Source organism: Podarcis pityusensis, assembly GCF_964106645.2.
Source record: "Podarcis pityusensis genome assembly, chromosome: Z".
Taxonomy (NCBI): Eukaryota; Metazoa; Chordata; class Lepidosauria; order Squamata; family Lacertidae; genus Podarcis; species Podarcis pityusensis.
The window spans coordinates 30,231,571-30,375,749 of NC_138044.1; the positions used below are offsets into that span (position 1 = coordinate 30,231,571).

The window sequence follows — 144,179 nt, forward strand, 5'->3', positions numbered from 1 at the left end:
ATGTGTCTGAATGCAAACAGCAGCAGATAGCTATTATCCTCAGGTCCTGCTTGAGGGCTTCCTGGAGGCATCTGGAGGGCTTCCTGGAGGCACTGTGAAAAACAGGATGCTGAATGTATCAGAGCTCTTATTTTATTCTTATGCCTTAACCTGGCGAGGTAATCCCTGGGTGGAGTAAGGAAGAGGAAGATGCCCCATAATCACTGGAATTGCTAGGCACTTACCTAGTCCATGGAATGGCCAGTAGTCAATGCATAACCAAATTTCCTGAGTGGTTTGGGTTAGGCAAATTGCACTGCTCCACCACCAATAATGGAGGGTGGAAAAAGAAGAGCAGGTTGCACATGGCACAAACAAACGGCTAGCCCATGGTAGGTGGAGGAGACAATGGGTGTAGGTGGTAGTGGCACACCCCAGGAAGGAAGGAGCAATCTGCTCTTGTTGGGCCAAGCAGCAAACCATTATGGGTCACATTTGGCTACCAGTTGCCAACCACTGAACAGGGCCATCCTGTCCTATTTCACCACCTGACGCAAAACAGAAAGGTGCCGCCCCTGTTCCTCCGAAGCCTCTTTTACTGTGGTAGCATGGCTGCAGCAGCAGGGACAGCTGTGATGTCTGCAAGGGGTGCTGCCCTATGGGATTCTGCCGCCTGAGGCAGCTGCTTCAGTCTGGCCCTGCTGTTGGAAGAGTGAAGCAAATTTTAAGGGATTCTAATGGAAAGCAAGAGACTGGTTGTAGGTGGAGATGGGGAGAAGGCGACTCGCTTAACTGATAATAAATGCCCTGCCATGTTGGCAGGCAGGGAGGGAAGGGAGAGGAGGCAACCTTGTCTGAAGGATGACAGATGAGCATGATTAATTGTCTTCCCCACCCAAGGCTCAAGGGAGTTTGGGGATCTAGGCCTCCTTTTCTACTTCTTCTTGACTGATCGTGAGACGGTGATAAAACTGCACAACTGCTAAAGCTATGTGGCTGTTAAAGTCAATTCATAGTTTCAATTCCCAACGTTTTCTCCCCTCGAAAAACGTTCTTCAAGCACAATTACCTTTTGCCCGCCTGCTATTAACAGAAAGACGCAACACATCTCAAGGTGTGCCGTTTTATCCAGATCTCTCGATTAGAGAAGAAGACACTTTCATAGAACAGGTTTAGCATTATCTTAGCCAGGAGCAAGGCTTGTTATTATTGCACTGGAGGAGGTCATGAAAAAGCAAGCCAACCACACCAGGATGCCAAATCAGCTCCTCACAGAGGACAATAGACGTAGCTGCCTTGCACTGAGTCAAACCACTCGTCCAGCTAGCTCCATATTAGTCAAATCTGACTGGCAATGGCTCTTTGGGGTCTGAGGTACAGAATGGTCTTTCACAGCCCTGCTAACTGAGATAGTTTAGCTCAGGAGCTGGGAACTTTCAGGCTGAGGTCCGCTTTACCCTGGAGGAAAACTGTTAGGTGCTGCATTTCAGCAGTGGGCTGAGCCAAGTTCAAAAATAGGCAAGGCCAAACCCACACACAACCACACTCCTTACATACACACACACATTTCCCATGGAAGCAGAAGCATATATTTAATTCTTAGTCAACTCAAGCACTACTTTCTATTTTCTCCAAAGACTTCTTTTTAGGACATAGTTTACAGAAACAAAAACCCCAACACCTCCAACACTCTTTATCTGACCTGATCATGCAGTGAAATGAAATCCAGTAATTCCAGCAGAAGAATGCAGATAGGGTCAGTGCACACCTGAACTGCAAGCCAACTTACAGCCCCTGTGCCCTTCTAAAAATAGTAGCTATATTTTCTACTACATATTTTAGAATGAAAAGTTGCCCATCTGTCTATCCATTCTCTGTGCATTTGGGCATCTCTGAATGTATTGCCACCAAATTTGGCACATTGATTCCTGAGGTGAAGGAGCTGGTTATTGTCTACAATTGGATGCCATTTTGAATCAATATGGCAGACCAAAGCATCACAAACTGGACTGATTTGGTCACCTTTTAAGATAATCATCATCAAATTTGGCATGATGCAACTGAGATCAGGGTGCAGGTTTTGGTCTACATTTGGATATCATCAGATACCATTTGGAATCAAGATGGTGACATGAACCTATCAAAACTGTACTGATTTGGAAACCTCTTACAACTGCTACACACCCACTGGATGAATTATATTCAGAGGACAACCTGGTGTTCCCAAAAGTAAATTTTGATAACACTTCTACAGTGGTACTTTGGGTTAAGAACATAATAATAATAATAATAATAATAATAATAATAATAATTTATTTATACCCCGCCCATCTGGCTGGGCCTCCCCAGCCACTCTGGGAGGTTTCCATAGAAACCAAAAATACAGTAAAATATCACACGTTAAAAACTTCCCTGAACAGGGCTGCCTTAAGATGTCTTCTGAATGTCAGGTAGTTGTTTATCGCTTTGACATCTGCTGGAAGGGCGTTCCACAGGGCGGGCGCCACTACCGAGAAGGCCCTCTGCCTGGTTCCCTGTAGCTTTGCTTCTCGCAATGAGGGAACCACCAGAAGGCCCTCGGCACTGGACCTCAGTGTCCGGGCAGAACGATGGGGGTGGAGACGCTCCTTCAGGTATACTGGACCGAGGCCGTTTAGAGCTTTAAAGGTCAGCACCAACACTTTGAATTGTGCTCGGAAACGTACTGGGAGCCAATGTAGGTCTTTCAAGACCGGTGTTATATGGTCTCGGCGGCCGCCCCCAGTCACCAGTCTAGCTGCCGCATTCTGGATTAGTTGTAGTTTCTGAGTCACCTTCAAAGGTAGCCCCACGTAGAGTGCATTGCAGTAGTCCAAGCGGGAGATAACCAGAGCATGCACCACTCTGGCGAGACAGTCCGCAGGCAGATAGGGTCTCAGCCTACGTACCAGATGGAGCTGGTAGACAGCTGCCCTGGACACAGATTTGACCTGTGCCTCCATGGACAGCTGTGAGTCCAAAATGACTCCCAGGCTGCGCACCTGGTCCTTCAGGGGCACAGTTACCCCATTCAGGACCAGGGAATCCTCCACACCTGCCCGCCTCCTGTCCCCCAAAAACAGTACTTCTGTCTTGTCAGGATTCAACCTCAATCTGTTAGCTGCCATCCATCCTCCAACCGCCTCCAGACACTCACACAGGACCTTCACTGCCTTCACTGGTTCTGATTTAAAAGAGAGGTAGAGCTGGGTATCATCCGCATACTGATGAACACCCAGCCCAAACCTCCTGATGATCTCTCCCAGCGGCTGCATGTAAATGTTGAAAAACATGGGGAAGAGGACAGAACCCTGGGGCACCCCACAAGTGAGAGCCCAGGGGTCTGAACACTCATCCCCCACCACCACTTTCTGAACACGGCCCAGGAGGAAGGAGCGGAACCACTATATGACAGTGCCCCCAGCCCCCAGCCCCTCAAGACGGTCCAGAAGGATGTTATGGTCGATGGTATCAAACGCCGCTGAGAGATCCAGCAGAACTAGGAAATAGCTCTCACCTTTGTCCCTAGCCCGCCGGAGATCATCAACCAGTGCGACCAAGGCAGTTTCAGTCCCATGATGAGGCCTGAATCCCGACTGGAAGGGATCCAAATGGTCCGCTTCTTCCAGGCGTGCCTGGAGTTGTTCAGCAACCGCTCGCTCAATCACCTTGCCCAAGAATGGAAGATTTGAGACTGGGCGATAGTTGGCCATTGTGGCTGCATCTAAAGATGGTTTTTTAAGAAGCGGTTTAATAACCGCCTCTTTCAGCGGGTCTGGGAAGGCTCCCTCATGGAGGGAAGCATTCACCATCCCACGAAGCCCATCGCCCAGTCCTTCCCGGCTAGCTTTTATAAGCCAGGATGGGCAAGGATCCAGGAGACAGGTGGTTGGTTTCACTCGTCCAAGCAGCCTGTCCACATCCTCGGAGGCAATTCCTCGGAGATTGGAATTGATCCCACTCAACTTGACTAGACAAAACTCTAGCACTCTCCCGCCCCGGCCCTGCTCCCACGGTGGAGTCTACTTCTTCCCGAATCTGAGCGATTTTATCTGCAAAAAACTTTGCAAAATCATTGCAGGAGAACATGTGGCCCGTACTGGGCCCCGATGTTGCAGGTGGTTCCGCTAAATTGTGAACCACCTGAAAAAGGTGCTGTTTTCTGCAGATGCAATAGAGGCGGTGAAGAAATTCTTCTTCGCCGTCACTATCGCCACTTGGTAGGCTCGACGTTGAGCTCTAACCTGTGTCCGGTCAGATTCGGAATGAGTTATCCGCCACCGGCGCTCTAGCCATCTCAACGATTGTTTCATTGCCCTCAGATCCGTGGAAAACCACGGGGCTGTCCGGGATCCATGCAATCGGAGAGGGCGCTTCGGAGCCAAACAGTCAATAGCCCTGGTTAACTCCACATTCCAGCGGGCCACCAGGGAATCAGCTGAAAGGCCATCAACATGGGATAAAGCATCCCCTACCACTCTCTGGAAACCATTTGGATCCATTAAGTGGCGGGGCGGACCATCCGAATTGGTCCCATCTCCCTGCAGAGGGGATGGGTCGCAGAGAAATCCAGTTGCACCAGGAAGTGATCTGACCATGGCACTTCTTTCGTTTCGCTTTTACTTAGTGTCAGATCACCAACATCCATAGAGGTAAACACCAGGTCCAAGGCATGTCCGCGGCTATGGCTTGGGCCAGACTTATTCAGGGACAGCCCCATGGAGGCCATGCTTTCCATGAAGTCCCGAGCGGCCCCTTGTAAGGTCATGTCGGCATGGATGTTAAAATCCCCTAGGACAACCAAGCTAGGTGTCTCCAGGAGAACATCCGCTCGGGCGGGGAATCCTTGGTGCAGCGGGGAGGTCGGTACACCAAAAGGAATCCTGTACTGCCCCTATTGCCCAACTTCCAGAACATGCACTCGGAAAACTGGGTCTTCCCATTAGGACGCCCGGTGCAAACTAATGAATTCCTAAAAATCACTGCAACGCCCCCTCCCCGCCCACATGACCTGGGTTGCTGTGCGTAAGAGAAACCTGGTGGACAAGCAGCAGCAAGGACAGGCCCATCTGCTTCATCCAACCAAGTCTCTGTTACACATGCCAGGTCAAATCCTCCATCCATGATCAAGTCATGGATGGCAGTGGTCTTATGAATCATTGACCTGGCATTGCACAGCAGCACCTTCAGGTCATGTGGGTATCCCTTGCTGATTCTAGTATCCATCTGGTCAGGACCAGACCCGGAGGCAGGAATAGTCCTCAGACAACGACTAAACCTGCCCCCTCTGTAATGACATGGTCTAGTCTTAGCGTAACTCCTCCTCCTACCCGTGATCACTGAGATTGGTTGTCCCAGTGCATCCCCCCCTGCGGAACATGCCCCAGCCATTTTGTGGGCTGGGGCCCACTCCCCGGCAGACCTTAATTCGTTCTGGAGGTCTGTTCTTAACCTGAAACTGTTCTTAACCTGAAGCACCACTTTAGCTAATGGGGCCTCCTGCTGCTGCCGCGCCGCCACTGCACGATTTCTGTTCTCATCCTGAAGCAAAGTTCTTTATCCTAGTCTATACCTTTTGTACAAATTGCTTTGCTAGAGAGCCACATTGCAAAATTCAGAGAACTTAAAATATTGAAGGTAGGCTATGTTTCAGTTCATGTGTTGTTTTAGGAAGTGTGAATGAGGCATGTTTGCCTTTAAATGTGAACTGAATCAAATTGCTCACCCGTCCATAGTTGGGACTGATGGTTTAGGGCTTAATGTTATGAACCTTTGTCCTGTCATGCTGTATGACAGCTTCAATACTTGCCGGCTTAAATTGTTGCTTAAATATCTTATAAAACAGGTTGTTAATCAGCGCTATTACATCCTGTTGTCATATAAATATAGCTTTTAATTGAACCCTCACGCATCCTTATGACTGTTCGGCTCAATGTTGCATTTTTTTATTCTTATTTTTTGTATCCTGAGGGTAGCCACTGGGCCTCTACTGACTTTAAACTAAAAAAAGGAAAGGAAATGATTGGCAACAGCATTCTTTTTAATTAGTGTTAATGATGAGATTACTTCTTTGGTCAGGACACTAATACTACCCTTTGAGTTTATAGTTTTTAAAGCATACTGGCTGAAATCCAGATAATTTATTTTAGACGAGCTTCATCTGAAGTGCTCCCTACTGCAGCTCCAGCTGACAAAGAGGCAAGCCTTCCCCCCATTTTTAGAAAGCTGAGGCTTTCCTTTTAAGCAAAGTTACCTGCCGTGTCAAAATAAATCCCAGCAGTCCACATGGGTTAATTTATTTATATATTGCCCCTTCCTCCAATGAGCTCAGGGTAAAATGCATAGTTTTTCTATCACTGCCCCTCATAGTACAGTGGTACCTCGGGTTAAGAACTTAATTCCTTCTGGAGGCCTGTTCTTAACCTGAAGCAGTTCTTCACCTGAAACGCCACTTTAGCTAATGGGGCCTCCTGCTGCTGCCACACTGCCGCCGTGTGATTTCTGTTGCTGATCCTGAAGCAAAGTTCTTAACCCGAGGTAATATTTCTAGGTTAGCGGAGTCTGTAATCTGAAGCGTATGTAACCTGAAGCATATGTAACCCGAGGTACCACTGTTGTCCTATAAGGAATGCAAACCCCCTGTTGCCATCTTTTAAACCAGACATGGGAAACCTGTGACCCTCCAGTTGTTGTTGGACTTCATCAGCCCTAGCTAGCATGCCTAGTGGTAAGGGATGAAGGGAATTGTAGTACAGCAGCCCCTAGAGGGACACAGGTTCCCCAAATCCTCTTTTAAGGCACAGATTAGCTCCCCCCCCCTCCCAAAACAAGTCAAAATAAAAACACTTGAGTGTGTCACACTGGCTCTCAATTGTATTGTGAAACTGGGTGTGGATGGGCAGGAGTGTGGATTCTAGAAGGAACCTGTTCATTCATTGTTTTGCACCTATATTTCTGGGTGGCGGCGGCTAAGGTTAAGATAACAAACAGGGCAACATTAAATATATAACAAGCTTTACATAATTACACTGGAATTCACCTGATTCCAAAGACAGGATAAGCTAGAAATCCAGTCCGATTAGCAAAACCAAGGTAATGGTTTTGTTCTGGATTTATCAAATATTTCAAATTTTAATGGTAACTTTTTTTTTTTAAAGGTAAACCCTTACTAGTGCATTTCTGAACACATATCGATATTATATGGTCTGTGAAAACCAGACATTTTTTCTGTATAAGCAAAACAAAAAGGGAGCTAAATGTCTCCAAATCTTGCACCTAAACGTTAACCTACAAATGGAGAATTAAATGTGCACAGGGACACACATTTCACCTGAGACTGCAGACACACCATACATTGAAAACACATTAAAAACATCAAGCCCCGCAATAATCCTGGGAACTGTAGTTTGTTAAGGGAGCTAGGAACTGTAGTGTGGGGGGTAAACTACAGCTCCTAGAATTCTTGGGGGATGTGCTTTTAATGTGCTTTAAATGCAGTGGTTTTTTTCTGGCAGTACTCACCATTATACAGTACTGACACCTAGTTTTCCTAGAGATGCTCAGTCACATGGGGATTGAGCAAAGCCCCACCAGGCTGGCTGCCACCCCCACCCCCTGGGACTGGCCGAAACACACAAACCCTGCTACCCGAGGAACGCAAGAGTGACTCCCACCCCCAGAAAAAAGCACTGTTTAAATGCATGGTGTGTATGCAGCCCGATTTTGATCCTGTATTTCTACCATTTTCACGTCTCTCTGAGACTCTGCTGCCATATGTTACAACTGCAGCTGGGATTCTCTTTACGCACAAAAGTGGAAAGCAGCAGAAATGCCCACTGGAGAAGAATGGATAAGCAAGGTGATGGACTACACAAAACTGGCTAAGTTAACAGCTAAAGTAAGAGAACCTAAGGATGAAGGTTTTGTGGAAGAATGGAAACCCTCTTCAGATTTAAAGAAATAGTATCATATGATGAGCACGCGAGCAGGATTTGAACAATGAGCAACAGAAAGGATTAAAGATTGCAATAGTTTTGTTAAGGTTTAAGAGATAGAAGATAGGGTGCACCAGAGAAAGAAACAGAAGCACCGTGGGAAAGGGGGTGGGAAGTTGAGAGGGGGTGTTTTTATTATGTATTGAAATGCACGTGTGAGATTTTGGAACACTTAGTAAACTTTTTTTTTTTTTAAGAAAAAGACTGTGCTACCATCGGTAGCCTTGATAAATCTATATGGCAACTTGGTGGTCCAAGATTTACATGATATGCTCTGTTATGTGCCAATCCCTAAGGTGTGTGTGTGTTTGCACTTTAGCACGAAGAAAATGGGCCACAGGGTGTGTATAATGGAAATTAGGGCTAGCTGGGAGAACGCAATGATAAATATCTGCATGCTTCAAACAACTGCAGCAGCAGAATCAAAAGGGCAAGGCAGAGCCTCAGTGCACATGGAAAAAAATCAGCTTGTGCGGTAACATCAAACAGTGAGCTTGAAGGACCTGTTCCCACAAGGCCTCCTCCACACCACAGATTTTCAAAACTCAACCACACACTGATCACGTTTTGTCCACACACCGCCATCCATGGACCTGCAGAATGTCCACATTCAGTGATGGAACCCTTCATCAGGGATAGGGAACATTGTGCACGAGAGCTAAATGGACCTCTTAATCCGTCATTCAGGACTCATCTCAGGCCACACACCCTCCTGAACCACACCTTGCACCAGATCTCCTTTGCACCCTTCCTTGGGTGTTTTCATCTTGCTAGGTTGTGTCCTTAAGCTCTGATAATGGCTCTTGCTTGACTGGACGGATATAGGGTGTGTGCATAGAAACTAGCCTATAGCACATATGCAACAGCCACATTTCTTGCTCTGCCCACTTTTGCTTTTGGCCCTGCTCACCACTGGCATGTGGCTCCCAGATGGTTGTCCAGAAGGGCATTTGGACCTTGGGCTGAAAAGTGTTCCCCACCATACGCCATTCTATCCCCACATATGAGCTTATATTGTTGAAACAACATATGAAGGAGCCGGTGAAGCCAGAAAGAGGGCCAGGTTAAGGAACCTGTGGCCCTCACAATATTGCTAGACTACAACTCCTTCCTGCTTTGCCCATTGAGCATGCTGTTTGGGGAAGGGGTTGGGGCCTGTCAGTGCGGGTGTCAGAAACAGGTCAGTAATAACTCACATCGTGTCAGAGAAGTTAACTCTTTATTCAAATAAATGAAACAGCTCGGGAGGTCAGGCTTAGCGAGCACAGAAACTCTTCCCGGTAGATCCTGCCCCAGTGACGCAGTTGTGAAGAATGAAAACGTATCCACAGCTCCCTATGTCTCTCCCCCCCCCCCATTCCTCTGGAAGCAATCTGAGGCATCTTCATTTTGCTTGTCTTTTCTCTGCCCTCTTCATATCTCTTTGGGTTCTGGGAGACCAGGGAAGAGAGGAGCTGCCCATTGCAGCAGGAGGGGAGGACTCCCTGGCTTCAGCAGCAGCCTGTCTGATCTCTTCATTTTGGCCCCTTCCTCTCTAGCCTCTTCTTGTGACTCTGATTCTGGACTGCACTCTGCCCCAACCTCTTCCTGTTCACTAAATCCTGTAACTTCTTCAGTTCCTGACATCTCCTCTTCTCAAGCTGTTCCCTCTTCTCCCTCTGACCACTCTTCGTCATCCCACTGTCCCTGGGGATCTCTTGGGGGTTCCCCAGTGGGTGCCTCCCACCATGATCCAGCCAGTCCATGGAAGAACCTGACAACTTCTGGAAGGCTACTGGTTCTCCATACCTGCTGTATAGGGCTGCTGTAAGGATTACAAGCAAGTACTGCTGTGGACATTTGGAAGTCATAATCCTTGACAATTGCATGCCACTTACAAGTGTCCATGGCATTCTCTACTTGTAATCCTAGGTGAAATATGCACTAATTATAGACAAGCATGTATTTTAATACATTTATGTGCATAAGCCCTATGGGAGAAGAAATGTAACACAAGGCACGTGTTGATACACTGAAACATTCAGAGATGGCAGTATCAAATCAGTGGCACATGCCCTGCTGGCTTGCGCTCTTTATAAAGACTTGAGGAATGAGATTATCACTCCTCTTTTATTGTCCATTCCAGGTTGCCCAACCACTGCCACAGTGTCCTTTCTCTTGGCAGATCAAGATGAGCAGGTGACAGCAAAGGTTGCAAGGTTGTTAGCTGGGCAATCAAAATAAGACCCACTATTCAACTATTGATTCCAAACCCTAAAATGTATTGTATATAATTGACTTTTTATTTCTATTCTTTGCATATCGTATTGTTGTTTTATTGCTATGTCTGATGACTGGCGCAAATAAAGATTCATTCATTCATTCATTCAGTAATTATGCTTCTTGCATACAGGAAGAAGAAAATCAGATTGAATAATGCAAAAACTCAGGGCCTGAGTAAAGGGCATTGGGAACTGTAAGTGGAAGCATTTCCTGTGACCCATCCGTCCTGGGGCTGATTTGCCATCATTATTATTGATTGCAGTTATTAGTCACATGCTGCACATAAAAAGGTCTCCAAGCAACTCACAATTTTTGCAAAGGACGTAAAACATGAATACAAAAAGAATACATTGCAATTAAAAATGTATTAAAACTGATGGTTGCTTTTATGAAAAGAAATCCACAGACAACCCCCAATAGAACAGCAGGAAGAGCCATACAACATAAATTCTATTGTATAAGAACAGATACAAGCAAATTTAAAATAGCATTGCTTTGATCAATGCATTCAGAGCCAGCAAAAGAACCATTGCTTTTGGCACTCTCAAATACAGGTGAGGGATCGCAAGAGCCACCTGTTTTTTCATTTAAATGGAGAGAGGCAACAGATCTATGAACTATAGGGGTGGATGGATCAGTCTCTTTCTACTCTATGCTAGTTTTACATGTGTTGATTCATAAGTCTGTTCCGTCCAGTTTTCACACTGGTCTGTGAATTTTTGTGAATTTTCTTTTTTTTACTTCTTCATGAAAATTCCCCAGAAATTCTCCTACATTTTCATACCTTTTCGTATGCAGTTTTCACTGATGTACATAATCAGCAATCTCTCCTAACAGAATGCATTTTTGTATGTTATTTTCACCAATATGTGCATTTTAAGCACACTTTCCCTTAACAAAATGCAAACTTTTGTAAATTTTGGTTGGCTGGAGAATGACAACACAAAATTCAGAGAAGGGCAAACTTTGAAGGGTTAATGCCTTTCAGCATATGTATTGTTTTGAAAAGTATGGGTCAGGCAGACTTACCTTCAAACATGAACTAAATCAAATTTCTCCCCCATCCCTAGTGTCAAATTTGAAGAAGTGCAAAATCAGAAGGATATCTCCAATCCATGAATTAGTCTGGGAGGTGTAAAATATTTCAGTTTGCTTAAAAATATTCTTCTCCATCCTTGAATGAACAGTGCTTATTATGTGTGCATTTACATACAGGGATAGGATTTTTTTTCACTGGTATTTAGGGTAGTTACAATTTGAACACACCACAAAGAAAGCAACCAAATAAAATACCAGATTAAAAGAAAATGTATAAAAACAAAATTGGGCTGCAGCCCTAAACGCCTCCTTACTTAGAAGTAAGTCTCATTGAACTCAGCAGGACTTAACTCTGAGTAGACTTGGTGAGGACACCAGCCTAAAATTGTAATGCTTTGGGGGGGGGATAAAAACTGAATATGATGTTTGATTTTGCACACATGGGCATATTTAAGAAATATACTACTAGATTCTTTGCAACTGCTCTACAAAGGAGTACTAATTTTAAGTAATGCCCAGATATTACAAAATCTTAAAGAGTCAGCTAGCAAGGGGATAACCCCCAATTTAACATGTAACTGAGAATCAGTAATTTGGGTATGCAAGATAAGGTGCTGTCTCAAGTGAAAACTAAGAAAATAGCTCCCTCTGCTGGGCTGTTTAAGCAGTTATTTGTTCCCTTTCTTACACTTTTTAAAAAGAACATTTCCCAGGATCACTCCCCACTCCCCACTCCCCACCGCCCACCATGCCATTGTGTTTCTCCAGAGTAATGTTTGCTCCAATTTAGCAGGAAAGAGCAGGTTTTCCCTGGGAAAGGAGCAGGGCCAGATTTAGGTTTGATGAGGCCCTAAGCTACTGAATGTAATGGGGCCCTTTATATGTCCAGCTGTCCTTTGTCAACAAGAAATTGTAACTGTTTTTTGTGTTGAATATATGATATATGGTAATTTATGGACCTAATGGGACGCGGGTGGCGCTGTGGGTAAAACCTCAGCGCCTAGGACTTGCCAATCTCATGGTCGGCGGTTCGAATCCCCGCGGCGGGGTGAGCTCCCGTTGTTCGGTCCCAGCTCCTGCCCACCTAGCAGTTCGAAAGCACCCTTAAGTGCAAGTAGATAAATAGGTACCGCTTTATAGCGGGAAGGTAAACGGCATTTCCTTGTGCTGCTCTGGTGCTGGTTTGCCGGAGCAGCTTCGTCATGCTGGCCACGTGACCTGGAAGTGTCTGCGGACAGTGCTGGCTCCCGGCCTCTAGAGTGAGATGAGCGCACAACCCTAGAGTCTGTCAAGACTGGCCTGTACGGGCAGAGGTACCTTTACCTTTTTATGGACCTAATAGGTACCTAAAGCCATTTGCACATAACAAAATATATATTTTATCAAAGTAATTGTTGAACTGAAATACAATTAAGAAGAAGTATATTAATAGTAAAGGGGTAAAGGGACCCCTGACCATTAGGTCCAGTCGTAGCCGACTCTGGGGTTGTGGTGCTCATCTCGCTTTACTGGCCGAGGGAGCCAGTGTACAGCTTCTGGGTCATGTGGCCAGCATGACTAAGCCGCTTCTGGCGAACCAGAGCAGTGCACGGAAATGTCGTTTACCTTCCTACCAGAGCAGTACCTATTTATCTACTTGCACTTTGATGTGCTTTTGAACTGCTAGGTTGGCAGGAGCAGGGACCGAGCAATGGGAGCTCACCCCGTCACGGAGATTTGAACCGCTGACGTTCTGATCGGCAAGTCCTAGGCTCTGTGGTTTAACCCACAACGCCATCCGCTTCCCTTAAGTATATTAATAGTGAAATACAATTAAGAAGTATTTTAATAGCAAAATAATTATTAAGCTCTAACTGTATGTAGGTTTTATTTTATTTGTTTTTTATCTTGTATTTTGGAAATGTACATCCAGGTTTCGTTTCTTTTCTTTAATTTTTTTGGGAGCCCCCAAGAGAGTGAGGCCCTAAGCTATAGCTTGTTTAGCTTATACGGGAATCTGGCACTGGAAAGGAGTGGGGCAAGGCGGCGACCTCTCACACTCGTGCCTAGGAAGAAAACTGCTCAGCCCCCTGCTTCCTAAGCATGGGACAAGCATAAGTGTGGACAAGCCCTTAATAACCTTTCAAATGTGTTTGTTCACTGGAACAAGGTTTGATTTGGATACCATGTGTATGTGAGGTCATGCAAAGGATTAAATTTAAAATATTAAATGATTTAATTGAACTGTGTTGTTACATACAGTGGTACCTCTGGTTACATACTGTACTTAATTCGTTCCGGAAGTCCGTTCTTAACCTGAAACTGCTCTTATCCTGAGGTACCACTTTAGCTAATGGGGCCTCCCGCTGCTGCCATGCTGCCGCCACACGATTTCTGTTCTCATCCTGAAGCAAAGTTCTTAACCCGAGGTACTATTTCTGGGTTAGTGGAGTCTGTAACCTGAAGCATCTGTAACCTGAAGCATATGTAACCCAAGGTACCACTGTATTTTAATTATGGGTGCTTATATTTTAATGTTTGTGTAATTGGTTTTCACATGAGGAAACTACCTAGAAACCTGCTTGGGCATTAAGCACTGTTTCTCCAGGAGAGAACTTTCTCTGTGGCAGACCAAAACTGTGGAACTCCCTGCCCATAGAGCATTGTCATTGTACAATTTTCACCATATACTGAAGATGCACCTCTTTAACTTGGCCTTTAGGAATTAAGGTGCTTTGTTTTTTGTGTGTTTTTGTTGTTGTTATTGTTGAATTTACATTGTTCTGTTCCATTCTAAAACAGTTTTACATGTTTCAATGTTGCAGTGATTTTTATCGGTTTTTAAACTGTATTTTCTATTCATTGTGTATATTAGGGGGGAATGAGCCTTAGTGAAAATAACATGCAAAAAATGCATTCTGTTAGGCAAAAATTGCTTGCAAAAATGTATAGGTCAAACAAAACTGCACACAAACATATGCATATTAGAAAAAATGCACACTGAAATCTGGTGAATTTTCATGCTGACTTTTAATAAAATTGCAAACTGATCTGGAAATGTGAGGAAGTGAACTGAGATTGCAAAAAGAGAGAGAAATTGAGAGAAACGAAAGTTAGTCAGTCAGTAAAAAAGAAAAATGCAAATATTTTTGTTTTTCCCAGCAGGGGTCAGTATGTAGCAGGATTGGTTTAAGAGACTTTAGATAGGAAGCACCAGTTCAGATTCAGTGTTTGCAAAGGAAGAGAAATATATATTTAAGAATGGAATAGTAACTGGGTGAGGCGCAAGTTGGCAAGCTGCTACTAAAACAAACTTGCATTCAGTTTGTTTGTTTGTTTATTTGCTTGCTTGCTTGCTTTTGAAGGATGAGTGGGGAACCTGTGGTACTCCAGGTATTGCTAAACTACAGCAACCTCTCATTCCTGAACATCAGCCATCCAGGCTGGGGCTGATGGGAGATGAAGCCCAAAAACATGTGGAAGACCATGGGTTTCCCACCCCTGTTTAAAGCCTTACCTGTCATCTTTTTGAAGTAGGTGTTGGACCAACTCTGAGACATCCCTCCTGGCAGCCAACCAGCCTTGCAAAACAGATTAGCCAAAGGTGGAAGAAGACATTCTTAGCAAGATATATACAATGCCTTTTAAATATCAGTGTTGAGTCCAGGAGCAGACTTTGTAACTTGACCACATACAGCAACTGGAAAATTGGCTATGCCCACACCATTTAAAGCACTTTTATACCACTTTAGCAGTCATGTTCCCCCCACCCCTCAAATCCTGGCACACAGTTCCTGCTTACTGAATGCAATGTGTTCCGTGAAAGCTGTTCGTTAGATGAGTGTTCACATAACAAGTCTATGATTTCTGCTATTTCCTATGGAAATATTTCTCAGGTGGGATTTGCCTGATCTCCCTCCCCTCTCGCTCCATGGCTTCTTCCTGAAATGGCTGTAGCCATCAACAAAGAGACAAAGGGAAAAAACTTATTTGTCTGAACTTTCCTACTCCCTGATTCATCCAGTCTTGCTTCTCTCCCCCTCTCCCCATGGTTGCTGCCTGAAAATAGCTGTTGCTGACCATCTAAGCATGGGTTAACAAGAAAGTAAACAATTCTGTTATTTGGATAAGTGAATCTGCAGTGCATATACAGTGGTACCTTGGGTTAAGTACTTAATTTGTTCCGGAGGTCTGTTCTTAACCTGAAAGTGTTCTTAACCTGAAGCACCACTTTAGCTAATGGGGCCTCCTGCTGCCGCCGCGCCGCCAGAGCACGATTTCTGTTCTCATCCTGAAGCAAAGTTCTTAACCTGAGGTACTATTTCTGGGTTAGCAGAGTCTATAACCTGAAGCGCATGTAACCTGAAGTGTATGTAACCCAAGGTACCACTGTAGTGAGGTTTGGGCATAATTTTTTATGTGCAAAGAAGTGAATTTTTGGATAGTAAGTGTGTGGATAGCAGGACCTGTGTGTAGTTTATTAAATGTGCTGAGAGACTTTATTTAGCTCATGTAGCTGCAAAACCAGCACCCTTAACAAACTACAGCTCCCAAGTTTTTTGGGGGTGGAAGCCATTACTGTTAAAGTGGTTCAAGATTGCTTTAAATGTATGGTGTGGATGTGACCCCTGTCAATCATAAGCAAACTACATCCTTTGTGCTTTTCAGAAATGTGTGAAGGATAGCTATATTCAGCTATATTCAGACACACACATCAGCTGAAGAGATCAGGCCACTCCACATTCACAAAGACCAAAGTCCTCAAAGAATCCCTGATAAATTGATATTTCACATTTGTTGCCTAGAACTTCATCAACAATCAAAAAACAATATCAAAACAATCAAAACAATATCAACTTCTAAACAAAAAATATATATTTGAGATTCAAGCCAGAGGTAGAAATTTCTCCAAGTGGTATGAAATTTTATTTATCAGAAAGTGTCCCCCCTCACACTTTAAACCTTTTGGTTCTCTGCATTCTGAGAATGGCAGAATTAAATCTGTTGAGCGCAATGCCGCAAAAGTGAAGCGCTTTTACATGCTGCTGATATCTTCGGGAGACCACAAAGTACTTAATTTTGGCTGGACCACACCCAACTTGTTTGCCAGGATAACCGAGAAGCACAACAGTTAACCAAATTAACCAAGTGTGTATCTCGAAAGCAAGAGCAACTGGGGTTGCAAAATCCTCTTCTCAAATGGTGACCGTCATTGCAAGAATTGACGTGGCATTTGGAACCTGACCATTGTTTCCATCTGTATATATTACAAGAAGCCATACTTAATTGCATGACAACGTCCTATTTTTATGTCTTGGTGCTAGCTTGGCTGCCCGTCAGTACCGAGGATGGATGATGCTCAGTGAATGAGGCAGCTATTCAATAGTTCTTTTCATCTTCATCATTCAATGTGCAGCTCCCCATGCCTTATCATCCAATCCCCGCACAGGCTACAGAACCATTCATTTCCTTGTTGCTGTTTGAATGTTCCTCGTCATCACCATGGTGTCTGAATGTCTCCTGCATTAATGAGTTCATCTTCAGAACTTCCCCCCTGCCCAGACACAACATTCTTTTCAATCATATTTAACAGATGAGGAAACTGAGAACTCAGAGGCAATTTATGAATCCAGGAGTTCTAAAACAGACTGATACCGTGCCCGATGACTCTTTAAATGGCATCCATACCCTATGTCTTCTTTTATAAATATATCTTCTTTTTACATATACCTATGCTTGCTTTGTCCCAGTAGCAATTTTGGTTTAGGCTCATTTTTTAAAATTTAATAGATTTTGAGACCATGCCTTAGGACATGGATGTTGCTGGACTACAACTCGCATCATCCCCAATGCTTTGCTGGGGCTGATGGGAGCTGGAGTCCCACCGCATCTACAGGAACCCAAAATCCCCACCCTGTCCCCTCGGAGCAATTTATAAAATTACAGGGCTGTATTCAGCAATTGAGTAGACCAAAGTTTTACAAACTTTTCATGCTAGTGACACACTTTTTAGAGATGCATCATTTTGCGACACAGTAATTCAGTTTTACTAGCAAACCTGAGGTTAAACTAATCCCTTTCTAGTCCCAGAAGGAGTGTAAGGAGCATTTGTGTGACACACCTATGCACTGCAGCCAACACACTAACGTGTTGCAACAAAACAGTTTGGAAAGCTCTGGAGTAGACCCATTGAAATGCATCAACACAACTAACTTAATTCCATTAAGTTCTACTCTGAGTAGAACTTACCTGGGTACAACTGACAAATTTCAGGCAAGAGTAATGACCACAGATTATAATGGTATATAGCCCAACGAAAGATAAAAAAGCAATGTAGCCCTAGTGGAATAAAACTAATATTGCATACCCTCCAGCATTTTTCTAATGACAATAGGGACATAATGATAATTTTACTATTTATACCCCACATATCTTACTGGATTGCTCCAGCCACTTTTCTTCTTTGGCAATTACTCATAGCCAAGTAAGATTGTCTGCCATGAACACGGTCTTAACAGTGAGTCCCTAAGTAACTGTGGAGGCCAATTCTGGACCCACACGTCCTTCCACAGTGGAGACATAGGTTTCCGGGTGGGAGTTGATCACGGTGAGGATTTGCCAAGCGTGCCTTCCTCTTAGCATGTTTCTCCCTTTCGTCCTGAGTTTGAGCCACTCTAACATATATTAAAACATAATAAAACATCAGACATTTAAAAAACTTCCCTATACAAGATTACCTCCAGACAGCTCTGGGGCTGGATAACTCCATCCCCTCCAACATTTCTCCAATGAAAATAGGGACATCCTAAGGAGAAGCAGGACATTCCGGGATCAAATCAGAAACCAGGATGGCTTCTCTAAATCAGGAACATCCCTGGAAAATGGGGACACTTGGGGGGGCTGATATGGTAAAACAGCAGCAATGGAAAATCTTAACTAAAAGCCAAAATGAGCTTATTTTACTCAGTGGCCATGAACTACAGACTGACAATTGATGGTGGTGGGATTGAAAACTGGCGCGGGAAGGGGGGAAGAAAATGAATGTAGGGAAACATAAAAGGTAACATTCCACAGTGCTACATTTTATCACTCATTTTGCATCTTCATGTCTACTTGGAATTGCTTACTTTTCACACATTCCAACCTTAATAGGTAGTAATAGATAAGACCTTTTGCATATTATTATTATTTTAAAATGCATTACATTACCAAATACTACAATACTATCTAATTGGATTCAGGAGGACTTGCTGTATTGCAAGTATCCACAAAAGTCTAGTCAAGGGCTGCAGTCCTAAATATATTTAACATTTTAATGCATTAAAAAAAGAACACCTTCCATTGCCTGCACGACTAGAGTCAAATGATGATGACATCTTAATGGTACCCATCTGAAAAGCAGCGATCAGAATCAATTTGTTTGGCAATCATGCAGTTGTAACGACTGCTTAAGGAAGGAATCTCCTATAATAATTGCAATGTGTACCATTAATGGATTATTATCATTGCAACAGCTCCTTGGTACTCAAGTGAATTAGATCGCCTGGTGACTCAGTCTTCTGTGTTAACCCAGACGAAGTATTTCTCATAATTATGTAACAGAGGGGTTGCAATGGTCATTACATGGATTTGGGAATTAAGAAAACATAATGAGGATCAGGTCTGTAAAGTGATAGTTACACATCCTGGCAAGGACTTTGCCCAAGTTTGGATGTGATTAGTCCTCATTTTTAAATTGGTAAGCATGAATCCCAACATAAAAACATAGAAAGGGCTCTGCTGGATCAGGCCAATGGCCTATCTAATTTAGCATTCTGCTCTCAAAGTGGCCGACAATATGTCCCAATGGGAAGCCTGCAAAACTAAAGCACAACAGCACCCCCCCCCCCCGCCGTGATTCCCAAAACTGGCATTCAGAGGCATGCTGCCTCCAACAGTAAAGGTAAAGGGACCCCTGACCATTAGGTCCAGTTGTGGCCGACTCTGGGGTTGGGGTGCTCATCTTGCTTTGGTGGCCGAGGGAGCCGGCGTACAGCTTCCAGGTCATGTGGCCAGCATGACTAAGCCACTTCTGGCGAACCAGAGCAGCGCACGGAAACGCCGTTTACCTTCCCGCCGGAGCGGTACCTATTGATCTACTTGCACTTTGACGTGCTTTCGAACTGCTAGGTTGGCAGGAGCAGGGACCGAGCAATGGGAGCTCACGCCGACGCGGGGATTCGAAATGCCGATCTTCTGATCTGTAAGCCCTAGGCTCTGTGGTTTAGACCACAGAGCCACTCGCATCCCAACAGTAGAGGTAGAACATAGCAATTGTGTTTAATGGCCATTCATAACCTTATGCTTCAAGAAATTACCTAATCCTACTCATAAACTGAGGGCAGGGAATTATCTACAGTAGTAGTTTTTTTATGCTAAACTTAAGCGCACACATATACCATACCATTGTTTTGGTGTGGTTCCAAAATGCATTGCATAACAAAGAAGATAGCAGGAGATAATATACCTGCATCACCTGGTGGAGATTGCACCCTGAGGGCAGTGAAGCAGCTCCAGCATTCTGTCGGCATACACAGAACTTGAGGAACAAGCATTGGCTTTGCAGCTCACATCTATCACAGCAGCTCCTCTCTTGTGGGACAGAGAAAAATGGTGCTGCAGAAATTGAACTCCCTCATTTCTATGCTGCGAGAGCTCATATTCATTTCTTGGAATGTTCATAGCTTCGGCGAGGTAGTTTTTCTCTGCAGAGACCATAAGCGAAGCCACAGATGACCTGGTGAGGACACTCCATCAAGGAAATCATGGCTCTCCAGGCCTCATATAAGTGATGCCCAACTGTCTTCATATCCTATTAGAATGCTCCGGGAAAATGTGTCCAGGAACTCTTAATACCTTCAACTTTGGATTTTTAACTTGTCCGCTGTCATCAGCTGCTCCTGCCGATGGATGAATGGTTTATGAGCACAATCCACTGATAGTTTCATCTCTTGAGCCTGAGGCAGCATTGTGCATAGCTTCAAGAATTCTGCTATGAGAAGGGGCTAAAGGTACATCTGGGAGTGGGAGAAACAATGCAGAACAGCCAGAGCCTAAATGTAGAGAGCCCAAAGGGCTTCAGCTCAGTGCTAGAGCATCCACTTTGCATGCAAAATGTCCCAGGTTAAATTCCTGACATCTCCAGGTAGAGCTGGGAGAGTTGGAAGAGAACCATTGCCTGCTGGACCCTGAAGAGCCACTTTTAGTCAGTGTACTGAGCTAGGTGGACCAAATGGTCTGACTCAGTATAAGGAAGCTTCTTATGTTCTTATGTTAAAAAGTAATTGGATGGTATTAAATATTCATTCTCTCTCTCTCTCTCTCTCTCTCTCTCTCTCATTATGTACTTCATTCGTTCTGAAGGTCCGTTCTTAACCTGAAACTGTTCTTAACCTGAAGCACCACTTTAGCTAATGGAGCCTCCTGCTGCTGCCACGCCGCCGGAATTTTTAGAGCATAGTTTTTAAAGCATACTGGCTGAAATCCAGATAATTTATTTTAGACGAGCTTCATCTGAAGTGCTCCCTACTGCAGCTCCAGCTGACAAAGAGGCAAGCCTTCCCCCCATTTTTAGAAAGCTGAGGCTTTCCTTTTAAGCAAAGTTACCTGCCGTGTCAAAATAAATCCCAGCAGTCCACATGGGTTAATTTATTTATATATTGCCCCTTCCTCCAATGAGCTCAGGGTAATATGCATAGTTTTTCTATCACTGCCCCTCATGGTACAGTGGTACCTCAGGTTAAGAACTTAATTCCTTCTGGAGGTCTGTTCTTAACCTGAAACTGTTCTTCACCTGAAGCACCACTTTAGCTAATGGGGCCTCCTGCTGCCGCTGCGCTGCTGAAGCACGATTTCTGTTCTCATCCTGAAGCAAAGTTCTTAACCCGAGGTACTATTTCTGGGTTAGTGGAGTCTGTAACCTGAAGTGTCTGTAACCTGAAGCGTATGTAACCCAAGGTACCACTGTATCCACTTTGCAGCCACAAGAGGCTCCCAAAGCAGATTACAAAATATTTTCAAGATCTAATACAAGGGTAGAAATTGTATGGTGTATCCATTTGAAACCATGATAGTTCCTGCAGAATTAGCTGCCTTGTTCTTCCCTGGTGTAATGCCCAAAGCTTCTGAGGCAAATCATGTCTTCCCAATATATACATCTCTGTATTTTGTCTTCTCTAATATGTGCATTTTTATGAATACTTTCACTTAATACCAGCATTCCTGTACATACTTTTTTTGGCAAGCATACTGCCTTGCAAAATTTGGAGGAGAGTGAACTTAAAAGGATGCCTGTGTTTCATTTCACATATTGTTTCTGAAAGAATGAATAAGGTAGGTTCTTATTAAAATGCAAATCACACTGCATTTATTCCCCATCCTTAGAGCCTGACCATCTTATGGGTATGCCAGGATCCTTCCCTGAATATTCAGCATTAGTATTTAATATGTTTTTTTAAAAAATGCTCCCCTCCCCTAGAAAAGTAAAGAAAAGCATGCTCATTATATTTTACCTGGTTTTCCACAAAATTAAACCTATCGCCTTTTGGTCCTCTCAATGTTGACTGTAAAGCAGAGATGGGGATCCTGCAGCCCTATAGATGTTGCTGGACAAAAGCTGCCTCACCATCAACCTAGTTCATTAAGGTTGATAGGAGTTGGAGTCCAACAGTTGAGGGGGCAATGAGTTCGCCATCCCTGTGAAGCAAAGGCATTGGGATAATTGACAATCTCTAGGCCCTTATTTTAATTTTTTTGTACTTTTATTTATCTAGAACAACAACAACACATCTCTTAAGTCATGTACATAAAACATTTCATATCATGTTTAACACTACGCTTTCAAACAAAATTAAGATCAACAATAAGTGAAAGACCAGCTTAAAACACATGTAAACATTCTATATGGCTGGATAGACTTAGGCTTTTGGGCTGGAGTGTTATTTCTCAGGGGTGGGGGTGTTGCTGTTCTAGATACTTAAAAAAAATAAATCTTTATCTTAGATCTTGTTATTTATGTGGAAATCGTTCCATTTGGTTGTGTGTTTTTAAATGTTTGATTTATTGTTCATGACTACTTTTGTTATGTTGCAGTTCTGTATTTTTTTCATGTTGTAAGCTGCCTTGAGCATGGTTTGAATTGTGGAAAGATGGCATGCAAATAAAATTATGGAAGGATGGATAGATGAATGTTTGCATCGGAGGATGTAGGTAGGAGCTTCTATCTGCACCAGGGAAGAACAAGGCAGCTAATGCTCCCTAAACAATTCTGGTTCCACATAGACACCAGTGAAGGTAAAGGTAAAGGAACCCCTGACCATTAGGTCCAGTCGTGACCGACTCTGGGGTTGCGGCGCTCATCTCGCTTTATTGGCCGAGGGAGCCGGCGTACAGCTTCCGGGTCATGTGGCCAGCATGACTAAGCTGCTTCTGGCGAACCACAGTAGTGCATGGAAACGCCGTTTACCTTCCCGCCAGAGTGGTACCTATTTATCTACTTGCACTTTGACATGTTTTTGAACTGCTAGGTGGGCAGGAGCTGGGACTGAGCAACGAGAGCTCCCCCCATCGTGGGGATTCAAACGGCTGACCTTCTGATCGGCAAGTCCTAGGCTCTATGATTTAACCCACAGCACCACCCGCGTCCCTATAGACACCATTAGGGATGGGCAAATCAGTCAGTTTCGTTTTCACTCAGTTCAGTTCTCCTGTCTTCAGTTTAGTTATCCACCTTTCCATTTCAGCTTGCAAGTTTCTTTTTTAAAAGCATGCAAATCTGGCAGAAGTTTAGCACTCATTAATGTCTGAATTATTTCTGGGCGGGGAGGGGGGAATCAATTACAACCCTGTTAACTTGGGAAATCACTATAGTTTGCATTGTAACATTCCCACAGTTTTCATGATCGTACCACTGCTGCTCAGATGATGAAATTTGGGATGGTATCTTTCCAATTTTGTCCTGCCATGTAAAATTCAGTGCAAGTTGGTGGTATTATTGATTAAAGAGCCACAGTTCCATATTGCTAGCAGGTACTAGGACAGAATACATAGAATAGCATTCATAGAATTTTTGTGTTGGAAGGCATCTCAACTAAAGCATCCATGACAGATAACCACTCAACCTATGCTTTAAATCCTCCAATGAAGGAGAGTCCACCACATTCTGAGGGAGTCTGTTCCACCGTCGAACAGCTCTTTCTGTCAGAAAGTTCTTTCTGAGGTTTAGTTGGAATCTCCTTTCCTGTAACTTGAAGCCATTGGTTCAGATCCTCCCCTCTGGAACAGCAGAAAACAAGCTTGCTCCATCTTCCACGTGTGTCCCCAAGAGCAGAGCAAAGAATGCAGTGTGGCTGGAAAGTTGGAGTTTAAAAGTGGAGGATGGGAGGAACTTTGGTAGATGTCTTATACTACATCAGGCTATTTCTCTGTCCACCACAGAGTTCTTCAACCTTGGGTCCTCAGATGTCATTTGGACTATATCTCCCATCATGCTTAGTGAGCTTAGTCAATGGGCAGGGATGGTGGGAGTTGTAGTCCAACAACATCTGGGAACTCAAGGTTGAAGAAGGCTAATCCAGGATGGTATTATACACTTTGACTGATGGTAGCTCTCCAGGGTTTCCGGCAGAGCTCTCTTTCCCCATCATCTGTTCCTTGAAACTTGAGATACCAGGGACTGAACCTGGAACCTTCTGGTTGCAACACATGTGCTGTGCTACTTAGCTAAGACAAAACAAGGTGTTCTGAGTCTCTCTTTCTCTCTCTGGTGAGAAGAGAAGCAGGAGCTGGTGAGCTGTGGGAATAAAGTCTAAGCAACCCCTTCTCTTTTGCTGAGTCGCAAGGTGTCCATAGTTGACCCTTTCCCTCCTTTCTTACAGATTGTAAGGCAGGCATCACCCACCTGGTGCCCTCTATAGGATTTTGGACTACAACTGATGGCCTGGTGGGAGTTGTAGGCCAAAGAAACTGGAGGGCACCAGGTTGGCAAAGGCTGATTGAAGGCCTTTGTTCTTCCCATAACAAAATTCCAACAGAATGCAGCTAAGTCCCATCTGCAAACCTTGGATTGTTCTTGTCCCTGGGATGAAGAACCACACGGACAAAACACAGCTATCTGGTAGGAGAGAGGGAGGGGGGAAAAGAGAAAGCGACTGTGTAAAAATGAGATATACGCGTGTAAATAAAACATTGATGAATGAAGGCCCTGAAAGCCGAGATGAAAGTGAAGCAGAACAGACAGGTAAATCATTTTGATACTTATGTTAGTGCTGAAATTATGTTTCTGTACTTTTTGAGGGTGATTTTTTTCCTCCCCTGTTCTGCTGACAGCGGTGCAGGTGACAGAAAATTTGTCCAATTGTGTTGCTGACACAAGGGGAGGTTAGCAAGCAGTTTTGAGTTTTGCTGCTGAGAAAGCATGCTTTGGAGCTTGGAAGGAATGGCAGAAGCCTGAGCTCTTGCTTTTTCACACACAGCCCACACACACACACACACACACTTTTTAAGGCTGCAACCCTATACACATGTACCTGGGAATAAGTTCTCATCTTTTCAGTGGTGCTTACATCAGAATAGGCATGCATAGGCCTGCACTGTAAGTCACTCTGTTTCAAGTATGTTAGCCTGAAGTTCCACCATCCTCTCATTTTCACAACAAGATTTAGGGTTAACCTCTGGGCTTCTGCTAAGGGCCAGAGATAGTCCTAAGAAGTTACCTTCTATCAAGTGACACTATTGGTCCATCCAACTCAATCCTGTCTGCAACAGAGGGGGAGAGCATTTGGTCCTCCAGATGTTCCTGGGCAACAACTCCCATCATTCCTGAGTATTGGCCCTGCTGGCTAGGGCTCATGGGAGTTGGAGTCCAGTGATATCTGGAGGGCCACAGCCACAGGTCCCCCACGCCTGGTATAATACATTACAAACATATTTTGCTTTCACATCAATTTAACAATTATGGCTTTCTCCCAAAGAATCATGGGAACTGTGGTTTGGGGAGTTCGCTAAAATTCTATAATGATCTTCACAAAAGCATTGTTCCCAAGGAAGAGGGTATGAATGCTAAACCAGTGGTTGCTTCAGTTTTCTGCACACCACTTGGATATATATTTAATCAGTGCTTTTTTTCTGGGGGGGATGCAGGGGTACGCATACCCCTTAAACATTTTGTGAATCTAAGTTTGACCTCAATGCGGGGCAGTATTTCAATATGAGTAGGAAAATGAAAGTACCCCTAAATGTTTTTTTAGGGGGGAAAGCACTGTATTTAATATATTGAGCAGTATAGAAATTAAATAATCAAATCAATCTAGTTTAAGATTTAGATGTGTGTTTATGTGTATATATATGGTGGACACACATTTACTCAGTGTTGAGACACATGCACACAGTCATATCTAGAAAATTCATATCAAGTATTCTGCAAAAGATGTATAAAATATGAAAGCTGATCTGAAATAAGGAGGATTCAGGACAAACAATTACAGTCGGTGAATGACATTCCCAAGAGCAGGACTGAGCTCTGGGGATCCAGAGATTCATTATTTTTAGTTAGGATTCAGTCACACACTGACAAATTCAGGTTGCACAATTAAAGTTGATTTTCAGTCTCCTGCAACAAACCTGCTCCTCACCACCACCAAAAGAATTAGAAATCCGGTGATGAGGAAATGTGCTGTAAAGTGTGGGATAGCACTTGATAGAATGTCATATAACCTGTCCCAAAACCAACTAGAATGAATGCTCAGCAAATAGCTAGCATCGTCCAACATCCTACAAATTTTGTGCAGACAAATCAGGATCAACGCTGAAGCAATCCAGGGCAGCGGCTTTGTTTGTGTGTGTGCTTAAGTCAACTGCCCATCTTTTCCTATGACATTCAACACACACACTCTAATCAACCTAACAAAGACATCACCAGCACATTAATTTTAGAGGTTCCTTTGTGAGTCAACAAAGCAACCATGTACAGAATTATGCGCTTTATTTCTGAATGATTTGGCACTATGTAGCAGTGAACCAGACCTGTCATATCATATGTACTTGGCACATCCAACAGACAGCTGTGGGTGACGTCCCATGGAATTGGTTTACCAATGCATGAGTGAATGGCAGAAGGAGGAGACCAAACAGCAAATGTCAGGCAGCAAGCTTTCAGGGGCTGGAATGTGGTGGCTTTTAAAATCTTCTTTTATCCAGGCAAATCCTCAGTCATCATGTCTGGTTCCTCCAGGCATTTTCCCTTCATGTGATGAAGCATCATCAATCAACACAAAACAGAAAAGGATGTAAGAGTTCTCATAGATCAAGCCCAAGGTCCATCTGGTTCCAACATCCACTGTCTCACACTGGCCAACAAGATGCTTCTGGGAAGATCACAAGCAGAATGTAAAGGTAATAACCCTCTCTCCTCCCAATCACTGGCATTACCTGAGCAGTGGTGGCTGGAGCCCACTGGGATTGGTGGGGCAAAAGGCTGAAAAGCTAAGAGCAAATGGAGTCTAAGCCAGGGATAGGAGGAGCCAGATCCATTAATAGGCAGAGCCAATTAATTCTAGTTTTGTCCCCATACTCCTCCCTGCTGAGTTCTATCATTACTTTGACTTTTATTAATTATTTATTTATATCCCACCTTTCACCCTGACAGGACTCAAGGCAGCTTACAGACAAAAATAAGAACCACTAAAAACATAGGAAACACAATCATGAAAAACAAACAAACAATTAAATGTTGATAAAATTAAAACTATATACGTACATATACTGTACCTTCCAAAGCTGTTTGTTCCACTGCCGAACAGCTTTTGGAAATAGCCTTCCTAATATTTAGTGACAATCACCTGGTTTAATGCTAACCATGCTTTAACACTATGTGCAAACCAGGACAATGAATCCTGATGTTTTTCATGAAGATGTACTTCTTTTGATTTGGTCTGTACCTAACAATTTCGTTCATTAAATTGTAGATGTTGGTGTTTGTCAAATTATTCTCCCCACAGAAGTGTGGAACTCTATGCAGGTTAGCCATAGGGAGCCTGCACTGGCTTTGGTCTGGGTCTTCAGTGCTTAATGATCCTGAATTTCCCTTCTGTTTACATAATTCAGTGTAAAACGGAAGACGTTCTATTGGATTATTGCAAGGTGTTCAGAAATCTCCATATAATATCACAACTTGCTATAATTCGGCACAGTCTATCACTTTATATATGTCTGATGACTTGGAGAAATTGCTCTCAAAATAAGATTGGAGTTGTAAAGAAAGCAGTAGGGAAAATATGATTTTTCATACTGTAGAGCTTGGTGAATTTATATAATCACTTAAAAACTAAGGAAGCTTGGCCTTTAGTTGTATTTCCCCCCTCCCCCTCCCTTTGTAGTTATTATTGCCTCATTATACAGTCATTTGTACAATGTTTTGGCAGACATTCACTGTTGCATAAATTAAAGTCACTGAATCTAGTTTTTGCCTACAGGTCTTTGATGAAAATACCAGGAACATTTTTATTTGAATGTCAAAGTTTGTCAACCATTAAACTGATTGATTTTTCATTATACAATTCAATAGGAGAGGCAATCTCCAGTCTGTATGCAACATTACACTGAGAGATATACTCATCTCTGAAAAATCCTTCCTGCTTATGCTTTTTAAAAAATGATATTCCTAGCACGGAAGAACCACATGTTCCTAAGCCATCTCTATACATGAATTGTTTTGTTAATATGCCCAAGACAGGTATGCTATTGTAATTCAATTTTCATGAAAATAAATGAAAAGACATAACGTGGATGCAAAATTTCACTTTAACAACTTTTCAATGGGCTTCAAATGATAAGAGGCTAAGCAAGGATTTCCTGAAACTATCGGGGGAAGCAGTGAGATAGAGAGAGAGAGTGTGTAACCAAGACAGAGAGAAGCCCTCCCTAAATGGTAATCTTGCTTCTACATTGGGGGTGGGGGGAAAACATGAAACCACACTGTAGATCGAGATACAGAACCCTTTATAGGCCAAGGGCCACGTTGCCCACATTGATAACCTTCCAAGGGCCACAGTCCAGTGGTGGGCAAGAGCCAAGGGAGAAAGTGGGACGGACATTCCAGCCATAAAAAAATCAGAGGTTTGCACATATACAAACACCTCCAACCAGAGAAGCAATAGGTACTATCACAATTGATGGACAATTTCTAGCAAGGCAAAAGCAATTAAGAAATGCACAGAGCAGTGCTGATGAGGGGTAAGACCTGGTGAGGGGTCATGGCTTGGGGAGAGCCCCAAGGGCCAGACAGAGAGATCTGAGAGGCTGTATTTTCTCTGATGAAAATGGGGGCATCCTAAGGAAAAGTGGGACATTCCGGGATCAAATCGGAAACCGGGACGGCTTCTGAAAATCTGGGACTGTCCCTGGAAAATAGGGACACTTGCATTTTGCAAAGCAAAATATAATCCACTTTTGTATGTTAATATGTGCTGGTGTGTACTTTTTAACCTAGTATGTACATATTTGTACATATCACTGGGCTTGGAAAATTGCATTGCAAAATGCTAACTTCTATGCCACAGGTGGAGAACCTGTGGTCCTCCAGATATTTGCTGGACCATAACTCCCATCATCCTTGACCACTGGCCATGCTGACTGGGACAGATGGGGCTTGGAGTCCAGCATTAAAACCCTATGCAGGTTGGGAGCAGGATCTGCATAAAATAGCCTCACCCATTATTTCCCCAACTGTGTTCTGCAGGATAAGGCCTCCTCCAGATGTTGCCTCAACAGGAGGCCTGTTCTGTAGGGCTTTTTGTGCAACAACTCTTGCCCTTTGGAACATCCTCTCGTAACATATCAAACCGGTATCATCTCCACTGGCTTTTGGGCACCTATTCAAGATCTTCCTTTTTCAACAAGCCTTTTGAGTGGAGATTGCTATCTCAGTTCTGTTTTGGAAATTGTTTTCATATGTGCTTTTTGCTGTTGATGGTCTTAGGATGTTTTCATTGTTAATCACTTCCGAATGGGAAGTGATCCATGAATGAAATTAAACAATTGAAATAAGTAACATATGGAGAGTGGCTGTTTCCCCATTACTGTGCTACACAGAAGTACAGCTGACCCTCCAAGAGTCCCTATTTTCCAGGGACAGTCCCAGGTTTTCAGAAGCTGTCCCAGTTTCTGATTTGATCTCGGAATGTCCTGCTTTTCCTTAGGAAGTCCCTGTTTTCATAAGAGGGTATGGAGTTATGTGACCCCTGAGCCAAGGGGAAAAGTAACTATACAACCTTTAGAAGACATCTGAGGGCAGCCCTGTATAGGTAACTTGTTTAATGTTTTATTATGTTTTTATATATGTTGGAAGCTGGGCAACCCAGTCAGTTGGGCAGGGTATAAGTAATAAAATTATTACTATTATTGAATAGGTCATCCTTATTTTCATCGGAGAAATGTTAGAGGGTATGGTACAGAAATATTATAATGTGTGGAGTGTGAACTGGCTCTTCGACAGTCAGCAAACCTTTCTCTGGTGAGGCTACTCTATTGAGGGCTTATCTGGGGGTGGCAACAGTGGGCAGCAAGTGTGTGATCAAAGCCAGGAGGCCGTTTCAATTTCCCACAATGCTTTGGGCATACAATGGCTCTGAGGGCTGACTGCCTGTGTAATGTGAACAAGGTCTCCAAAATAACTCTCATTCTCAGGCTCTTCCTGGAAGAGGAAAACTATAATGATAGGCAATATAAATAAGCAACCCAATTTTGTACTGAGCAAAAGCGGTTAAAAAACAAACACTGCTTTGTGCATATGGTAATAATTTTCTTAAACAAGCTGGATCCTTAATAAAGCCAAAAATGAATATCTGGTTCCAGTTACTTCAAAAATTATTTTTAATTAAATTGCACAGTCAGAAGTCCTCTGCTGCAAAAAATTACGACTGCCATCATTATCTGCCCATAAATAGCCAACTTTGCAGATTAACACACAGAATGTTAATGACACTGGCATTAAGTCCCAATTAAACAATGAAGTAATACATAAATTATGACATCTCGGTGGAACATATACCCAAGTGAGACGCATTTCAATAAAACACCATTTTACGTTAGATTTCAATAACTTTCATTTCCTTCTCGTTCTCTGAAAGTACTGACAAAAACTAAATATTCTGATGCTCAAATAAATACCGTTTTTTTAAAATCCAATAACAATGTGGAATGGATGTGTGATTCGGCAGGGGGGCGGGGCGGAGAATGTGGTCTACCAAACATCTGCTATCATGTATCATTACAGTTAAATTTGATTTTCCAGCCTGAAAATTGTTTGCACCTGTCCTTAGCTTATTCTAGCATACAGTGTATCATTAACACTTTCTGTTTGTTTTTGCTTTCAAACAAACACTTCACACCATTGAATTGGTGCTGCTACGTGGTGTGTCAGAAAACAGCCAGGTGGTGGGTAAATATGGTGGACCTCGCAGTGAGTAGGCAATTTTTAATGATTCCTTTTGGTTTTTATAGTGAGCCCCGTGTAACATGCACCCCTAGAGATGGGCTGGTTCACCCTGGCTAAATTTGGTGATGACCTAAGCTTCTTCATCCCCTCCTGCTCCAACCATCTTTCCCAAGCCAATATAAGACCTGAATAAAGAAAATGACACACCCCTCACCCTCTTAAATCTTTCCCTGGTTTTATGCAATGAAACATTGAACAGAGCAGGGCTTGCCAACCTCTTTAGAGGTCTGTGGGTACATTTGAACTTTTGAGCTTGTGCCATGGGTGCTGGACCCTGCCTCTGCTAACTTTTATCCGGCCACACTCTTGGATCAGCCTCCACCCCAGTCCACAGGGACACTGAAAGAGAAAGGGCACCACACACTGCTTTCCCAAGGTATCTGGTTGAAAGCCACATCCAGCAGAATTGGTCTGAGCCTTGAATAGCACCTAGAGCTAAAATTAGAAAAGGCCAAGAGCATCATTCTCTCAACTTCCTTCCTCACCTGTATGTACTTTTCACTGCAGGAAAGGATAACCACCCTCACCATCACATAACCAGTGAGTGTGGGAGCTCAGAGACTTCATGGAGCCATGTTGGAGACTTCTTGAATGGGGAAAGTTGCAGTGGTACAGTTAGGCAACTTTAGACTCTGGACTAAACAGATTGCAGGATCCTTTGTTGGGGTGGTAATGTGTATTACTTCACTTAGATCAGAATAATGTTATAGCTGGGGCGCCATAGTCTGCTGGTTAATATTAGGAATGAATAATGGTAGCATTTAGGTAATATTTGCGAAACTGAAGGGAAGATACAGGCTGCAGCAGTTCCCCTGAACTGTGCCAAACACGGAAATTCCCGGGTCTAGCCGTTGAAAACTAGCCTGGCTGGTTTGGTTGAACGTAAGCCATTATATTTTGTGCTTTTATATTGTATGTTTATACATACCCTGAGATCTGCAGGTGAAGGGTGGTAAATAAATTGGATGATGATGATGATGACGACAACAACGAAACAATGGCCACACAGAGCTACACGTCAAAGAAGGTGTTTGGGTCTGTGCTGTAAGGTGTTGCCAAGGTGGCAGGGAGGGGTCTGTTGCCATAAATTAAAATTTGCCCCTTTTTTACTCAAGGTTTAGAGAAGAGGATGTGTTGTGTTTGACTAGGTGTTTTGGAAAGGCGGAGAAAGGGAGAACACCACATGGGGGCAGAAGGGCAGAAGTCATTAGAGCTGGCTGGGAAGCAGGAACAAGGGGGTGGTGCTCTGTCTGCAGAGCTGGGCTGCTGTGAAAAGCAAGCTGCTCTTGAGATGGTAATCCTGGAAGCCCCATCATTTAAACTCAGGTATAGATATGTGTAATTAAGCCATATTTCATAAAGACACCACAGCCTCTGCTGTGTCTTGCTTCTCAACAGTCCTCCCCCCCCCCCCGAAAAATAGGTACTCACCATGAAGTTGTTACAGTAAGTGCCATACTTTTTAACAACAAAAGAAGAGGGACCAGTACTGCATACCCTTGAGTACCCCCTGGGGGGGAAGCATTGCTTCTGAATGGGAATATGATTCTGAGTGAGCGCCTGGAACCCCTTTGTGCACGGCTCAGCAGAAATAGGGTAGCGCACAACCTCACAACAATAATATAAGCTGGCCCTCCTTTGTTTGAAGGTCAATGGTTCCCTTCTGCTGAACAGGGCCCTTGATGTCTGCCCCAAAGTATTGTCCAGATGGCACCACCTGTTGCAGGGGCAAAAGCTGAGGGTGGGATATAGGAAGCCCAACCCAGGCACAGGACCCATTGAGATGAGTTTCTCCACACACCCCTGGTTTTCACAACTGCCAATATATTATTCACACATGTACATGCATTGAATGTAAGGAAGCAACATCATTTCATTGAATTCAATAGAAATGATGTGAAATGCCAGGGAAGCTAGCAGTTCTTCTCTGGCTTAGATCTGAATCTGAGCCTGTTTGAGAAACCTCTTCTGGCATTTCCAATACAAACAACATGCAAGAACAGAAATAAGGAAATAATGCACAAATTGCATCATTATTACAGTTATAGACTCTATAGTGGTGTTTCCAGGGATGCTGTGGGGTATCAGTCACATTTCTCTTTCTCCATACCCAGGTTGAGTGGGCATAAAATTTGGATTCAGTGGTCAATCACAAACATATATCCAGATCTGGCAGAGGGTGAGTATAGGATTTCTGGGTTTAAAATCCATTTTCTGATATATTGATATCTTTATCTATATACCTATCTATCTATGCATAAAATACTAGCTTATTTGTAGAGTAGAGGACTCAGTACACATTTTCTGTATAATTTATTATTTTTCAGTCATTTGAATTTGTTAAATCATAGCACTCCCAGTTGGAAGAGCGGTCACAGTAAAATTAATGTGCTCACTTAAGGAATAAGATTCCCCCAAATACCCCACATCAGCAAAGAAGAATTCATTTTTATTTTTTAAAAATTGTCTCAGTAACACTGAGTGTTTAATCCATAGTGGAACCTTTCTAAAGATTTCCCCACAAAATACATTAATGACCAATTTCTTATTATCATTGACTTGGGTTTTCCCCCCTGAGCCCATTCCTTAATATAGTCTTTGCCAACCCAGAACTCTCCAGATTTTTGGACCACAACTCCTATCATCCCCAACCAGTACACTGGGAGTTGCAGCTCAAAACATCTGGAAAGCATCAGGACGGTGGGGACTGACTTAATATATGTACCACTATCTCAAAGGAATAGCCAAAGAAAGAAGTTAATAAAGATATCTTCCCTATCATTCCCAGCCCAGAGAACATTTCAGTAATACCACACTTTAAAGGAATGAGTGCATTGCCTACATTGCTTTGGGGGGGGGGGCAGATACTTCTCTGAGCAGAAGGTTGCATGGTCACATAAATTATTGAAAATATGGAATGAAAACTGAAATGTGCGTAAGAAGGGTTGAGCAAGAGAAGGTTAGAATGTGAAGGTTTGTTTGCAAGAGAACCATGAGAAAAGGACAAAGCAGCATGTAAGCAAGAAGAAGATAAGGATGAAGGATGAATGCCATTGCTATGTCAGAAGGTAATTAAGCTATGCCACATGCTGTAGCTGGACAGAAGAGCTGTTGTTTGGGAATGCATAAACCATAAGCATCCTGTGTCTTTTACACAGAGTGGCCACTTCCTCTTAAGGCAGGTCAAGAGGTGTCTATTGCAATGCTAAGGAAACCCCTGGGGTCAGGATTTTATTAGCTGTCCAGGCTGAACCCTCAGAGTAATGAGTATTGAATGTACATCTCATATCTTAGGTGGATCTAGATCAGGACTTGACGTCGGCATTTTGCTTGTGAAATAATGCCTCATTAAAGAGGTATTAACTCCCGCAACCATTATAATGGAGTTTGCAAGATCAGAACAAGTCTTGCTAGGGGCTTTCTATCCCTGTCTTCAAGCATTACACTTTCAATAAAAGCTGTGTGTTAGAGTGGCCACTTATGCAATGCATCATGGGGCAGAAAGAAGACACAAGAGGGCACAAATTTGCATATAATTTGCATGTGCTAAATAATGTGTATGGATACAAATTTAGAAATAATTACTGCAATTTAAATAAATACCTGAAGGAGCACCTCTTCCTCCATTGTTCAGTCTGGATGCTGAGGTTCAGATGCAAGGGTCATTGAGAGAAGTGAACTTACAGGGAACCAGGTAGAGGGCCTTCATGTTAGTTGTGCCCGCCCTGTGGAATAACCTCCCATTAGATGTCAAGGAGATAAAGAATTATACAACCTTCTGTAAACAACTGAAGGCAGCCCTGTATCGGGAAGCTTTTAACGTTTGATATATTGTATGTTCTGTTGGAAGCTGCCCAGAGGGGCTGGAGCAACCCTGGGGTGGGGTACAAGTAATAAATTATTATTATTATTATTATTATTATTATTATTATTCCAAGACTCTTGGCCAAAATTAACACTTCTTCAAAATTAAGGGAGTGGCACATGCCATCTTATTGAGAATAGCAATGGGCTTTCCATAGGCTCAACCCTGCTGGCCAATCTCTACCAACCTCTGAAATTTCACTACACCAAGGGACACACCAACATAGTGCCCATGGTTGCCCATGTGCCTATGGAAGTCTTCCCTGGTGCCAACAATGTCTCCCCTCTTTCCCATGCTAAAATTAGGCTTGCAGTCAATATAATCATTTGTGCTGGGTGGTTCTAGAGTGCATGGAATGTCCTCAACAGTTTCTCCAGCTTGTAAATGTGCTAAAAAGGTACTTTCTGACCTACCTCTATATCCTTAGGAATATAATCTGATATCTCTATCTCTGTGAATGAAAACCAAGTTTCCTAAGAGGCTTAAATTCATCCCATATCCCCAACTCCATGTTTGTACATTGCATGATGGAATTGCAGAAGAGACACATCCTGTCTGTTGGAGCATTCAGAAAACCAGTCACCATGATCAGAGAGATCAGACAGAGTTTGTGGGAACATCCCTTCTCTAAGCACTTTCAGGCACAACTTTTCGGAGTTTGCTCGAGTACGCACAGCTGGGTTTGGTAATGCATTGTGCATACATCCCATCTTTGTCTTGCCAATGTATGCAACTGGCATGGAATTTATTGTCTGCGAGAGTTATGACAAGAGAAGCATTTTCTATTAAAGTCTCCTTTGATCAGACCTCCCATGCAGCCAACAGCAGCAGCTTCTCCTTGATGAGTCACTGTCAACTTTCTAAATCTCAAGTGCTATGAAGATTTACAACATTCCTGCACGGCTTCCCATCCACATTCTGATAAGCAGCAACTGCCAGCCTGTAAATAAAGATAATGGTGGAATTGCTAACAAGCTGTGCTCCCACCTAGTGCTTTATTGATAGATCTGACTCCAGACTCCCATCATTCCAGAGGCTGACAATAGTTTTTGAGGGACAGCCTAGAATGTGTCTGGGAAATGGTTGTAGTGAAATGAGGTGCTCTTGCAAGTCCAAATGAGCATAAGATAACAACACAGGCAACAATATGATTCCCAGAGTAGTCTAACAATCGAGGCCTCTTCCCAGGGAACTCTGGGAATTGTAGGTCTGTGATGGGAATAGGGGCCTCTTAAGCACCCTTAACAAACTACAGTCCCCAGGATTCTTTGGGGGAAGCTGTGACTTTTCAAAGTGGAATAATAAAGGTATAGTGTGGATGTGGCTTTAAAGCAACTATAAAAACAAAAATAAAGCAGGGACCTAAAATTCCCATTCTCATATATGTATTGTTACCAGAAAAATCCGAGGGCTCCCTTGGACAAAATAAAGACACCAACCAGGATAACTTGGAGCAAAACAGCAGCCTGTAGGCTTGGCCTTTACTGAACTGTTGCAACAGGGTGTTCCCCTCACTTGCAAGAGAGAGGAAAGACCCAGAAAGATGGTGTGCAAGACCTTATAAAAACTTTTGAAATTCCCATCCTCTAGGTCAAGCCCACCCCCAGAAACATCATGCATATATTACAGAAAGGAGGGGTTGAGGGAGGAGTTGTGGTGGTAACCTGAGTGTCCTGTCACCTGGCTGGTTCCTCCTTTCCCCCTCCCCATGAGTCACTTCCAGGAGACAAAGGGGAGTTGGCAGTTTCCTGCCCCCAGAGGGAAGATCTGATCATTGTCCTTTGTTTCAGTCCATGCTGAATCCACTCCCATATGCAAGTTCTTTGTGATCTTGACTTCCACTTACTTCCACTATGGCAGACCAACACGGCTACCCATCTGTAACTGTGATCTTGATGGTCTTCTGTCTAGGACCATCAGGGTTGGCATAGCAACTGGGCAGGGCTCCTGTGGATGTGCTGGGATGGTGAAGGGATGATGGCTGACCAGAACCAAGCCACCCCCCTTTGATAGTCCTTGTCATATGGAGTAAAATAAAAATGGAACAGTGCAAATCCGATGTATGGTTGATTTTTCTATGAATTTATAACAGAAGTGTGGCATATGTAGTGTGTGAGTGTGAGTGTGTGAAGTTTGTACAAACTGAATGATTGGGGTGGGGGGTTCCTGCTACAGTATAAAACAGCAGATCCCACTGTGAGAATATTTTGGCCTGATCCTGCAGAACTCTTCCTATTTTCTTTTGACATTCCCAGCCTTACCTGGAGATGTCAGGGATCAAACCTGGGGCTTTCTAAACACAAAGCATAAGCTTAGTTTGATAGGCAGCCCTTGCAGGGTAAATAAGGATAAGTCCTTGCAGAGCTCTCTCTCTGCCACCTGTCCAGTGGTGAGGCACCAATTCCTCTCCAGCCACTTCTGTGTTTGACACTGGGGAGGGGTCATGCTTCCCCCAATTTTTTCCTCCCACAGGAAGATAAGGAGATACATTTTTCTACATCTTCAGCGATTATTTGTTCTCCTTTGTGAACTAAGAACCTGATAGTAAGAGAAAAACCAGCATTGGTCATCTTCAGGGAAAGAAAATTTCATTGTGATTCCCAGACAGTTTCCAAATCAACCCACCCACAGCCACGTGGATTTCTTTCAGGGGTCAAGTCTGTCATTGACACAAGGAGAATTTACACATGCAAGTCCCATTAGCATTAATGGGAGTTACCTACATAAATCCCCCCTTGCAATAATAGGAGGAAAAGGTCCAGTTAGTCTTCAGGCATTCAAGTTCTAATGATTACCTGTCAAATGGCCCAAAGCACAATCATTTGAGGAGGCTGGTGGGGTGGGGGGAAGAGAGAGACAAGAGCAAATGTAGCCATTTGCTGGCTAAGAAGGCTTCCAAGAGATAGAGGATCAATTACAGGCAGCAGCAGAATGATAACAGCATCCAAATCTGTATTTAAACTGACAAAACTTGACTGATACAACAGTAGTGTCAGTAGTGTCAGGGACTGGCTGGATGATGAGGAGTACTGGGAGGCACCAGGTGGTGAACCTGCAAAGGAAACCCCAGAGGAGGAAGGCTCAGAGCCAGGGAGTTGGTGGTGGGAAACTGAGGAGAGGTCAGAGGCAGAAGATTGGGAGAAGGGGCTTGGTGCTGTAAGGGGCTACAGAGTTTAGTGGGAAGGGAAGAACCTGTGACGGAGCAGTTCAGACTCTGAGGATGAAGCAGAGGAGGATGGGTCAAGAGACTGCAGAAGAATCCTGGGAGTCCCCCCTGGTCTCCTAGAACTTGCAGAATAATAAGAAGAGCAGAACAGAGGCCAGAGGTGCACAGCCACAGTCTGAGACTGCTTGGGAAACATCTGGGAGAGGAGACTTAGAAAGGGTGGAAGGCAGGGACCTTCAGTCCTGGCAACTGCTCCATAGAAGCAAGACTTACGGGGAAGTGTTGCTAAGTTGTATGCTGTTTCCTTGAATAAAGAGCTAACTTCACTGACAATGGAGTCATGCTTCTTTCATGCTGGTCTGCATCTGACTGCAGCCCTGAAAACCAGCCTGTAATATAGGATTCACTTTTAGACTCCAATACCCTCCCAGAGGGCAGACATGGGAACCTTTTGCAGCCTAAGAACCACATTTCCTTTTCGGTCACCTCCAGGGGGCCATGTGCCAGCCTGTGTACTGGATTCTACACTCATTCACACACCCCTCTCTGTCCTCCATCCATTCAAACAAGAGGTGTTCTCAGATTTTGAGGACTCATTCCAGCAAAGTGAAAACACCCAGGATGCAATGGAAAGTCACTGAGGGACCCAGGGAGATTTATGGGGTGGAACTGAAGGGCTCCATTCAGGCCCCTGGCTTGAGGACCCCCATGTCTGCTTTACACACCTTCTTGGGAGTAACTCTCAAGAAGGATGCACACTGTTCATGTAGCACCATTCAGGTGAAAGCAGATGAGCATAAGCTGGGGACAGGATGTGCGCATGTTTTTCAGACCTTCTTTAGCCTGATAGAGTGAGAGAGCTTCTTAAATGTGTTAGCAAAACTATGGTGCTGGATTCCCAAAGATGGGAAAGGAATCATCTTCACATTGAAAGGTCTGAAATGGACTCGGTATGGGTGGGGATGCTGAGGTTAGGGATTGTGTGTGGCCCCGCCATCCTCTCCACAGTTTAAACCTGCATGTCTGAATAGGGTTTGTAGTTGATTGCACAAGCCCTAGAGCTGAAACACTGGTTGATATTCAACTGAGTTTTAAACATAGACACACTGAAATTAATGAACATGATTAAGTTAATTTCAATGGATCTATTCTGGGTGTAAAGTTAGTTGAATGCCACTTGTTTAGTTTGATTAATCCATTGTTTTGAACTATTTAAAAAAGTGTTCCTGATTAAATCAGACAGGAGACCCCCCCCCCCAAAAAAAATTGAAACCAATTTCATTGCTGTGTTTAAAGTTTTTTAACAGGTCCTTTCAGCTAAGGCTGTCCACAGCTAAGGTTGTCCCCTACCAAATCCAAGGGATGGTAAATTTCTAAGGGTTCTGGGAATTGTAGCTTTGTTATAAGTAAACTGCAGTTCTTCTTCTTCTTCTTCTTCTTCTTCTTCTTCTTCTTCTTCGGGGGGGTGGTGCTTTAAATAAATGGTGTGGTCACATCTTAATAATTTGGAAAGACCAATTTGGAATAATTTGGAAAGATCTGAACAGACATGTCTGGATTTCTTTAACTTAGTTCCAGCTATAGTAAGTCCAGCTCTGCCCTGCCTTCTTCTGCTTAAAAAGAAAACAAACCATTGGGGAAGTAGAGTTGGTGTGTCCCATCTTCAGCTGTGATTCTAACCCACTAGACCAATAGTGCAATGATCAATAGTCCAATAATCACAAGTTTTATTTTATATGTTATTTCATTTTTTAAAGGAAGAATTCAAACCTAACCTATCACTTCCAAATGGGATAAAAAGGCGTGAATATTGAATGAGCTCCAAGATGCTTGAAGGATAACACAGCCACTCGTTTAAAAATTCAATTAACCTTATCTTTCTCAAACTTGATTAATAATCCTACAGATAAATCACTTTAAAAAAAAAGCTGTATTATCTTTTGAATATACTCTGAAACTAACAAACCTAATAGTGCAATCCTACGCTATCTACTCAGAAGTCCCATTGAGTGCAGTGGAACTTACTCTCAAGTAAGTGAATGTAGGATTGCAGCCTTATTTTATTCCACCTACCCTGGGCAAGTCTAATTCTTTTGCAATGCTTAATTTATGAAATTCAGAGCAAGTGTTTCAACACATTATTCCTGGGGAAATGAAAGTGCAGCCGATACTTGCATAGCAAACCATTGGGTACTCAACTACCCCAGCAAACTCATTCAAAATGCACATCTGCCATGTGAACAAGTCATGAAAATAGTTTGTACACATCCAGTGTAGTGTAAAATCAAAGCCTGAGAACATCTGCAGTCTTTAATTTGCTCTGAAAGGCAAAAGCTGAGCATTTAAACGGGGTTTTTTTTTCTTTAAAAAAAGACATCACAGCCACTAGAACAAGCAAAACATTTTTCCCCCTGCATGCATTCTTCTTTTTTTACTATTCATCTCATTTCTGGTTAGAGAGCCATGACATTCTTGATGCAAATCAGAGTCAGGGATAGATGAGCAACTTGGGAATGGGGAAGACCAAAACTGCATTATGCCTGAGTCAGGCCATCAGTCTATCTGTCTCAGTGCTGACTACGTTGTCAGGGTCTCTGGGGAAAATTTCCAGTACAGTGGTGCCTCGCAAGACGAAATTAATTCGTTCCGCGAGTTTTGTCGTCTTGCGATTTTTTTCGTCTTGCGAAGCACGGTGTCGGGAAAGTTTTGGAAAAGCTTCAAAAATCACCAAAGTCTTTAAAAACCTCAAAAAAGGCTACCACACCGCGTTCTATGAGTTGCTCCTCAAAGTCAAGTCGCAACTGTATTAACGGTGTTAAGAAAAAGGAAACAAACTTGCAAGACGTTTCCGTCTTGCGAAGCAAGCCCATAGCGAAAATCGTCTTGCGAAGCAGCTCAAAAAACAAAAAATCCTTTCGTCTAGCGAGTTTTTTGTCTTGCGAGGCATTCGTCTTGCGAGGTACCACTGTAGTAGCAGGAGATGCTGGAGACTGAACCTGAGAACTTCTGCATGGAAAGCAGATGCTCTGCTACTGAGCTACGGCCCTTCCTCTGAAGGGGCAGGGACCCGCTTCAACATAGAAAGGAAAGAGGAAGGAGGTTTCTGAGGCTTGCCTTCTGTCTAATTTGTTTTGACACACCATCAAAAGTTGGAGCAGGCAATGCCTTTTACCTGATTCTGGACTCCCAAGTGGGAAATTTGTGTGAGAGACTTGCTTCCATGTCAACCTTTTGGGGCCTGGGGACCCAGTGCTTCCCCCACCCCAGGGGTACTCAAGGGTACACAGTACTGGCACCTTTTCTTTTCTGGAAGAAAAGCACTGTGGGAGCCCATCTGCAAACCAAATAAATTGTTGTGCCCCACCAGCACCGATTACAACACTGCAGCCCATTCTATCAGCTACAGTAGAATGCTTCTTTCAAGCCTAATTTCAGCTAGGTGCGGGGAAGGGGACCATGTGAGTGCTGGGAAAGGCCTCTGTGAGTGCAGATGGATGCCACGCTGATGAGCCCTGGCTCCAAGGCTTCCATTAGCCCCTTGTTTCTGATCCTATGCCCTACTGCAATGGGAATAGCTGTTCTAAGCGCTGATCTGCACTGTGGGGTGGAGTGTTAGCTTGTGGCAGACTTGGGTATGTAAGTGAGCTGGGCTAGAAGCAGGCAGAAGCCAGAGAGTGAGAGTTGTGCTTGATTTCTGCTTGAATCCGAGGATGTGGCTATAGAAGCAAGACTGAACCTGGATCTGAACCTGCTGGTATCTCCCTGTGTTCCAACAGGCCCTTTGTGCCCCACCTGGATCATGTTAAGGGAAAACCTGTTAGATTAGACCAATGGTCCAGCTTCCATCACGTTGGCTGAGGCTGGGGGGTAGTTGGCGTCCAACAAAATCAGGACTACCGATTCCTCTCCTCTGATCAGGCTGAGTAATCAGATTCAGGCTGAGTAGATTCACATTGGACAGGACTGCGGAAGTGATCTTCTCTGGACCTCTACATCTACAAAGCTGGATGCAACTCCCATCTTCCCTGTTGAATAGCTCTCACCATTGACGAAATTTCTCTTAATGGTTAGTTAATATGATTCCTCACCATTTCACCCATTAGAACTAGTCTGCTCCATCTTCTGCATGACAGATTTTCAGCTATTTGAAGACAGATGTCACATCTCCTATGAATGTTCTCTTCTCCAGCCTAAAACATATCTAGCATCCTGCTTCTCACAGTGGCCAACTGGATTCCTTAGGGCAGCCTATAAGCAAGACTGAAGGCCGCTACTTTTCAATGGTAGCTTTTGTCAGCTGTGTATGTAGAAATTGTCCCTGAAAACTGGGGAGGAGTGGGAGAATCTTTGTGAAGTTTATAAGCGTTGGGATCAACCTTAATAACTTTGGATTGTACCCAACTAAGTTCTATTCAGACCAGTAGTCACATCAATTAATTTCAACAGGTCTGCTCTTTGTAGGGCTAGCACAGGATACAACCCATTACGATGTGACCTGGGACCATTCTTCCTTTTACTTTCTACCCCCCATTTTTTAAAGCCTCTCTCCACTCTGCATCTGTGCAGCTTCCTTGGCCATACCTGGAGTCTCAGTAGAAGAACACAATGATCTAACATTCTCCCATAGGCAATCCAGGAAGGGCAGATGGACAGGGAGCCTGTGGAGATGGCAGAGTGTGAGAGGCTTTTTTTTTTTTTTTTAAGGAAAAAGTATAAAAGAAAAACCCCCATGGCCATATTTAGTTAAGCACCAACCTTCTGCCCCCTGAAAAATTCAACAAAATTATCTGCCCTCCCACCAAAACAAAGCAAGAAGATAGCTGCTGTTTTTGTAGATGGCAAGGAGTTCCATGAAACAATTTGAACAGAACATCTACACAAAACAATAACAAAATAAAGTGACACACCATTTTGCATTAATATTCACAACCATAATGAAACATGGAAACACGCTTGCAAGCAAACCTTTAATTTCTTATACTAAAGTTCATTTCCAAATTAAAAAAAGAAAAGAAATTTTCTGTAGGAACTTCGTTCTTGAAAGCTCTTGGGAGCAAGCCCTCATTTTGGCTCCCGTATTGATTTGTAAACGTTCAAATATAATTGGGCTACATTCATGCTTTCTGATTTATGCATAGGAACAGCAATGGCGAAGGAAAAATAGGCAGACTCTCTCTCTTACCCAGCATAAATAACAGCTTAATTGCAAACGCCACAAGAACTACCTAGCGAATGAAATGAATTTGAGCCACCGTTTTTGTACAGAAAGGCTGTGTGTCATTGATAGCTGCATCTTGCTTTACTGTGCTGAACGTAATTGTTATGTTTATGGAATAAACTTACTTTTGTGGCACAAAGCAATCACATAGGCTCAAGCACTGAAGGGCTGTATCACGGACCAATGACCTAGCTATCTCCCACCCAAACTGCATCATGAGGGGCATTTGTGGCCTTTATTAAGGAGCTGAATTTTAAAACGTCAGTGCAGTGAGCTACACAGTAGCTGAAATGCTACCTGGGCTTTACACAACCCAATTTAAGCTCTGCTACCTGAGTTTGTCTACCACAGCCTGTCTCTTCTTACAAATATTAACTGTAAATATATCTGTTGCTTCATCCTGGGCCTCAGGCTCTCACCTGTAAAATGGGAATAGCAAGATAGCACCACTGGAAAAACCAACAAGAATGTAAAACATTTTTGCATAATGTAAGTGCTGTGCAAATGGTTACTAATTCTGACTTATTAGTTGGCTTTTTAGATTCAACAGCACAGAATCACCTCTTGTCCTTTTCTCCTGTATTGGATTCTCAGACAGATTGTCTTATATATTTACAAAGGCCAGTTTCCAACTGTCTCTCAAGGATGAGGAACATGTGGCCTCCTAGATGCTGTTGGGGCTGCCACTTTCATCACCCCAGTTGATTGGCCATGCTGGCTTGGGCTGATGAGAGTTGGGAGCCCAACAATACTGTGTTTGACAGGTTTCCCATTCCCACTCTAGCATAACTAAGAAAGAATATTAGTGGCTATGGGGTCTCTCAGAGGGCACTTGCAAAAACAAGCCCTGCTTCAGAGAAGTACTTTTCAACCAATACTTTTGGCTCAGTACTTTTGAGCAGCAACCAAGTAAACTTGTCCTGTCTTTGGAAAAAAAACAAAAACAAATAGATGGTGAGAAATACAGCTCAGTTCTTGAAAGTGATCCAGTGAGCTGGCACCCAAGTGCTACCAAACAACCATTTCCAAGAAATCTATTAAAAGATGTATTTATTTTGCATTTCTACTGAGTATATGACAGAAAAGCTTAAAAACCACTTCTGTGATATTCTGCACAGCCAGTCAAACAAACAAACAAACAAAACAAAACAAACAAACAAACAAACAAACAGAAAACACTTGGATCTTTTCCTTTTGGTGAGCTTCTGCTAGATCACTAACAACTGAATGTTCAGTGTCTAGTGCAGCAGTAGCAAGTGTGTTTCCCTCTAGACTTCAGGCTCCAGCTCCATCAGCCCCAACCAACATGGCTAATGGTCAGGGATGGTGGGAACTATAGTCTTGCAACAACTGAAGGGAACCACAGTGGCTACTCCTGGCCTAGCACCTACTAGTCTACCCCAAGAGCTGTTTTCAGTTAATGGAATTTCCCCCCACACTTCCTGTAGAGCAAACTGAGTTCCATATGTTGTGCTGCTGCTGACTTTGGCAAAACTGCAATTCTGTGGAATAACGGAATGCCTTATTTACAAACTGATAAACTGTATTTCCAGGAAAAATGAGTCAAGAATGGAGTTATGTTTCAGGACATAGCTTTGGACAAGACTCTCCTGTGCCAACTCAAATCAAGCTATTAAGCAACTCTGTAAAGTCCTGCTAGGATTGCTGGGGTTACATTTTGTGTATGACAAACTGGTTGGTTGGTTGCACTTTGGACTGGGTCAAGCTTCCCCAGACACCATGGTGAAATGAGTTCAGTCTTGGCCTTGCCATCCATCCATTCACTCTTCAGAGGGTCTTTCACTCTCTTCAGTGCTTTTCTCAGGCAAAGTCTCTGGATTGGCCTCAGATAGATTACCAAACCCAGGATCTTCTAGCTGAGTCCCGTCTCCATCGTAGATGATATCTTCTGGATTTGGGGGTGGTGGGCAGAATTCCTCACTGGGAAACATCTCTTGAAATATGGCCTCAGCCTATTTGGAAGGAAGCAAACATTTAGTTAACCTCTTTACTGGTTGAGATTACAAACCAATCCACATGCATATTGTGGTGTGTCCACAAGCAACAAAACCATATTTCACATCTGCCTCACCACGTGCTTTTTCACAATACTGCTACTAAGAGATACCCAAGTACTTCCTTTATTCATTCATACTCATGTCCCCCTAAGAAACAGAAAAAGAAGAAAATGTGTGCATGCACACGCTTGGACTTTACTCAGATACCTTGGAAAAGCTGTAGAATTCATTTGAGCCTTGAAAAGCACACAGAGCTGAAAGAGGAAGTGGGAAAGAGTGTCACTCTTCCAACTTCCTCCTCCCACTGTATGTATTTTTCAAGGTAGAAAAAGGTTGCCACCCTTACCATCTCAAGACCAAGAAGGGCAGAGAGTTGGGACTCAAAGGCTTCGTAAGTGCCAGGGGGAAGATAACAAAGGCATCATTTCACCTACCACCGAGTTAAAGATTAAGATATATATATATATATATATATATATATATATATATATAATAGGGATGCGGGTGGCGCTGTGGGTAAAACTTCAGCGCCTAGGACTTGCCGATCACATGGGTGCGCTCCCGTCATTCGGTCCCAGTGCCTGCCAACCTAGCAGTTCGAAAGCACCTCCGGGTGCAAGTAGATAAATAGGGACCGCTTACCAGCGGGAAGGTAAATGGCGTTCCGTGTGCTGCGCTGGCTCGCCAGATGCAGCTTGTCACGCTGGCCACGTGACCTGGAAGTGTCTGCGGACAGCGCTGGCTCCCAGCCTCTAGAGTGAGATGAGCGCACAGCCCTAGAGTCTGGCAATACTGGCCCGTACGGGCAGGGGTACCTTTTTATATATATAATTGTGGCCACAATGCTGTCAGGGTTGAACACTTCTAAGTCCCACTGATTTCAAATGGAAGAGAGCAAAGTGAGCAGCATATATTTTTACATTCTGATATCCAGATAGGACTACATAGAAACATTTTTAGCCATGCCTGTCCAAGTGAGCATGCAAGGATAACATGCACAACTTCTTACGCTCACAAGGCTATAGCAACCATTAATTTTTAAATGACTCAAGCCAAGTGAGAATATATGCAAGAAATTTTAAGCAGCTGCAGTTGCCCTCCCTATGGCCGTTATCAATGGGCTTTTTAACAGAACAGCTGACACAGCCTGAATGCTCACATCTGATCTGTATATTCAAAGGCTAATAGTAGCCTTAATTTTGTTTTACAAGGCAATAATTTGACTGGTAAGAGGATAAAAGATGAAGATCAAAGACTTATATTGGAAGAAGGCTTCTGTGATAATATTAATAAATTATCTTTTCCTCCCTCCTTTTTTTAATAAAAAAGATACTGTTGGAGATTGATTTCTAGAACTGGGTGAACTCTAGCAAAATCTTCTTAGATTAATTTGGGGGGGAAATGCCCAAGCTTCCTCCGTGCTTCCAAAAAACCAAGAAAGGTTGTTTAATATGTTTTTTTTGGGGGGGTGCAATTTGAAGTATTGGAGAAATCACCTCTACCCACCTGTCTTCCTACAACACACTAACTGTCTCCATCATAATAGAACTAGGGTGGAAGAAAGGAAAGAGCACAGACAAGGAGAGAGGAGGCTGTCTATTCTATATATCCTTCTCTTCTGCTGTCTACCTTTGCTCCATTTCTTCCCTCCTCCCACCCCCAATTCCTCAAACCCATATGAGCCAGCAGAAGAGGGTGTGGGAAAATGTTTGTGCATATAAAAAGGGCCAATGGAACCACCCCATTGTCGGGGTAGGTCATTTCCCAGTTCACATTAAGAAGCTATAATTAAATGTCCCTGGGTATGGAATTGAGAGCAGCCCATAGACAATCAATTGATATATCCAAGAGACACATAGCCCCCTCCAAACCCAATAGAGAAGACTCCTCACTCTCTGTAACTCAGCTCATACTTTGTGAAGCATTTAACTAACAGCCCTGCTAATAGAAATTCCAAAGCAAATGCAGTTTAATGTTTCCATATGGCAGGCTGGAAGGGCCTAGAGCTAGAGAGAGTGGCTTAAGACAGCCCCATGGTGTATTTAACATTGAATACTGCAGGTCAGACTTGTTCATAACAATCCTGAATAGTTTATAACAATCCTAAAGTGTTCCCAATTTCTCCTATCCCCATTTAGCAGGTTGGGCTGTGAGAGTAGCATGCAACAACCTTGCAGTGTAGTTCACTGTTATATGAGCAGCAAGTGGGAGAGGGAGAGAGTAGCTTAAGGCAGCGCTGCAATACAATACAATACACTGTGCACACTGTAGGTCAAAGGAGGGGCTGAGACTGATCTAGTCTCTCTTATTTTTTAAGTTTTTTATGCTTTTCAAATTTATGCATTTCATTAGTTTTACAATCAATTTAGCATTTCAAAGTTTGACTTCCTTCCGCCTCTTTCTTCGGTTCCTGAAATTTATTTTTTAATATCTTCTGCATATCCAAATTCATTTAATTTGCTCATTAAATTATGTATTTTAAATACATATTCTTATGAAACTGCAGGTTATTACAATAATCCTGCTAATGTTTTTATCTGTTTGCAATGTATCTGTAAATATTCAATAAACCATTTCCATTCTTTTATTAAAAGTTTGTTATCTTGATTTCTTATTCTTCCGGTAAGTTTCGCTAGATTGGTCTAGAGAAGTGGTTCCCAACCTTTTTTTTGGCCATGCCCCACCTAAGCATCTTTAAAATCTCGATGCCCTCCCCCGACGTATAATTCTTATTATTCAAAAAGTGAACTCCTATTCACATGGAGGAAGCCTAAAAGGCCATTCACTGTTAATAACTCATTCTCGAATTGCCTCCCCTTAAAAATCAAATTGCCCCCCATGAGGCGTGTGCCCCACATTGGGAACCAAGGGTCTAGAGTCTCAGTCAATCCCTCTGCCTCTCTCAGGTTGCAGCAAAAGGCAGTTTACTGCTCTCAGACCTCCTCCCAGGCCAAGTCCAGCACTCAATTGCATGCAGAAGCCTTGTGCTCAACTGGTACTTGCAACAGACATTGTTTGCAGTTCTAAACGTAAATAGGACTCCTGTCTTTGATGCTAGCATGTTCTTTTTTCAGCCCCCTGAGTCACATCTAACTTACTTTAATTTTAATTAACAGGATTTATATGTGGTTTAATCATCCATAAACTCTAAGTGGTCTACATAAGCCAACACATGCACATTTTGTTGCAGAAACCCCACTTGCCTATATTTCTTGACTGGCCCACAAAACAAAATAGGTATTACAACCCTGCCGTGTACCATCACCCTGAATGTTCCTCAGTCAAAAGCTGAAAAACGTGAGACACCTCCCTTACCTGTTTGACAGCACAGTCATTTCCCAATGCGTTGTCTGGCCCAGAACAAACATAGATGTTGGGAGGCAAATTGGCATAGGATGTCCTGTCTACATCAGAGGAGTCTCTCATGTTGAAATATACCGACCAGAGAATCTGAGGCTTTTGCCCTTCTCCTGCGCCTTCACTTTCTGGAACAATGGGGGGAAGACTTTACTCACCAGAATTAAAATGCAGCAAGACTTGTACAGTACAGCAAAATGTTGGAAAGGCAAATTATTGGAGGTTGTGCTCTAGATTCTCCCACCTTTGGGGATTATGGACGAGGCCCTTTTGTTGCTGGTACCCAGATTGTGGAATAAGTCTCTCTGAAATGGATATCTGAAAGCATTTGAGAGCCCCCCTGCTTCTGGTTATTAAATATGGCTTTGCAAAAAGGAACCTTAATGTGGTTACTTACAGCTGCATACAGTGAACAAAGCATCAGACTGATTAATTCAGGGGCCCATGGGAATCATAGAGTTCCTTGAGAAAGTTTTGAACCTCAAACTGGGTAGAAAACCATATTCAAGGAGATTTAGAGCATCTCCTAGAAGGGGTTTCACTCAGAGCAGAGAGTGTTCATGGGCACTGAGATCAACTAAAGAGGACGACCCCACTGCTTAAGCACTCCAGTATGGGTTTTAGGGCTCAAAATGGAACCAAGGCAACACAGGCTGTTATATACAGCAAGCCACAGACTTGCACGCCTTCAAAACAATGGAAGATACCAGCCTCTACTGCCTCAGGAAGCAGTGGCTGACCTCATACACAGGATCTTACTTAGGTGGTATCTTCCACACACAGATAGCTTTTCAGGGGCGCTGTTCAGATGTGTGTATATATAATTCTGTAGCAATGAGGGTGGTATGTTGGACTGAGAAGATCTGGCTTCAAATCCACACTTAGGCATGAAGCTCACTAGGCAACTTGCGACCAGTCACTATGGCCCCAATTGCACATCATATTAAACAAACCATAGTTTAACATGAACAAGCAGTGTGCTGGTACACCCTGCTCAAAATTTCCTGTGGCACATCTCCCCTGCTCTGCCATGTCACAGACAACACAAGCACACCTGTATCATCTGAACTTGGGCTCTTGTTTCATTTCCCACACAGAGAGACCATGAGCAGTCAACCAGGATTTGTTGTTGGCTTTCTGTTTGGGAATATTAAGTCTTGCTGCTCTGCATTTTAATTATGTGTACACGACTGGGAAAGAAGCGGTAACCAACCCTGAGGCTTTTAAGGCAGGGAAGAGGGGGAAACACACACACCCCTGAAATAAAATTTAAAACAAATGCTATGCTCACATTGCTTAGAAAGAGAGAAGCCTTTCATAATGGATAAGAACAGAGGTTTGAAGGTATTCTTAAAGGCAAGCACAGGACAACTAATCTCTCTCTCTCTCTCTCGTGTGTGTGTGTGTGTGTGTGTGTGTGCGTGTGCGCGTGTGTTTAAACAGATGTATAATGACTGTTCTCAAGGAGAGAGCAGTTTACCTTTTCCAATCTATTTGGAAGGGATAGTCAACCAGCATAAAGCCTGACGCAGTGCATTCTTTTAAAAATATTATTAAAAGTTCCTAGTACCCTTAAAAAAAAAGAAGTTACTTCTTCCTCATTTAGGCAAGAAAATGAATAGAGTCCTCTTCTTCAGGTGACTTTGCTTCTCTGACCTGCCATGGCCCAGTGCTCACTTTATCTGGTGATTCATTTTCAATAACTCCAACAGTATTTGTTCTGACATTTTAATTAAAATATGACCACTACCTCATCTTGATGATAAAAAGGCCTATGTGTCAGTGAAAACTAGCTTCTCAGTGCCTCAGTGCACCTGAGGACCCTCCTGATCACAGAGTTCCTCCAAAAGAATTTCAGGCAGCTTCTAAACAATACATCACTTCAAAACCAGATCACTTTAAGCATTAAGATTAATGTTAAGAAGGAGGCAGGAGGGAAAGGACAAGATGATGCTAAGTGGCAATCTAACCACTTTCTCGTATTCCGAGGTGTGTTTTTTTCTGAATCGGTACAATGCTGGTTTGGTTTCAGGTTTTTTTTCTCTTTAAGTTAAATTACAGGAGATGAATTGGGAGCAATAGAAAACGGATTTGCAGTGTTTATATGAACCGTCTCTCTGGTCTGCTAATGGGAGTTGAAAAAGTAATACCTGCATAAATAAATAAATAGCCCTACAAATTTACAGTGTGATTTGTTGTTATTCTGTATGATTAAGTTCCATGGCACTCCAAAGCAAGTGCCTCCCCAGACAATACTGAACCTGGACAGTCACCATAGGAGGACCATGGCACATCCAGAGATGCACATAGAACTAGCTTCTCATTTTGTCTGATAAAACATAAAGTAAATAAAAATATGCACACACATAATCAGCAAGGCTTTTGACGTGACTTCTGATACCTAAGTGGTGGAATGGCTGTCAATCAACTTGGGCTGAGAGAGAAGATTGTAAAGCATGACTTTTGTTTTAAAGTAAAACAAAACAAAGCATTTACCTGTTTCTGTACTTTCACTGAACAACTGGCCCACAACAGGCTCCAAATCTTCTTTAGCAGTTTTAATGGACGAACATGTTAAATGCACCAAATCTGTTGGAATGGGATAGAAAGGCACTTTTAGGATCCTCCACAGCCTGGCATTCACAATTTTGACTATTAGTGTTAAAAGTGTAGGTCAGCTTGGAACTGGGCAGCATCACGTGTAGACAGTGCAGCATTTATCAGGTCAGTCTTCTTCTGGGGCGAAGAAGCTGCAACTTTCTTGGGGGGACAACATTCAATGGCAGTGATATGGCATGGTAAACTTCCTCATTGCACTAAAACGTGGTCATGTGAATCCACCCTGAACTGCATTTAAAATTGCACATAGCTTTGCAATTTAAAATAATTTCCAACCCAGGTGACAACAATTAAAAAGAAGAAGAAGCAAGCACCACCAACTGAAATCAAGTCATGAGTAAAATACCTTAAACACTATTTCAGCTATTAATATGCAAAAATCAATCTTTGTCCCTCCCCGCTTTCTAAAATAACTGGATAAGCCTTTTTTTTAAAAAAATAACAACAACAACAACAACCCAACAACAACCTCTCCCTAAAAATTTCAAAGAAAGAAGCTTGCATTTTGAATATGAGCAACAGAGAAGTTTCGAATGCTGAGTCTGGCCACTGCTATTGCATGCGTCAATAGCATCCAGTTCCTCTACCATCTTGGACAATTCCATCGTCTAGATTCCCTTCCAAGATTTCTGAGAGCAGGGTCTCCAGAAGTGATCATCACAAATAAGAAGGCTCTATAGACAGCAGAAGAAGAACCTTGCTGCATCAGGCCAAAGGCCTATCTGATCCAGCACTCTGTTCTCAAAGTGCCAGTCAGATGTCTAAAAGAAAACTGCAAGCGGAATCTGAGCATAACACACACTCCTCGCCTGCAATTTTTTCCAGCAACTGGCATTCAGAGTCATACTGTGACAACTGGAGGTAGAACTACAGCCACTGTGGCTGGTTGCTGCACCTCTGTGGATGCTCCCCCAGAGCATTCTAATCATTTTTTAGGTTAAAAAAAAAACCACACCTGTCCACACTCTAAATTTGAGATTTATCTTGATTATTTGCTTTGCTTGTTTTATCATTTGAGTTTTTGGAATCTACATTTTAATGCCTAACTTTTATTATTGTTTAACCTATTCTTTCCATATGCCTTCAGAATTCTTAAATAATAAAAAGGAGTCATATAATTTTAAAAATAAATAAATAAGCAAATGCAGAGAAAACTGAAGAGTTTGCTATTTTGTAGAACGTTTGCCATAAAATCTTTTTTTTCCCTATTAAAACCACGATAATTGAAGTTCGCTTTAATTTACTATATAATTATCTGATCACATGTGATGTTACTGCTATGAGCCATCAGCATGCCCCCTCCACTGCCTTGGCAGTGTGTCTCTGATGTAATTGGGTTTAACTAAATTAGTTATACAGTGTGCCACTGCTGGTCTTTGAGTAATTCATTCAGGGCTGGGGAGGGCACCCTGTCTGAATAGCCTAAAGCAGTGGTTTCCAATTAGCTATGTATTGTGGACCCCCTGATTTTCAAAAGCCAAGCCATGGGCCCCCCATTTTGATATCTCTACTGTACTTTTTGTTATGTGAATGGTGCCAAGGCCCCCCTGGATGGGTTACGTGGATACCCTGGGGTTCATGGACTACCAGTTGGTATGACTACCTACATCAGTCATACTCTGTGTATACCCACTGAAATCAATGGAAAGAAGGAGGAGGAGGAGGAGGAGGAGGAGGAGGAGGAGGAGGAGGAGAGGAGTTTGGATTTGATATCCCGCTTTATCACTACCCTAAGGAGTCTCAAAGTGGCTAACAATCTCCTTTCCCTTCCTCCCCCACAACAAACACTCCGCAAGGTGAGTGAGGCTGAAAGACTTCAGAGAAGTGTGACTGGCCCAAGGTCACCCAGCAGCTGCATGTGGAGGAGCGGGGAAGCGAACCCCATTCACCAGATTACGAGTCTACTGCTCTTAACCACTACGCCACACTGGCCACACTGTTTCATTGCATTTCTTAATTATAGATGTTTGTATTTTCATATGCTTGCGTAATTATATACTTGTAAACTGCTTAGAAAACTACGTGGTAAATATATAAATAAATAATAGTCAGGTAGAGATTTGAACATGGAACTCAATGTCCAAGCTGAAAGCTATATTCATGACAGCACAATGACAATAGCAAACAGTTTGCAAAATGGAAAAAAAATCATATCTGCTAACTTGGGGGGGGGGGGGACACTGCACCCATTGAAGCTAAAGGAACACTTTAAAAATGTTTGAGAACAGCCATAACCAGATGGGGCAAGCAGGGCAGAGGAATGCGATGGGTGTTTACCCTCCATTTGGCAATACAGTTGTAAACTCATTGACTAGAGAAGAAAAGCTAAGTGCTAATGCCTTGCAGATATGGGCTTCCTGTGGTGTGCTATAATAGAGTTTTTATATATATATAAAAATTAGCTAACCACCTGTCATTTTAATGAATGAGCATTAGCAGTCCAATTGACCTGAAGTGTAAATACATAATTATAGACTTTTTAATAAAAGCTTATTAAAGTGATTTTTAATAACAAAAGGTAGTAGTGGGAAAAACACACAAAGTCTATAGGCAGATCATAAGAACAGCTACTTCTCAAACTAGTGCAGAACTTCCTTAGTTTTCATTGTTTGCAATTTATTAATCTTGGAAAGTGGGTGTCTCAGTTCAGTTTTTTGGGACACACAATGAGCAGGTTTGGTGTGAGATTGTGGCATTTTGAGACAGCAGCTGATGACACACTACCTAGAAAGGTCCTTAAGTGATACTTGCCCTGTCTCCACCCCACACTGTAAGCAACTGGGTATGAGAAAGGTCTCTCCTCTCTCACTAGTTATTCCAACTTCCACCACCCCCCATCCCATTGTGCAAGCAGGATAGTTCTACCTGTAAAATGAACCCCACACAAGGTCAATATACCACCGATAATACAGAAGTTCAGTTTTTAAAAAAGATTCCCCAAGCAACTGGAAACAGTTATGTTTTAGACCCCCTTAGTTTATTATGTTCAGAGCAGAACTTTAATAGTAAACGTTCCGTTGTCAAGAAAAGGCAAATGGATAGGAAATTAAATTGCCTGGGCAAGTATTTGTTCCAACCTTTAACATCCGCATTTCAATGCAGTTTATTTGAAAAACCTTTCTAATAAGGAGATCTCTTAGAGGAAATGCCACAAAGCCCTTTTCAGGAATGTCATTACTTTTCTATACAATATATTATATACTGTTAAAACACAGAAATCATCAAAAAACTTTATTGCTATATTAACAAGGTCCCATTTCCTTTAAGCTATTCTTATGCAAATACATATATATTAATCTCATTTACTGCTGCTACATTTTGTAGCTGCAACCATTTAAATAGGTAACAGAATTGGCTACATATTGGGTTTTGGCCTGGCAGATAAAGGGCTTGGGAGATTGATGCAAACAGAAGATTACAGAAATACTGGGGATATGGGATAATTTTATATTGAATCTTCAATCAAATTTCTCCAAATTTTGCAATGCAGTTCTCTAAGTTGTTCTTGTTGGCATCTGTTTGTCTCAACAGACAACCGAGTGTGCCTCCAGAGGTGAATTCAAACTGCTGCATTAGCAGCATCAAGCTGACCTCCCTGGAGTGCTAGCCTGGGCAGTGTGTGTGGATGTCCTGAGATGCCCAGATGACATGTACCAAAGGAAAGAAGAACAATATGTTTGGCAGCAGCTTGGTTGAAGGAGTTGCCAGAAGGAGGCCTACAAGGCGCCATCCAAGTGTCTTAGGGACTCCACTCCAGATTTGTGTAGGGTTTAGTCCGTAGCCTTTTCTACTCCCAAAAGTGAAAGGTCCAACAAGGTTTAGGATAAGAGTTTTACTTCTCCTAGATGGGCTTCCTTCCCAGGTTGACAAGCCCTATCTGCCCCTCCATAGCATGTGCAGAAACTGTCTTCTTTACCATTGGACCCACAATCGGTCTTGTCCACTCAATCCACCAGAGCATGTCTTTGCATGCAGGGGAAGTCTCTAACTCACCGAGGGTTTGAGACCCATCAGCTACCCTCACCTGGTGTAGCCGGCAGGTCAAAGCTGTTCCTGGTGTGTGATCGCTGTCACATGCTGACTGTTTGCAGGAGCCACAAGAGCTGAGTGCAGGGTGGAGACTAAAGGTGGACAAACCACCCCAGAAGGAGCATGGTGTGTCCCCCACCAGAGGTACTACTTACTCCTGTAACACCCCAAGTAATGGGCACAAAAATAAATATACTAGGAAAAGGATCCAAAAAAGGGCATATAAGTGAAAACAGCAGACAAAAAAATGCACCATATTAGGAAAAACAGCTTTCGAAAATATATATAGATTTTTCAAAAGAACTTTTTGATATAAAAAAAGAATTTGCAAATAAATGTGGGAAACTGAATTTAAAATTAGAAAAAAAGAAACAGAGAGAACCTGAAACTGACAGATTTGCTCATCCCTAAGAACACACACAGAGGAATCTATGCCAGAGAGCAGCTGTTGGTGACAGGTTCCTGGAGTGTATCTACTGCTATATCTACTACTACTACTACTTGCAAGTCCCTTTCACACCAGTGTTAAGTCAGGACAAATATGCATGTTGCTATCAAGCATGTATTGGCTATGTTCCTGAAATTTATAGGGTATTTGCCATTCCTACTGAGAGTTGGCACTTCCTTTCTTGCCACAATAACAAAGAACAAAGTCAGAACATGTACTCACATGTATTTTTCATGCATGTCATGGTTGAAGAACATAGTTCTATGAGGCAGACAGCAGGCTGACCTGGCTCCATAGGTGGGACAGTCAAAATGGAAATCTGGAAAGCAAAGAAAACAGAATCTCTTTAAAAAGTCTTCCAAAAGAATCCATCTAGTAGTTCTTTGCAGGCTACAATGCAAGGCCCTTTTGCCTTTGCACCAGCATATTTAGCATATTATAAACCCAAGTCTGCCAAAGCGCTATTCAAAAAGAGACTGAGGGATGTTTGCCCCTGCTGCCTAATTATGCCTATTTTATTGAAAGCCACAACCACTGTGCTCTTCTCAATGGTATGCTTTGCTTAAGAAAAGTGTAGCATTTAGATTTCAGCAATAAACGATGTCTACTAAGGAAATGGCCACTATGGAAATGTGATTGGAGGCACTGTATTTGTTCACGTGAGATGCATTTGTAGAGATGGAACATATCCCTTGCTCTACAATTGATTGTCCCATTCAAAATGAGACTAGAAATAAATTAATAATAATAATAATAATAATAATAATAATAATAATAATAGGGACGCGGGTGGCGCTGTGGGTTAAACCACAGAGCCTAGGACTTGCCGATCAGAAGGTCGGCGGTTTGAATCCCCGTGACGGGGTGAGCTCCCGTTGCTCGGTCCCTGCTCCTGTCAACCTAGCAGTTCAAAAGCACATCAAAGTGCAAGTAGATAAATAGGTACCGCTCCGGCGGGAAGGTAAATGGCGTTTCCGTGCGCTGCTCTGGTTCGCCAGAAGCAGCTTAGTCATGCTGGCCACATGACCCGGAAGCTGTACGCCGGCTCCCTCGGCCAATAAAGCGAGATGAGCGCCGCAGCCCCAGAGTCGGTCACAACTGGACCTAATGGTCAGGGGTCCCTTTACCTTTACTACTACTACTACTAATAATAATTTTTATTTGTATCCTGCCCTCCTAGTCAAGTAGCTTCATCTACATTGGCTGCAGAGATTTTCCAAATTTAAACCAGGCAACTTTATATGCATACTTATGTAATAGGATTATTTTAAAGGATCTCTGGTTTTATCTGATTTGCAAAGCTGATCTGTAAGGCTGATCTGTATACTTGTTCCTGTTACAACCTACAGTTTATAGTTTTAGATTTGGAAGTTATACAGAGATGCAGTGGGGTGTAGAACGTTGACCTTGAATCCGGAAGACATTTGTCCAAATCCTCACTCAGCCATGAAGCTCACTGGCAAATTTAGGTCAATCATAGCCTTGGTTTAATCTACCAATAGGGTTGTTGTAACACTACCAATCCCCTTGAAGGAAAGGCCATGGTTTCAAGCAACCTGTTGTTTGTCTGGGCCTGGTATGTGTTTGGATGGGAGACTGCTTGGGAACCCAAATGTACATGCTTGAAGACTACCATGTTGGAAGAAAGCTGGAATTATAATTGCAATAAAATAGAGATCCAAATATAAATGAGATATATAGATTATGTGCAGAGAAGTGGGACCAGATCTCTAACTTGATGTTTATAAGCTCCATCTATCTGTTAGGCAGGTTAGATCCAGGTTAAGTTGTTGTGTCCAACTTGTTTCTTTGATGTCAATGGGACTAAAGTGTGATTAACTTAACCTGGATCCAACACATAACCTTTGCTTATACTTAAGAATTAACTTCATTGATCAAGCATCTATGATCTTGTTTGTCCATTTCCAAGTTTTGAGCCTTCAAACTTAAAAACTCTCCTGCTTCCTGGCAAATGCGTCTAATGGTGACAAAGGCACTTAAATGGCTTTACAATGAATGGAAATTGTGATTGAAAATACAGTCACAAGCAAGCAGCTGTTTATAAGGCAGAAAGTTACCAATGCTTAATGGATGTGCTAACCTGCTGATCTGAGCTTGCCTTCAAAATCGACCGATCAGTAATGAGAACCGCTCTGGAGATCTGCCTGTAAGTGAATAAAGCAATTATGGTCTATCACCAAAACATAAGAAGAAAGCAGCCATATGGATTCAGGGTTTCTCTCTCTCCAAAAATAACTATTACCACCATGAGAAACTAACATTCCACCAGCTTGCACATTGCTAATGACACATTTGCATATGGCCAGCTTAGCTAAGAAATTAACAATGACTCAAGTGCATGCATATATGAAGGCTGCCAGATCTGACTCTTAATATTTATCAAGTTATAATGAATATACTCAGTACTCCGTATGGAACATAATGTTTACTTCACCCATCACAGAATCACTCTAATAGCAAATTGTTTTAGAGTGTAGAAATATGCAAACACATCAACCAATACAGCCAATGACTGAGAGCCAAAGAACTGTGCAGCTAGTGGGAATACACCTAGAGGCTTTGGGCTTATGTTTCTCCCACAACACGCCACATGGCAAACTACCTTTGAAATGAAGGGGACATTCAACAGCAGCTTGCAGTAAGGTGTAGGGTTCTGATGTATTTTTAAAATTCCTCTAGGCCAGAGGAAGGGAACCGGTAGCCATCCAGGTGTCACTGCATTCCATCTCCCATCCGCCCCTACCAACATGGCCAATAGTCAAGGATAATGAGTTTTGGCATCCAACAACACCAAGAGAGCAGCAGGTTCTTCATCCCTTATGTTCACCTAAAATAGCTATTTGGATCTTTGCCACTACAAATATGAAAAGAATAAGAAAATTTATAAATGTGGAACCACTGCCAAATGACGAAAGTAGGAGAACCTAAGGCCAAGGGCACTTCTGCCACCACCAACTGAACAAAACAGAGTGTGTGGAGAGCACAAGAAGCTGCTGGAGTAGTCTGCTGCTATTAGAAGCTGCTGCAGATAGAAGTCATGGGTCTGTGTGCTGTTGACCCACATGGAGAGTCACCAGGGTTGCATGTTTTGTTCTATATTGAGATATACCGTATTTTTCGCTCTATAACACGCACCTGACCATAACACGCACATCATTTTTAGAGGAGGAAAACGGGGGGGGGGGGGATTCTGAATGAAACAGTGGATGTATCATTTTTGTGCCTCATGCTGTGGCCACAGACATGTGATCTGATGGTGAATTTGGGGTGACCTAATGCAAAAATCCTGAGAATCCCTGTGGATCTGTAACCACGTTTTTGCACCATTGTGGCCCCAGGCAACAGTGGGTGCGTGATTTTTTTGGTGCAGGCTGTAGCCATGGACATGCTATGTGATCTGATGGTGAATTTGGGGTGACCCAATGCAAAGATCCTGAGGATCCATGTGGATCTGTGCTTTGTAACGACGTTTTAAGTGGGGAGGGAAGGAAAAACACAGAAGCGACAAGGAGCACGAGAGGGGTATGCAGAGAAGCAGCTGGCTAATAATGCAGGAGAGGGATTTAACGGGAGGGAGGAAAGGAAGGCAAAAGTTTCCACCCCCCCACCCAAGCCAGCCCCCCCCCTCTCTCTCCCACCTGCATGTTTTCCAGCTGCCTGCGAGTCCATAAAATGCTTCCCTGGACGCAGAAGCACCGGAGCACAGAGAGGAATTAGAAGGAAGGACGCGATCCTTTCCTTTCCCCTCTGCTTGCCTGGAGGGGAGGGGATTTCCCTGCTCTTTTTTCCGTTTGAGCACCAGCAACCGAAACAGAAGAGGGTGGGCAGTGAGAACCTGAGGCAGAATGCAGGAAAGCAACAGCTTCCTCTCTTCAGGCGTCCCTCCTCCCTGACGCGCGATTTGATTTTTGCCTGATTTTTGCCCCTGCACTCGGGCCAGTCGGCTCCAGGGACCACACATTCGCTCAATAACACGCACAGACATTTCCCCTTACTTTTTAGGAGAAAAAATCTGTGTGCTATAGAGAGAAAAGTACGGTACATAGAACATAGGAAGCTACCTTATAGAGTCAGGCCATTGGTTCTAGTTCAGTACTTGTCTATACCAGGTGCGAGGAACATTTCACCTTCCAAATATTGCTGAACAATTCTCATCACCCCTGGTCATTGGCTACACTTGCTGCAGCTGATGTGAGTCGCATTTCAGCAACATCTGAACAGCCAATGGTTCTCCTGGAGGTTTACACTGATTGATAACAGTTCTTCAGGGTTTCACATAGGGGACATTCCCAAGCCTACCTGGAGATTGAACCTGGGACCTTCTGCATGCAAAGCAAATGCTCTACCACTGAGCTACGGACCTTCTCCTGAATAGTTCCTGGGCTTGTGACTCTGCCTACCTATGCTAGCCTTCATTTTCCTCTCACCAGGAATGACTAGAAAGACTCCCAAATCATGCTGTAGATTTGCTTGGTCAACAGCAGTACTCACTGGATCATAATTATGGTTCCTGGGGCTCACTATGCAGCTGCTTTCAGCTCAGCTCTGCCATCAATGAAGTGTACAGTGGTACCTCGGGTTAAGAACTTAATTCATTCTTGAGGTCTGTTCTTAACCTGAAACTGTTCTTAACCTGAAGCATCACTTTAGCTAATGGGGCCTTCCTCCTGCTGCGCCGCCACCGCCCGATTTCTGTTCTCATCCTGAAGCAAAGTTCTTAACCTGAGGTACTATTTCTGGGTTAGCGGAGTCTGTAACCTGAAGCGTATGTAACCCAAGGTACCACTGTATATGGATAGCATCTTGCCAATATGTTAGTGAAGAACAAGCAGCACAACATAACTGAAGGAGGGCGGGACGGAATTGTGTTTATTTGGCAATCAACATGGTGTTTCTCAAAAGACACATCGGACCAAGCTTCCTTATTTGATAAAATAATGGGCTGCATAGGAAAGGGGAAGGTATACCTCTGTAATTAAGATTCTTGGACTACAAGCCATAATTTTGATCTAGTTCCATATGTTTTCTTTACTGAAGAGACTGAAACCACTGCCCGGGGGGGGAAATCATGTAATGTGATGAACTTGAAATTGGCTGAACTTGAAGTGCACATAAAGGAGGAGTGTGCAAAGGAGGAGTAATAAACAGCCTTATGACAGACTGGAAATGGAGACTTCTGCACGGATCAATAGTGGCTATCACATTATTGGATATCTTCATCTACAACGAGGATGAAGAATGAAGTGTATGTACCACATTTGTAAGAAATCCTGTTTCCCACAGTAGCCAGCCAAATGCTTTGGGGAAGCCCACAAGCAGGAGGTAAGTGAAACAGGCCTCTACTGCTGTTTTTTCCCTCAGTAACTGGTATTCAGAGGCATTTTGCCTGGAGATAGTAAACAGCCAGCATGACTTCCTCCAGGAGTTTATCCATAAGAACTTAATGGCTACAAGGTTCAATAAATTTAATTGGTTTTAAAAAAAAAAAGATTAAGTTTTCAGAAAGCAAGGGGCTCTTTTTTTATTTGGACATCCCAATGCATTCAAAAAGAGTCCTGGTGCACCAGACCAAAGGGCCACCTAGTCCAGCATCTCCATAGTGGCCAACCAGATGCTCTCCCTCATTCCTGCCTCTCAGCAACTAGTACAAGGCATGGTGCCTCCAGATGCAGAGGCAGCATGCCTATGAATACCAGTTCCTGGGAGACAACAACAGGTGAGGGCTATTGCCCTCACAACCCACTGGTGGGCTTCCCAGAAGCACCTGGTCAGCTATTACTGAGAGAGTAAGGCTCTTCCTAGGTCCTTATCACTCCAATGTTTGCTTGCTACCCCAAAAGCCTGGGAAGCAGCAGCTAGACTCTTGGTTCCCGTTTCAGCTCTTCAAAGTAATGTTTGAAGCTGACCTAAAGTTCAAGCAATGATTGAAACTTTCCTTATAAATAGAGACAGTGAGCTGACATAGAAGGAAAGTGGGGGGAAGTATTACTCCTTTAATTACCTTGTTTTGGTTAAATACCTTCTGAAGCATCCAGTATTAGCCATTGAGAGAGAGAGGAGACTGGATCAAACAGGCCATTGGCTTGACCCTCAAGAGCACTATGGCAGCTTTTTAACATTCTTAAATAGCCATTAGCTGGCTACTAATTGCCTCAGCAAAGGTTAATGGCATAAATGAAGCAGAGTCAGGGAGGGGGTGAGGGAATAGGTGTAAAATGCAGGAAAGTTCAATTCTTTGTGCCTTCAAGAGGCATCTGAGCTACTCTCCTGGGTAACTGGTCCAGAACCTGAACAAGGACACAAATGCCAGGGCGAATTGCAATATAATACAGAAGAGTTTTTTCCCCTTAGTTGGAGGGCCAAGCTACATGTAACACATAAGATCAGATCTTCCCACGTTTTTTGTCAAAGCTTAAAGACAAATGCTCAGGGAGGTGCAATCCTTTCCCTTTCTGAGTTTCCCTGTCTGAAATCAAACACTTAGGTAAAAGCTGCAGCTGCTAATAGCCTCACCAAGGAAAGAAGACAGGTACGGATATAAGTATCTGCCTTTCCCAACCCACCACTTCACCAGTTTACACATATCTATTTCCTTGGGAGATGCTATAAGCCCTGCTTTCAAGCCAATTTTGGCACATAGTCCTTTGGTTTTGAGATCTTGATAAACCATTGTTTTGTTTTCTGATAATGTACTGAATTAGGCTTGCATTAATAACCCACAGAACAACTGTAAGGAGGAATTCTGCGGCTTTCACTTCCATTTTATATTAACCACAGTTAGCTATGTCATCTGTACCCCAAACTGCAGTTAATATTAAAAATGGATTGTGGAAACGATACAACTTCAAACCACAGTTTATGAAGCTGGCTTATTTCAGCTAACCATAGCTAAGATTAACCACAGTTTAGGGTTCAGATAATATGCTAAAGAGCAGTTTAAGTGGAACCTTCTGCTGGAGGAGTAAGAGGGTGGGTCATGAGAGCTAGTCTCATTTAACACCGTGGTTTGATGTTATGCCTGAATGAATGCATAACATCCACATAATTTCTTAAGAAGGAAGGTGTCTCCAGTGCATGTATGCACAAGAGTAGCGAGTTAGGGAGTGGAACAGAAAATGAAGACATATGTAGGACATCTATACACAGCTTGCACTCATTTTATAGTAGTTCACATAGGACTATGTGACAACTGAAGACCTGTAATGGGTGATTGTAATCTTTAAGGCTGGCAGAAAGGGGCATGAAATACCTATTAGGCTTCTTTTCTGTCTTGATACGTACCTGTAGGACACATTTGCACAGGTTTCCTCTGAAAAGTAGCTATCTTCCACAACAAAATAGCTGGCACTTATTCTTTGACCAAAATGATCAATGACTGCCTTGCACCTGTTAAGAGAAAGATGGACAGATAGAGGGGAAATCATTTCTTTTTGACAGGCATATTTATGAAAAGAAAATTGAGGAGGCCTTCATTGTATGCTTCAGGCAAGTTACTAAGCACTTTTTATTTTGAAAACCTTTAAGAAATACAAGAGTTGGAAGGGACTCCACAGGACACCGAATCCAGTCTGCTGGTGACGAAGGAGGCGTGCTGCTAGAATATCCCAGATAGGTGGCCATCCAGCTCCTGTTTAAAAAATTCTAATGAATGAGAGTCCATCACCTAAGGCAATCTGTTCCACAGCTGAACTGTTTGCACCATCTGGGAATTTGTCCAAATGTTTTGTCGAAATCATCTGTGCAGCACCCCTTTAAATATTTGAAAATGGCTCTCATATCACCTCTTAATTATCTCTTCTCCAGGCTATACATACTTAACTCTTTCAACCTTTCCATGTCGGACTTTCAGCATAGGTTAAAGTTGACTTTTCTGATTTTAAAGCAAAATGGTTTTATTGCAAGAAATTGATTTTAGTAATTGGGCTGTTTTTACTGCTTTGTGTATTATTATTATTATTATTATTATTATTTTGTTAGCTACTTTGATTTGATTTTAGAAAAGGAAGGCAGGCAATAGCTTATGTTTTCTTTATTATAAAATAATAAATAAAACAAATACAAGTCCCATTCAATGGGCTTAACTATTTCTCCCTGAATTTGCCCAATCACTATGTTATAAACATAAACTACTGAAGTGAAATAATTAATGTATTAGAACATTGGATACATCGTGGTCGTGCGAAAGTTTCTTTCAGTAGTCATACGAATCAAAGATCAACATACCCATGTCTAAGCAAATAACGCTTCGGTCTCCCTTCCCTGAGGGGTTGTCTGTATGAATCTGTATTTTATTCAGAATCCATGTTATGGGTTGTTGGACCACAATAAAGATTATTATTATTATTGATACATTATTTCACAATGACATATCCCATCATTTTGGAAGAGGCTCTTCTTTGAACACCTCTACCATGTACACTGTTTAGCAATGCAGGCAGCTCCATTGGGGGTAAATGGGACACTGCCCCACCAGCCTCAGGCTGCCCTCAAGCAGCTTTCACCTGCTTGCCATCTTAATTACAACCTGTCCAGGAGAAAACATTGACTGGCAGCTTCCTCCTTCTCCTCCATCTGTGCTGTAGAACTCAGCAGCAAGGAGGATGGGGACAAAACAAGAATGAGTTGGCTGTGCCTGTCGTTGGCTCTGGCTCCACCTACTGTTGGCCTCCTGCTCTACAAATCCAGATGGGTACTACTCACCACTGCAGCTATGAGAGCTTTGTGATCAAGTGTTTTATAAATCTTTCTAAATAAATAATTGAAATAATCTAAATAAATAAATATGAGGTAGGGGAACACGAGACCTTCTTGGTCTTGAATCCCATCCCCAGAGTCGCTCACCTGGCACTGTCCTGTGATCCTTCAGATGCCATGTGGAGACCTCATTGTTCACTGAGGTCTTTAAAAGTTTTTTAAAGTTCTGAGTTTTAGCGCAGCCTACCATTTTAAATTGGGCAGCTTTATTTCATAGAATCATAGAATCATAGAATCATAGAGCTGGAAGAGACCACAAGGGCCATCGAGTCCAACCCCCTGCCAAGCAGGAAACACCATCAGAGCACTCCTGACATATGGTTGTCAAGCCTCTGCTTAAAGACCTCCAAAGAAGGAGACTCCACCACACTCCTTGGCAGCAAATTCCACTGTCGAACAGCTCTTACTGTCAGGAAGTTCTTCCTAATGTTTAGGTGGAATCTTCTTTCTTGTAGTTTGGATCCATTGCTCCGTGTCCGCTTCTCTGGAGCAGCAGAAAACAACCTTTCTCCCTCCTCTATGTGACATCCTTTTATATATTTGAACATGGCTATCATATCACCCCTTAACCTCTTCTCCAGGCTAAACATGCCCAGCTCTCTTAGCCGTTCCTCATAAGGCATCGTTTCCAGGCCTTTGACCATTTTGGTTGCCCTCCTCTGGACACGTTCCAGTTTGTCAATGTCCTTCTTGAACTGTAGTGCCCAGAACTGGACACAGTACTCCAGGTGAGGTCTGACCAGAGCAGAATACAGTGGCACTATTACTTCCCTTGATCTAGATGCTATACTCCTATTGATGCAGCCCAGAATTGCATTGGCTTTTTTAGCTGCCGCGTCACACTGTTGGCTCATGTCAAGTTTGTGGTCAACCAAGACTCCTAGATCCTTTTCACATGTACTGCTCTCAAGCCAGGTGTCCCCCATCTTGTATTTGTGCCTCTCATTTTTTTTGCCCAAGTGCAATACTTTACATTTCTCCCTGTTAAAATTCATCTTGTTTGTTTTGGCCCAGTTCTCTAATCTGTCAAGGTCGTTTTGAAGTGTGATCCTGTCCTCTGGGGTGTTAGCCACCCCTCCCAATTTGGTGTCATCTGCAAATTTGATCAGGATGCCCTTGAGTCCATCATCCAAGTCGTTGATAAAGATGTTGAATAAGACCGGGCCCAAGACAGAACCCTGTGGCACCCCACTAGTCACTCTTCTCCAGGATGAAGAGGAACCATATTTGTTCATTGTAAAACTGCAGAAAAATACTATCTCATTGGAAAAGCGCCCTGGGGGGCTGTGGTGTTGAAGGATGGCATATAAATACAGAAAACCAAGAAATAACTTAAACCGAATTGGGCAGACATATAGGATCATCTATTCAGCTTGCAACGTTACCCTGATTTAATTTTAACTTTTTAAAAAGATCACTTTAGAGTTGCTCATTTAAATGCTGCTAACAAACAGTCTGGTCAAGCTGGCACAGTTCATATTTAATTATAAGCTATTCTATTGTTTATGAAACAATTTCTCCCCTCTCTCTGAATATTCCAGTGGGAAGAGTGGAGGTTGATTAAATGTCATGTTGCAGCATTCAAAATAAGCAAAAAAGCAAGTCACTAGTTCTTTATTTTCCCACTTTTTTCCATTTTCTCCTTCATTCAGTGATGCTTAACAAGTCGGGCATACAGTAAGGTTTTATCCAAAAAGTAGGAAGGGAGAGTGTATGCACACATCTTTTAATACTGGTTTCTACTTCAAAAGGGATGATCAGCAGAAGAATTCTTTCTAGTGCCACATTCAAATAAGGAAAACACTTATGCAATGACATTATCAGGTCTTTGTCATCTGATATGTGTTAGGACAATGAATCATACAGAACCCTCCATTGACCTTCTTCAATGTGTCTAGATAAAAGGATGAAAATTAGAATCCATCTCCTTGCCAAGTGCCACCAGTTATAAATGTACTTTATAGGGCTCATTATCCAAACTAATGGACTAAGGGCGACATCCTTGAAATGGACTTACCAGCACTGACAAAGCCACTATGCAATATTTCAGGAAAGATATGTAAATTACGGTGTTTGCTATATCTTTTTTTTACTATGGAAATATAAATTTACATTTGTCACATCTCTTCAGTTGGAGGCCGGGATTGTTTCATTGGAAAACGCACTTAAAACTGTGCTAGAAGTAAAATGCGGGCAATTATTTTTAATGTAAGGCCTGCTCAAAATATACAGACGTAAATTAAAATACCTTAAATCTTATCAAATGGAGCCACATAAGCAAGATCTATGCAGCATAAAAGAACTGAGAAACAAAATTAAAAAGGAAAGGAAGCTTATAGGGAGCGGAAATTCAATTTTCGTCCCCCTAAAGGCAAAAGCCATGAGGAGATTCTCATTCACAAGCAAAGCAGGCAACAAATTTGATGGGTATCCAGTGGCATTAGCAAAACAAAACAAACCCATCCCCCTTATTTTAACTAGAATGCTGTATATGAAAAAAACTTTTTTCTCCTATTTCCCTCCTCAGCATCTTGCTTAAGATATAAAGTTACACATCCTCACTTATTGGGGCACATAAACATAATCTATAATAATCCAGGGCTCTGTGGCATGGAGAGATAATTAAGAGAGAAGACAGGGACTGCTAAACTTATAAATTTTGTGTGTGGAACCTCTGGCCCTCCATTTGTTGCTGAACTCCAACCCCCACAATCCCTAGCCATTGGCTATGCTTGCTGGGGCTGATGGGAGTGGTAGTCCAGCAACATCTGGAGGACAAAAGATTCCTCACACCTGCTGTAAATCCTGATCTGCTATGTGCCTTGCACAGCCATTTCCTAGGGCCATGGGAACTCTAACGCTCCTAGGGCTCTTGGTGTCTGCAAGGGGTTCCACATTCACTTCAATGGAAGAAAATGTTCCAATTTCCTTTTGTATTTGCAATTCACTCCTGCCATTAAAATTAATGGGGCAGACCAGACATGTGGGATGTTCCATGATCACAGTGAAACACCCATGGAGCTCAAATATTAGGGGTGGGGGTGGAATGTACATGGAGCTTCAGCCTCTCTCTCTCTCTCTCTCTCTCTCTCTCTCTCTCTCTTTCTCTCTCTCTCTCTCATGCTGGGAAAAGCTCTTGTGCGCCTTTGAGCATGCAGTGCTCAACATCATTGCTGAGAATGAGATGACCCAGTTTGAAAAGAGCTCCATGCGTGTGCTTTGGTACGCCCCCAAAATTTTCAACCCATGGCAGGAAAATTAGGAAAGAAACAATACTTGTGGGATTCTGATCTTCCATTAACGCTAGTCCTCAAGATGCCTTCTACCTTTTGTCATTTTGCATGAAAGCAATATGATGCAGTTCATATAAAAAGGTTATGATTACTTTACTTAATCTCAGGAAGTGCCATTCCATTGCTTCCATGTTATGTCAGCTTCAGTGATTTAATGGCAGAGAAACTGCAGGACATGCCTTGCACAGAGTTAAATCTTTGTGACAAGAGCATTCTTTCTGAGCGTTCCTGTAATCTGTCACATGACATCCTCTAAAAAAATGAAAGTTACGCTTCAAAATAATAAGCGTTACACTGAAGGTAACCAGACAACCTTTTTTTTCATTTCCTTTGCTATAAGCCACCTTTCCCCAGTATCTCATTGAAGGACTAATCTTATCCAAATCTGCTCTGCCCAAACCTAAGAACAAACCTCTGGGTCAGAAATATATATACACACAAAATCAATCTATAAAGCAGCCTAAACACAGTTAGCTCTATATTAGCACGTAAGGAAGTTTTCAGACACTAGGAAAAAAGTTTTTTCCCCCTTTCAGAATGTGAATAGGCCACAAATGGGAAGCACAGTATTCATGGCTAGTAACCACTCTAAACCGAGTGAATGGGCAGTAAAATGGCAAATGCAATTCACTGAAAACAAGTGTAATGTGGTGCATGTTCATTTTGCATGCATTTGTGGGGTTTGAACTCATGGTGACGGGCCAGGATCATGGAGAAAGTGAATAGTGAAAAGTTTATGTCTCACACACATAAAACCAGAACTCAGAGACGTCCAATGAAGCTGAATGCTGGGAGATTATAGACAGATAAAAGAAAGTATTTTTTTCCATGCAGTGCACAGATGAACTATGGAACTCGCTCCCACAGGAGGCAGTGGGATAGACAACTCTGATGGCTTTAAAAGAGAATTAGACCAATTCATGGAGGAGAAGGCGATCAATGGCTACTAGCCATGTTGGCTATGCTCTGTCTCCTCAGTTGAAGGCAGCAATGTTTTTGAATACCAGTTGCTAGAAACCACAGGAGGAGAGAGTCCTTTTCTGCTTGACTCCTGCTTGCAGGTTTCCCGCAGGCATCAGGCTGGCCACTGTGAAAAGACCCTGCTGCATAAAACGTGCCACTAACATGGGTGGATTTATCTGTGAGGCTGATGTGGCATCCTCCTCTTCTTTTCAGTCTCCCCGCTTCCATGTGGGGAGCTGGCCAGATACTTATCTTGCCCCAACCCTCGTAGGCCAACTGTGACAGGTGGGTGGAGCCATCCACCTGCCAATCACCTGATGTCATTATGACAGGGGACAACTTCAGAGGGGTTAACTTCCAGTGCCAATTGAGACTGAGCTTCTTTGAAGGCATACTATCAGTGCCAGTTAGCACTGACAGCACAGCTTCAAAGTACCCCTTTCAAGCCCATTTACATTCAAACCACACCTGCAAATAGAGAGGAAAAACATCAGCTTGCAAGCGCAGCAATGGACTTCTCAAACATGCTGTTAGGCAAGGGTACTTTGCAAGTACTAACTATCGGCTGATCACTGGCCCTTGCAAAGGCCTTGCCTAGCACAGCACACTTAAAGGAGGTTGCTGGAACCACTAATCAGTGGTGACTCCAAACCCACATTTGCTGCCCGACATCATATATGACGCAAACAGTAAGCAATATTCCTTTTCCCCATCTTCAATAGGACAAAAGAGTGTAAGAACAGCTTGCTGGATCAGGCCAAAGGCCCATCTAGTCCAGCATCCTGTTCTCAAAGCAGCTGACAAGATGACCCAATGGGAAGCCTGCAAGCAAAACTAGGGTCCAACAGCACTCTCCCCACTTGTGATCCTCACCAACTGGAGGATGTGCTGTTTCCAACAGTGGAGGTAGAAGAAAGCTATTAGGGGTTCCCTTGAGAGGAAGGTTGGGATAGAAATTTAACAATTTTTTAAAATCTAAATAAATACTTTAATAACCATTGACAACCTTATTTCCCATGCATTTGTCTAATCCTCTTTAAAAGCCATCTAAACTGGTGGCCATCTCAACCCACTTCACTGTCCTTCTCTTGAGTTGTAGGTGGAAACAACTAGCAAAATCACTCCGGTCACTGCCATGTGGATCACATTTGTAGAAATCTTAATTGTATAGGTGCATGGGTGACTGAATCTACACAGAATCATAGAATTGTAGAGTTGGAAAGGACCCTGATAATCATATTGTCCAACCACCTGCAATGCAAGAATCTCAACTTAAGCATCCATGGCAAATGGCCACCCAACCTCTACTTATAAACCTTCAGGTAAGGAGAGTCCACCATCTCCTGAGGGATGCGAGGAGACTGGGTCTTACATACATATATGGTGGTTTTGCAAATCTGTTTACCTATTTTTGGTTCTGGTGTTTAAAGAATTGAATTTAATATACGAAACAGGCCTACAACCTTCCCCTCAACTTGCTTTACTTGGAATAAAGGATATATCTACTCCACCAATTGCTCATTAAAGTCCTTATACCACTGGTCTGTCTAAGCCACTACTGCCAATGCTTGCTGGGATTAGTTGCCCAAGGTGCTAGGCAGACATCTCTCTTGGTCCTGCAAACCTCATCGCCTTTAACTAGACAATGTGGGGGAGGGGGCAGTGTTGACAAAGGCTATTTCTACAGGTAAAGACTATCTAAGCAGAACATCAGAGGTCACTGAACTTTTCATTGCCTTACTCCCTGAGCTGCCAGTTTTTCCAGTGTATTTTCAGCAACTGGAGATCAAACCTGGGACCTGCCACACACAAAGCATGTAGTACTACTGAACTACTATCGCTCCTTAACTGATGGTTGTTGCATTTGGCTGGCAGGCTGTCAAGCAAGCAAATTGTGCATGAGTTGCTCTTGCTTAATTAAGTGGGGTTGGGGGAAGCTTAGCTTGTAGTACATCACACACACACACACACACACACACACTGATGAGCATTTAGTCACAAGTCTAGCCAATATATGAAGATGCTGTGTGTGATTCAGACTTAGCTATGCTTAAAGTGGACCTACTGAGATCAGTGGGCTTTATGTTCATTACGGCAGACATCCCGCTGATTTTGGTAGGTCTCCTCTAAACAGAATAAGTCTGGATCCAACACATTCTTTCTAATAGGCCCTTTCACAGGAGTGAATTCCATTCCCACAGCAAAAAAAATCAGCCAATTTTGATCCAACTTTTTAAAAAGTTGCCCAGAGGCCCGATACTATTGTAAAAAGAATTCATCCTACGGTAAGAGGGCAGCATAGTTTATGACAACAATCTACCTAAAAACTCATTAAAGCCTTTTCTCTTAGAGTGACATGCATTATCAGCAAAGATTAATCTGATGAGTCTTTGGGTGAGCTTCATTTTTAAAAATGCAATAACAGAGGGCTTTGTTGTCATCTGATGAAAATCAATTAGAGTAGGTAAGGCCACAAGGAAAACTAACATCACTCATCACCAGACCCCCGGCAACCGAAATGATTTGTCTTCCAAGCTTGGGTGATCAGGAAGGAGGCTGCAGTAATATCGCAGGGAAATTAATTTAGTTTCTATATTCTAAACCCACTTTCCTTGTTCTGGAGGACCTATACACAAATTACTTTTAATCAAGGTTGATGTGTTATTAATACCAAGGAAGATCTTTGAAGAACCATTTTTAAAAAATTGACTCCAGCATTTTTCATCTTGCAGTTCTGTGTATATATATTTATATAAAAAGGAGAGAAAGGTTAATTCTTGCTAGCCTTACCTTCTAGTTTCTTTGTCCACCACAAGGCACTGCACAGGATGGCGGAGACAATAGACACCGCCAAATACTGCACACATCCTAGAAGAACATCAGAAATAAAATAAAAAAATGAGGGGTGAGATGTAAATAAATTTCAATTCCCAGACCCTCCCAGTGTCCCTATTTTCTAGGGATGTTCCTGATTTAGAGAAGCCATCCTGGTTTCTGATTTGATCCTGGAATGTCCCACTTTACCTTAAGACATCCCTATTTTCACTAGAGAAATGTTGGAGGATACAGAGTTATCTGACTCCCGAGCCGTCTGAAGGCAATCCTGTCTAGGGAAGGTTTTTTTTAATGTTAATAATAGGAATAATTTTATTATTTATACCCCACCCATCTGGCTGAGTTTCCCCAGCCACTACGGGCAGCTCCAAACAGAAGACTAAAAACAGAATAAAATTTCAAACTTTAAAAACTTCCCTAAACAGGGCTGCCTTCAGATGTCTTCTAAAAGTTAGATAATTGCTTATTTCCTTGACATCTGATGGGAGGGCATTCCACAGGGCAGGCACCACTACTGAGAAGGCCCTGTGCCTGGTTCCCTGTAACCTCACTTCTCATAGTAAGGGAACCGCCAGAAGGCCCTCGGAGCTGGACCTCAGTGTCTGGGCTGGACGATGGGGGTAGAGACACTCCTACAGGTATACTGGGCCAAGGCCATTTAGCGCTTTAAAGGTCAGCACCAACTGATGCTTGGAAACATACTGGGTGCCAATGTAGGTCTTTAAGGACCGGGGTTATATGGTCTCGGCGGCCACTCCCAGTCACCAGTCTAGTTGCCGCATTCTGGATTAGTTGTCGTTTCCAGGTCACCTTCAAAGGTAGCCCCACGTAGAGCGCATTGCACTAATCCAAGCAGGAGATAACTAGAGCATGTACTACCCTGGTGAGACAGACTGTGGGCAGGGAGTGTTTCAGCCTGCATACCAGATGGAGCTGGTAGACAGTTGCCCTGGACACAGAATTGACCTGCGCCTCCGTGGACAGCTGTGAGTCCAAAATGACTCCCAGGCTGTGCACCTGGTCTTTCAGGGGCACAGTTATCCCATTCAGGACCAGGGAGTCCCCCACACCTGCTCGCCCCCTGTCCTCCAAAAATGAGTACTTCTTTCTTGTCAGGATTCAACCCCAATCTGTTAGCTGTCATCCATCCTTCAACCGCCACCAGACACTCACACAGGACCTTCACCGCCTTCACTGGTTCTGATTTGAAAGCAAGGTAGAGCTTAATTTTTAATATTTTATTATGTTTTTACATATGTTGGAAGCTGCCCAGAGTGGCTGGGGCAATCCAGTAAGAAGTGTGGGGTATAAATAGTAAAATCATCATTATGGAATGGGACGTCCCTATTTTCATCCGAGAAATGTTGGCGGGCATGAATTCTATCTTCTCTAAACAAGGTAGCTTGCAATGATTCAAAACAATTCATGATGTACGTTATGTAACTACAGTGGTGCCCCGCAAGACGAATGCCTCGCAAGACGAAAAACTCGCTAGACGAAAGGGTTTTTCATTTTTTGAGCTGCTTCGCAAGACGATTTTCCCTATGGGCTTGCTTCGCAAGACGGAAACGTCTTGCAAGTTTGTTTCCTTTTTCTTAACACCGTTAATACAGTTGCGACTTGACTTCGAGGAGCAACTCATAGAACGCGGTGTGGTAGCCTTTTTTGAGGTTTTTAAAGACTTTGGTGATTTTTGAAGCTTTTCCAAAACTTTCCCGACACCGTGCTTCGCAAGACGAAAAAAATCGCAAGACGACAAAACTCGCGGAACGAATTAATTTCGTCTTGCGAGGCACCACTGTAAAGCCACATGAAGACCACAATCCTATGCATGCTTTCCTAACAGTAAGCTCCATGGAACAGAGTGGGACTTATTTCTGGGTAAACGTGTCAAGGACTGCAGTTCAAATGCCAATTTGCATCTTTCTAGACTTCTTAATCACGTGATGGGAAGATAGAGCTTATTTAATATTTCATTTATTCTTTTTTATTTTTTTATTTGTTTATGGTTTTTTTTTAAAAAAACAAAGCTGAGCAAGGCCCAAGAAACAGGCAAGGATCCACTAACCATCTCAACCCATCAAACCTCCCCAGCCACCACACCAAACCCCTGCCTCTCCCCCACCCTGCCCCCACAATCCAATCACCATTAGCCATGCACCTTTTAATAGCAGTTTGTTTCAGATGAAGCTGTTGCACGCCGTAATAAAACGGGCTGGCCAGGATAACTTTGCCATATACTTTGCTCCTCTCTGAACTACCAGAATAAATCTAACCCTAAAACAGCATTCCTGTACTAATATTTCTGTGGCCATTCACTTCTGATTTTATAAAAGGAAATGAAAATCAGATCCATTCATAAGTGATCAAGACTCGTGGATGATGTCTTTTAAAAAGTGAGTCAAACAATTCTCTCTCAGTTGAGAGCAAGGTCACAAAACAGGGGGAAAGGGAGTTAAAATAGCTAAGAAACTGAACACACACAAGAGAATGCTCAGGAGAAACCAAGAGGCACCAAAGAAATAAATGAGGTCCTGGTCTTTTTCTTTAAAAGTGTGTGTGTGTATTCAAAAAGAATAACATTTCCATAGGAAAATCAATTAGATTTGTTTGCTCACATAACTGGAGACAGGGTGTTTGGCAATTCAACACAGCCAGCTAAACATGTGTGTTTATTAGACAAATGTTTGTCTAAAAACGGTAAACTAACGAGTGAAGATCTAATAGAAGCAATGAGGCACGGTCAATTTTTCAATTAAATCAGCCCTAGAGGTTTTTACGCAGCATCTAGATGAATCAATATGTAGAACAGATATCCAGCGCAGTATTGTACTTGGAATTTATTTAAACATGTGTCTGTGTATGTTTCACACACAGACAGCACATATTATGCTACACTATATTACACTATTTATTAATAACTGAACTCTGAACTGAACCCTTCCAACTGTGCAGCCCTGAGATCAGTTGCTGGAGGATGGGGGGCATAAATGAAGCACATGAAGCTTCAGGGAAGGGCAGAATGCAAATTGCCCAGTATTTATAACAAACCTGGCAAATCCAGAGGTTTCATGTTAATCGCAAGGGCAAATATTATATATTATTTTAAAATAACTACAATGCTTTGCAATTCTGTGAGTTTGAGGTGGCTTACCATTAAACAATGATAAGACACCAGCATTGAACGAATGGAGAAGTAGTATGTGAACAACTTATGCACAAAACAGCTTATTATAAAAGACTTTGGGATGGGTCACATTAAGTGGGTATCTTAATCTAATCTACTATATATTTTTAGAAAGTAGTTTGCCTGCCCAATTTTTCTCTATAGGTTTGACCACCTCTTGTGATATTGTCATCAAATTCAGTACGGGGTTACCAACGTGGGGGGAGAAGTCTTTGTTGACACTGGGTCACTAGCCACCATTTTAAATCAAGATGGTGAACCAAAATCATGACTTCACTCAGTTTGGGGCATAAGTCGGTATCCTACTGAGGTATTGTCACCAAACTTGGCACAAGGATTCCCAAAGTGGGTGCAGTGGTCTCTGTCAATATTTAGATGCCAGGCACTATTTTGATTCAATATGGTGGACCAAAATGTGACTTTGACATGACTTCATCCACTTTTTGGCATGATGGGTCCAAACTCACAAGTTACACGATTCATTAAAAAATAACTTTGGGCTGTGCCTGCTTCAATTCTGCAAATGGGCATTTGAGCATAGGTGGGAATCTTGTTTAACATCCCCTGTGTGTACTGCAAGGTCAGGGAGCGTGGGGCCCTCCAGATGTTTCAGACTCCAGCCGACATGGCCCATGGCTACAGAAGATGGAAACTGTACTCCAGGAACATCTGGAAAGCTACCCTGGTGTTCAGGATTTCCTGTTCACTTCAATAGCAAGGGCAGCTCCCTGCCAACAACATCTTGCAGTGCAAGGAATATCAAAGGCTCCTAGAGACATATACGGCTGTATTCAACCAAGTCCTATTCAGTAGACCCATTGGAATTAATGGGACTAAGCTATTCATTAATTTCCATGGGTCTAGAATTAGATACACGCCATGGAGATCCTGGGCAGGATGCAACTAAGATGTTGCTGCTAATGGAAGCCAACACAAAGACTCCTGCTAGCTCAATGGAACTTTCACGCCCATTCTCCTTCTCATGTTGCCTCTGTGACTTCTCCAAATCTGCTCTGAAAAGTGGGGGAAACCCTCAGAACAGAGTGCAGGGGGAGGAGGGGGAAATTATTCCATCAGGCAGGCACAAATACCTGAGGTGATGGAACTATCTCCTTAGTGCTATGTTGAGCTCCACCTCCTGGATTTTTATGTTACAGCTGTGTCCCATGCATGTAATTTGTCCTCCTACCTAGCCTTGCAACAATCCTATGATTTGGGTTACGCTGAGAAATGGTGAGTATGGTAATCCCAGATCACCAGGTGAATTGCATGATGTAAAATTGATTACAACCAGGGTCTCCTTAGTCCTTGACCAATGCTCTAGCCATGACAATTTGCCATCTTATCTATTGACTACACCAGCACACTGATGTAGCTGTATCAGAGGGAGAGGTGAAACACCAACGCCCTCATTACTAATTTGGTTGGGATCAATTTCTATTTGGTTCCTATGTAACACAATGTAATAATTGGTACCAGATTTGCTTCTTTTCCTCTTCCCATCTCACCCTTTTTGCCTTTGTTCCATAACTATTTGATTATATGCCAACAAGACTGTATGTAATTTTAGTAAAGATATGAAATAAGACAGGTGAAACAATTTGGAATTAATTCTCTAATGCTCTTTAAAAGTCGAAATCTATATGAAAATCAAGCAAACTGTCTTGTCAATTTCTTATTCTACAATAGGCTGATTTGGCTAGAACCAAAGTACAAGGTAACTCTTGATACTATTAACCCTAAATGACAGACGTTTAAACTGATTCTCCTCTAATTAACTGGCTACTGTCTCAGCCAATAATTCAGGTTTTGCTGAAAGATCGCGCCTGTTACGCACTGTGTTTCAACTTTGCCCTGGTGACATCAAACTGCATTACAGCTAAATTAACAGTTGCGAAAAATTTTGGCCTAGTAATTCCCCGCCCCCCGCCCCCAATCATCTCTAGCCTTTAAATGCCATTTCAATTCCTATCAAGCCAAGGAATCAGCAGCTGCAATTTCAAATACAGCTGCAAAACAATAGACCCCATTAATAGCTGAACTTTTGACAGCACATTCACAGTGATTTATGAGTTTGTATATAATTTGATTATTCTATTAATTCTACTGATTACTGCTGGAGCTAATACAGTGAAGGTCACTCCCTAAAATAAATCTTCATTACATTTCACAGAAAGTAACTGCCTCCAACTGGTTGTTTTCTTTAATTAAAACACTAATGTTACAAGGAAAGAAAGAGGCTTCAGGGTTACTGCATCTTTTGCCACAGGAGGACTATGCTACTGTGATGTGATACTCCTGGACCTGCGTATTTGGGGAGGGGGAATGCAGATGTCTATCTGACATCTTGATTTTTAACTCACCACACACATAAACACACATGCTTTATTTGGATAACAAATAGGTGGCCTGTGGGAATATATATATATATATGTGTGTGTGTGTGTGTGTGTGTGTGTATCTATCTCCGTTTTTATAGCAAAGATCTCCAAAACGCTCACAAAAAGCAGCTGAAAGCAACAACAAAGCGCTTTTAATTGTACAAAACACCACACACGCATTATCTAGTTGTAGGCAGATAATTATCTAGTTACAACAACTGTGCATGGTAAGTCATTATTAACTACTATCAACAATATTACAGATACAGGTACTGAGAATGAGGAAACATCGCATGCCTATGTGCATTCAGCGAGTTCATAGCAGAGATTAGATTTGAACTAATGCACATTTTGGATCACAATCACAACACGCATTTAAAGCACTTTTGTAACACTTTAAGAGACAAGGCTTTCCCAAAGAATCCTGGGAACTGTAATTTGCTGAGGGTTCTTAGGAGACCACCCCCCACAGAGCTACAATTCCCAGCACCCTTAACAAACTTCAGTTTCCAGTATTCTTTAGGGGAAGCCATTACTCTTAAAGTGGTACAACAGCGTGTGAAATTTATGGTGCAGATGTGACCATAACCTCTTAGGAACAAAAAAAAAAGGAACTAAAGCAAGACAAAGGAAGATCCAGCTACTAATAAAATGCCAATAAAGTTAGCATTAAAAGAAACAAAGTAACTAAATAGAGGTCAGCAAAAGCCTAGGTCTGGGTAGAGAACTTTTTTTCATTGAGGACAACATTTTGTTGGGATAATCTGCTGGGGGCCCACATGCCAACTGCGGCTGGGACCCAAAACAGAGGTGGGGAGGCAGTCCATTCCTCACATCACCTACCCTCTCCTTCAGTGGGGCAACCCAACTCCCACAGAGAACACGTTAAGTAAATGAACATCTATTTATGGGTTTTTTATTTTGAAAGTAAGAACATGCAAGTGTTTATAGGTTTGCTGCTGCTGTATTTTACATATGCAAACCACCGTGATTTATTTTATGCAGTATAATAATAATAGGGGGAAAATAATGCATTTTGTATCCCACCATTGCCTCAAGGAGTATGCAACATTATATGTATTTTATCTTGCCCCACGCAGTGGCGGAGCAAGTTGATCGGGCGCCTGGGATGGCATGCGTGCCCTGCTCCCAGGGGTGGGGCCAGCCAGGGCAGGATGCTCCGCGGGGCCTCTGAGGAGTCTGCCTGCCTCCTCCCACTAAGCCGCCCTACAGCATGGGGCAATATGGAGCCTGCGGGCGCCCAAGCCACCACGTCACTCCCAGGAGAGATGTGTGGCTCGGATGCGCTGCAGGCCCCACAGTGAATGCTGCCCAGCGTTTTGTAAACCCCACCCCAGTAGTGACACCCAGAGTGGCCCGCCCCCACCGCACCCCCCTTCCTACGTCCCTGGGCCCACTCTCATATTTATCCCCACAAACCAAGTCAAGAGCCAGTGTGGTGTAGTGGTTAGAGTGTTGGATTGCAACCAAAGAGACTCGGGTTCAAAAACCTTATCATCAGGTGACCCTGGGCTGCTCATTTCCTCTCAGCCCAATCTACCTCATGGGCTGTTTTGAGGATAGGTGGGGCAGAGACCATGTATGCTGCAGAGCTTCTTTGAGGAAGGGAGATATAAATGTTATAAATAAAAAGAAGCCGAGAAATAAGAGCCTGGAGCAAGGTCACCCTGGGAGCTTCAAAGCTGAATAAGCGTTTGAACCTTGCTCCCGCTGGTCCTAGTCCCTGAACCACATGGGCTCTCTTAATTATTGAACTTTCTAGAAGGAATTTCAATGGAGATGCTCTAAACAGTGCAGTTAAGCCTCCTATAGCTTCAATGGGATTTGAGCTGCCCTGCATTCATTTCATGAGCACAAGCGTCATTGAAATCAATAGCACCAACTTCTGCATTTATCCAATATATTCAAAACAAGCATCCAGTTCAGCTCTGAGAGCTTCAACATCTGCAAGCCAGCAGCTATTTCTTAAATGCTAGAATTATTCCAAACAATGTTTTGCGAGAAGGATTTCACTGCTCAACATGAGATCGTGGAGTGCCACACTCACAAAGGACTTTGTATGCTTAGGAGGGCATGTTTCAACACAAAGGTTATTTTCAAATTAAAAGTCTTGTCCTGTCAAAACTTGAGAAATAATATGGGCAAGGACACAAAAGCATTCCATAGCTTTATTAACGACAGCGCTCACTGATCTGTGAATAACCCGAGAAGAAAAAAAAATGAAGATTATTGAGTTACTTTACCAATCTATCCATCCATCACTGGAGAACAGGGCTCAGAAGTGATGGATTATCTCACCTCACTGATGTTTGTCCCAAACTAAGGTTCTCTTCTCAAGGGAGGGGGGCACACCAGCCAACTCCAATCACACCCTGCTATCCACACCCTTATATCTGTCATCAATGCAAAACTAAGAATAGAAAATGCTGAAACCAAACAATTTCTTTTAACGATAAATATGCTACTTAAAAAAAAATGAAAAAGCAATGCAAAGTTCAGAAAGTAGCAAACATAAGAAACCACCTTATGCCATTGTAGACTATTTGTCCATCTAACCCAGTACTGACTACTCTGACTGGCAGCAGCTCTCCAGGCAGAGGTTATGTCCACCTGATCCTTTTAACAGTGGATGTGGGGGACTGAACATGGGACCTTCTGCATGCCAAACATATTCATCTTATCAATGATCTATGACCATACTTGACATCTTCCATGCACTTAAGCTTCAAACAAGATAGTGTGAGCTTTTTATTCCAAGCTATGAAGCCAGCTATCTCATCTATATTCATTCAAGCTTTTACCACCCAGTCCTACAGGTCTACTTCTTTTAAGATGAGAATGAGAGATAGAGCTGTGTGTCACCACCATACAGATAACATTTCAGCCCAGAAGTTTCATGCAGATGTTTAAAAAGCATGGGACGCAAGGTAGGACCACATAATAACTGTTGGATGGAGAACTCAGATGTTTCTACTAAAAGCTTTAATGCTCAAATCACAACAATACATAAGCAAAACAGGTATCGAAGGCACAGCAGGTGCAAGACATGCCTAACAAGCTAAACATTGATCCAACAAGTCACACCCCCCCCCCTTGGCTCCTATTATAAACTAGCAGGACAGGTACTGCTTCAGTGCAGCAAGTGGGACATTTCTTTGGACTGGGCAAGCAAACAGGAATGCCTTTGGGTGGGCTAAACCTGAGTGGTCTCTTTGCAGTGGCATGGATCTCTCCATGTCCTAAGCAATGGAGAAGGTGTCAGTGCCAGCTCAGTCAGACTGATCAGCAGGTGCCTCCTTGGGGACTGGAGGGTCATCCAGGTCATGGGCAAAGAGCAGTGCAAGGAGTGGCACTGGATCTGGAGGTGAGGCTGGCCCAGAGTGCCTGGGAGATGGCTTGCTGAATCCCTGCCTGCTCTATCTTTGGGTGGTTCCATTGCAGCCAGTCCCAACCACCTGGCCCCTGGTCACCAATGGGCAACTCCTCCAACCTGTATTTGTTTTATTGCTGATTTGTTAATTACAGAATATGATTTATGCTGTATTTGTGATGTTATTGTTATCTATTGTTTGTAAGCAGCTTCGGTATTCATTTGAATGGAAAGCAGCATAGCAATACAACCAACCAATCAAATCAAAACCATATATCACAGTAGACAGTACTGAAAGCTGCTGATAAATCCAGAAGAATTAACAGGCTCATTCTACCACTGTTGGTCTTCCATTACAAGTTGTTTACTATGGCAACAAACCATAGTTTGATTGAAAGGGAATCACACTATCCAAGCAGACTTTGAAGCAGAGTTGCTACAATGCTCTTGAGCACCAGAATAGAACATTTAAAACTGGCTGGTAATTACCCAAGTTAGAAGGGGTCCAAAGCTGCTGTTTTGAACAAAAGCAAAAATGAAAGATTATGCACCCGTTATAAAGGATTGAAAGAGTTTTATTTCTGTGACCGAGCATATTTTCACATCATTCTATTAAGAAACCCTAGTCTGGATCCAAAGGTTCTCATCAAAACTCTTTCCAATGGAAGAAGGGAGCCTATGAATCCAGCCCACTGATCTTACAAACATCCATTCATCAGAAAGTAATGGTATATTTGTAAAACCATGGTTAAAAGGAAAATCACAAACCCAGTTTCTATTGCATAAATCTCATTCTGATAAGCTCTGAAAACAAAAATGTGAACCTTGCATATGGAAGTTACATTGTAGCGTAAAAAAGAATCCCATTCACTGAGAGCAGTTTCAGAAATAAGGACCAATCTTATTCACTCAAGGGACTACCACAGTTCTAGTGAGCCTTGTAGAGTTTATGCAGAATTCATTCAGAATGGAAGGATATGACTTACAAATGTCTTTGAATCATTCACATAAATATGCATACCTGCCATTTATAACAGTAGCCTTGATGAGAACACACAGGGTAACTGACTGCAAGAAACGCTTAAGAGGGTTACATTAAAACAGAATATGAAGAGGTGGTTAGAAATCACAGGACAAGTGACACCTTATTCTGATAACCTGGCGATAAAAATTGTAGGGTATGATGTATAGGCAGAGATGTTACCACTTGGAAGACTGACTGAACACTAATCCTAGAAGTCTTAGAAATGCTGCTAAGAATTAGCAACACAAGCTGGGGCAAAGGTGGTCCTGTACATAAGAAACAGAATCATTACAAGTTGAAGTCTTTAAGGAAGGAAGCGGCTACCTTCCAAGTTAATTGATCGTGCGCTAAGAGAGCATTTTAAACAAATATTTTTCATTTTTAAAGCAAGGCAATTAACCTTCTTACCAGACGCAGCACCAACAGCCTTAAACAGCTGCCAAGAGCCGATCGCTGCTGCCAGTAGTGCCTGGGTCTCCCTTTTCTGGCCCTCCAATAAGTGCCAGGCAGCCACCATTGTGATTGCCTACCATGTCCCTGATGCTATGTCACTCTGGTGCACCATGGGCAATCAGAACTGCAGCAGCCTAGCATTCATTGTAGAAGCACAACTGCTGCCACCCTCCTGGTCCTCTAGTAGGCCTCACCTCACCTACCCTTCATGTCTGGAGGAAAGAAATAGGAGGAGGACAGGGGCTGGCTGGCTGGCTGGCTGCCTGCTGACATGAGAGATGCACCAGAGGACCCCCTTCAGCCTCGAGCTACTTGCCCTTCCTCCAAGGAGTTGCCAAATGGCAGTATAGCCTCTCAGCCACTGGAACCTACTTAGTTAAAAAGCAGCTCCATATACTCAGGATCCATATAGCACAACGATGTCTATATTGGCTGGCAGAAGCACTTCAGGCTTTCAGACAAGTCTTTTCCAGCCCTACATGCAGATGCTGGGACTTTGGGCATGCAAAGTTGATGCTCTACCTCTGAGCTGCGCCGCCTTCCCAAAGCACCCTTTAAAATAGGTTAGGCCAGTGATTCTCAATCTTTTCCTCTTAAAAACACACACACACCTTTTGTTGTTATGCAAATCAATGAACTTACATACCGTATTTTTTGCTCTATAAGACTCACTTTTTCCCTCCTAAAAAGTAAGGGGAAATGTGTGTGCGTCTTATGGAGTGAATGCAGGCTGCGCAGCTATCCCAGAAGCCAGAACAGCAAGAGGGATCACTGCTTTCACTGCACAGCGATCCCTCTTGCTGTTCTGGCTTCTGAGATTCAGAATATTTTTTTTCTTGTTTTCCTCCTCCAAAGACTAGGTGCGTCTTGTGGTCTGGTGCATCTTATAGAGCGAAAAATACGGTAAGTCATATCTTAAATGATTGTAGTCTTGCTGTTCTAATGCAATGGATATGTGTCTGGTTTTGTAGGCAGCATTTGGTGAAGTTTATCTCCATCAGCAGGAAAAAAACCCAACCAAATTCAGAGCAAGGTGTGGGTATTTTCAGCTGTTCCACAACCTTTCTATGAGCCACCTGAGGGCAGCTCAAGGACTGCTAGTGGACCACGGGGCACAGTTTGAGAACCTCTGGACACAAACAGGGATTTCACAAAGGCTACCCATTGACTGTAAGAGACACGTATCACACATCAAAACATAAGGCTCTCATTCCTGCACCACATAGCAACTTTCTATATTTATGGAGAACCTTCAAAAAGCTGCTTTGAGGCTTGATGGGAGAGTGGTAGGAAAAGAAAATCTTACTGGCAGGAAAGGAAAACACATAGATGGTGGCTGCAAACTGAATTGAGAGACACAAGATGACTTGCAACACCACATTTAACTGCTCCCAAGGGACAGCTCCAAATTAAAGTTTCATATTTTAAAGCTCCAGTTAATGAATTAATAATAGAAAACAATGTACTAGAGCTTTAGGGATTGGATCAGTCCACAGGGGTGCGGGTGTCCCTCATAGGCTATTGTGATGGGGGGGGAGGGGAGGAGCCACAAGCTTAATATACTGTTGCCATCTCAGTTCTTCCACACGATTCACCGCTAAACAAAGGAAGCCCTAAGGAAGCGTTGAATTCTTAAAAGGCTTTATTTTCCACGTACAAACATGTAAACACAGGGAAATGAAAACAGCTAAGTGTCTAAAAGGAATTAAATCAGATTAGTTAGTATTCCCAACAGAATGGCTTTAAAAAAAGAAAAGAAATAAAACATTGCTTACCGGCAAAAGCACTGTGGGATCTCTCCCTGGCCATACAAAGGAAACAAGAAGGGAGTGTTTCCGTAACGCCCAAGGCACTGGAGGAACTTCTGAGTCGCCTTCAGGCCATCTATGGTGTAGCAGTCAGCCTCTGAGACCATTGCAATGGAATGCAATATGAAATGCTGCAGATTGGGAGTCAACTTCTGGGTTTTTAAGTAGTCTGAGAATTTAGAGTCCTTGTGACCTGTTTCGGGGAATAAAAGAAAAGTCAAGCATTAGTCGTTCCAGATAATTATTTACAACTACAGCAACAAAACAACAACAACAAAAACCAGCCAGTCAATCTACATACTACAATCACAAAAGGACTGTACTATGTCAGATACTGTGTTAGTCATCTTTTAGGCTTCAGGCATCTCTCCGAACTCTACCAGGCAAGAAACACTCAAACACTAAGCCTAGGGACTGGTTTTGTGTTTTTTCTTTATTGGTTACATTTGTTCCCCACCATTCCTCCAAGGAGTTCAAGGTCATACACACACTTCTTCTCCCTCTCTCCATTTTATCCTCCCAGCAAACCTGCGAAGTAGACTGAAAAACAGGGACTGGCTTAAAGTCACCCAGTGGGCTTCATGACTGAGTGGGGAATTGAAACTTGATCTCTCAGGTCTTAGTCTGACACTAACCATTACACCATACTGGCTCACACTGTTTTGGATACAAGCCCTCTCTACCCGTTTTTTAAAGCACAACAACCAACAACCCCATTTTTGCTGTTCTCTCTTGCCTCAAGAAACAAAATCATCACTCACAGTTTTGGAACCACATGTATTGCCTGGATTAGAAATGCACTTAGATGGATGCTCTTAGCCCAGAGATGGAAGGAAGACAAAGTTTCCACCAGAGAGGAATGGCAGACCAAACTGATGTGGTGTGGAGATGGTGAAAATGACTGGGAAAATCAGAAACCAGGAAGACCAGAATTTCCACAAAGAATGGGGGAAATTTATAATTTACCTTGGAGACTGTAAATACTTGAACTCTTTAGCAGGATTTGAATAACACTTGTAGTGTAACAAGAACTAGGGATATATGGGATACATAAAAACTGGAGTGACTTACAATATGCAGCAGAAAAAGCACTAGCGACGGAACCCATGGAAGGGTGGGGGAAAGCCCAGAAATTTGGGTAAATCTTTGTTTATTTACCTTTTTATTACTTATAATTTTTAATATAAATTTTAATTTGTAAAACCAAATAAAAAATATTATACAAAGAGGGGGATAAATGCTCAGAGCTCCACATGCTCAAAGGCTTCAACATCAACTCAAATGATCAGGAAGGTTCCACACATGCCCCAGAGCGTCCCCCAACAATAAAGTGAATGGAAAGCCTGCACACATGGGGCTTCCTTCAGCAGATCAGAGCAGATCAGAGGTAATAGGGAGATCTTGTATAGCATCTGACAGCCAAAAGGTGCAGACATTTAAAGATCAAATGAAAATGCCCAGTGAGATTCTCCTGTTCAACAAATAGGTACAAACCTTGATATTCATCAGGGTGCTGCTCATAATCCAGACAAAATGTTAGAAATTTCATCAGCATTCTTTTTTCCACCATGGTCAACTGTTTGCTGTTGAAGACGTCAGCTCTAGAACATGGAACCTGAAATATAATTTGGAGGTTCATTTTCCACCATTCCAAACACAGTCAGGGCCAGGAAATGATCTATGTCACAGAACTGGAGAAATCTGTAACTTTTTAAAAAACCATTATCTTTTAGTATTAATTTTAAAACAGGATTTTTCTGTGTGAAAAATGTAACCTCTTGCAAACATCATGGTTAGATAACTCAACCATGCTTAAGAGGAGGTCTGGAGTGGGCTGTGGGATTCTGCACTCTCTTCCTTGGCCCCATGCCTTGCAGGCACAAATACCTCCTGCCCTCTCAGAACCATGGCTTGTTCCTCAAAATTTAAATGCTGATTAAGAGGCAACCTTGGTTTAATATTAGTCATAGTTACATAGGGAGAGGGAAGGGAGGGAATGTGTGATCCCACAGCCCAATTGCTTAGCCATGGTAAAGGAGAATGGGGACATTACATTTACACCTGCCTTATGAGTCACGCCTTCTAACAGTCATTATACACTGGCGTAGCCAATTCAGAGTATTCAATTCAGAGTAGCCAATTCAGAGCATGGATCACAACCTACCTTCCTTCCAGAGGGAAACTGCCTGATTTTATGAATCAAAAAAGAGCTATTTCAACAAGTTTAAGGATTGTCTTTTGAGCAATCACTCAACTTTTGAGAAATCTTTTGCAGCTCTTTCCTAGTCCTATAAACTTGTGTTCAGATCAATGCAAACTTCCTGTCTTTTCTGCCCAAGGGCACCATGCTGTCTGCAAAAACTCATGTTTGCCGCCTCTTAGACTTCTCTTCTCCCATATAAAAGGTAAAGGTAAAGATACCCCTGCCCAAAGGCCAGTCGTGTCCGACTCTAGGGTTGTGCACTCATCTCACTCTAGAGGCCGGGAGCCGGCGCCGTCTGAGGACACTTCCGGGTCACGTGGCCAGCGTAACAAAGCTGCTCTGGCGAACCTGCACCAGTGCAGCACACTGAAAAGCCATTTACCTTCCCGCTATAAAGCGGTACCTATTTATCTACTTGCACTTAAGGGTGCTTTCGAACTGCTAGGTGGGCAGGAGCTGGGACCTAATGACGGGAGCTCACCCCGCCGCGGGGATTCGAACCACCAACCATATGATCGGCAAGTCCTAGGCACTGCGGTTTTACCCACAGCGCCACCCGCGTCCCTTTCTCCCATATAATAAGCCACTAATATGCTATTTTTCTAGACAAACACTTGCTGTTGTTTATTGTGATGGTCTTACATTTTAAACAACCTTTAATGCTGGGCAATTGTGTCCTTCAAGGACCTCGCCTCTTGTCCTCACAAAAACTATAATGATTTTGGTTTATATGATTTTCCGGTCAGCATCCGGTTGACTGCAGAGTTATATTAGAAGGCATTTTCTTTCTTAGTTCTTCACCTCCTTCCCAACTGAATGCAAATAATGAATTTGGAAATCTGTTGCTAATATTAGCTTTATTATATCAACAGTCAACTGGTGAGAACGGGAGATTTGGAGCACCAATCAAATTAATTCTCTTTTTCCAATTCCTTAACATATTCCCAAACCTCAGGTACATGTGCTCCCTCCTCTAGCCTTCTCTACTCCAGTTCCCTTCCCAACTCCTTTTGCTGGGCAAACCATTATTATCTGAATTGGTAAATTTTTAGTTTGCACTTGCCCTCCAAACCAAAACTACAAGGCCATTTAAAACCATAGTTTCCAACTATGGAATGTACAAGGGGAAGAGAGAGGGTAGAGGGGAAACAGTGTGTGTGAGCTTTAAACTGTGATCCCAGGCCCGCATCAGCAGTTGGTATCACTAGGAATGTGCCAAAACCCATGCTTCTACTGAGGGCACACTGCCAACTCCAGGTGCCTCCTGGCTCCACTTCTCTCTCTTCCTTACTGCCATTGGGCATGCAAGCAGTGATAAGAGGGGAGGAATGTGGATACAGCATGGACCTTCACTTGACTTGTACACTTCCTCTGGGAAGTTGTGAAGATTGGAACCAGAGGGAGAAGGCAAGTGAGTGGGTAGCAGTGACAGTGGTGAGGAGTAGATGGGCCCATTCAGAAAGGGGTTCCCAATGACAGCATCTTACTCAAGGCACTTCAAAACATGCAGCTGTTCCTGCTTAGACGAGCCAGATCAGGGTCTGGTCATTATATCCAAACCAGTCCAAGAATGAAAGAACATACAGTATAGCAGAGAAAGTGGTAGAGTGAAAGGAATTATAGCTACATAAAAACTTATGCTAGTCAAATTTGCACTTTCAAATGAATTACAAGCTCAGCTTTTGCAATTAGGTCCATTACAGTACCTGTTCCACTCTGCCTTCTCGAAATGCAAGAATCCGGGTGACATTTTTGAACTCAGCATAGCGACTAACATTTGACTTAATTAGGAGGTCAATCAACAATCCTCGGGAGTACAGTAACTGCACAAAAGAAAACATACATATTTGAAGACAATCTTAATTTTAATTATCTTCTTTCTAGCATTGTTGAAGAGGAACACACTGTCAAGGCCCCACATTTTTGCAAATTAAAAGGGTCATTTATATGATAACAGTGGGAGTACTACTTCTGTATCTTAAGCCTTTGAATAACAGTAGTAAATGCTGCCAGAGCAATAGCCAAAGTGGGACAAGTGAAAAACAAGAGGGAAATGCCAGCATGCTTGGGGGAACCTTGAGATTTCCCCCTTTATTCTTGAAAAAGTAGAAGGAACAAACCGCCACTACCCTGCAAAAACAAAATAAAACTGCCCAATGAGAATGAAACAACCACCTAATGCAGGTGTAAAAGTAAAAGAGTACAAGGAGGAGGAGATGAAATGCCCTCCTTTAAGAGAATGGTTGGCTAGAACAGCAGCATCACTTTCAGGAAGGAGGATACACAACAACATTTTGTTGCAGTTGGAATTTGTCTATATACTAATACTATATACAACAAAATTTTCAGCTTCAGTGTGGGTGTGAAGCTATTAGCAGGGTCATGCCTACTTGGTTCAGGACTTCAATTAAAAGGGATATACTCTTCCAGATTTGGTGGAGGGAAAAAGGATGCTCCCCTACACTCCATAACTCTATGGGCAATAACTGCTGCATATTTGACTTTACCTTACTGAAAAGTTCACTCCTATGCTCACTTGAAGCAGAGCCAGAGGCTTCAAGCTGAAGAAAAGATGGAGAATAAAGGTAAAATGCAAAGAGTTGAAACCTGGAAGGGCTGCTTCCAATTTTTCTACGAGTGCCCAAGTAAGTGGGAGAATCATGCTTTTCAAATTTCCAGGCCATACCTGAAGAGGGAGGGGAGAATCTACTACAGACTAAATCCAGGAGGAGAAGGAGGAGACACATAATTCACACATTCTCTCACACATAGTTTCTGGCTGCTTTGACTGTTGTCCAGAAGCAGAGAAAGAGAGATGAAGGATAGGTTCTTGCTGAAATAGTCAAGAGAAAAACCTTGGGGAAGTCAGAGAAGAGGCACAAATCCTTTCATGCAATCTTGGCAGAAGAAGTCATCTATATCAGGGATAGTCGTCATGAATTCTCATCATCCTTGATCCCCGGCCATGCTGGCTAGGAATGATGCAAATTGCGATCTAACGGGTAGAGGGTACCACAATGACTATACTTGTTTTATATAGTGAGTTACTGGGTATCCAGACCCGCAACACATGAACTAGGGTCCAAATGGTTTACTCCCACCAATATGTGAGTTTCAAGCACTTTCAGGGGTGCAGTATTTACTTTGGGCTGCCTCATGGAGCGATGCTTCAAAAGGCCACCTTAATCTGCAGAGGAAGGGCAGTTTTGCAGTGAGCTAAAGAGCCTCTGTGCATAAACAAAACAGTAAATGCAGAGAATGTGATCCCAGCCAAAGAACTGAAAAGAGCAGAAGAAAGGATGCAGTCAGGCTGCAAGCCATCTGGTAATCAGAAATAAAGGGAGGCAGCAACCAATGCCAGTTTGGTCTACCTGGAGGTGAGGACAATGAGAGAACAAGATGTTGAACTAGATGGGGATTTGGCCTGATTCACCAGGGCTTTTCCTATACAGTATTCTTATCCTTAGGAACTAAACTTCCTGGAACACAGGGTGCTTCCAACCAATCTGTTTATAGAGCATTCATCCTGATTTATTTGCAGGGAGATCAGATGACATTGGCTATTTAATGAGCATTCATTTCAAATTATTTGCGTGGAGGTTAGGTGGAGCTGCATTAAAGCAAGTGTAATCCCAGGGCATTTTCTTTTCACTTTCCTTAAAGCATAAAATCTGATTATTTGGGGAAGTAGGTTTGTTGCCCAAGAGTGTGAAATCAACTGAACAAACTTAATTTTGCCAGGATGCAACTGAATCACACCCCAAAATACTGACAGTCAGAAAGTGCCCTAGGTTTGATAAATAAAAATAGAGAATCTTATGGGAGTTCTCCAAAAGCTATCCATGCCATCAAGAAATAGCTGGAGATCTTCTTCCCATTTCTACTGCATAACATACTTGCCAGTTTTTGGAGGTTTCAAACTTGTACATTCTGGCACTTAGGCAATGCATTAGCTTTTATCGACCTGTACAAAACCTCTTTGGCTCCTCCCTTTGTGCAAGCAGGGAAAACAAACTAAGAGGTTGCAATGTGTCCTGTTATGTTTCAATTGGTAACTATGGTTAATGGCTTCCAAACCAGCCAGGTTTTGCAGGAAAATATAGTTCACACCTTTCCCCCCTCCTCTCCTGCAGCCAAGGGGGGAAATCGCTTGTTTTGATGTTAGGATTATAGTCCTTTAATCGACTTTCCAGGTTTTAGCTTACAACTTCTTTGCTTTACTCTATTTACAAAGAACGGAAGGCGGACTTCCTGTTTATGCCTCCCCGCTCGGTGCCGAATTTAAGTCTTTATTTTCCTTTATTTCCGAATTTAACCTACTCACGGGTAGTTGTTTTTGTAGCCAGATTGTCACAGGAAAAGGTCAGCGCTCTCCGGTAATGGCTGTGCGGCTTCGCTCCACGGAAGAAGCAGTTGACTCTCAGCACCGCGCCGCTTGCCCCGCTTCGCTCCGGAGCCCATAATTGGGCTCCTTTACAAGTTGGGGGGCGCAAAAGGTGCCCGCCGAGTCCCACGGTCACAGGCTTCACCCGCCTGTGATTTTTTAAAGGGTCCCCGCCTCGCCGTAGCGGAAAGACCCGATTTCCGTAGAGCCAGTCCCTCCGGATCAGAGGGAGTCCGCCATTACCGATGGCACCACCCCGGAAGTCCTTGCAGGAAACTATCGTTCCCCTGGTTGTGCTAAGTGGGTGGGTGGGCAAGTAAAGTGATTCCATGCAGGTTCATGAAGCTCATGCCATTATTTCCATGCATTCTTTATACATTTTCTCTCCCTCAATTTCCGTCTTTTTGAGGCTTAAACTACTGTCCTCATTTCCTCAATATCCCAGCAAGCAGTGTGCTCACAACGGTTACAAGTTAAAACCATAAAACTTAATCTTCTAATACCTTTGCTCACTTTATATAAGCTAAAAATTTATTACACATTCTGGGAAGGACATGAATGTAAAAAACCACAGTGTAAGATGGATGACTTAACTTTTTTAAAAAGAAGAAGCAATGCTCCACTGAAGAAAGTTACTTATGCAATGCCATCACTCTCAAAGTCTCGAGGAGAGAACTTTGTAAGGCCTAGCAAGAGACGTGGGAGGTTGGTTGCCTGATTAGAACGAAATCCAAAGGAAGCTCACAGGGGCACAATAGGGCAAAACAGGCCAGAGTTGCAGAATCTGGGAGAGCTCTGACTGAGTGACTTAATTTGCCAGCAAACCCCCACAGATACAACAGGTGGAATGTGGGGGGCATAACAAGCTGCCTTATACCAGCTCAGACCATTGGTACATCTAGCTCAGTATTGTCTGGAATGGGCAGCAGTGGTTCTCCAGGGTTTTAAGCAGAGGGCTTTTCCAGACCTACCAGGCGATGCTGAGGAATGAACTTGGGACTTTCTCCTACCATGCAAAGCAGATGCTCTACCACTGAGCTAAAGGGGCAGTGTGGGGACTGTTTGGGAAACTCAAATCCAATGTCATCTGGAAGCCACAGGCCTAGTTTTGGGACTTTTTGGACCCTGTCTCTGTTTAGCACTGCCGCAAGTACTATGTCTGCAACTTCACATGACATCATAAGGCAAAAATAATGACTATCATTAAGCATGTGTACCAAATCATAACATTTGATTCTCCCCAATGGTTCATCCTGCAATAATATTTCTCGCAGCAAGGTAGAAGAGAGTTAGAATAGTACAACAGCACAGTAGAAGTTGTTTTTTGTTTTCTGGAATTACCGTTTCTTAAAAAGCACATAGCTTTCAGAGAACATGTAGTACGGTTCTCCCTACAAAAACCCAAATCCCTGATCAGCAGACCAACATTCCTAAAGTAAAAGGTGCAAGAAGTGTTTTGTTTTGAGACCCAATATGTTTGTTCTATCCCAAAAGCAAAGCGTGCTTTTAGCAGATACTTTAGCTTTCGTTCATTTTTTTTTAAGAGAGCATGTGTGTCTATTTAAAACCCCCACAAAATGTTATTTTATAAAGTGACCTATGTTCTTTAGAGCAGAATACTAGGTCCCAGTATCATCATAATTATTTTGCATTGCCTGTGAAGTTTCCAAAGGAATATTTTCAATGAAGCAAACATAGGGTGCAGGGTTAATAAAGAAAACATAGGCAATGAGTTCCCTACCTTAGAAATTAAATCAATATTAAATCGTCTTCCTTCTTTAACAATTTGGGAATAAGTAATTTTCCTTGGTTCAGCTGCAGCTTCCACTATTGATGCAGCTTCGTTATTTTCCACTTCCTGTACTGATTGACCGGGCGTTACATTGTCACAGGGTTTCTCCCCCAGAGAGGTCACTTCAACAGCTTCGCGGTCAGCTGTACATTCCGGTTCACTTCCTGCAGCACTGTCAGGGAATGTTTCTTCATCTTTGGTCCCCGATGGCCGATCCTCCAAAGGAAAGCACTTTTCCTCAGCCTCTGGGGTGCCAGAGACTTCCTCTATAACCTCACTAGAAGCAGAAGCAACAGAGGCAGGGGCCTTCGGAAGTGCACCAGCTTCTTCCACATCTTCAGCTAGATCCTGACTGATTTTTCAAGGGGAGAGAGAGGGAGAGAACAGATGAAAATCAGTCCCCAAAGCTATCTTGCAACTTTCTGGGTACAACAGCTATTTCAACCAACTGATCGAAACATTATGAGAGCCATGTCTGCTTTGCCTAGTCAACACAGATACACAAGACAAGACATACCATCTCCTCTATTTCTAACATTCAGAGTGCGAGTGTCATTGCTTATGTTACCGAAACAGCACAACCGATTAAGATAGTGGTAGCAATCAGTTTGGAGAAAGCCCCCAGCAGTATGAAAAATAGACCCACTAGGATAAAACATGCTCATTGGCTAAAGGATACTGACTGTTGTTGGGCAGAAGGGACAGAAGACGACAGTGATGGTGTAATGGAGCAAAGCGGCTGGAGTTCTGAATAGCAGCATTCCACAATGCAATATTTTGTTACTAGTCCCAAATAACAGTGTGAACAGGGTGCATGTGCACAGGTCTCACCCCCAGCCACTGATTGGCTGAACTGCTGTGATGTAATAGAATGTTCACAAAGGGCTCAGTGGGGAGATGCCAGCAACAAAATGTTAACAAATACAATACAGCTTTGCTGAGGGAAGTGAATGACCAGCTAGGATGGAAGAATATCACGCCACAGGGACTGTGGATAGAAGGCCCTGTGCATCATGGATTGTGCGCAAAGCCATAATTAAAAGTGGCTTATGTGTACATGCGCGCACACACATATATGGAAACAAAATCTTCATCTTTATTACCGATCCACCCATGGCCTTTAATGAAACATAATGAAGGCATGCTTTAAATCTTACTGCTGTGACCATTAATCTTGTGGCTGCCTATCATGATAAAGGTAAGGAGGTCAAAAGAGCAAGGTCAGCAGATGCAACAAGTCTTTGGCATCCTCCTTTCTTCCTTAATGGCAAAATCCTTAACATTCTCCTTCTAAGGCCACACTCCACATTTCAAGCTCATTTTCCTTTTTAATCTTCAACTTCAATGAAGTCTACCTCAGCAACTAGCACTTTTGAACTTGGGATTTCAGTTTAGGCTACCAGCAGAGATGAATCAAATCGGTGTCATTATTAGTGGGGGGCGGGAGAGGAAGAGTTCAGCAACCATTTTGCATTATCTTTTTATCTCAACCACTTAGCCATTAATCCTCCAAGTAAATGTTTTAAGCCTAGCCGTCAACAAATGAACTGCAATCTGAAAGGTGATCTGAAATGATACAGCAGTAAAACTTCAGTACTTATCAATAAAAGGCAGAGTTTCCCCAGTTGCCAGAGGTAAAAGCTATTTAATTTTTTAGGTCTTCTTATGTCTATCTCTGATCTAATTAGCAGCCACACTAGTTTTTTTGCAAGAGAAGCCCCTGAGTGAGCTGGGCCGAAATAAAACTCATCACATCCCTCGGCCCAGGTCAGCTTTATGGGCTTCACCTAAATGTATTATTTCAGAAATATTGTTGCCAGTAACAATGTATTTTCAACTCAGGGCTGAGGGGTTAGGCTACAAGCGACAGGCAGGGTTTTTGTCATATATATTTTTAACACAGCTGCAGGGATAAGGGTGGGCTGCAAACTGAATTGGGAAAACAATACTAGGTGAGAAATATTTTTATCCTCTCTACATTTTCCAAGATTAAAATCATTCCTCCCCTGAAAGCTGCCATTGGCCCTAAGAGGGGAGGGGCAAGGGGAGGAAAAGGAAGAGACAGAGGCTGTTCTCAGAACGCCTCCCTGGCTTCTTTGGAGTTTATCCTCAAAACTTACCGTTTCCAGGAAGCCTATGGAACAACCTCCTACTCCCAACTACAGATATGGGAGTTTGGTTCTCATTTTAATGCAAACTGACCAAATTCTCACTTTCTAAAACAATATGTGAACACAGCTACATTCAGAAGTACATTAGCTGCAGCTTTTAAACCTGCTGACAGTGTGACTATTCAAGGATTCCCAGCAATCTTATGACAACAACCAAAATATTTTTGTATAAAACTTAATTCTTCAACAGAACTGTGGCTATAAAAACCGGGCTCGGGGGGGCGGGAGAGACACCCAAGTTTAAATCTTATGTGCAGATGGAGGTTTGTTTGTTTGTTTGTTTGTTTAAACCTGTAATACTAATTCACAAGGATACATGTGCAGCACAAATTGTGGTGTAAATTCTGAACATTATCTAGCGTCATTCATTAATTAATGGTACTAACAAAAGAATCTCTCAAAGCCAACGTGTCTTATTAATGCCTCGTAACAGCCACCCCTTCCGATAGGTCAAAAGAAAAATTGCCAACCAGCTGGTTAATTTATGCAGCACAGGTGTTCACTATTTATTTTTCAACCATTTGCCTTTTTTTCAATACCGCTTGTTGCGGAGATGGTTTTCTTCCACTTTGATGGATGCACTTTGTTCTGTGGCCATTCATTTCGGCTTTGTGCACTATATTACCACTGCAACACAGCTGTTTTTATTCTTTCAAAATAAATGTTTAATGGCAACTTCATAGGAGTTCAGGGAAATTAAGCAACAATGGCAAAAACTAACCGAAGCATGTAAACCGTCAGAACTGCTGTGATCAGCTCTCTCTCTCGAACATTAAGTTATTAAAAGGAAGAGGGTTTTTTATTTCCAATTTTAATTTTTTAGATACATAACATAAAATCAAATAACACTTATTCAAGACAAAGAGCCTGTTCTGATGTAACAGGCAAACTGTCTTCAGTGCTGGTCTGCATGCCTTGGATATGGTTTGCTTAAACCAGGAAGTGAGTGAATTGGTTCACATGTAACACTAAGCCAAACCATTTTTTAGCATGGATGCACAAGGGTTCCCACAGAGGAATTGTGCTCTTCCTCTGGCCTTCTTGCAGGTGTGCTGCCATGAGCTATGCTACAGTTTGGTTAAGTGCATTATCCAAACTCAATGTATGCCTCCAGGAAAAACCCACAAACTATAAACCCAAGAATACTTCTTGGTTCTAGCTTGTGGTTTACCAGAAGCAAGACACTCTGTCAGCCAAATTCTGGACACAATACGAAGCCAAACAACGAGTCTAAAGAATTTACAGGATTTCACTGTTCACTTCTGAGTCCAGTTCAAGGTGTTTCAGATCCAAATACCTGAAGGATCTCCTCTCCCTATCAAAGCCTGCCTGTACTTTGAGATCTTCTGGGGAGGCTCTTTTCCACACTCCACTACTGAAGGAAGCTTGTCAAGCAGTGGAATGAGACAGCCTTATCTATAGTGATGCCCCAATTACAGAATGCCCTACACTCACAAACATGCCAGACACACAGAAATTGCCTTCATTCCAACACCAGGTTAAAGCTTCTTTGTTTGCCCAGGAATTGTAAGCTGATATTGTTTAGCCTGCAATTACATTTTTAGCTGTTTCTTTTTAACGGTGTGTTTTATTGTTGGACATTTTATGATTTTATTTATGTTCTGCAACCCACTTTGGTATCTGTATAGATGAAGGATATGCTACAACTATTCTAAATAAAATAAAACAAACTGCTTGTGGCATCTCTGAAGCCAGCTGTGGCCACAGCTGTGAGCCCCAAACCTTCCTTTAGCGGGTCTAAGTTGGGGGAGCAAGCTCACACAGCTGGCCCATTGGCTTCCCTGTTCAAAATGTGCCTCCACATACACCATTTATGTGCAGGACAGGAAGCACTCACCTGGCATAGCAGAAATCTTCAACATGCTGAATGGTTTGGTCTGCCTTGTTCAGAGGAATACCTTCTTCGTTTTCAAGGATCAGTTCTTCCCAGCGGGTGTTTCCCTCACAGGGGTCAGCCGTTTTCTTTCAAGAATATGCAAAAAAGAACAGAAGTATTTCATTAAACTTTTTAAAAAAATGAGTAAATGATGTTTTGGCTTTATTTAAATGTTAAGAAGTTGGAGAAATAAATATTTAATTCACTTTCTTTAGCAGTGTGAGGAGCAGGGGTTATACCAGACCCCTTCCATACACTGAATTTTTCCAGTCTGTGTATCCTGCAGGTGTGTGTGTGTGTGGTTATGAAATGAGAGTTCGAAGTAAACAGATCTGGAAGGTTCCTATGTTCATACTGTAGTTTTAAAAAGAAGCTACAGAGGACTGTAAATGAGATTCTGGGCAGCAATAGAATCTTAACACCAAAATGTTTATTGAAATATCTGAAAGGCACAATAAACAAGGAAAACTTGGAAGTTGCAACAGCAATGATTACTGCAGCCAGACTAGTCACAGCAAGAAATTGGAAATCAGATATAGCAGGTGACATTTTGCAAGGATATAAAAACATATGGGATATAGCATGGTTGATAAAACCTACATATTCTAAAATAGATTTTGAATGATTTTTTTTCTGAAGTTTTTAACCGAAAGGCTGAATATTTAGCACGATACAAAATCACTACTGCTTACCTGGTTCTCTTTTATCCAAGACAATAATCCAGAGAAACTAAAACTTGCCCAGTTTCCTCCATAGTATTGTCTTCTATTGTGGAGATGGGGGAGGGGAAGGGGGAGAGAAAAGAAAAAAAGAATAGCTAATGGAGTAAGCTTTCGTTTTTGCAAAGATTCTATTGCAATTATTTAAACATAATTTACAAACTACTTAGTATTTTTTTAAAAACCTCTTTGCAGTGAACAACAGAAAAAAATGAATATCATTAAAGCAAATATACAATGCAGAGTCAGTAAAAGTAGTAGTATAAAAGCACATAAAAACAGGAAATAAACACAGGGTCTGATCTTATGGTTCACAGGCAAAATGAAGTGAGTAAGTTCTGCTACCGAAACGGCTTCCATGTGTATACAGGAACAGAAGAGGTTAAAAGAAAAGCAAAAACACACCATAGCAATCCCAAATAAGCAAAGTTTACAGTTTCTACTTAATATACATGTAACATTGGTAGAATTTTGGGCTGGATGTTTTTTGAGTGTGGGGGTGACTTTTTGTTTCTGCTTTTAATAAAACCCATACACTCTGAAAATACATTTGCATTTTTCCACCTTAAAAATGATACCCCCCCAAAAAAGAGAGTCAATTGTAGAACAAAAGAATAAGATATGATATTCCTAGCACTTCTGTGCATAGCCACTGTCAAGTGCCTCTGCATGATTCAAGAACAGCAGCACCATCAAAGGCTGCTCTTTAGTTGAGAAAACAGAAGGGCCAGGTTTTCTTCCAACTCTTAATTTAGTTTCTGTCATTAGCATATACCTAATCTGCAGAAGGCTGAAAGCCCCTGGTCATCTGGAGGGAAAGGGCCACTACAGAAAAACATGGGCACTGTGGCTTCTAAATTTTCAACAGAGCCTCTTGAAGCAACTCAGACTAGGTTGGCTACAAACAGCTTTTTTGTCCCCATTTAACAATAAAAACACAGGTTGCACGAAGAAATGTTGAGTTATATGACCCAATAAAAGGATTAAGTGTGCATCAAATTAAGTGTGCATTTGTGTGCTGTGCAAAATGTACTCAGCTTGCCACAGAGAAGCACAAGGAGTTACAGAGGGCACTAAAGGGTTACCCCAATCCAAGCTCACAGGAAATCCTACTTAGCATATGCATGCACATATTTAAAGTACATTTAATGCACATGGCTTCCCCCCAAAATCATGGGAACTATCATTTAAGGGAGCTGAGAACTGTGGCTCTGTGAAGGGTAAGCCACAGTTCCCTGGATTATTTGGGGAAAGAGAGGATGGAAGCATGCAAGCCCAAATCTTATGCATGCTTGCTTCTATAATGTGAACCATGGTTTAGTATTACATCTGAAGCATGCTTCTGTCTGACAGAGACAGGAGACCTTCATAACTGTGTGGTCAAAAGAACTGTGTCACTGATGCAAATTTAACAGTAGACTTGCAAGAGGGGGCAAGAACAGTTCTTTTGTAAATGTCCATTAGGAAAGTTACACCTCTCGATGCTGTAATAGTCCTGAAAAAACAAATCAAGGCTGCTGATGCCTGAGAAGAAGTTGCTGTTGCTTTATGATTTCTCCAGAGAGCGGCCTGCATTTGTCTCTCCCCTGTTTGATCTCTGGAGTGTGTGTGCATGTCTCCTGTCACCTTAATAAGCTGTCTCTTGTTACTGACCCGGTCAAATTGATTTTAAGGCAAGATTGTAAAAGGACTTCTGGGCCTAATCCTAAATTTCAACTAATCACTTGGCTGAAGCACTTATTAGATATGGATATAGGGAGCCTGTGGCCCTTCTGCTGTTGTTGGACTACAATTCCCATCAGTCCTGGTCATAGGCCATGCTGGCTGATGGGATTTGGAGTTCAACAAGATCTGAAGGGCAGACGATTGCCATCTCATCCCAAAATGGTATGAGGGCTAGTCAGCTTCTTTGTACACCTCATACTTTTCTTTAAACTTTTCGTATCACTGAAAAAAAAGAAAGAAACAATGAATTACTAACGTTTGATCGTTTTCATACATCAGCAGCGGAACAGGGTCAGCTTTAGTGTAAAAACAACCTGTTGGACCAGACCAATGGTCCAACAGTCTGTGGCCACTGAGGAAAAGATCAGGTGCTTCTGGCAAGCTCACCACCAACCTCCTCAGCTTTTCCATACACACACACGAGGGAAGAGGAAATTCAAGGCCAAATGGAGGTTCCATGTAGCTGTCATAGTCAACAGATGCTGATAAATACTAAGAAGACAGATCTATCTAACCCCCTCTCCCCTTTAATGCCATCTAAGTTAATGTGGCAGTGAAGTAAGAATAAATGTGTGCCCAAAAAGCCATTTTGTGATTGCTTCTACTCAAAAAGGGCAAGATCAGAAATTTGGAACAGGATGAGCTTTTCTAGTATTTGGTCTACATGACCAACATATGGCTTTTGCCATGTAGATCAGGATGATCATACATCAGAGCTGATTTTATGGATTATCCCTGCCCAACAAATGAGAAAATAAAGTTTGAGCCTCCCACAAAGATAACTAGGTGGATTTGCATGGCATGGTGGCTATTCGGGTAAACACCCTCATATGTTACAACCGGTACACTACCACAACAATGAATCGAAAATAAAAATATTAAAAAGAGGGACTTTCCTTCCAAGAATGAGGGATAAATTTGGCTTGGAACTATTCTGTTATATCTAGTATTTCACTAAGGCACCTATACTGAGGTTTTGGTAATACCCAAACTTACTTTTATGTCAAATGGTTTAACTGATTAAAAAAGCAAAGTGAGACAGCTGCCTATTCCTGCATTGCAGGGAATTTGGACTAGAAGATCCTCAGGGTCCCTTCCAACTCCAGAATTCCATGATTCTAAGAATGTAACAAGTAACCTGACTAGAGAGCAGTGAAGGTAAGTGGGGAGGATCCATCTATTCCCACCTGCCCCCAGTTTTCCAACTAGATTTAGGTAAGTGTATAAAGGGTTGGAGCCAAAGCAATTTTTACTTTGTGGTTACAAACCTTTGTGCACTTAGCTGGGAGTAAGCTCCACTAAACAAAGCGTGCAATATTTTGCAGACTGCTATGTAAATTTCATAAATATGCCGAACAGGACAATTTTATATGCCAACTAAGGTATGAAGAAACCATTTTATGTTGTCAAAGCAGTAATAAGTTTAAGTTTGATAAGAAAGAAAGTGTTGCATATGTTTATATTTTCCCCAAAATCTCCAGCGCCCCCACAAAAAGAACTAGGAAGAAATCCCCCACCCTAAGCTTCAAATTTTCTGGAGGTTTTACATCCCTAGTTCAACAGCTTATTTCTTTGTACTGTGACAAAATGATTAGACTCATAAACCAAATTTTACTGTCAGACACGAAATAGACAACCTGAAGAAATATGCTGCCTTCCCTTTGCTTTGGTTATTCCACCAATGCATCCAGAATTTACGAACAAGAGCAAAGTCCCCTAAAACAAGAACATTTGGGGGAGGGGGAGGGGAGGGGAGGAGGGAGGTCACTAGGAAGAAAGATCTTCATGCATAAACAAATCGCTTTCACAACTGCATTCAATTCTCAACTTTCACAACTTCAAATTTAAAGTCAATGCCAAGTCTCACGTTCCGAATTGCAAATTACTTTTCTAAATCACTTAGCATCTATCCTTGAAATTTCACACGTCAACAGCTCATTAATATCTACAGTAAATGTAGCTCTCTGAAAAAGAACCACATTTTTTTTTCAAAAACATTTTATTGAGACGGATAGCTAGCACCCAGAAATAGAGCCCCCTTCAATTACAATTTGGCAGAAGCTAACTTTGGTTTTAAAACATGACTACCAGAATTTATGGCCAGGCTGCAATGGCAGTGACTATTTTGAATAAGATTAGCTGTTCTTGATGGGGGATGCTTGGACAGTGTTTATAAATCAACAGAGGTGCTACTCAGTGGTTTATAATGGTCCACTTCAGACCATCTACCATCATCACATAAGCGGTATATTATGATAAACGCAAAACAGTGGCAGGAGATTAAAAGTAATAAGATCCACCCAGGGTAATGAATCCAGGCAGCACTGGCACACAAAGTACTTCAAAAGTTTCATTTGACTCACAGCTTCTCGCTGCCCCCCTCCCATTATGCTTTCTATCTAACTCCTATCAGAAAGGAGAGATTTAAAGTTTACACAGCATAGCGAGGATCAGATTTACAAGTGGGACCAATTTTCCATTCCTCCTTCTCGTATGCCATAACACCCAAGAATATTGTTTAGGATTTATGGATTTAAATTTTGAGGAGCAAATCCAACTGGTAGTTTTCATCTTTTATTTCTCCAAATTTTAGTTTTATTTATTGATGGAGGCCTATCCCTGTCTTGCAAAGGCTCTTAGAAGCAACAGGTAGCTGTCCAGCCAGTACAAATGAAAGTGGGAAATGTGTTTTATGCAATTCGATCTGGAAGGACTCAAAACACATAGCTACTGTAACGGGAGGGGAAACATCCCATTGTAAGCTGCATTTCAATAGAAGATGAGAATTATTAGATACGTTTTACTTACTCAAAGTGTTCAGACAGTGCTTTAGACAGTTGACAATTCTTAATACATTTTTCCAAGTCCATTTCTCATTTACCAGGAGATTAGAAAACCACTTGTTCTGGATAGGGTTGCACTCCCTCTGAAGCAGCAAGAGTGTAGCTTGGGGGGTGGGTACTCCTGGATAAATCTTTGTCATTAGAGGCCCAAGTGTCCTCTGTGGGTATGAGTGCATTTTACCAACTTAGCCTGGTTCACTAGCTGTGACCATTCCTGGACAGGGATAGCCTGATCATTGTAGTTCGTGCGGTGGTAACCTCAAAGTTGGATTGCTGCAATGCACTTTACATGGGGCTGCCCTTCAGCCTGGTTTGAAAGCTCCAGCTGGAGCAGAATGTAGCATATGGATTGCTGATGGGGGTATCTGGCAAACAACATGTGACACTATTGTTAAAGCATCTGCACTGGCTGCCCATCTACTACTCAGCCAGCTTCAAGTTCCTTGTATCAATTTACAAAGCCCTGAACAAGTTATGCCTGAATCCTTATATCCCAGCTCAATCAAGGGATACGGGTGGCGCTGTGGTCCAAACCACTGAGCCTCTTGGACTTGCTGATCAGAAGGTTGGCAGTTTGAATCTATGCGATGGGGTGAGCTCTCATTGCTCTGTCCCAGCTCCTGCCAACCTAGCAGCTTGAAAGCGCACCAGTGCAAGTAGATAAAAAGGTACAACTGGAGTGGGAAATGGTGTTTCCATGCACTCTAGTATTCATCACAGTCCTCCATACACCAGTAGCATTTTAGTCATGCTGGCCACATGACCCAGAAAGCTGTCTGTGGACAAACGCCAGCTCCCTTGGCCTGAAAAGTGTGATGACCGCTGCAACCCCATAGTTGCCTTTGACTGGATTTAACCGTTATCCCAGCTCAATCACTGCAGGAGCATTGTTGGTTGTTCACTGAGTTGTTGAGGCTCGATTGACAATAATAAAATGAACCTGTAGAGCTACTGGCCCAGTACTGTGAAATATTCTTCCAACAGGGATTCAACAGGCACCTTCTGTGCCACCTTTTAAACACCTGCTGAAAACCTCTCTATTCCATCAGGCTTATGCAGGCAATTAAGCAATCATATTTCCACAATAGTTAGCCCATTTTTGACAGTAACCTTTTATAGTGTTTTTACTGCATGGCTTTATATGTACAATTGTTGTAAACCATTCTGATATTCTTTAGGAATAACGGTATATAAATAGATTTATTCACTGAAAATACATGCACAGTTTTGAAATCAGAAGGCTATTTTAAGTGTATTCAAGAACATGTAAAATAGTGTTAGCTGCTGCCTATGTCTGAGCCTTCCTACCAATCCTCTGCCAGTCTCAATTCAGAGAAGGGTGATATTCAGTTGCTATTCCCTCACAAGCTAATACCATGGCTAAGGAGAGATTTGCAGGCTCTCACACACTCTCCCGCAAATGTTCTCATTCCTGGAAGAGGTGAACAACTTAAATATGAGAGTCCATGTTTTCCTACTTATTTATTTAAAGTATTTCTTATTCATCATTCATCACAAGGTCCCATACAACCAATGAGATACTGAAAGGGGTGAGGGAATCTCACCCAAAAGCTCCAGTGTAAACTGCAGAAAAGGGGGATATTTAAACTCATTCCAGGGGAATGTGTCTCAGATAATATGTTGTTTAGTGATCACAAGGTGAAACCACAATCTGTTATGCCAAAAAGACAAGCATTAAGTCCCACAACATGTAACAAAAGATGGCAATTAGTTAGAAGACTTACGAATCCACGTGGAGAACCCGCTGGCCACTTCTTGAACATGCAGCTGCTATGATAGATTCAGGCAAACCTGTAAGGGAGGGAGAAATGGGCACCACTGTTATACCAGACCAGCTGAGAGCTGCCGCTTCTGGCACATCCTCCCTACATTCAGAGGAAGGAATCGTGAAGCTTTTAATGGGTTTTCCCCCCTAATATTTTAAACTTCTCTTTTCCATTCCTGTTTACCTCTTCTCCCCCACCTTTAGGCACACATTCCAGCCAGGCAGAAGCACTCAAGAAGACCACAGAGCAGGAGTGGGGAAGGGTGCTGCAAGGGGAAGCTCAGTCCCAAAGGCTATATAAAGCAGTCCAGAGGGCTGCATTTGGTCCCAGGGCTCAAGGTTCCTCACCCTTGTTCTATGTGCACATAACAGGGTTGCTTTTGCTTCTGCACTGTAATGGAAAGCGACACCAAAGCTGTCTATCACGTAAGACCATAAAGAAGACCAAGCCGAAGCCTTGTAGATGAGCTTTACGCAAGTTCAGCAAAATCACTTCATAACAAGATCAGAAATCGGTATGAAACCAGGAAGCATTCTAATCTATTTCATATCTTCAGGTGCCCTTAAGGTAGAAATTCAGACTTTCAGCAACTTTTTAGTCATTTTTAAGGCCTACCTTTTTGACAGATAGTGGAAGATTTAATCTCAGCTGGCAAAAGGGAGGGGGGGAGTTATGAAGGTTCAATGCAAGTTCCCAACATCAATGGCTGTTTTGTTGTGATGGAACACCGTTTTAACACTTGGGTTTTACCCCAGGGTGGGGAGGAGAAAAAGGATTGCTATACTAGGAATAGATGAAAGTTTATTTTGCCTAGTAGACAATTCTGGAGGCATTGGGAGTTTCACACCACAAGCCAGGATCCTTTTTCCTTTAGCAGTGTTTCAAACTTACACAAGTGTCCCCAGTTCTATGAACCAATTAGCATATTGATTTCCATTGAAGAAACACTATTTGGGCGAAGCTTCCAGCTACTTTCGTTGACACATTGCCGGTATCTCGGAATGGTGCATTGCAACAGACAACGCCTGTAGTTTATGCTTGTTTGGCTACGCGAGCTTTTCAAATACCTTTAAATCTTAAAGCAATGCATACCAAGATTTCAAAATCACCATCTGTAATCAAGTAACAACCACCCTCCCTATGAGCTATTTTACTGGTTTAATATAAAAGGCTTTTTGCTGTCAGATTTGAAAGTAATATTAATAAAATGGCAGCAGTTTATAATCTAGGAAATGAATGCTGGATGCAACTGTAAAGGAAAAGGAGGCAAAATTACCCTTTTCCAATTTGGGATGGGGCAACCTTCCAACTAAATTTGAGTTCGTCTAAAGAGCTTTGACTTAAAACATTACCAAGAAGCATTTTAAATATTTAGCGATGAGCCTGGAAGTTGCAGATTCAAAGTTTGATCGAGAAGAGGTAGTCATAATATCACTGGTATATTGTTTAAACAACTGATAATTCAGGCCTCAGATTTGTCTTATACATCACTCCATTGCTGTCCTAACCAAAGGCAGCCAACACTGTATGACTCAAACATATGATCATGGTACTGAAAACAAAGTTTATTAAATGCCCGTATGCTGGTGCAGCAAGCTGCTCACCATGGACACGGCCTCTAGATGAACAGGAAAGGATTAATAATAATAATAATATTTTTTATTTATACCCCGCCCTCTCCAGCCAAGGCTGGGCTCAGAGAGGCTTACAAGCAATAATAAAAACAAGTTGAATGATTACAACTTAAAAACAAAATTAAAATACAACATTAAAATATTGAAACATTAAAATATTAAAATGTAGCCTCATCGCAGGAGAAGAAGGAAAGGAAAAAAGAAAGAGAGGGAGGGAATCAAATTGGCTCCAAGCCAAAGGCCAGGTGGACCAACTCTGTCTTACAAGCCCTGCAGAAAGAAATCAGATCCTGTAGGGCCCTGGTCTCATGAGGCAGAGCGTTCCACCAGGCTGGAGCCAGAGTTGAAAAGGCCCTGGCTCTGGTTGAAGCCAATCTAACTTCCTTAGGGCCCGGGACCACTAGGGTGTTGCTATTTATGGACCTTGAGGCTCTCCGTGGGGCATACCAGGAGAGGCAGTCCCGTAGGTACGAGGGTCCTAGGCCGTGAAGGGCTTTAAAGGTCAAAAGCAGCACCTTAAATCTGTACTCCACTGGGAGCCAGTGCAGTTTGAAAAGCACTGGGTGAATATGCTCCCATGGCAGAGACCCCATGAGGAGCCTCGCTGCAGCATTCTCCACCCTCTGGAGTTTCTGGGTCAGCTTCAAGGGCAGCCCCGCGTAGAGCAAATTACATTAGTCAAGCCTGGAGATGACCGTTGCATGGATCACTATGGCTAGGTTGGGGCGGGAAAGGTAAGGGACCAACTGCTTGATGCGGCGAAGGTGGAAAAATGTCGCCTTGGCTGTTGCTGTAACTTGCGCCTCCATGGAAAGGGAGGCGTCAAGGATTACACCCAAACTCTTAACGGAAGGCAATGGCACTAATTGGGCCCCCGCAAGAGATGGGAGTTGGTCCCTCATCCCCATACCATCCCAACCCAGCCATAGGACCTCTGTCTTCGAAGGATTTAGTCTCAATCGGCTCCCACGAAACCATCCAGCCACAGCTTCCAAGCATCTGGTCAGTGTGTTCGGGGCCGAGTTGGCAAACAAAGTTAAGCAAACAGTGAATGTGGAAAAGGGGCAAAGAGTGCTTTTCCACATAGTGAGTGGGCAAGAAGATGCTATGACTTTACTTAGTATGCCAGGTTCTCAACATGCTGGGGCATGTCACCAGTGGTGGAAGCCCCAAAGGTGCTGAGTCCAGACACTCACAGTGAGCCTGCCAGTCAGGAGCATCTTGAGCCAGAGACACATAAACTGGGATTCCCGGAAGAACCAGCTCGCTTTACACCATAGGCCCCATGCACCCCAGTGCCTGCTTGCCAGAACAGACAATACAATGCAGGAGCTGACTGAGAGGCAACTGAGTGCTAGGCTGAAGGATTGCTCATCAGGAAGTGGGTGGAGCCTCAGAGGAGCATAGAAGGTCTGCTTGGAGCTATCCAAGGTACTGCAACTCCAACCTGACCAAAAAAACCAAAAAGCACCTGTTGTGGTCAGGGGTCACACTGACACCATACATCATCATCATCATCATCATCATCATTACTACTACTACAATTTATTACCCACCCTTCACCAGAAGATCTCAGGGCAGGTTGCTACAATTAAAACACAGCATTAATATTAAAGCATAATATAACACTGTATGAACAAAAATAAGGTAGGTCCAAAAAATACACATCTCAAGTGTCAAAAGCCAGGGTGAACTGGTGTGTCTTCAGCATTCACTGAACTGTATAATGAAAGAGACAGATGCACCTGTGTGGGGAAGAAGTTCCCCAGCTTAGGGGCTGCCACATAGAAGGCCCTTTCCCAGGTGAGGGCAGAGAAACTACCCTCTGCAAATCTTGGTGCCCAAGAGGATCTGTAGGGAAGAAGATGCTCTTTCAAGTATTTGAGACTTTAGTCATTTAGGGCTTTACACACCAATGTGAGCACTAACTAACAACCAGTTAAAGCTCTGTTACACCATGACTTCCCCAGAAAACTGTAGTTTGTTAAGTATGCTGAGAGTTGTTAGGGGGTCCTCATAAAGCTACAATTCCCAACACTCTTAACAAACTGCAGTTCCTAAGACCTCAGCCCTTTTCCACCTGAGTACTCCTTGTCTTGTCACCCTAGCAATGTGGGGGCCACTGCACTAAACACTCTTCCTGACCCACAGAGCTGTAATGGGGTGCCCCGTGCCAGGTTCAGTGCACACCAGGGCTGCCTCAGGGCATCAGATGTTATTTTCACAGCCCAGAAGGCATTAATCTGCAGCATCTCCCACACTACAAAAGGTAGATTGAGAAAGGGATCCTGCAAACGGGTAGTATGCCAAACAGAAAACTGGTTTACACAACGGACCCCCCCTTCCCCCCAAAAAGAAAACACTGATTGTGGCTCTGCAAGTGAGATATTCCTGCTAACTTTAGAGAACTGACTCCTTTGCTGCTCTAATATGATTTAGTTCAGCAGAATCCTAGTTCAGTAGAGTTGGCAGGGGTCACTATGGTCATCTAGTCCAACCCCCTACAATGCAGGAATCTTTTGCCCAACGTGGAGCTCAAAATTCAACAGAGCACCTGGGATTGCACCTTTTTCCTTATAAATTCCTGCCCACAGCCATCCCTGGGTGGGCTCAAACCACCAATCTTAACAGCCAGGCACACTGAACCACTGCACCACAGAAACATTTCCATTATTCTGTAACACAGGGTTGGCAAAACTGTGGCCCTCCAGATGTTGTTGGAATGCAACTCATATCCCCCCATATCATTGGTGCTGCTGGAGGGGGTTGAAGGGAGCTGGAACCTAGCAACATCTGAAGGGCCACAGCTTCCCCAACGCTTTTTTATAAAATCTTCATGCTGAGCCCTACAACAAAGTGGCAAATCTTTTTCAGGCCTCCAGGATTAATGTGCCTCAATTCTAGCTCAGGGATGGGGAAGTTGTGGCTCTCCAAATGTTGCTGGACTCCCATCAGCCCCAGTCAGGATGGCCAATGGCTAGGGCTGATGGGAGTTGTATTCCAGCAACAAATGAAGAGCCACAGATTTCCTCACCCCTGCCAACCATCTCCATGGAATTTTAGCTAACCTTGCATCACAAGCAAGCAGAGCTACAACTTAAGCCAATAACCTACTTCAGAAGCTTACAAATCTGTATGGCATTGAATAAAATAGCTGTATGACAATATGAAAAACAAGTTCACACCATCTAGTTTTGAGAGTTCCCCACCCCCCACCCTGTGCCAGATGCTTAAATATTTGCTTGCATAAAATGAAGCCCACTTGCTTACAAAAATTTGAACTATGAAAACATTACAGCAGGAAATGCATTATGATGAAACTGAGGAAGATCATGCACCCAAATATTCAGTAGTAATCAAAACATTTAAGGTTGTGTATGTGTGACATAAAGTGTGTGTGAGTGTGTGTGTTTTGCACAGAGCTAAAACCGGCGCCCCCAATGTTTCACTTTGTACCTCATCTTTTGGTTAGTTTGCCACAATAGATTTTTAAAACTGTATTAGTATCTGGAATTGATTTTTCTTAACACTATACTTACATAAGATAAACATAAAATAAAGTACTACCACCACTCCCGGCATATCGAACAATAAATAATAGATTCCCCTGACAGGACTTTGATGACTGGGCAAAGCCCAAATGCTTTCAGCCAAAATCATATGGAGCCATAAATCACTCTTTATTTTATAGAATATTTCAAAATGGATCCCTGCTTTCTACCTTGAAAGTCATTTCATGTGTTATTTATAACTAGAGAAGACTAGAAAAAGAAAAGAGGGGGGAAATGCATGGAACCAGGAAATTTACAGTGACTCTTTTTTTTTTTTTTTTTAAGAATAACTTCTTTTTCAGAGACAGAAAAAGAGGGGGGAATAGATTGACTCCGGCACAAGGAAAGAGAACCCAAACTCTTTTCAGAAGGGAATGTGTTTTATCTGATAACTTAACAGATTTGCAGTTTAGTTTTACTGGTTATAATGCTAGGACTCTTGTCCTCATTTCAAGCCGTGGTTCCTGTGCTGGAGAAGACGGTCAGATCAGGGTGAAGGGTAGGCGTAACCATGGACAACTGGGGATGGACCCAGAGGAACAGAGCTGGTCATATCATAGTCACATAATATTAAGAAGGCATCAAGGGAGGAGGGCTCTGGGGAGGGATACAGTGGGATGCCTTCTCCACGCCCTGTTCTGTCTCCCTGTCATCTACCTCGGTGCTTCGCACTCATCTTGTCAGCGGCTTCAAAGCCAACTTCAACTCCGAATCTGGCTTTACCTCCAGAACTACGAGGGCCTGCCCCCAGCTTACTTTCCCAAGAGGAGCCTGCTGCCACATCTGCTCCAGAAGTGTTGCTAATGCCTCTTCTGTCGTCTAGGTCGTGGAGAAGCCAGAGTAGGCATGACCAGACAATGCAGGCTCAGCCTTCTCCAAGGAGTGTTTGTTTGCTTGCCCAGTCCAAGGAACAGCCTGATTTGCAGCACCAAGTTGTGCCTGCCCCATTCCTATATAATGGAATTGCATGGGGCATGTCACTTACTGGATCAACATCTTAGCTTAACTGGCTTTGCATGGAACCCACTGTGTCTTCTAACTCTTGCTTCTTCTTTTTACTATGTACCAATTTCAGCAAATAGGAATTTATATACAGTATTCATATCTACAATCTGAGTTCAAGTTCTTCATTCAGTGAGAACCAAGACACAAGTGTTCCTCTTACACTACTTAAATTTCAGCAGGTACACAACAACGAATGCCATCACACATGCTGCCATTCTCTCACCCTTTCTGCATATTACCTCATGATTCACCATATGGTATGGTGAATACTACCCAAAATTTCATGAGGGGGTTGTGTGATTTATTAATACCACAAGAAACAAACAATGCTAAAACCAAACAGGGAAAATACAAAATGAAGACAAGTCTTGCATTTTCAACCTACAGCCCTAGAGTTTAAAAGTTTTTCACTCTCAGAATCCAAACTTAGCTCCCCAATGAGTCCCATCAAACTCTACTTAAAAGGCTGCATTTAGGAATTATCTATTTATGTCCCAAAGTCAACTAGTGTTGTGAGCTAGAACAGGAATGGGGAACCTCAAGTCTTAAGGTCCCAGTGCTGCCCCAGGCCACACACACACTGAGCCACAACCTTCACGAGCCCTGGCTTGCACTCTCCTTGAATTTTTCTGCCTGGCTACAATGCATCCTTGGATCAGAGGAGGGATATGTGAATTTGTAGAAACTAACCTTCTGTACATAGGGAAATTCGCATTCATTGTTTTGCCCATTTTTGCCTCTGGGTCTGCCTACCCCCAGCACACAGCTCCTAAAAGGGAATGTGGCTCTCAGACTGAGAAAAAAGTTCCCTCTTCCTGAGCTACAATATCTGACAGTAGCATTCAATAGTGAAAAACACAAACACTTTCAGAAGCATGCAGCTGGAGCTAATCAGCCCACTGATCACAATATTACCTTGTATTTAAGCCATAGGCGACAAGGAACTGAGTGAAGGCAACTGTATGAAATTCCATATATAAGAGTGAAAGGGCTGGGAGGGAAGGGGCAGAACACTACCTCCCTCCTCTGCAACAAACAAGAAACACAGAGGGCAGCCAGGGGGCAGAATTCTCCATCCATCCTCTGCCAGTCCCCAGCAAACTAGTGTATACATACAGTGGTACCTTGGTTTATGAACCTAATCAGTTCCGGAAGTCCGTTCTTAAACCAAAGAGTTCTTAAACCAAGGTGTGCTTTCCCATAGCAGCGGGGGGATTCAATTTACAAATGGAACACACACGACAAGAAGCAGAACATATTCTTATTCCAAGGCACAGTTCACAAACCAAAACACCTACTTCTGGGTTTGCAGCGTTCTTAATCCAAGTTGTTCATAAACTAAGCTGTCCTTAAACCAAGGTACCACTGTATTTCACAGGCTAGTTACTTCTGGCAGCTTATTCACAAGTCCGTACTAATACAAGCATCCTTATTTAAACTAGAGTAACAAACACTTTGGTGGTACCAATGTACCAACAAGGTAAAGAGGGCCACATTTCCTAGCAGGCATCCTTCTAGGGGCCACATGTCAGTGCTGGGTGAGGCAACATATCTGACTCTTATCTTTACACTATAGGCTACATTCCAACTACATAAAAGTCAGAGGCTTCTACATGTACATCTCTCCATATGTAAAGGAGGCATTCCCTGGGGAGAGTTCTGAGGGTCAGAGAGAAAGGCTTGGAGGTGCCAGACGAAGGCTTCTCATTGGCACTGTTTACTTTCTGCCAAGAGCCAAGGACTGGGTAGGAGGCAAAGCTCAACTGTGATGCTGCTATTAGTAAACAAAGTCCTAAACGACTTGGGGTTATATTTAATGTTCATCATACTCAGAGCAGACACACTGAAATTTATGAACAGGACTAACTTTGGTCCATTAATTTCAATGGGTTCACTCCAAGTAGAACTTAACTGGATACAACCAGTGCAGCTGAAGCACCTGAGAAAGCGCTGGTCTAATGCCAATGTTTTGTCCCAGAGATGAGGAACTTGTGGCCCTCCAGATGTTGTTGGACTACAACTCCCATTATACTTGACCACTGGTCACAGAGGAACGTTTGGAAGGCTGCATTCACTTCCCTAGGCTAAAGTTCTCCACTGCTGACCCAGGCAAATGGTGGGCTCTCCCCCACAGAAATATTCGGGGAAAGCTAGAGCATCCCCAAATAACAGCTGTCTAACTTCTGGATTTCCTGTACCGAGCAGGGAGCTGGACTAGACGGCATGCAAGATCTCTTCTGTGTCATTTATCTCCCAACTTCAGGCCCAAATTCATAAAATGGGAAGCATTATGACCAACATACCTACCAACCACACAGGACTATTTGGAAGGTGAGGAAAAGTCTGCTGTGGAACATTATTTTTAAATACATTCAGCATACAGCAGTTATTTGATATACACAGAGCACAAGTATTAACAGAACGTCTCCATCCAAACGCACACACACACACAAAATTCAATTCATTATGGCATTAGCTTTCATGGACTGAATATTGTTGTTGCTATTCATTAATCACCTTCCACATTATGAGGCACAAAAATATAATAAAAACAGCACCAAAAATAACAGAAGATTAAAAAAAAAGAAACAATACAAAGTGGACACCTATAGCAGATACCTATTCATCCAGCTGAGAAAGCTTGTCAGAGCAAAAATGTCTTTAATTGTTTCCAGAAAGTGTAGATGGGAGACACCTGTCATATCTCAACAGGAATGTCATGCCACAGAACAGGGCAACCACAGTGAAAGCCCTGCTCCATGTTACTGTGGAGTGGGCTTCCAATATCTTTGAAACTTGAAGGAGAAGCTCTCCTGAAGACTGCAGTGGCTTACCGGGTACATAAGGGACAATGCATTCTCTCAAGATCCAACAGAGAATCTTAAATGAATAAGAAGCCAGGGTGAGAGGAAGGAGATTGTTAGGGTCTGATGCACAAGCAGCTATGATACAGAAGAAAAATACTTATGGGGGAGGAGGCCAGGGGAGAAGTGAACACTAGGTGAAGCTACATCCTTCATATACAACCTCTGGCCATGGTCAGCAAGAGTTAACTGGGATTCATAGAAGCATAAAATTGTTGAGTTGAAAGGCATCAAGAGGGCAATCTAGTCCAACCCCCTGCAATGCAGAAATCTTTTTGCCCAATATGGGGCTCAGATCTACAAACCTGAGATTAAGAGTCTCATGTACTACTGGGATTGCCAATTTTACTTCTGGCATGACTCCTATGCAATGTCACAACAATCAGAATTTCAGCTGATAAAGACTTTTCCATCACTTCATCTGCAGGCTAGGAAAAAGCTTCACCTGCTTTTGCTCATAACAAGACTTGGAGACCCTGCAGAAAGGGAGGTGGACAACACTAGCTCAAAACCTTGCTTGTCTGTAAAATGTGTGGGTACATGGAAGCAAGCAGCTTGTTTTCAGCTTCAGTTTCTTCTTTGTAAAGACAACCACAAAAACCCAGATGGTTGGTGGAGGTACCCTGGGTGAGAGGCAGGGAAGCAAAGAACTCCCAGGGTGAGAGACTGGGAGAAGAAGAAAAAGCTCCAAGTGAGAGCTGGGAGGCTACACCACCTTCTGTGTGAGACAAAGGTTAAGTGTTGCTTTTGAGGGAAGACTCTGCATTTTCTTTTCTTTGTCTAGGTTTTTATTTAGATTGGTTTCTTTTTGCCTTATTGCATCATGAAAAGGTTTTTTAAAACCCTATTTAGAAACACACGGACACACAACCACCACAACCAAACCTCAAAAACAATAATAACCTTGTGAAAGTGAACACAAGGACTTCATTGCACAACTCATAAGGTGGTGTGCAAATTATTATTTTTACTAATAATAATTATACTGTATTCAGCATAAGAATTATACCAAGTAAGAGCTGTTTGACAATGGCTGTCTTTTGCTTAAGCAGAGGCTGGCTGGCCATCTGTAAGAGATGCTGTAGTTAAATGCCTGCATCAAGCAGGGGTTGGACTAGAGACCTCCAAGGTCCCTTCCAATGCCATGGTTCTATGATGTGGCCTTAACAACACAGTAACTATGGTTTAATTGTGAGAGTGACTCCCTGTGCGGCTCTACGACTGCATTTTTATGTTGTGAACTGCCCTGAGATCTGCGAATGAAGGGTGGTATTTAATAAAATTTATTCATTAAACAAGTTTAATAATTTCACAAACAAGCCAATACTATGGCTTGCCATGTCACCTGAACGCTGACCACAAGCCAAAAACAAACCAAGGTTTATTCGCAGATACTCCTATCTGATTGTTACTTTGGGATGAAGGGTGGGGCATAAATTGGATAAGTAACAATAATGATATCAAACAGGCAGGAAAGTTGAAGTATTTGAGAAGCCCTATATTTAATGAACTGAAAGGGGCTTTCCCTGAATCTACCAAAGCCGATTACATGAGCAGTAGAGCAGACCCCCTCACGAGGTGGTGGACTCTCCTTGGAGGTTTTCAAGCAGAGTGTGGATGGTCATGGAGGCTTTACAGTATTTCAGATTCATGCGCTGCAGAGGGTTGGACTGGATGACCCTCAGAGTTCCTTCCAACTGTAAAATCCTGTGAACAGGCATTTCTTAAAACAGGTTACTGTGTTTTTAGGAAGATGGGGCTGCAATCCTAACCCCACTTACCTTGGAGCGAGCCTCCACTAGTTGCCCTTACTTCTGAATAGGCTGCACCATTGGGAAAGGGACGTAAGGTAGGGAAAAGGCAAGGGGCAACGGAGGGCAGGTAAAATGGGGCCGGGGTCTCCCCTGTGCCCCTCATTCCTGCTGCCCCAAAGCCCATCTCTCCTCCATACTCACTCCAGCTTCTCACTTCCCAAAGACCGGCCACCCGCCAGCCACGTCTGATTCCCACGTTACATATACACGCGCGCAACCCTACCCACCCCGCCCTTACCCGTTCCTATGACCACCACATCAAACTCCGAGGGCAGGTTATCCGCCATCTTGGGAGGGGGAAAGCGGCCGCTGTCATACGGCAACGCCCCGCCCCTCCGCCCCGCTTGCGTGTCAGCTCCTGGCGGAAGTGAAGCTGCGAGCTAGCTTCGGTCACCGGACGCTACGGAGCGGAGGTTGTTGGCGGTGGGGGGATGGCGATGCATTGTGGGTGATGTAGTCGTCCGCCTAGGCCTCACGAAACACCGTTTTACCTGGTAAAAAAACCCTCTCTCCTAGGTAAAGGGAGGGAGAGAGGCGGGAACTATTATTTATTAAATGTAAATGTTCACCTGAAGAGCACAGGGAGCTTTACAGTATAAAAACAACACCATACTAAGGTAACAAAACAAAAAAACAAACCAATAACACCCCCCTATGAAATGTCATGAATTAATGTGGCGCCAGATACTCTGGCCTCCAAATCCCATCAGCCGCAGCCTGGATGGTCAATGGGCAGGGATGATGGGAGTTGTAGTCCAGCAACGTCTGGCGGGAACTTTTTTTGCATACAGTACTTACCTATATAAATAACTATCAGTTCGCAGCCAGTGAAAAAAGCGTGAAAACTGAACCTGTTTTCGGTTAATGTAAACTAAAACTATGTAAACTAAAACTATGCTGCTCAATGTCAATTTGCTTGGATTAAATTTTGCTTTGCTTTTTAAAAAATGTTTTATCTTAGAGCCATCAGAACCACACAACTTTTGTTGACGCTCCTTACCTGCAATGGCATAGGGGAAAATAATATTGCCAGAAGCAAAGTTCCTTCCTTTCTTTGCCTTCTCCATACATGCATACGTAGACGAAAGAAGTTAATGCCTGTTCAAATCATGGGCTGTTTTATCACCCATCACTGCTGTTTCAAAGGGTTGCCAAGTGTATGTCTCATGTGCATTTCAGTTCTTAACTGAATTTAGGGGGAAGCGGGGCAGATTGATACAGAAAAATTCAATCTCATATTTTATGTAACAAACATGAGTCAAATAATTAAAAAAATTGGCTTGATACATGACATAACTAATCAATATTATAATAGCAATCAAAAGAACCATTAAAGTTAGAAGATAATGAGAATACAGTATAATGACTTCAGTAAAAAATGGGTTTTGTATCATTCTGCCCCACCTATGGGGCACTTTGATACATTGGAGGGAGACTTTGATACAAAGTGTAAATTGTATGAGAATGGTAGTTATTTGCAAAAAAATTAATGAAAAACAATTTTTATTGTGAGAGATCATAATCAACCTTACAATTTGCTACTTAAAATCTAAATTATGTATCAAAACTAACAGTGTTTCACGTATATCAAAGACTTTATGGCAGGTTTTCTTAACAAAACATCAAAATTTATATTAATCTTTCCTCAAACACCTATCCATTTTTTTAAAAAAAAACACTTTGGAAAAACTTAAAAAGTATAAAAATTCACATTAGGTAGTCAAAAAATTGTAATTTAAACAAAAAGCTTATAAAAAAGAAGATAATTACTTGACGTTTAGCTTCTATTGCACATTATATCCACTTAAGTCAATAGAAAAAGTATAAAAAGATGATGTTCAGGATGTGCCCTTTGGGAAATTTGGTTTTGGCAAAGGCAAAACAACATCCTTGAAATCATCACTTGCCTTATCTTCTACAGTGGGGAAGACAAACATACAAGATCCTGGGTTTTTCCAGAGATGGACTTTGGCCACGTAGTAAACAACAGTTTTTTTTCTTTTCAAATTTAATGAGTTGAGAGATTTCATACAAACTTGTATATCAGGGCACTATTGTACACTAGCGGGGCACTTTTATATGTATCAATGTCTTAGTGTATCAAAGTGCCCCAACAGGCATTTTCAAAAAAACTAACAATTATTACTAAAACCACTGAACTTATTTAAAAATCATGTGTAATCCTGATTACCTGTACTGAGTGAAACAACTTACCTTTGGTATTTTTAAATCTTAACTAAACAGCGTAAAACAGTGTTGGAACACTTTTACATTTCATGTAATTTTTTAATTGGCTGTGCTAAAAACACACCTACTCTCATCAAACGCCAACAGCTAACTGGCGGGCGGTGCAGTCGCAACTGTTGTACTCACACCTGTATAGACACGTTTTAGTGCTGTCACGACACAAATAACATTTCTCGATATTGAAATATTGTCAGTGTATCAACGTGCCTCATGCATCAATGTGCCCCACTTCCCCCTACTGATTTTATTAATTTGTTTCATAAAATGTATACACTGCTTGATTATTATTATTATTATTATTTTTAAAAATCAACATCAAAGCAGTTTTCAAGAAGATAAAACAAGAATTCAAGAAAATCATGCAAAAGTAAAAATACCAAAAAGATTAAAATTACTTCAGCTTCCTGAGCATTTAGGTAGGCTTGTGGAATAAAAACATTTTAAGCAGGCACTGAAAAGAGTACAGTGAAGAAACCCGCTTGATATCAATAGGCAGGGAGTTCCAAAGTGTAGGTGCTGCCACACTAAACAACTGAGTTCTTACAAACTGCCATTATCAGAACTTTTCTGCAGTTCATTATTGTCTGACTTCACTAGCTCCCTCCCCCCACTCCACCCTTACAACCCGTCTATTGTCATTATTATTAAGGTTATTAGTTGCTTCTTTTTTACAAAAACAATTCACAGCGACTTGTAAAGGTAAATAAATAACATACATTAAAACCAGCTTAAAGCGAAACAAATAAAAATCTAAAACATTCATATTTTTAAAAAACCAAGATCAAAGCATCTGAAGGAGGCCACAGATAATTAAAAGCTAATGTCCTGGGGGGGGGGGAGTTTTTGCTGGGTGCCTAAAGATATACAGTGGTACCTCTACTTTTGTTCACCTCTGGTTACGTATCCTTCGGGATACGCACACGGCAAACCCGGAAGTATTTTTCTGGGTTTTGCTGTGCACGCATACACAAAAGTGGTGTACCGCCAAGCGCACATGCACTGAAGCAGTCCCTCTGGTTGCGGAAACCTCGGGATGCAACCAGAGCTCCGGAATGGATCCCATCCGCAACCAGAGATACCACTATATAATGATGGCGCCAGGCGAGCCTCCCAGTGGAGAGCATAGGGATGCCTAGAAAGTTGAAGTAATTTTAATCTGTCTTAATATTTTAACTTTTGTATGTTTTAAAGTATGGTTGAGAATTTTTCCTGACTGTATTGTTTTATCTTTCCGCAGGGCCTGTAAGACAGAGTTGTTCCGCCTGGCCTTTGGCTTGGAGCCAATTTGATTCCCTCCCTCCCTCTCTTTCTTTTTTCTTTTCCTTCTCCTCCTGCGATGAGGCTACATTTTAATATTTTAATGTTCCATTATTTTAATGTTGTATTTTATTTTTGTTTTTAAGTTGTAATCATTCATCTTGTTTTTATTATTGCTTATAAGCCGCTCTGAGCCCAGCCTTGGCTGGGGAGGGCGGGGTATAAATAAAAAATTATTATTATTATTATTATTATTATTATTATTATCTTTCATAAACGGCTTTAAGGTTTTTTTATTAAAAAATAATAATTGAGCTCTGTATAATTTTTTATACATAAGTAAATAAATAAATAAATTCCACAGGTGGAGAAATATTCTACTGTGTATGCCAAGTTATATGCACAGATGCAGTTTTTAAACATTCTACAGTGGTGCCCCGCAAGACGAATGCCTCGCAAGACGAAAAACTCGCTAGACGAAAGAGTTTTCCGTTTTTTGAGTCATTCCGCAAGACGAATTTCCCTATGGGCTTGCTTCGCAAGACGAAACGTCTTGCGAGTTCTTGCGAGTTTGTTTCCTTTTTCTTAAAGTTGCTAAGCCGTTAATAGCCGCTAAGCCGCTAAGCCGTTAATAGCCGCTAAGCCGCTAATAGCCGTGCTTCGCAAGACGAAAAAACCGCAAGACGAAGAGACTTGCGGAACGGATTAATTTCGTCTTGCGAGGCACCACTGTATGTTCCAATTACTATAATTGAAAGAGATACATCTCACAAAAAGGTACGCAGATACCCTATGAACCTTCTGCTGCTGCTGCTTGCGTGCTTAATGAATATAGATGGTCACCTTTAAGGCCTCTGAAGCTCTCCTTTTTTAGTGTTCTTTATCTTTACACTGAACAATAGACTAGACACGCCTTCAAGCAAAAGACTCCTTCAAATAGATAAGGCATGTCCATCAGGTCGATCTCCTGGGTTCTCCAGGTCGATTTCAGGAGTTAAAAAAGAGATCGCCAGGTTGCTCCTGAATGATTGTGATGCGCTATGTCCTATCAGTGTGGACATAGCCAGAGCCAGTGTGGTGTGGTGGTTAAGAGCGATAGACTCGTAATCTGGTGAACCGGGTTGTCGTCTCTGCTCCTCCACTTGCAGCTGCTGGGTGACCTTGGGCTAGTCACACTTCTCTGAAGTCTCTCAGCCTCACTCACCTCACAGAGTGTTTATTGTGGGGAAGGAAGGGAAAGGAGAATGTTAGCCGCTTTGAGACTCCTTCGGGTAGTGATAAAGCGGGATATCAAATCCAAACTCTTCTTCTATCGGCGCCATTGGTGTTGCTGTTAAAGGTTTTATTCCCTTTGTCTGTGGCAGAGTTGGGGGGAAGAAGAAATGGGTGCGGACTGTAGGGTGAGCGATCTAGAAAAAAACCTAAACAACTCTGGCTTCCCTCCCTAAAAAAAGCTCAATGACTTTGGGCAATGACAATGGGTAGATCACTGCCAGTTTTATTATACTGGGAGTAGATCACAGTCTCTAAAGAGTTGGACATGGCTGAAATAGAGGACTATCCTCTGCAAAGTAGGACCCATCATGACCCTGCTAGGGAGTATGCATGGGATTCCAGTCTTACGCTCCTGACCCCTGTGCTACATCGGTTTTTCTTTACCATTGCATAATGTAATGGCATTCAGAATAGCTAAGCTACAGCGCAGCGGTAGAAAAAACATGTGCTTTCCATGCAAAAGCTTCCAGGTTTGATCCTTAGTGTCTCCTGGTAGGGCTAGGAAACATCCCCTATCCAAGACCCTGGAGAACTGCTGCCAGTTAGTGCCAACAATAGTGCCAATTAGTGCCAATTAATAGCTGCTGGCAGTCACAAGCAGGGAAAGTGCCATTTGACTCAGATCACGCTTGAGGGTTTTTTGCATTGGTGGCAAGCTGTGAGAACAGGATGCTGGGTTAGGTGGACCTTTGGCCTGATCCAGCAGGACTCTTATTGCATTCCAGTAGATGGTGTGACTCAGTCTAAGGCACCTTTCTATGTTTTCCTATGGGAATCTCAGATTAAAAATGATCCCTGTTTAATCATCTCATGCTGTCCATGTTCTTCAGTCTTCACGGTCAGGAAAGTTTTCCTGACTGAAGGCCTGCCTTGCTTGCCAGTAGCAGGATGTTGTGCTAGCTGCGGCTTAGCAGGCCTGGGCCTCCGAAATGTGTGTGAGGAAATACTCAAGTCTTAACACCCGACATCATAAGGGGTAATAACCTGACTGGCAGCCCATTAACGCCTTGTTATAAGCCCCTTGCTTATTCACAAGAGAACACAAAACCACTAATGGAAACCAGAGAGCACTTCAGCCTTAGAAATCTGTTAGGCACAGTTCGTCTAATGCACAGTCCTGTTGTCAGGCTGGCTAGAAACCTCAGAGACAGAAAAAAACAAGGGGATTTCCATCTTGATAATAAGAATAATGTAGAAAAGGGTAACCAACCAAAATGACCAGAGGGCTGGAGCTCAGTTAGCAGCATATTATTTAATTAATAAATTCTCTGACACAACACCACTTAAGAAAGGGAATTAGACAAATAAGATTGTGCAATTGAACTTTATAGTTGTCAGTGGATTAGAAGCCTATTTTGGCATCAGGGATGTATTATATACACACACACACAAAAAAAATACACACACACATAGTAATAAGAAATATAAGCGGCCTCTTTGTATCATCACCTACTGCAGAAGTAGGCAACCTCTTATCTGCCAAGGACAACATCAAAGGCAGATTTAGGGGAGCATGACTGGTTCAGCTGCAACTATGATGTAGAATGGAAGACGAGAGACTGGGGGGTACCAAACTTTGTTTTTTTTTTTTTAAATATTTTTTATTACATTTTTTCCAGATAGAAATACAAAGTCAGATATACAAAGAAATAACAGAAAAGAAAAAAGAAAGAAAAAGAAAATCATCTTTTCAAAGCATTTTTCCATAACCAACCGGACTTCCCCACGTCTCCCTCACCGTGCGTTCTTTACAATAAAATTTTTCAGCAAATTATAACCTTATTTCGTGCATTCTTTTGTTCTTTCAAATACTTATAATTTACGTTTAAAATACTTATTGTCAATTTACACTAATAACATATATAATATTCTTTTAAACATTAGTCCTTTCATTAATATAACTTAATTTACCATACCTTAATCTTATTGCTGGAGCTGAATTTCCCTAATCATGCGAATTCTTAACATTCATATAACTTATAAAATTTTTGTAAATAATCTTTAAATTTTTTCCAATCCTCCTCCATTGCTTCTTCTCCCAAATCTCGGATCCTGGCAGTCATTTCGGCCAGTTCCATATAGTCCATCAATTGCGTCTGCCACTCTTCCAGTGTGGGTAAATCTTGAGTCTTCCAATATTTTGCGATGAGAATTCTTGCTGCTGTAGTTGCATACATAAAAAAGGTTCTATCCTTCTTTAACACCTTCTGGCCGACAATGCCCAGGAGGAAGGCCTCTGGTTTCTTGGGAAAGGTGTACTTAAACACCTTTTTTAGCTCATTATAGATCCTTTCCCAGAAGGCCTTCACTTTTGGGCAAGTCCACCAGAGGTGAAAGAATGTCCCTTCAGCCTCCTTACATTTCCAACATTTATTATCAGACAAATGATATATCTTAGCCAACTTGACTGGGGTCATGTACCACCTGTATATCATTTTCATAATATTCTCTTTCAAGGAATTACATGCCGTGAATTTCATGCCAGTGGTCCATAACCTTTCCCAGTCTTCAAACATAATGTTGTACCCAATGTCCTGAGCCCATTTTATCATTGCTGATTTGACTATCTCATCCTGAGTATTCCATTTAAGCAGCAAGTTATACATTCTCGAAAGTACCTTGGTCTTTGGTTCCAACCAAACTTTGGCATTGCACAGGGCACCGATAAATTTGAGGCCCCAAGGTCTGCCACGACAGCATTTGCAAGTGGAGGCAAGGGCATTACTTGGAACTAGAAGTGTCATGGATTTATCAATCTGGAATACAGATCAATGTGCTTCCTTTTTTACCCTGTCTAGAATCCCCACTCTCCTTGGAAGCAAGCACCACTGCTTTAACTCTCAAATAAGTGTACAGAGGATTATTTATCTATTTAAATTGCAACTAGCCAACCATTCTGGAGAACGAGCAAAATGAGTTTTATTCTAACTTTACTTCACTATACCCATGCACATGTGCACACATGGCAGAAGTATACCGATTTGTCCTCAAACTGCTAGTAACTTTTTTTTTAACACCAGAGTAGTTTATTTATATAGAATTTAAATCCCTCTGTTTGCCATGAATGGTCTCGAGGCGGCTTTCAATGGTGCACCACAATAAAAACACAATAGCAAAACAGCAGTAAGGCCACAAAGGTAAAAATAACAAAGCCAGTCAATAAAACTGCCAATATCCATTAGAAGGATTTCAGTTGGTTAAAATGAGGGTTGAAAACCTGTGGCCCTCCAGATGTTGCCAAAGTACAGCTTCCCTCTCCCTAGCCATTGGTCATGTTGAGTGGAGTTGATGGGAGTAAAGAGTTCAGTAACAGCCCTGCCCTAAGCCTTGCTCTTTGGACTGAGCAGCAGAGGTCAATCTTTTCCAGGCCTCCACCACTGATATGTCTTGCCTCTTCCTCAGGGATGAGGAACCTGAGGCCCTCTAGATTTTGCTCGATTCCCATCCCTGAGCTAGAGACAAGACAAGCCAATGGCAGAGGCCTGAACAAGATTGGTCTCTTTGTTGCTCAGACTAAAGAGCAGGATTGATTAAGAAGCTTTTGTTGCAGGGGCATGGAAACCTCTGGCCCTCCAGGTGTTGTTCGACAACAACTCCCATCGACATCAGCCAATGAGCACGGATGATGAGAGTTGTAGTCCAGCAACATCTGGAGGGTGGTAGGGGAATATGAGAGTTGCAGTCCAGCCACTGAGCCACAAGAGGGAGGTATCAGCATCCCCATGGGAACCCCAAAGTTTGTTGCAATACAAATTACACACAACACACAATCCCAAAATCTGAGGGGGCAACCCTTGAAAGAGAAAAAGCCAAATGAGGGCCAATCATGCTCAATAACTACTGAATTTTGAATGGCAGTTGGGAAAGTGGGGTGGAGTGTGGACAGAATGTAGTACAGTGGTACCTCAGGTTAATTACTTAATTCATTCCGGAGGTCCGTTCTTAACCTGAAACTGTTCTAAACCTGAGCTACCACTTTAGCTAATGAGGCCTCCCGCTGCCACCACGTGATTTCTGCTCTCATCCTGAAGCAAAGTTCATAACCCGAGGTACTATTTCTGGGTTAGTGGAGTCTGTAATCTGAAGTGTATGTAACCTGAAGCGTCTGTAACCCGAGGTACCACTGTATCCTGCAACAGTGCATAGAGGGCTGGGCAGCAGCACGTCCTCTTTCATGGCAAAAAAAAATACACTGCAACATTTTGTTGCAGATCCCACCCCTTGTTACCTCTCTAGTAACCATAACCTTGCACGTTTCTAAGAGCAGACACAGTTATTACCTTATGTAGAACAACCAAACTGGAATGCTTGCAAACATCAAGATTTGTTGTGTGCATGCGTGCATGTTTTTAAAGTGAGAGCTATTTTATAACATATACAAAGGGAGAATTATTTTGCTGTCAGCATATCCTGGTTTCTAAAGTATCGGAGTATTTATCCTAGCGGAACATGCTATTGGCTGGCTGCTTCCCCGAGTTTCTGTTAAGTTCATTCATAAGATGGCAGTCGATGCAATTCTATTTCATGATGACAGTCATTAGTCACTGAACCAGAAACCTTTCTTAGTACCGGCTGAGTTAGCCAAATGTTTATCTAGGTTCCTTAACGGCAGGATTTGTTGATCTTCTACAGTGCAAAACTATTAGCTTGTAGTATCAGCATCAACTGGTGAAAATCTAATAGAAAGTGTGAAGCAGGGGGTGAGAGAGACACAATGTATGAATAATTTTTATGGGAATGTCATGGCCCTTTAGAAAAATGTCATACACTGTTCCACCCCCCCTTTGCTATTTAATTGCAATGTCATAGTAACAGAAAGCAGCATACCCAATTCTGCACGGCTGAATAAGCGCATTCAATAAAGAAGATTTAACAGAGTAAATCAAACACTGGATTAAACATTTTCTGCATAACAGACCACAAAATGGGCATTCATTTTACCAATAGATCCTCTGCATTAGAAACAAATAGGAGCGCCCACCGACATAATTAAACAGCACATTCAATGGCGTGATTGAAGAATATCCTTATATTTTATTGAACAAGCACCCCAGTCAATTACAACTGCCGAAACCTATTCAAGAATGAGCAAGATTAAATGCAAAATGCAGCCATTTGCATTCAATAAATTAATTTGTTTTCTTTTGTACATTTTTAATCGGCAAAAGTTGGGAATCATTTGTAATCCGTGGATGGCATTTTAACAAATGAGCCGTTTAAGTGCAATTAATTAATATGTATGGAGGAGGGGGGTAGGGAGAGAAATAATAAAACATGCAAATCTGGATTTAGTATCCCATTTTTTTAAATTCTTCTTACATTCAGAAGCAGCTCCCTTTAAATGTGATTTCCCATTACTGCAATGGCTTTGAGCAAACTGCAGGGATCATAGGGGCAGGGGGAAATCACAGAACACAATTTTTTGGGCGAGCCTTCCAGTTCTCACACTAATAAATGTCTGTTTGTCGCCATTGTTAAAAAGAAGTAATATTTGGGACTCAGCATTCCCGTGCCTCATATGACTATAAATTAGTTGAATATTTTTACTTCCATTTCATTATGAGACAAAAGTTGCACAGTGGCTCAGGTGACTTTTGCAAATGTAGTTTTGGAGAATACTCCACCAGTTTCACTGTTGCCCACTGGAAGCTGCAAACATAGATTGACAGTGCAATCCTGTTTACTCAGACATAAGATCAACTAGGTTCAATGCAGCTTACTTCCTAACAAGTGTGTGTGTGTGTGTGTGTGTGTGTGTGTGTGTAGGATTACAGTCTAATTTTTAAAAAATTAAAATACCATAATTAAATGCACATTTGAAAATCAACACAACCCACATAAAAGTTTGTACCAAGTCAGCTATTATTCTCAGACAATAAGGCAGGAAAACTTACTCACACACTTTAAAATTCATAGGCCACATTGTACTATTTAACTTAGGGTTGGCAACCCGTTGTAAATCTTCCAGTTGGTTAGTGCTCTTGCTTTCAACCAGTTGATGAATCAGACTGCAACATTCCAATTAATGGCTGATGCGGGTTTTTTGTTTTTGCTTTTAAATTAATCTCCAGACTGTAGGTGATACTTCGGCACAAAAGTGTCATGCTGAAACACACGCAAACACACCCATCCCACTCATTGCTCAGTGAAAGGAAAGCCCTCTTTATTACTTTCAATAGACGTGTGAAACAGGCAAACACCATGACCCTCTTCACTTTGTGAGTTTAGCTGATGATTTATGAGACAGCGCGAGGTGACAGGGCTAACTATGACTCTATTCTTCCCATCAGCTGGTGGTCTTCAACCACAATATAAAACACACCAGCTAGTTAATATTGGCACAGACAAAAGACAGCGCTACTGATGTGCCTGGGATGTGCATTGTTTTGCATGGCTGAGGCCTGCAGTCACGCAAAGGCAACTTGGGAAAACGCTAAGAGGATCCTGGATCCTAAAGTCTCTCTTCTATCTGCTGTATATTAAACAGACCAAGTTTATTTTTTAAAAAGGTGAGAATACTTAAGGATGTTGAAAGAGAAGAGGGATGGGGATCTGTAGCTTGTGGGATAGATTGGATTACTGCAATGCATTCTATGTGGGGCTTCCCTAGTGTTTGAGCTGGAAGCTGCAGCTAGCACAGAATGCAGAAGCACAGCCACTGACAGGACTGAGGCCCTTTCTGCATCTAACACCTCTGTTCAGAGATCTACAATGGTTACCCATTCACTAATGGGCAAGTTCAATGTGTTACTATGAATATATAAAGCCCTTAATAGCTTGAGTCCAGTTTTGCCTTGTACAGTCATACCTCGGGTTGAAGACGCTTCGAGTTGAGCGCGTTCGAGTTGCACTCCTCGGCAACCCGGAAGTAACGGAGCGCGTTACTTCTGAGTTACGCCGCTTGTGCATGCGCAGACGCTCAAAATGACGTCACACGCATGCACGGAAGCAGCGAAAAGCGACGCGTGCATGCGCAGACACGCCGTCGCTAGTTACGTTTACCTCTAGATGCGAACGGGGCTCCAGAACGAATCTCGTTCATATCTAGGGGTACCACTGTATATGCTCAGCCAACTACTTCAGTCTGCAAAAGTGACACAGTTACAGGTGCTGCGTAATACTTGTCCTATACTTGTAAGTATAGCAGTACCCCCACCGTTGGAACTCCTCGCGTATTGACATCAGGCAGGTGTCTTTACTGTATTCTTTTCGGTGCCTGCTTAAAACATTTTGTTAAGACAAGACTATCCAGGCATGCTGACGTTTACATGTGTCTTATCACTTTCTAGGTATTGTTGGTTTTATGTTTTCTAAATGTCGGTTTTCACTGATTGTTAATTGGGAACTTAAAGGTTTCATTATATATTTTTTTGTAAACTGCTTTTCTTACAACCAAGCAGTATACACATGTACTTAAATAAACAAGTTAAAATTAAACTCAATCATCATCTACAGGTGGCAGATTGTGTAGTTTTGTTGGTGCTCTGGTTCCAGGGCAGATAGGCATGGAGGGGAGGGCTGGGCCTTTTCAGCAACTTCCCCTGGGGACAGGTTGCTCAGAATGAGGAGCTGACTATGATGAAGGCAATTTATAGGGTCTGGTGAGTCATAAGAACATAAGAAGGGTCCTGCTGGATCAGGCCAAAGGCCCATCTAGTCCAACATCCTGTTCTCAGAGTGGTCAACCTCTTGGGAAGTCCAGATGGGCCCAACCGCAACAGCACCTTCCACAGCTGTGATTTCCAGCAAATAATCTTCAGAGACCTACTGCCTCCAACACTGAAGGTAGAACGTAGTCATCATGGCGAGAAGCTACTGATAGCCTCCATGATTCCATGTGGAGTCAGCTGACAATCAGAAAACTATCTAGCAGGCACCCTTGATCCATGAGCTTTTTGCTGAAAAGCCAGAGCAAGGGTGGCACAAGAAACAAGGCACTGGTCGCTACAGGTCCTGGTTTGAGACCCACCTCTCCCTGTGCCTTACATCACTGGCTCGTTCAATGTATCTCTTCTCACAACAGGGCCAGCTGCTGATCTCAGCAAACCTGTGGGCTATGCAGTATATTTCTGTTTCTCTTGGTATAATTGACAGCTCAGCCTGGCCCTTTTCTGTCCTACTAGTCACCTTATCCACATATTACTATTCCACACCATCTTTTCATCGCGAAGCCAGTGTGTTTTTGCAATGACATTTCCCTTCAGAAATGGCAGGGAAGGAAGCCACAGACAGAAAATGAAATTGTCTGAGAAGTGTGGCGTTCTTCAGAGGGCATGTAAAAGTTGGGCCATAAATCAAGATTTGTGAACAGGGATAATTCACAGATCTTGATTTATTAGGATAAGTATTGCTGTACTATTAATAAGTATTACTCTACTATTTTATTCCATTTTCAATGACAGATTGAAATATCTCAGAATTGTTCGAATCAGTTGTACTGGCGCTGGCAACGGGGGTAAGCCAGAGCGGGCGGCAGAGGCCAGGCTGCTCTTGAGATGTCTGTTTGAGAGAAAATTGTTTTGGAAGTAGGGTAACAGGAAGCACAATTGATTGGTGTTTTCTCTCCTATCACTTCTATATCTGACGGCTTTGGGGAGTGCCAGTGTAACATGGTGGGAATTCTTTTAAAAAATAAAATACCGTATTTTTTGCTCTATAAGACTCACTTTTTCCCTCCTAAAAAGTAAGGGAAAATGTGTGTGTGTGTTATGGAGCGAATGCAGGCTGCGCAGCTATCCCAGAAGCCAGAACAATAAGAGGGATCGCTGCTTTCACTGCGCAGCGATCCCTCTTGTTGTTCTGGCTTCTGAGATTCAGAATATTTTTTTTCTTGTTTTGCTCCTCCAAAAACTAGGTACGTCTTATAGAGCAAAAAAATACGGTACATAGGGTTGCCATATTTCAAAAAGTAAAATTCCTAAAATTTAGGAAACCACCAAAATTGTTGAGCTTTTTAAGGGAAATTTCCCCCAAAATAGTGATTTTAAGCTGTTTCTGCTGCTTTTTCCATTTTGTCAATTCGGCAAAACTCCCCCCCATGCCATTTTCACACCTGAAAACAGGACACGTCAGGAGTTCTCCTGACGTATGGCAAGCCTAACTTATTGCTCCAGGGCCAAGAAACAGCAGCACTCTTCAGACATTCTTAGCCCTTATCAACTCAGCTGGTTACTGTGGTGCTCTGTGAGAGAGCTTCTCCTTCAGATTATCCTTCAGATTCTGAAATTATCCTAAACCTGATCCGCAGTACTTCAGAACAAGGCTTTTAGTGCTCCTTGGGATAGTATTCCTGTCAAGCTACTACAGGTGCTCACTGTCTGCATTTTCCTGAAACAATTGAAGACAATTGTTCCAACAAGCTTTCTCAGCTGGAGAAATAGGTCTCTACCATGGCTGTCTACTTGTTCTTTTTAAAAAAATTATTGGACATTATTTTCTTTGCTGTTTTTATTGAATTTTGCATGTTACCTTGAGGCATGTGTGTAAAAGAGGATATAATAATGATTATAATAATGATGGAGAAGCATGGAAAGTTATTTTTTTAAGGAACTAGTTATATATCATGTTTAACATAATCCAAAGCAGAACTAATTCCAGTTCATTTCATTCAGTTCACATTCGGTTCAAGTTCATCCAAATAATTATTGGCAAGTGAGAATGTTATGAGCTGCTGTGCTGAAGTATAAAATATACTTAAGAAGACTTAAATAACAACACTGAGAGTGGAATGGGAATTGTTTAATTTATTTCTCCCAGCCATTATGATATTGAAGCTTAAAGACTCAAAGACTCTAAAGAGTAAACAAAAAACACATGTAAGAGAATGAACTTGAAGATGAACCAGAAATCATTGAAAGTTCTACCCACCAAACAAACTTAATTCATGTTCAGTTTACTTGGCAATGGTGGGAACTGCTTTCATGTGAATCAGAGATTCTTGAACCAATTCAATACAATTTGTTGAGCCATACTAGTTTATTCCATGCCAGGGGTGTGAACTTGAATACAATATTGGGAGAGGGAGTTATTCCCTGCCCTGCATAATTGATTACAAGATGTACACATGCACACTATCTGAGTGGTGATGCCAATCAAAAAAATTGGGGGGGTACCCCCTCAAATATTTTATTGGGGGGATGAAGAGACCTTGGCCCTTAGGAGTTGGCTCCTATGTTCCAGACACTTGTTCTACCCACATTATTGCCATGATGCAAGGGGAAGAGCATGATTTGTGGGCCCCACCCTTCCCTCACATCCCCATTGCCACTCCCACAGCCCTTCACACATTGGGGGCTGAACTTCTGCAATAGGAAACCTGCTTTACTTGTTTAGGTTGTTTTGATGTGAGTATTGACCTTAGCAAAGGTGAGGCTAGGGTACCCTGAAAAAGCTTTATGAAGCGCTCAGGCTAAACACCGTATTATGTACTGAAGTTCTCACCCTGGGCCAGCAGGGGGATACTGGGCCAGCAGGGGGATACTGTAGATAGTTTTAACTCAGGTCCACATATGCAAATAAGGGATTGAAAGTGACGTTCAGTGATTGGATAGTTACAGAAAATGATTACTGTTGCGTTCTAGTGGAGCTCTATATAAGCAGGCTGGCTGAACCCTTCAGTTCAGTTCTGTTCTGGCCTGTGAATAAACAAGAGCTGTTTGAAGAATTGTTGTGTCGTCTGATATGTTCACCCACAACTTAACACACCGCATGACTGCAGAGCTCAGACACCGCTTCAGCAACAGTTCCTCTCTGTCTCAGTAGGGGGCAGCCTTCTCCATCAGCTTCTTTTGTCCTACAGAGAAGGAGAGATTCTGCTTGTGCTGGTGCTTCTAAGATGGACTCCTCTGAGCCCATCTATTTCATCTATAAAAACAGTTAAACACTTTGATTCTTAATTCAACATGATTTACATACCATGTGATTGCAAAAAAAAGCCCACCCCAAAACCCAATGACCACCCTCTAAGCGGTTTACAGAAATATATAATAAAATACTAAATGTATTGATAAAAAAACAGTTGATACTGATATTTAAAATTTCAAAAAGTGATAAAATGCATGTAACTTCTGCATGTCTACTTAGGTTTGCCTAAAAATATTTTAAGCATATGTTTTATGGATACTGTTTTTATTGATGATTTTAATATTTCTGGTAAGCCGTTTTATTACAATCAAGTGGTATATAAATGTTGTTAAATAAAAACAAAATAAATATGTAAAAACAATTTCAAATCCAATCCAGATTCACATATAGATTTTAGTTTAAAAGGCTTGTTGAAAAAGGAAGCACCCAAAAAGACAACAGAGATGGTGCCCATCTGATACGGAAAGGGAGGGAGGAGGTGCAGCAACTCTAAAGCCCTGATTCCTACCTCATATGGAATGGATCTCCTGAAAGGGTGGTATCTGTAGGATGTCCTCTCCTGGAACGATGAATTTGGGGATACTGTATAGGCAAACTAGCAAGCATTGAACTAGTTAGTGCATGAAGGGGTAAAAGATCACAGAGTTGTATTGCTAGATAGACTCAGCTAGGTTATGCCCCCTCTCATCTTGAAAGGGAGGAAGTGAAGCTTACAGTGGTACCTCGGGTTACATACGCTTCAGGTTACATACACTTCAGGTTACACACTAACCCAGAAATAGTGCTTCAGGATAAGAACAGAAATCGGGCTCCGGCGGCGTGCCGGCAGCAGGAGGCCCCATTAGCTAAAGTGGTGTTTCAGGTTAAGAACAGTTTCAGGTTAAGAACGGACCTCCGTAACAAATTAAGTATTTAACCCGAGGTACCACTGTACTTCCTTTCTCTTTGACTGTCTCTCGCGCTCCATCCTGTAATCCACCAAGCAGGACATGTGTAAGCTTTCTCCCAAGCTTACAGCATGTGTTTGGAACTACAGTGGTGCCTCGCAAGACGAAATTAATTCGTTCTGCGAGTTTTTTCGTCTTGCGAATTTTTCGTCTTGCGAAGCACGGTTTCCCATAGGGTATTAACGGTTTTAAGAAAAAGGAAACAAACTTGCAAGACTTTTTCGTTTTTCGTCTTGCGAAGCAAGCCCATAGGGAAATTCGTCTTGCGAAGCAACTCAAAAAACGAAAAACTCTTTTGTCTTGCGCGTTTTTCGTCTTGCGAGGCATTCGTCTTGCGAGGTACCACTGTATATTCTGTAATTTCTACCCCATTGTATTTTGCTTGTGTTATGCTGGCTGCTCCATGGAACAATGCGTGACTGAGACCTTGAATATGTAAGTAAAGCCTTTTGAACTTACTTAACAGTGTGCAATCTGCTCATTGCAAGAGGGGTAAAAAGAGGTCAACTACTGTGTGCAGCTGAATGGGATAAGACAGATCTAACAACCTATAGTCCTAGTGCTTCACTGTGCTGCATATTTTTTGTCCATTTAATACTCTGTCTGGAACTGTCTGTGTGCAAGTCCTTCAATTTGAATCCAGGCACCCCGTTGTTTCCCTTTGTTTTTCACCCATACATGTGGGTCCACAGGATTCATATATTTAATTCCCCACAGTTTTGGTACTGCCTAACTCTGTGGCAAATATAGAGAGGAAGATAGGAAGATATATTTCTGATGCATACTTCATATGAAGCAAACATTTTCAAAACACACCGGTCCATCTTGTTAAGTGTAGAGTGGGGTATACGGCTAATGTATAATTTATGACAACTGTGGTGTGAAATGTGTAAAGCTACAGATTTTAAGTTGTGGAACTCCGTATTCTTATTCTTATTCTTCTTGCACTGTTGTACCTAGGAATAAAAACTATGAAGCATCAACTGCATGTCAGCAGAAGGCAGCTCGTAAAATGCCAGCCCTTGAAAAGAAAACCTTTTGCTTAGAAAATTCTAACACAAGGAAGGGAGTTGAAGGAGAAAAGCTGAGAATTTGTTAATCTGAAAAAGTTATGAAACTGCTAAAAAGCTCCTTCAGAAAATGCACCATAAATATCATCATACAATTAAAAAAGGTTTAAGGTGATCCATAAAGTTGAGTGAATTGATGTCTCTCATATGCAGTATTTTAACTTAGGCTTCAGGAGAGAAACCATAAACAAAAAGCTATAAAGGCATCAGAAGAAATGGGTTCTTGCAAGCTCAGATTCTTGGGAAGAAGCTTACGTTAGAGCCAGAACAGTAGATTTTGTACTGACGTGTGGATATGCGGGTTGAAAATACTTGTCCCTTGTATGCATGGTGCATGAACACCTTTGCTTTTCCTGTGGAAAATGCAAGTGCCACCAGCACAGGACTTTGGGCACTGTTCAACAAAATGCACGGGAGGGCTAAAAAAAGGTGATGTGATACACACTACCATTTAAGGAAGACCATTAATTCCAGAGTCTTACATTGCCTATCTATATCACTGCACAGGAGTTTGGTCCTTTGCCAGGGACTGCTTCTGCATATTTCTCTGCAAAAAGCGGTTGTTTAAATGAGCATAGGTCGTTCACAGCAGACTGCAAGCACAGGGATTTTGTACTCAAGTTTGCCTAACATGTTTCCATTCCACTGTCTTCTACTTATTCTTTGGAAATCTCAGAGCAGATCGGGCTGCAGTCTAATACCAACTTCCCTGGGGATAAGCCCCATTGAAAGCAATGGGAACATCTTGCTAGCACCCAACAGCTGCCCCTCCTCTTGACCATGTAGAATCTCCCTAACTATCTACATCAGCCTTTGCTAACCTGGTGCTGTCCAGATGTTTTGGACAGCAACTCACATTAGCCCAAGCAAGCACAGTGCTGGCTGGGGCTGATGGGAGTTGTACTCTAAAATGTCTGTAGCACACCAGGTTGGAAAAGGCTGCTCTGCATTTTTGTTAGAAGCAGCTGTGTGTGGAGAAGAAGGAGACCCACTTTGAATCAGGACTGTGTATTGGGGGAAAGTTTGTTAAGGATGCTGAAAGGCATTAAGGCAACCCTGTATTGGGAAATTTTTAATGTCTAATGTTTGACCATTTTTCATGTGCTGTAAGCCACCCAGAGTGGCTGAGGAAACCCAGCCGGATGGGTGGGATATAAATAATAACGTTGTTGTTGTTGTTGTTGTTGTTGTTGTTGTTGTTGTTGTTGTTGTTATGAGACCCATAGTAAACCACAGTCCCCTCGATTCTGTGGGAGAGGCCGTTACTGTTAAAGTGACATAAAGATAAAGGTAAAGGGACCCCTGACCATTAGGTCCAGTCGTGACCGACTCTGGGGTTGCGGCGCTCATCTCGCTTTATTGGCCGAGGGAGCCGGCGTACAGCTTCCGGGTCATGTGGCCAGCATAACTAAGCCGCTTCTGGCGAACCAGAGCAGCGCACAGAAACGCCGTTTACCTTCCCGACGGAGTGGTACCTATTTATCTACTTGCACTTTGACATGCTTTCAAACTGCTAGGTTGGCAGGAGCAGGGACCGAGCAACGGGAGCTCACCCTGTCAAAAGTGGCATAAGGTTGCATTAAATGTATGGTTGTTGATGTGAGTCTAGACCAGTACATGGCTTCCCCGAAATATTTCTGGGAACAATAATTTGTTAATGGTGCTGGGAACTGTAATTCCCAGCGAGGAGTAAATTCTAGCTCCAGGATTCTTTGGGGAAATACATGTGCATTAAATGTGTGGTATAGGTGTGATCACAAACACGGATATTATTTGGTCACTGTTGTTCCTAACTTTAAAAAAGAAATGTTTCACATAACAGTTAGTGAAATGTGAATGAGTGGCTCAAGAAATGCGTCTTTTCTATTGAAATTACCATCTTGTGCATGCTTACTTAAGAGCATGTCCCTCTGAGCTCTGTGAAGCTGACTTCTGATTTGAAGTGCATGAGATTTATCTGATAGGGGTTTTTTTCTTCCTGTGCAAAGTATTTGTACTTTGACAGAACTGCTGAGACTTCCCTACTGCAGAAGTTAGATTTTTCAATGCATGCTTTCAAAAGAGAGGGAGAGAGAGAGAGAGAGAAGAATGGGAAAGATTGCTTAAAATGAGCACAATCCTATTAAACAAGTGAAATCTTAATTTGTATTTGTATGAAATCAAATGGAGTGAATTATTTGGAGATGATTATAATTGTCATTGTCATCAACATAATCATCATCATTATTTTTTTGTAAGTCTAAGTGGCTGATGCAAGATGAATTATTTTAAAATATATATTCCCCCCACATGCCATTGTGATTCTCTCTTGTGGCAATGTGCTTGAAGCTAGTACTTGCTTTCTTCAGCCCCTGAACTTTTCACAATGTAGCTGTCATCTTTTAACAAGCATTTAAAAGGAAAGAGTCTAAGAATGGAAACTGTGGTGTTGTTTGTAATTTTAAAAATATTTCCCCATTTTTTTAAAAAAATACACTTCATAGCTTCATTTCTGCACAGTTGGGAAACAACAATGTAGAAGTAGGACCTGCAACAAAATGTTTAAGTATCATAGAATCACAGAATTGTAGAAATGGAAGGGACCACGAAGGTCTTCTAGTCCACCCCTCTGCAATGCAGGAATCTTTTTATCCAATGTGGGGCTCAAACCTACAACCCTGAGATTGAGAGTCTCATGATTTGTTGTCTGGAGTTCCAGTCAGCTATGCCCCTTTTCAGGATACTCCATTTCATTCCTTCTCCTTGCACCTAACAGGCAGTTAGGATTCTGCGGCCTCTGGGCATGCTCAGTCCCCAATGGTCTGTTTTTGTTTCCTACACACAAGGGCTTCTGAGAAAACACATCATAGGAATGCTTGCAGTAGGAACATAGATGATACGATTGCTGCTGCTATTAGTAATTGTTAGTTGTTTGTTCTTGTGCATTGTGTTGTTTTTATCAATTTTTGTAATTTTATCTACTTGTATAGTGCCCTGTGGCTTGTGTAAAATGCAGTGTATAAATCATCACCTACATAAATAAACAAGGAACATTACAAAATATAAATACCATAATGCTTAAGGATGAAAAGGGGGTGGAGAGGTGGGCGGGCAGGTGGATGGGATTGTTCCAACAAACCTTCAGTTTCTTAAAACAAACTGCTTCAAACGCAAGGCACGTGAGCCCCATCCACTTTCACAATGCCCCACCAGCTGCAATCTTTTAAACAGTCATGGCCAGGTGTGCCAACTTGAATTAAAATATTGGGGATAGGGGAAGTAAGCCCCGCTTTGCATAACTGATCACATGATGCAGTGCACACACACCATTTGAATGGCAATGTGCAGTGCTTCTTTTCTGGGGGGACGCAGGGGTACACGTATCCCTAAACATTCTGTGAATCGTTGTACTTTTCTCCATTTACTGTATTTATTTTACCCAATTTGAACTATAAAATGGTGATTTTCTTGAGTCAAAATGAGAGTACTTCTAAACTTTTTTTTAGAAAAAAAGCACTGGCAATTCCCACCATCTTTTATTGGGGGGCGGGGGCGGCAAAGACTCCTCAGTCCCTAGGAGTTGGCTTCCATGGTCATGGCTTACCCCAAAGAATCCTGGGAAGTGGAGTTTGTTAAGGATGCTGAGAAGAAGACCCTCAATTCTCCCACTCCCTCCAAATGTTATGGTAGAGGGAGAAAGTGTCTCTATCCATTTTCTGCACACCATGCATAATTTTATAAACATCTATCATGTCACTTGCCTTTTCTCTAAGTGGTCTAAACCACTGAGCCTCTTGGGCTTGCCAATCAGAAGGTCAGCGATTCGAATCCCCGCGATGGGGTGAGCTCCTGTTGCTTGGTCCTGCTTCTGCCAACCTAGCAGTTCGAAAGCACACCAGTGCAAGTAGATAAATAGGCACCGCTGTGGCGGGAAGGTAAATAGTGTTTCCATGCGCTTTGGTTTCTGTCACGGTGTTCTGTTGTGCCAGAAGCAGTTTAGTTGGCCACATGACCCGGAAAGCTGTCTGTGGACAAACGCCGGGTCCCTTGGCCTGAAAGCAAGATGAGTGCCGCAACCCCATAGTCACCTTTGACTGGACTTAACCGTCCAGGGGACCATTTTACTTCTAAGCTAAAAAGTCCCAAACTTTCTTCATAGGGGACTTGCTCCACCCCCTTGATCATTTTGCTTGCCCTTCTCCCCTGAAACTTTTTCGACTATATAATATCCTTTATGAGTTCAGGCTACTTCAGAGAAGAAGGCTACTTCAGAAAACAGAATGTGGCAGAGGAGACCCTTCTTCTATATGTAACAAGAGTGGTTATAGTAGGCGCAGAAGTGTTCAGGTAGCGTCAGGAACTGATTGCATAACACCGCTGAAAGAATACTTTCCTGGTCTGTCTACAAAGATTATAGCAGAAGGAATCTCTGGCCTCCCACATATTGCTGGACTTCAACTCCCATCCACTGCACTCAGTATAACCAATGGCCAGTGGTGATGGGACTTGAGGTCCAATGACCAGAGTGTTGATTCCCATTCTCTTCGTGTGTTTGCCTTACCACTATGGAGAGGAAAGCAAGCAAGGCGTTTTCTTGCCGCTAGGTGGCAGTGCTTTCGGGTCAGGGGCTGCACGAAATCTAATGGCAGATGCAGACAACATGAATTGGGGATTGTATTATGTTTGGCTATCTTGCAAGGGGAGAGAGAGGGGAAAATAGGATGAAAAATGTCTTAGAGAATACCTAACAATTTTCTGATCAGAAACATTTGCCTCCAGAAATAGAGATATGCACCATTCTTTCCTCTTACTGGGCAATGACTTGTAGCCGAGTAAGATTGTCTTCCATAAACACGGTCTTAACAGTGAGTCCGTAAGTGACTGTGGAGGCCAATTCTGGATCCACACGTCCTTCCACAGTGGGGACATTGGTTTCCAGGCGGGAGTTGATCATGGTGTGGATTTGACAAGCGTGCCTTCCTCTTAGCACATGGGATCAGGTGTTAAACAGGGTTGTGTTATTGCCCCAACTCTATTCATTATTATGCACTATATATTTAATACACCCCCTAATAATCCTGGAAACTGTAGTTTGTTAAGAGTGCTGGAAACTGTAGTTCCGTAAGAAGTAAAATTCACAGTATTCTTTATGGGGAGGGGTGGGGGTGTATTAAATGTATGATGCGTATGCAGTCTTCATGTATCATAAAATATCATGAAATGATGAAATGATGAAAATTTGTTGCTCCATACTCCCTTTTAAAAAATGGCACCCATCCATAAATCTGACATTTACAGAAAAGTTATGAGGATATGTTATATATTATGTTTTTTGCTTTGCTTTTCATATGAGATGGTGGTGATGATACAACAAGCACCGCCTTTCCCCACATGAACCAACCCAGACCCCACCCTCATCAACTGTGTCCCTTATTGTGAGCCCAAATGGAAAATATTACAGGACTTGATGACCCTTGGGGTCCCTTCCAGATCTACAGTTTCTGATTCTATAAACTTTTGCTCTGGAGCAATAATGTTTGGAATATTGCTGTTCTGGAAAAAGTTACACTCCATCTTTGAACACTGCAAGGCACAACTACACTGTGTACTTTTTAGGCTGGATACTTGCGGGATTTTAACTTTGCGTTCAAATGAACACCAACAGCAGCAACTTAACACTGGCTCCTTGTGAGATCTGGAACTCTTGAGTTAACTATATTGGTTTTGGGTTTTTGCCACAGAATAAGATGGATGATTTGTGCTGTTCTTTATCCCCATGGTTCTTTATCGTTTTTGTTTTTCTCTGTCTTTGTAATGCTGTTTATTTTTTTTAAAGATGAAAAAATAGAAAAAGAGCATGCCAGTGCAAAATATATTTAAAAATCTGATTGCACCCGAGTCAACTAGGACAGAGAAGCATGGCTGCACTCCCCTTTGACAATATAAAACCCTTCCTTGTTCAGTTCCCTGCACCCTCTATCAGTAATTGGCACACAGAATTACTTTGGGGAGCAGAGAACAAAAGCAACGAAAAGCACTGAAAGCCCTGAATCATGTCCCAACCTCAACATTGCATCCTCTGCTGCATTACCGTATTTTTCACTCTATAAGACCTAACCATAAGATGCACCTAGTTTTAGAGGAGGAGAACAAGAAAAAAAATTCTCTCCCTCTCTGCTCAGCGCCTCTCCAGCAAAGCGGGGGGAGAAATGGAAGGGGCTCCATTTCTTCTCCCGCTTCGCTGAAGGGGCGCTGCACAGAGAGGGAAAGCTGCGCAGCGCCTCTCCAGCGAATCGAAGCCAGGAGAGCAAGAGGGATCAGTGCGCACCGATCCCTCTTGCTCTCCTGCATTCAGCGAAAGCTGTGCAGCCTGCATTCGCTTCATAACACACACACACATTTCCCCTTACTTTTTAGGAGGGGAAAAGTGTGTCTTATAGAGCGAAAAATACGGTACTTATTGATGGCATTTTTAGCACACTTTTCCTACAAGGAACCCATGGCAAGACACATTGCCCTGTTCCTCCACCCAGCCCTGTGTAGAACTTGCCTGAGGCCCAGGGTGAGAGTCTTGTTAGAATAAAGTTGTAAACTCTTATCAAAAAAGCAGCCAGTCCCTGGAGGCCCCCACCCCATCTCAGCCAGCTTAGCCCTCTGAGGCCCGGGGCAAGTGTACCTGGCTGCCCCCCTCCATGCTCACAACCACTCTGTTCAGAAGGTTAGGCTGTGACAGTGGCTGGACCTACATCTGGAGTTGTTGCAGCAAGAAATGGGAACCATCTTTTCTGTATGCGGTAGGCTGCTGTTACTGAGGCCTGGAACATCTTCTCAAGGTCTGAACCAGCCACCCCAGCTGGTGACTGGCCCTCCAGGACAGGATGTGCTCTAAAAGCCTTGTTCTTTGGGCTGGACCTTTGCCTGAGCAACAATGGATCTTCTTGGCTGTGGTGTGCCCCTCAGCTCTCATGCACCTCTGACCAGCTGCTTAGGTTTCAGCCCTAACACCATAAGTGGTTTCAAACGGCGTGCTTCCACTAGCACAAGGGCTTTGAGTTGTGCCACAGAACTCCCTTTTCCTTATTCTCTGCCCCCCACCCAACCCTTTGGAGCAGATCTGGGGAAGTTGCAGTGGATGGGGAACAGGACTGAAAGCATCTGCCAAGAACATTTTCATTAATCAAGAACGCAAGTCAGAGGTTCGAAGACGATCAGATACTGTCATAATTCTGTCCATAAATTACCGTATTTTTTGCTCTATAAGACTCACTTTTTCCCTCCTAAAAAGTAAGGGGAAATGTGTGTACGTCTTATGGAGCGAATGCAGGCTGCGCAGCTATCCCAGAAGCCAGAACAGCAAGAGGGATTGCTGCTTTCACTGCGCAGCGATCCCTCTTGCTGTTCTGGCTTCTGAGATTCAGAATATATTTTTTTCTTGTTTTCCTCCTCCAAAAACTAGGTGCGTCTTGTGGTCTGGTGCATCTTATAGAGCGAAAAATACGGTATGCTGACTGGTGATCTGGTGCCATTATTCCCATGACCTGCTGGGCAGCTTCTGAAAAATCAAAGTCTTTGGGCTCCAGGGGAGTATGGTTGCAAAGCTAAAACTTAACGGAATTGACAGAAGGACACCACCGGGATTGGAGCCTGTGGCTTAATTTGACTCAACACGGGAAAGCTCATCTGGCCAGGACAAGGAAAGATTGATAGCTCTTTCTTGATTCTGTGGATGGGTGGGTGGGGGGCGCATGGCCATTCTTAGCTGGTGGAGCAATATGTCTGGTCAATTCCGATAACGCCAACTAGTTATGCCATTCCTGAGCAGTTGGAGCCCAACTTCTTAGGAGCATAAGTGGCCACTCAAGAATGAGTCATAACAGGTGCAATAACAGATAGATGGCCATCTGTCACAGATGCTTTCGTTTAGGTCCCTGCATTGCTGGAGGTTGGACTAAATGACCCCCAGGTTCCCTTCTAACTGTATGGTTCTACGATTCTGTGATTTTATGATTCTGTTGCACAAGCAGAAATCCTAGCACTAGCAAAAACACTTTGTTGATGCCATGAGCAACAGTGATGTAGTGGGGCAGGATTAGGGAGAAGGATTGTAGCATTGCCACTTTGTCTATGGCAGGAGTGATGCTGTTATCTACTGGAGTTTTTTTTGCCAATATTTTGATCTTGAAGGACGGCATATGGTAGGTTTGCTCAGCAGGCTAGACTCAGACAGAGACTGGCCCAAAGTCAGATAGTGGCATGCCAGGGATGTGAACTTAGGTCTCTACAGCCAAAGTCTGTTAGTCTAAGTAATGATGATGATGATTATAAAATGTATTACTACTACTACTACTACTAAAATTTATACCACCCTTTATCAAAAGACCTCAGGGTAGTGCACAAGATTAAAAACACTGCTTGCCGAATTGTAATTTTATGACTGTTGTGTGATCCTAATAGACTGGCCACTATGCTACCTTTGTGTATTTGAGAGAGAGAGAGAGAAATTTGCAATAGATTTTAACTGTTTTTGTATATGTAACTGCTTTGTATATGTTTGTATATGTTATTAATTTGTAAATCACCTCAGGATGCCTCATGGAAAGCGATTAGTAGTACAGTGATACCTCGGATTAAGAACTTAATTCGTTCTGGAGATCCGTTCTTAACCTGAAACTGTTCTTAACCTGAGGTTCCACTTTTGCTTTTGGGGCCTCCCGCTGCTGCCACGCAATTTCTGTTCTCATCCTGAAGCAAAGTTCTTAACCCGAGGTACTATTTCTGGGTTAGCAGAGTCTGTAACCTGAAGTGTCTGTAACCTGAAGCGTCTGTAACCCGAGGTACCACTGTACATTATTATTATTATTATTATTATTATTACTATTATTATTATTATACATCCTACCTTTCAGATCCTAATAGAACACTCTAGCAGGCTACTACAGGGTCAACACAATGACTGCATTTTTGGGTGTGTGACCCTTGGGTGTGTGACCAGGGACTCTGCTTGGGGGCATGGCTAGGTGTGTATAAGGGGAAGCTGTCATACTGAGCGCCTGCACTTCAGACTTTTGAACGACATCGCTGGTGAATAAGGATTCAAATCCAGCTCACCCCAGTAGTAGTTCAACACTCTAACCACCATACCTCTTGTGACAGTGGATGTCAGCATGTAGCTTTTAGCTCTGAAAAGTGCACCCCAGGAACTTTTGCAACACTGCGGTGAATGTTGGTGCTCCAAATGTCATGTGCTGGTTGCCTCTATACACTTGCATGGAATGCAAATCCAACCCCACCCCCCACCTTAGCATTCTCCCCACCCCTCCCTTAACATCAACAGAGCTGTCAGTCACAAAAGAGCATACCTAATACTTAATAAGGAATGCCACATCTTAGAGACATTAGAAACAGATGTCACTGCATTACTTCACTGCTGATGTATGTAATAGAAATGACACTCTAATTAATTTAATGCAGTATAAAAGGACTGATTATTTATCATGGCTGACAATAAAATTAAGAAAACATTCAATTACAATCAAGAGTAATTCATTATTTATTGATTTTGCATTATGCACATATTAATACAATGTGTTTAATTACACAGAAGACGGTATCATTTCTCTATTGACAATCAACCCTTTGAGTCAATTTCACCGCCCCGCCCCCCATTTCATTTCAATAGGGAGTTTTAGGATATACTTCTAGCAGTACCAATCTGTGAAATACCAACCTGGTGCCCTCCATATGTTTTAGACTACAACTCCCATCATCCCCAGCCAGCAGATAGGTTGGTGAGGCCAACCATAAGTATCCCTATGTGAGAACAGTTAAGTATGTATGCTTGTGTGTGCACTTCTCAATGTAGTAGCCTCAGATCTGCATCTTAGCATTGCTAGAGACTGTTGCACGTTCTGAATCTATCACTGTATGGTGCTCATCAGACATAGGGATGGGTTGATCTGTCAGTTTTATTTTTGCTTAGCTTCTCATCTTTCCACTCTTTGGTTCAGTTCCCCACATTTCTCAGTGAGTTTGTATTTTGAGAAAAAGGGTCTTACAAAAATTCTTCAGTATTTTAATGTGCATTTTGTGTGTGTGTTCGCAAAGAAATTTGCTGACTATGTATTTTTTTTTGGTATTGCTGGCTGCATACACACTAACAGCTTAAAATGCAGTGTTTCAATTTGCACATTGCTGTACACACCAGAGGGGGCGGGCAGGGATATCTTCATCCAATGAACACTACCTGTATCCACACACCTTCAGCGCCCAGAACTCCTTTTAATGAAGCTGTCATCTGCACATGTGCAATGGCTGTCTCAGAGGTACACACATCAGCCTAACTGGGAAGTGAATGTGGCTTATGTTTTCAAACTAGATGGAAGCCAATTTGAGGGAAAATTAGGCAAAACAACTGTATTGCGCAAGAAACTACAGGATATTTATGGATTTTGACTAACGTCACGTGTACACAATGATGTGTGCTTTTTAATGCACACTTTCTCATTGGGGTGGGGTTGGAGGACCATGTTGCAAAATTTGGAGAAGTGTGGATTTTGAAAGACAGCTGTGTTTTGGTTCGTCTTTTGTTTCAGTATGAACAAACTAGAGAGGGATTGAACCAAATTTCTCCCCTGCCCTCAGTCTGTTGGGGTAGATGCTGGAGACATGGTCATAGGTAGAGGTCAGACACCATATCAGGTGAACAGAGCTTAAGGGCCATGTTCTGGCTAGTTTTGTTCGAAGCTGCCTAGGAGGTGTTTGTTCTTAAAATTCTTTGAATTAGTAACTCTGGAGATTCCTACTGCACATACATGCATGCTATCAATATTTGCCAACCTGATGCCCTCCAGATGTTTTTCGACTACAACTCCCACCAGTCCCAACCAGTGTGTGCTGGGTGGGGCTGATGTGAGTTGTAGTCCAACAACATCTGGAGGGTATCAGGTCAGCAAAGGCTGTTTGGAATACACAAAAACATTTCTCCCAAATGGGTTGAGGAGAGTGCTTTTACTAGGGACAACTACTTTGGGACATTTCATGGTAAAAAGGCAGCAGTTGGAAGGTACGAGTACAGTGGTACCTCAGGTTACAGATGCTTCAGGTTACAGACTCGGCTAACCCATAAATAGTACCTCGGGTTAAGAACTTTGCTTCAGGATGAGAACAGAAATCGCACGGCGGTGGCGCAGCAGCAGCGGGAGGCCCCATTAGCTAAGGTGGTACCTCAGGTTAAGAACAGTTTCAGGTTAAGAACTGACCTCCAGAATTAAGTTCTTAACCAGAGGTACCACTGTATTGGGGTCTGAAGAGACCCAGAAGTTTGCAGTCTCACAAATCCCTCCCCAACCCAACTATTCTGTCTGCTATAAAACAAAATCCCAATTACCTGCTCTTTTTGTAGCATGGATGCTGTCAATCCATTTATTTATTTTTATTTGTACTGAAAAGTGCTCCGATATCCCCCCCCCCCGGTTGCCAGTATCAAGCGGAGAGGTTAAAAGTTAGTTTTCGAAAGCTCAAATGGGGAGATATATTAGATTAAGAACTATCACTTGTGATATGAGGCTGCTGGGCCTCCATTTTGGTGGGAGCCTAAATAAGCTGCGAGACCCAGGAGGCTGCTGTTGAAAACGGTGCCTTCAGTTCACAGAAGGAGTGGCCAGACTTTAGAACTGCTGAATCTGTGTGTGTGTGTGTGTGTGTGCGCACGTGTGCGTGTATGAACCTCCAGACTTACCATGCAAAAACTCCCAGATTTAATCATTGGCATTTGCAGGTAGAAAGACCCATCTGAAACCCTAAGAGCTGCTGCGAATCAGTGTGGACTAGAGGTGTGGTGGGAGACCTCTGGCTTGCATGCCTTACTAAGCTTGATAAGCCACTGTGAGAACAGGATGCTGCACTAGATGGGCCACTGGTCTGAACTTGTGGCCCCCCAAGATGCTGTTAGATTCCACCTCTCTTTACGCCCAGCCAGCATGACCAATGGTCAGGGATGATGGGAGCTGTAGTCCAACAACATCAGGAGAACCACAAGTTCCCCTTCCCCTGAATTATAGATTATGATAGGTAGGGCTGGATACAGGTTTGAGGGGGCCCTGAGCAATGTGCCCCCTTCTCCATCAGTGAGCCCTGGCAGACTTACCTGGTGGCAATGGAGCAGCAGTGTTTTTAACCAACATTTTCACTTCTCCCAAGAGTCCAAAGTGATGCATAATCTGGGGAAATTAAGATGGCACCTGGGCCCAGGGGCCTAATCCTTTTTATTGTGCATTCATGATGATTTGTGCCCTTGATCATGACTGCAACTGGAGCGGTTGTACACGATCCTGCTTTCAACACTGTTCATGCTTTCAGGGCAGGAACATTTCAGGGTTCGGGGCAGACCTATAGCTTCATTTCCAGCTGGTGCATTTCTGCTGAAATCCTGTAACTTTTCATATGGCAGATGTTCCAGGTGTGTGTCCGTCCTACTTTTGTTGGTGCAAGAGTGTCCCTCCAGGTGACAATAATGCAGTAAC

The 144,179-nt window shown here is 42.6% G+C and overlaps 2 protein-coding genes across 2 annotated transcripts in view; one reads left to right on the top strand and one right to left on the bottom strand.

Moving 5' to 3' along the window:
- Positions 1 to 42,780: 42,780 nt before the first annotated feature.
- Positions 42,781 to 114,373, bottom strand: CHM (CHM Rab escort protein). Its single transcript, XM_080991285.1, has 15 exons — positions 114,259 to 114,373; positions 103,111 to 103,177; positions 96,771 to 96,843; positions 96,040 to 96,164; positions 91,960 to 92,362; positions 87,541 to 87,657; positions 85,126 to 85,246; positions 83,599 to 83,824; positions 71,343 to 71,420; positions 62,824 to 62,928; positions 57,623 to 57,686; positions 55,744 to 55,840; positions 50,922 to 51,014; positions 48,384 to 48,553; positions 42,781 to 45,023 (listed from the first exon to the last, which is right to left on the bottom strand). Exons 1-15 carry the CDS (start codon positions 114,305 to 114,307, stop codon positions 44,832 to 44,834), a joined length of 1,980 nt encoding a protein of 659 aa, XP_080847411.1. The 5' UTR covers positions 114,308 to 114,373; the 3' UTR covers positions 42,781 to 44,831.
- A 16,246-nt stretch (positions 114,374 to 130,619) lies between these two features.
- The window catches only part of DACH2 (dachshund family transcription factor 2), a 326,286-nt gene continuing 312,726 nt past the window's right edge, over positions 130,620 to 144,179 (top strand). The window contains exons 1-2 of the mRNA XM_080991271.1: positions 130,620 to 130,684; positions 130,949 to 131,044. Coding sequence (XP_080847397.1) covers positions 131,013 to 131,044 — 32 coding nt within the window. The 5' untranslated portion in view covers positions 130,620 to 130,684; positions 130,949 to 131,012. The remainder of the gene's footprint in view (positions 130,685 to 130,948; positions 131,045 to 144,179) is intronic.

Excerpts from the sequence above, each read along its gene's own strand:
- CHM (XM_080991285.1), bottom strand. The coding sequence starts at position 114,307 with ATGGCGGATAACCTGCCCTCGGAGTTTGATGTGGTGGTCATAGGAACG. Across the intron at positions 71,421-83,598 it reads ATCCCACAGTGCTTTTGCCG|GATGTGTGCAGTATTTGGCG; the intron begins GTAAGCAATGTT and ends ATGTTCTTCTAG. Across the intron at positions 57,687-62,823 it reads TGTGCAAATGTGTCCTACAG|GCAGATCTCCAGAGCGGTTC; the intron begins GTACGTATCAAG and ends ATTCACTTACAG.